At 38.9% G+C, this 137,157-nt stretch overlaps 13 protein-coding genes across 14 annotated transcripts; 9 read left to right on the top strand and 4 right to left on the bottom strand.

The window, feature by feature from the left end:
- Nucleotides 1–1,357: 1,357 nt before the first annotated feature.
- On the bottom strand, nt 1,358–3,622 carry LOC120287326 (endo-1,3;1,4-beta-D-glucanase-like). The gene is given in 8 exon segments (XM_039300096.1): nt 1,358–1,396; nt 1,546–1,646; nt 1,953–2,042; nt 2,198–2,288; nt 2,601–2,730; nt 3,275–3,296; nt 3,461–3,589; nt 3,592–3,622. Coding segments are annotated over 8 exon segments (618 nt in total). The 5' UTR covers nt 3,608–3,622.
- A 1,275-nt stretch (nt 3,623–4,897) lies between these two features.
- On the bottom strand, nt 4,898–7,645 carry LOC104414904 (endo-1,3;1,4-beta-D-glucanase). Its single transcript, XM_010026126.3, is given in 8 exon segments — nt 4,898–5,207; nt 5,360–5,382; nt 5,385–5,459; nt 5,765–5,854; nt 6,010–6,100; nt 6,413–6,542; nt 7,082–7,103; nt 7,271–7,645. Coding segments are annotated over 8 exon segments (720 nt in total). The 5' UTR covers nt 7,419–7,645; the 3' UTR covers nt 4,898–5,066.
- Nucleotides 7,646–17,719: 10,074 nt separating this feature from the next.
- LOC104414903 (mediator of RNA polymerase II transcription subunit 33A) lies at nt 17,720–26,336 on the top strand. 2 transcript variants are annotated; one of them, XM_010026123.3, is made up of 12 exons: nt 17,720–18,142; nt 19,225–19,335; nt 19,761–20,108; nt 20,553–20,854; nt 20,964–21,055; nt 21,574–21,931; nt 22,633–22,843; nt 23,301–23,415; nt 23,558–23,719; nt 23,906–24,563; nt 24,676–24,882; nt 25,064–26,336. In XM_010026123.3, exons 1-12 carry the CDS (start codon nt 17,880–17,882, stop codon nt 26,182–26,184), a joined length of 3,948 nt encoding a protein of 1,315 aa, XP_010024425.2. In that variant the 5' UTR covers nt 17,720–17,879; the 3' UTR covers nt 26,185–26,336. The 2 variants fall into 2 exon arrangements, with proteins under 2 accessions (XP_010024425.2, XP_010024427.2); XM_010026125.3 differs by lacking the exon at nt 17,720–18,142 and adding an exon at nt 18,958–19,106.
- Nucleotides 26,337–26,634: 298 nt separating this feature from the next.
- LOC104414902 (serine incorporator 3) lies at nt 26,635–30,885 on the bottom strand. Its single transcript, XM_010026122.3, is given in 7 exon segments — nt 26,635–27,315; nt 27,596–27,836; nt 28,315–28,489; nt 28,592–28,703; nt 29,913–30,146; nt 30,649–30,762; nt 30,765–30,885. Coding segments are annotated over 7 exon segments (1,248 nt in total). The 5' UTR covers nt 30,823–30,885; the 3' UTR covers nt 26,635–27,001.
- An 8,273-nt stretch (nt 30,886–39,158) lies between these two features.
- Nucleotides 39,159–39,278, top strand: LOC120287325. Its single transcript, XM_039300095.1, has one exon. The coding sequence runs from the start codon at nt 39,159–39,161 to the stop codon at nt 39,276–39,278; it is 120 nt and encodes a 39-aa protein (XP_039156029.1).
- A 9,640-nt stretch (nt 39,279–48,918) lies between these two features.
- Nucleotides 48,919–50,483, bottom strand: LOC104414901 (adenylate isopentenyltransferase 5, chloroplastic). The gene is made up of 3 exons (XM_010026121.3): nt 50,454–50,483; nt 50,249–50,361; nt 48,919–50,137 (listed from the first exon to the last, which is right to left on the bottom strand). Exon 3 carries the CDS (start codon nt 50,123–50,125, stop codon nt 49,118–49,120), a length of 1,008 nt encoding a protein of 335 aa, XP_010024423.2. The 5' UTR covers nt 50,126–50,137; nt 50,249–50,361; nt 50,454–50,483; the 3' UTR covers nt 48,919–49,117.
- A 9,872-nt stretch (nt 50,484–60,355) lies between these two features.
- LOC120287745 lies at nt 60,356–62,912 on the top strand. The gene is given in 3 exon segments (XM_039301073.1): nt 60,356–60,448; nt 60,451–60,499; nt 60,502–62,912. Coding segments are annotated over 3 exon segments (1,851 nt in total). The 5' UTR covers nt 60,356–60,412; the 3' UTR covers nt 62,268–62,912.
- Nucleotides 62,913–65,553: 2,641 nt separating this feature from the next.
- Nucleotides 65,554–68,853, top strand: LOC104414899 (O-fucosyltransferase 23). The gene is made up of 2 exons (XM_010026118.3): nt 65,554–65,613; nt 66,622–68,853. Exon 2 carries the CDS (start codon nt 66,979–66,981, stop codon nt 68,317–68,319), a length of 1,341 nt encoding a protein of 446 aa, XP_010024420.1. The 5' UTR covers nt 65,554–65,613; nt 66,622–66,978; the 3' UTR covers nt 68,320–68,853.
- Nucleotides 68,854–69,518: 665 nt separating this feature from the next.
- LOC104414898 (TVP38/TMEM64 family membrane protein slr0305) lies at nt 69,519–75,869 on the top strand. Its single transcript, XM_010026117.3, has 9 exons — nt 69,519–70,096; nt 70,815–70,876; nt 71,777–71,831; nt 72,083–72,181; nt 72,398–72,484; nt 72,594–72,710; nt 73,870–73,962; nt 74,673–74,703; nt 75,455–75,869. The coding sequence occupies exons 1-9, from the start codon at nt 70,001–70,003 to the stop codon at nt 75,637–75,639; spliced, it is 825 nt and encodes a 274-aa protein (XP_010024419.1). The 5' UTR covers nt 69,519–70,000; the 3' UTR covers nt 75,640–75,869.
- A 4,340-nt stretch (nt 75,870–80,209) lies between these two features.
- LOC104414896 lies at nt 80,210–81,019 on the top strand. The gene has a single exon (XM_010026116.3). It carries the CDS (start codon nt 80,322–80,324, stop codon nt 80,796–80,798), a length of 477 nt encoding a protein of 158 aa, XP_010024418.1. The 5' UTR covers nt 80,210–80,321; the 3' UTR covers nt 80,799–81,019.
- A 10,279-nt stretch (nt 81,020–91,298) lies between these two features.
- Nucleotides 91,299–92,481, top strand: LOC104414895 (heavy metal-associated isoprenylated plant protein 32). The gene is made up of 3 exons (XM_010026115.3): nt 91,299–91,425; nt 91,739–91,814; nt 92,053–92,481. Exons 1-3 carry the CDS (start codon nt 91,396–91,398, stop codon nt 92,175–92,177), a joined length of 231 nt encoding a protein of 76 aa, XP_010024417.2. The 5' UTR covers nt 91,299–91,395; the 3' UTR covers nt 92,178–92,481.
- Nucleotides 92,482–116,539: 24,058 nt separating this feature from the next.
- LOC104414894 (heavy metal-associated isoprenylated plant protein 32) lies at nt 116,540–117,934 on the top strand. The gene is made up of 3 exons (XM_010026114.3): nt 116,540–116,994; nt 117,282–117,357; nt 117,596–117,934. The coding sequence occupies exons 1-3, from the start codon at nt 116,968–116,970 to the stop codon at nt 117,856–117,858; spliced, it is 366 nt and encodes a 121-aa protein (XP_010024416.1). The 5' UTR covers nt 116,540–116,967; the 3' UTR covers nt 117,859–117,934.
- A 7,400-nt stretch (nt 117,935–125,334) lies between these two features.
- On the top strand, nt 125,335–126,571 carry LOC104414892 (heavy metal-associated isoprenylated plant protein 32). Its single transcript, XM_010026113.3, has 3 exons — nt 125,335–125,554; nt 125,826–125,901; nt 126,141–126,571. The coding sequence occupies exons 1-3, from the start codon at nt 125,525–125,527 to the stop codon at nt 126,287–126,289; spliced, it is 255 nt and encodes an 84-aa protein (XP_010024415.2). The 5' UTR covers nt 125,335–125,524; the 3' UTR covers nt 126,290–126,571.
- The last annotated feature ends 10,586 nt before the right edge of the window (nt 126,572–137,157 follow it).

The following is a 137,157-nucleotide window of genomic DNA, read 5'->3' as shown; positions in this document are numbered from 1 at the left end:
AAATGCCACGCCGGCATTTTGGCCGGATTTTTGTCGCTACGGGGCACTCGCCGATCCTTTTTACTCCGACATTTCCGATGACTCCTGCCGCACCTTCGTAAGTTTTTACGCATTGTGTCTCTTACCCAAAGTGCAGTTTCAGAGGTCCGCACGTCGAAGTCCTCTGAACGTAAAAAGACAAAAGAAAAAAGTGCGGGCCAAAGTTTGACCTGGGCACACACGTATAAAATGAGAAATAATTGTTGCATGTCTTTCACCTGCCTAAGAAGCGCACGGCTGTAACCCTACGAAGCAGCGAAACCTTGATGTAGAAGAAGAAGCCGCAAGGAGCCGCATGTCAAGTCAAAGAGAGAGTCGCGCGTGTTATACTTTGAGTTTGTGTGCAGTAATTTTGTACCATAAATGAGTACCCGCTCAGTTATTTATTTATAAATACTTTCATTACGTTAAATCTAAGCGTTTTAAAGCATTGTTTTGAACGATTAAGCTTCAATACTCCTGATTATGTGATATTATCTGCCTCTCCCTCCTGGACAGAACAATCTCAGTCAACTATGAATTTACGGTATCCTTATTTTTCATTTATTTTCTCGATGATTTCATGTTGACGTAAATTGCAAGTTCACGTTGTTCCAGATATTATATCCCAACAATTGGCATAAGAGCTTAGGGTTGGATTTGATTGTGATTTTGACTTTTGCTTGTTTGATTATTATTTGGAAATTCTGTTACTGTAATTATGTCTGAGAGAAAATCTGAAATTGAGAAATTTAAAAAAACAACAACTTTGTAGTTATGAAGCATCAAGATGCGACTTTATTGACAACACAAGGTTTGGCCAAAAGGCACCGGATGGTGAAGATGAGTTGCCAATGGAAAATAAAGAGCCTGTTAAATTTGTTAGATGACCTCTTAATAGAGGTTGCTGAGGAGAATGATGTCGCAGTATTATGAACAAAACTTCAAGCACTCTATGTGAAGAAAGGTTTGAACAATCGCTTGTACATGATGGATATAAAGAACGCGGTTTACTAGAGTCATGGGAGCACTTTACTGATTTGTTGTTGTAGGATCGTACTACATTACCTCATAAGAGTAAAGTCCGCCTTATTCTCTACAAGGGTAGAAAATTGCGAGATGACAGTCTGGGCGAAGGAGGCTACACCGACTGGTCTGTAGAAACAATATCGAGAGCCTAGCAGCGGCAGAGATAAAGTACATCGAAATCACGCCATAGAAAGTCCAAGGGACGCGTGAAGTGCTTTGAATGTCACGAGGAGGGTACATCATGAGAGATTTTCCACAGTTGAAGAAATAAAATTGATAGGCATTGAGCAACGCTGTTGAGGGGAGCAATTTAGCAAACAATTAGGAATATCTTCACATAGCTCTCAAACTGCAAAACCGGGGTCTTTGAATTAGCGATGTGTATAAATAACCAGGAAGGGAAAGTGCTTTGCAAGCGAAATGATGGGAACGTGGAAAAACGATTGCATTTTCTGACAATAGGTTTGCAACCAACGAAAAGCATCCTAAGAAGCTTACTTCAGTTTTACCCGACATGATCTCCCCAAACTTTTTCAGTTGTTCCGGCGGGGAAGAATGGTCGATCTCAGCTCCCAATATAGCAGTTGGAATCTTGACAGCTGAACAAAGAACAGAAAAAAATAAGGTCTTTAAGGCTTCCAGTTTAAGGAACACTTCTCAAGCAGACAAAAGTTGTGCCATCGATTTCTTGTAATTGACCGGACATGTTATAGCGAGTATCTTTCTCACTCTCGGCTGCATTGCAGACTCCCATCAGAATTCATAAATTTAATCGTTCATGAGCATTTCATAATAGGCGATAAAGGCTCCCATGCCGAGTACCAAGTCTAATACCCTCATGAAGAAATTATATCGCTGCAGCTGAAAAGAAAATAGCAAGTCCATGTTTATTGGCATAGCTTTACCTTTGATTTGATCTTCGGTCATACGACCGGGGTGCAGAATAACTGCTGCTTGAATGTCTTCAGTGCCTGCTAATTTCACCAGCACCACTCCTGAAAAAGAATAGGCAAGCTCTTTTTAACAACTTGAAAGAACTTTTCTCCAAGTCAACAAAACTAGTTTGTCAACGGTCAATGTAGAACAAATTTCCCATTTCTGAACCCAACAACCCCCTCAGAACTGGGAAAGTGAATTCAGAAAATTTTACCTCCCCAACAAAATCCTGCAGCCCCAATGGCGGACACACCTTTGCTCTTAAGAGCAGCAATCATTGGCTTGGCATCTTCATGCCCTTTATCCTAAAGAAGCAAATGAAGTAAACGTTTATAAAAAGACTGTCTAAAAGTCGGTAACATCGAAATTCATGAGGCTTTTATTCTACTTATGCTGTTTCATGTTTTGCATTTGGAATTTTATATAATAAAGATCTTGATGGGTGTCGAAAATCTTTGAAGTGACCAGCAATCTCCAACCAGGTCTAAATACCAATGCAACTTACAGCGTGTGATATGAGTCTACAAATCAAGTTTGCACAGTAGAAAGCCCTTTGTTTCCTCTGAACTTCTAATGTACTGTCACACTTTCACAGCCTGAAGGAGTGAAAAACTCACCGTGCCATGATTCTTAAACCAAGCTTCTCTATTGAAATTAGGACTAGTGAAATCAATAATGGGATCTCCGTAAAAGAAATCAGGTACAACCACCAAGAATCCCGCGGATGCAATTTTATCTGCGAGTTTCCTACACAATGAAAGCATTCCACAAATAAGTACGACCATTTGAAAAGGTAACTCTTATCATTCTCAATCTTGTTAAAACATAGAATCATGCCGGGACTCTCAAGAAGGCAAACCCAGCTTATGTGATTTTGGTGTTGCAACTAAGGATAACTTTATCTCAAGATGAAACCGAATTACATATCCAGCTGAGCCATATTAGTAGCAGAAATCATTAGAACAAAGAAAACTGTGATTCATATTGAATCAAGCGATGTATATCAAATGTCAGCTGAACTATGCCATGAAGTCCCGCGTGTATATACAATTCAACAAATGATGTTTTAACTTGGAACAGAAGAACGCCAAACACACTTATCCAGAATGAACTGGCTTCGCCCTCAAGTGCCATCTAATGCTCTTCGTCATCACAGGTGAAAGGTGAACGGAAAAGCAAAGCTTTCAAATGTATGCTATCCGGAGAATACAGAGTATATTCACTATGAAATTTCAAAAGATGGCACTACAGAACAACATATACATAGAACAACTTGAGAAAGATTCCATACCTCAGCTTAGGAGCCTCATACCCTGCACAAACAGATGAGCAAAGATCATCAATCAAGCAGCAATATCATGGACCAATCGAAAAGCACAAGAACGACAGAACCAAGAAGATATACATAATTGACCAAAAGAAAAGACCCAACTGAGAGAAACACCACAAAATCAAAATTAAAGAAATGGGCCAGTACCGAAAACATCGGCGATGAGAAGAACAGCACGCTTGGAATCGGAAGGGCCGGTGACGTAAGTCTTGAGACCTGCAAGCTCTTCAACGTGTCCTGCTCCGCAAGTGGAGCTCAGGTTTGGTGGGTTCTCAAACACTGAGAGCTCGACATTTTCCTTTCTTCCTCAGAAATCTGGTGAACGTGGGACGCACTAGGAGTGAGGAATCGGTGCAAGAAGTGAGGAATCGGTGCAAGAACGGGACAAGTTGTGAGAGGCAACAGGGGAAAAGAACCGAGTATTTTATAAGGAAAAGATGGAGGGCCTCAAGGCGTCATTACATGCGTCACTCGGGCAATAATAACTTCCTCACGTCGAGGCGTAGAAGATGGTAGGGACGACATTGACCTGACTCAGTGGGAAGGCGTTCCCGATCACTCAATTACTACTGAGAAGTGACAAAAGGTGAGGTTCGATGTTATTTCCAAATATTTTCTCCAGTGCATCACTTGAGATTCACTTGCATTTATCCCAGCTCATAATTTACTCACGACCGACTGAAGCGAATTGATGTGTGCTTACCTAGTCTAGGTCGACAGCTATGACAAACTTGGATATGGTGACATTCTATTGAACATGACAGAACCCAAGCATATGGGATGAGATAACAAAAATCTGAAATTTGGGGTCGTGTGGATGGTCTCTCCGCATCATAGGCTTATAACAAAGGTGTTTGCATGATTTCGAGTTCGTTTGAGGCACTCCACAAAGTGCTCAAGTATAGCAAAACTAGACGCCTCGTTATTAAAATGACATGGTCAATGGTGATCATTATCGACATCCAAAACAAGATCAACACCCCCAACCATTGGCTCGAAAGCATATTAGGTTGTGGGATTCATGTTTCTATGGACAGAAAACAAAATGAAATCTCAGTCCATGGAGAAAGTTTTATGTGCTCTCGAAGCATGACATTTTGGTCCACTTAAATCAATTGCCCATGGAAAAGCACCATCATTTACTGCGAATAAAGAAAGTAAAAAATGTTCATAACACTTGCCACCCAATGATTGATTTGGATATATAAATACATCATGTCTCAATGGTAACCATGAGATTTTCCAAACTAGTTATCTGCATTACATGAGGCATATAATTATCTTGTGATGTTGAATTCAATCTTTGATGTAGTTTTGAGCATTAGGATTATTTGTCGACAGATATTTCAACATGATTCTATCGATCGAATAGACTGAATCATTCCGCATAAGAAAATTTATCAAACCAAGCAGGGGAAAAAGAAAGCCCATGGACTCCATTTTTGGATTTAGAAAACTGAACTTACTCTCCGCAGAAATACTTTCCTTTGAATAAACGAATACGCTATCTGACATTCCCCTTGAGGTCCTCATCTAGATGATAGAGAACACATCCAATCAATTTGAACAGAGAATTCAACCAGATGGCACGATACAACTCTACATGACATACTTCACTCTCAATCTGCAAAGTTCGATCGACGAAACCGATGTCTTATTTATTAAAGTCACAACAGAACATTATAGATGACAATCCAAAACAGATGACTAGTCCTGAAATTCCTCACTATATTCTGCTTCAATGCCTTAGTTTTCACTTGACATGCTTCAAGAACCAATTCAACATGTCCTCTTGGGCCTCTTTGGCACTCTTGACGGCGGACTCGTCATCGTCATTATACCTCACACTCCATCCATGTCTAACACCAGGGAATATTTTGACATAACTCTCGAACTGCAAAACCGGGATCTTTGAATTGGTGATGCATAGAAATAACCAGAGAGAAGAAGTGCTTTGCGAGCTCACTGACGGGAATGTGATAAAACAGTAGGATTTTCCAATATTTTTTCTTGCAACAAATGCACAAAATATCCTAAGTCGCTTACTTCAGTTTTGGCCGACATGATCTCCCTAACTTTTTCAGTTCGTCTGCAGGGAAAATGTGGTCATTCTCGGCTCCCAATATAGCAGTTGGAATCTTGACGGCTGAACAAAGAATAGACAAAAATAAGATTTTTGCGGCTTCCAGTTTAAGGAACTCTTCTCAAACAGACAAATGTTGTGCGATCGATTTTCTTGTAATTGACCAGACGTATGGCAGGTTTCTTCATCACTCTTGGCTGCATTTGCAGACTCTTTTCAGAATTCATAAACTTATACATAAGAGCATCATATAAGTCCACAAAGCCTCCCATGCCAAGTACCCAGCCTAATACCCTCATGAAGAAATTATGTTGCTATGGTTGAAATGAAAATAAGAAGAAATTCCATGTTCACTGGCATAGCTTTACCTCTGATTTCATCTTCGGTGATATGACCAGGGTGCAGAATAACTGCTGCTTGAATGTCTTCGGTGCCTGCTAATTTCACTAGCACCATTCCTGAAAAGGATAGGCAAGCTCTTTTAACAAACTTTGAAAGAACTTTTCCGTAAGTGACCAGAACTAATTTTTCTATGATGTTTTGGAGAACAAATTTTCCCTATTTAACCCAATAACCTCCTCAGAACTGTGAAACTGAATTCAGAAAATTTTACCTCCCCAACAAAATCCTGCAACCCCAATGGCAGACACACCTTTACTTTTAAGAGCGGCAATCACTGGCTTGGCATCTTCATACCCTTTATCCTAAAGAAGTAAATGAGGTGAAAGTTTACGAAAAGACAACTAAAAAACTGGTGAGATGAAAATTCATGGTGCTCTCATTCTACTGTGACCGCATCATGTTTCACGTCTGGAATTTGGTAAAATACAGACCTAGATGGGTGTCGAAAATCTTTGAAATGACCAGCACTCTCCAACCAGATCTAGCTATTTATGCAACTTACTACATGTGATATGAGTGTAGAAGTCAAGTTTGCTATTTGGAGATCCCTTGTTTCCTCTAAACTTCTAAATGTGCTATAATTCTTTCACGACCTGAAGGAGTGGAAAACTCACCGGGCTATGATTTTTTAGCCAAACTTCTATATTAAAATTAGGATCATTGACATCAATAACGGGATCTCCATAATAGAAATCAGGTACAACCACGAAGAATTCTGCTGATGCAACCTTATCTGCAAGTTTCCTTTACAACAAAAGCAGTCCGCAAATAAGTATGACAATTTGAAAAGGTAACTCTTATCATTTTCAATCTTGTGAACGCATAGAATGCCATGACCCTGTGAATGCCATGACCCTTAACAGGGCGATCCCAGCTTATGTGATGTCGGAGTTGAAACTAAGGCTATGTTTATCTCAAGATGAAACCGTATCACATAAACAGCTGAGCCATATAAGTAGCAGAATTTATTAGAACAAACAAAACTGTCATTTATGTTGAGTTAAGCAATGTGCATCAAATGTCAGTTGAACTATGCCGCAAAATCACGTGTATATGCATTTCAACAGATGATGTGTAAACTTGGAAAAGAAAAACACCAAACACCCTCATCCAGAACGAATTGGCCTCACCCTCATGTGCTATCTAATGCCCTTCAGCATCACAGGGGAAAGGTGATCGGAAAGGCAGAGCTTTCAGATACAGGGAGAATACAGAGTCATTCACTTGCAAACTTTAAAAAATGGCACTATAAGAAAGATTCTATGCAAGTAATCACGCCATACCTCAGCTTAGGAGCCTCATACCCTGCACAAACAGATGAGCAAAGGATCCATCAAGCGGCAATTTCATGGATCGATCGAAAAAGCACAAGAACGACCAAGAACCAAGAAGAAGTAACACAATCAACCAAAAAAGAAAGACCCATCAGAGAAACAACACAGAAAATCAGAATCAAAGAAATAGGCCATTACCAAAAGCATCAGGGATGAAAAGAAGAGCACGCTTGGAATCAGAAGGGCCGGTGACGTAGGTCTTGAGGCCTGCGAGCTCTTCAACACGCCCTGCTCCACAAGTCGAGCTCAGGTTCGGTGGGTTCTCAAAGCACTGAGAGCTCAACATTTTCCTGTTCTTTTACCAAAAAATCTGCCGAACGCTGGACGCACCAAGAGCGAGGAATGAGTGAAAGAATGAGACGATTTATGAAGGGAACGTTGGAAAAAGATCCAAGTTCTGCAGGAAAAGATGGGACGTTGGCGGCCTCATGGCATGCGTCACTCACTCGGACACTGAATTCTAAGGAAAGCGGGGGCTTTGACTACAGGTTCTGATGGTATTCTCCAAAGATATTTCTCCCGTGAAGAGTGAAGACCGCCTCATCTCAACCCACCAATCAATTTGTCGAGAGTGTCCATTTGATGGAGCCCAGCAAGTCATCTGCAAAAGTCCAGAGACCGTTTCCCAAGATCGAAACTTGCAATGAGCAAGACGCGAAAACAAGACGGACCATTTCCAAAAGATCAGATTTTGCAGTGCTCGAGCTTGTCACTTATATGAACAGGAGGGCATTTCCATTTACGACGGATTGAGGTGAACCGATGCGCACTTAGCTAGTCCAGGTCGATAGTTAGGACAAACTTGGACGATAAACATGGCTTGGGAATGAGACCAAGTAGGTCCACAACATACATGCGTTAAGATTACAAATATACAAAACTTGGGGTCACGTCAACGGTCTCTTCAAATTACAGGCTCGTGTCGAAGGTCTTTATGCAATTTGGAGCTCGTTTTGGGCACCTCACAAAGAGCTTAAGTATAGCAAACTTAGACTGATCTTTGTTAAGACAACCTAGTTTATATTGATGATGATCTAGCATTTACAACAAGATCAACGCTCCAATCATTAGCTGGAAAGCATATTGGGTAGTAGCATTCGTATTTCTATATTAGAATACAAACGGAAGAAGGAATGAAATATCAATCTACTAAGAAATTATTATGTGCTCTCAAAGTATGACGTTTCAATTCATCTAAGTAAATCATCAAGTAGAAAAATACTATCATTGATCTTGAAAGAAAATAAGGAAGTTTGTAACACTTGCCATGCTATAATTGATTTAGGCAATAATTGATTTAGATAAATGAGAACCTCGCGTCTCGAAAGTAATTATATAATTCTCAGACCTCGTTATTTGCATCATGCCGGACAGAAAATTGTCTTTGTGACATTGAATTTTATCGTTGATCGTTGATGTAGCTTAGGAGAGCAACTGAATAGTGTTTGACAAGGCCCATCAGCCACCCCATGGGCCTGTCCAAGCTGGACCCATCACAATCTGGGCTGCTGGACATGGGCCGGGTCTCAGACAAAGCATGTCCACAAAATTTGGTAATGTCTCCTCTTGTTGTGTGGACAAATGGTGTTCTGTTTTTCGAAAGAAAAAAAGAATTCGTTAAGTTTGCAATATTCCAACTCTTTTGAAATTGACTAGACGGAACGATTTAGCTTATGTTTTGTAAAATCACGAACTTAACATGAGGATCCTTGGGGCGACGAACTCGTCAGACGATTGCCTTTTGTACATGTTACATTAATTTAATAGAACAAAAATCACGAAACAAACATACTTTACATATATACATATATGTATGTATGGAATGATTTGAGTCATAGTGGTTCGGTTTATATATGATGATTTTCACCTAAGTTGATGCATAAATACATACATAGGTGATAAATAATATAGTGACAAAGCAAATAAATTCTTGTGAGTATTTCGTGACGGGGAGCATGAGAGGCCCCACCTTTGGAGTACGTGAACGGTCGATGTGTGTAGAATGAAAATATCCGTCAAATCAAGGTACCAACTTTGTCTATGGCGATGTCTCCTCATTCTCTGTGTTTGGCCCGGCCCCCTAGGCATCAAATAATGATTAATCCTTTGCTTTAAAAAAAAAAAAAAAAAAAGGATCATCTGACTCTTTATAAAAACGCGTTAAACTTAATCAACATCAAGATAAAGACCCATTGTGGCGACAATCATTTCTGGATGCGCAGACCTACACCAATCCCACCATTGAAAATGTTACTCGCGCGCGTAAAATGTCGTTATCGATGCGAATATATCCTTTTTTTTCCAAAACCCAATCAGACTCTATTTCTTAGGCCAACGTAGTCTTGATGATAATCAAGATGATTTCTTATCAATTAAGCCGTTCTAGCCCTAAAGATGTTGACATTGGGGCGCTCCATAACTTGTGATGGGCGCAATCATTTTGTGGAGTGCACAAGTTGTGCGAAGCTTATCTATTTTCCGATAGTGGCTGTCGCAATCGACGGAGTTTCTTCCTTTTTCCATCTTTTGGCTGGATGCTATGATGGTGAATCTATAATTGGGTTTTTGTTAAGGTGGAGTCTATATTTCAACTTTTCTGTCTTGCCCTTTGTGTGTAATCCTTTCCTTGTTTCTGTCGGTTCAAGGTTTCTCAATTCAACATGTTCTGTTGGGTGAAATTGCTCACCAGTGGCACTACAAATCCAGCTCCTACCAGAGATGATATTAAACTTTTATTTTCCCTAATTATTAGGCATAGATTTTCTTTTTTGACCTTTCGATAAATTGGTGAATTTAAGAAGCAAATTGGCATGGTTAAGAAATAAAAACCCAATGATGATCCAAATCGAATTAGTATATATGCAAGCTATGGAGCAACAAGTGTTGAACAAGCACTACTGCTAGACAAGTGATGCCTAGACAACACCTATGATAGCCCAACGTAACCTAAATGAGTGATAGCATATATGGGAATTCCTTAACACAAGTAAACACTCATGATATGCATTTCAATGCACAAGCACGAAATGCTACGAAGAAAACCTCACTATTTTTTCGTTAATTCATGGGAAAATTCCAAATAAGGGCTTAAAGTGCTATTTTTTTTCTCATATGATAGCCTAAAGTAGACTTTATTTTAAATAAGGGCTTGAAGTCTATAATTTTCTTAAATAAGGACCTGAAGTGAAATTTTCTCATATAAATACTTAAGGTAGCCGTATCAATTTCAAAGAAGAGGGACGAAAGACATTTTCGTCTTTAAAAAAATTCCCTTTTTGTCCTTTTTTTCTATTCTTTTCTTTTTCTTTTTCCCCCTCTTCCATCAAGTTGCTAGACTCAGGCAACGGCTCCACCTCCCTAGCATTGGACAAGGGTCGCCTCACTTGGGCTAGCAAGGGCAACCTTCACCCTCACCCAACACTAGCAAAGGCAACCCTCACTTGAGGCATGGCAAGAAGGAAACAATTCTAGAATCAATTTCTCTTTTTATTTTTTTTCTTGTTCTTCTTCCATTTTCTTCTTCTTCATCTACTGCCACCACCGTGGTTACTGTCCACCGTCTGCCGCCTGCCACTGCCTGTCACTAGCAACCAATCCGACAAGGCTTGGAGGGGTTGGGCGAGCCTGTTGGTGGCCAAGCAGGCCTCGCCTAGCCCCGCCGAGGCTCGACCAACGAGGGCCGACCTCGCGAGAGCTTCCAGGCGACGCCCCAAAGGAGGTTTCCAACCCTCGTATGGCCGGTCGCCGACCAACCCGCCCGCAATTGGCCACTTGAAGAAGAAGAATATGAGAAAGAAAGGGAAAAAAAGAAAAGAAGGAAAAAGTAATGAAAATATTTACAAATTAAAAGAAAATTATTTGAAGTAGAAATTTTGAGTACGGTACCAAACGCAATTTTATTCCGGGAATTGAATTTTTAGACAGTTACCAAACGATTTAAAATGCTTAAAAATTGTTCCCGAAAATATAAACATTACCAAACGCGTCTTTATGAATCAAATTCGAGACTTCAATGATTAGTCTCAAGACCTCTTGGATTCAGAATGTTAGTGCCTTGAACTTGAGACCCCAACGCACGCCACTAGACAACAAGGCAAGACGAGACCTCGGTGTCCTACTTAGTGCCTCATATATAATCTCGGGAGCCTAGAGATTCCAATACATGGATGTGTAAATTGACCCTGGATCATCGACATAAGCATCCTAGTCCACAGCCAATACGCCACTCTCCTTGGTTCTTGGCACAAGGATCAAGGTCTATAGATACGGATCATTCGATGTGCGCTAAACTTGGATCTCAAAAAATAGTTTGGAAATACAAAGGTCTCAAAATAACTTTTAGCTTATTTGAAAAGTTGAATTAAGAAATGCTAAACACATATTCTGAAAATTGACGACTTCGAAATCTCCAACATTAAGATCTTAGAAAAAAAAAATAATCAGCAATGTCCAATCCCCAAGAGACAAATGGCCCATCATATGCTTTGCTTTTGTTTGGAAGTTCCTTGAGCCATTATCAACCAGTCACAATATGCTGCTGGATCTTTCTTAGGAATCCAGCTAATCGCCGGCTGTTGGAGTCCCGACATGCTAATGCAATTGATGAACGGGACACTTCAATTTCAGCTTGGATCGACTAATATAAGTCTACGCCTGGGGTTGATAGACTTTTAATTCAAGGGCTGGCTCCTAGAGAAGCCAAATCAATCAATTCGGACCAATCCAGGTTCTTGTCATTAGACTATTCCAACAACTACCGTAAGGGTGCCAAAGTTCACGTCCAAGTTCAGCGATATGGAAGTCGCCGGATTGGAGACAAATCAGTTGTCCCTGTCATGACGTTAACATGTGCATATTATATACCGACGAGGCGGAGAAAAGCATCAGCTATTTCACCAATAGGGCAATAATAAGTACCTTAACCAGGAGATGATAATGTAATCTTTTAAGGAAGTTCAACCTTCATGACGAGGAAAGCATAAAGCTTACGCGTCCGTGTATCGGAACAACAACTCAACCAAGATGCAAGTGCTTCTCTCCTCTTTGGCTTAAAAAGGAGCTATGTATGTGCGTAGAATTGGGTGATTGTTTGTACGCACCGTGCGCACGCTTGCTTAATAATCATTATGCTTATTTTAATTTGAATTTTGTAATATACATGATTAATATTTGTAGGTTGATAAAATTTCAGTCATAGAGTGAATTTCGTCGTTAAAAATACTAAGAGAATAATGATAAGAAGCGGAGATCATATGAAGAGAATTCCATGTGACTGTCAAAGCTGCAGACAGTGGGTTAAAGAGATGGCGCTTTTTGGTACAACGTAACTTTCTTGTCAGTCAATATAAGAGTAGGTGCAAATGGGTAGTTACGTGAGGAACCAAATGAAGGTGGGATATTATCAAAAATGTAATTTATCTCTTTTTTTTACTATTTAATATTTCATATATGGATAATTTAGGAAAACCAGTAATAATGAGACAAAAGCCACTATTTGACTTGATTACGTGGATATTCAATTGATTATACCGTTTTTTTTTTTGTCAAATTGATTGTACTTTGCATTGTCGAGTTTCAAACATTCCTTCTATGTTTGTTCATTTTCCTCAATCCCCAAGTAAGAGACTTGGATAGATTGATGCTATGTTGTTAGACCTAAGATAACGAATTACAGAGTATGAGCCGGACAAACACCTCTCCAGAGGATGTAAACAATCCCGTGTTCATATACCTTCAATCTTTGAATTAGGGCGTAGCCTGCCACATCCGTCAACCGGGCATTTACAAATGACCTGAGTACTGTTTTTGAAAATGACAATGCTTAGAGTACAAATAGCACTTCAGTCCCCCTTATAATCCACACTAAAATATGTTGATTTGGGGGCATTTTGCGGCGTGGAATTGAGGCATGCGGGACGCCCCAAATTCGTGTCCAGCCGTCGACTGTTGAATATTCCCTAGGAGTCAACTCTTAGTTGATTGCGTGCCATTCTTTGCGAGACACTCTTTGATGTATTATATCCTAAGAAGCACCGACACTCTTTGAAAGTATTCGTGTCGTGTCCGACACTCCGACACGTTCCAACACGCGATCAACGAGTATAAAAAAATCCAACACGTGGTCAACTTTTCCCAGCATGCTTCGACACGTAAGTCCGAAATTCCGACACGCAATTCCGACACACATGGGGTCAGTTTTAAAAAATTTCAATACTTGAGGGGTCAAAATGTAAATATATGAAAAAATAATGAAAATAACAAAAATAAAAGGAAATAAAGAAAATTTTTACTCTCACGTTTCTCACTTATAAGTTCTGATCTTCCTGTAAGTGACGATGAAACACTCATCTTTTCGTCGATGTCGTTCCGTTGTCTCCACATACTTAAAGTCATAATTTTTTTTTTTTTTTTTGCTTCTTTCCGCCACTCGCAAGCATCGCTTGCGAGTTATCTCTTTTGATTTATGTTATTGACTTGTGAGTTATCTTTCACATTTTCCATGGCGAATTTAGTGATTTCCTTTTCTTTTGGTGAGTTCTTGTCCTGAATTTTCAATTTTCTCAAACCTTGTTTTGCAGAGGAGCTCCAAGCTAGTCTATATCATGAACTCCGAACTCTGTCTAGGACTATAAAAAATATCACTAATCTCTGACAAGTATAAGAAAACAGGACATGTTCCTTCAAGTTTTCTCTTTCATATTTGCAATTTTTAATTTCTTGTTCAATCTCTATCAAATTAAAACAATGAATGATATTAACAAATATTGGATAAATATTTTTAGTATAAATTGATTCTATACTCTTTTTATTATTATTTATTTATTATATAACGTGTCGGAATGTGTTGAAATTCTCCATTTTTTTTAGAAATGATGCGTCGATGTGTCGTGTCGTGTTGTGGCGTGTCGTGTCATGTATCGCGTGTCTATGTCGATGCTACATAGATTATACTTGGACGAAGGGGAGAAAAGCCTCAGCTAATTCACCAATAGGGAAATAATAAGCACCTAAACCAGGGAATGATAATGTAATCTTTTAATGAAGTTCAACCTTCATATGAGAAAAGCATAAAACTTGCGCATCCATGTATCGAAATAACGAATTAACCAAGATGCAAGTGTTTTTCTCTTCTTTTTTTACTTAATATGTGCTAAGGGGAGCATGGTTCCAAGGTATAAATTAGAATTTGAGAATCAAATCGAGGGAACCTGTCCAATTCCAGGTTCCAAGAAATGCAAAGGTGATTTCATGTTCTAAAAATTGGAGACTTCGTCTCGATGAGTAGGTTAGAATTTAGAACCTAGAATAAGTTTTTGTATTTTTCTTAATTTATGTATTCAAGCAATCTTGCACCATTCCATGGCATTTGACGATGAATGTATAATCTAAAACCACTAATTCGAGTTTCATTTCATGACTAAGATTTTGACTTTATTAATGTTCCCTTTCGTTGTGTCTAAATATAAATTATGATTAGCGAATTATAACAGCAAGTGGTGGTTATCAAGTATGATAATTAATTTCAATTGTTCGATTAATAATAAATGTGAAACCTAAATAGACCCTGAAACCTGTGACAATATAGGTTTTTAGGTTTTAGAGTATGCGAGGTAAGTTTTAAGTTTCAGAAAATGAGAAATATGTTCCAACCAGCAAGTTCCAGATTTAAGTTGAACTCATATGGAACTTGAAACTGCTCACATTTAATATATGTCATGTATGTGCGTGAAATTGGTGATTGTTTATACGTTTCATACGTGTGCTTAGACATGAGTTGTATTTGTAATTTGATGAATTAGGTTCTCCAATGAATTCTATCGTTCAAAAATAATAAGAGAATGATGATAAGAAGCAGAGATCATGTCAAGAGAATTCTATGTAATTGCCAAGGATGTGGGGTCCGTCAATTGGTTAAAGAGATGATGCTTTTCACTTTACTTTCTTGTCATTTATTATAAGAGTAGGAGCAATTGGGTGGTTTACGTAAGGAACCGGATGAAAGTGGGAAGTCATTAGAAATGTAATTTATAGCTTTTTTTTGTTCTTTTAATATTTCATATATGGTTAATTTAGGAAAGCCGCTAAAAGTAAGACAAAAGCCACTGTTTGACTTAATTACGTGGATATACGTTGCATTATCAAGTTTCAAACATTCCTTTTATGTTTGTTCATTTTCGTCAATCCCCAAGTGAGGGACTTAAATAGATCAATGCTATGTTGTTAGACCTAAGATAGCAAATTACAAGATACAGGCGAGACAAACTTCGATCCCTAAAATGTGAACAATCCCATGTCCATGCACCCTCGATCTTTGAATTAGGACATAACCCGCCACATCCGTCGATCAGCCATTTACAAATGATCTAAGTATCTTATTTTAAATGGAAATGCTTAGAGCACAATTGAATCGCACTTTAGTCATCCTTATAATCCACACTAAAGTATGTTGATTTCGGGGCATTTTGGGGCATGGAATTGAGGCATGCGGGACGCCCCCAAATTCGTGCTCCAGCTGTGGACTCTTCACTATTCACAAGGAGTCAACTCTAATTGATTACGTGCCACTTTGTGCAAAACACTCTTTCGATTTTGATTTTTTCTTTGGCAATTGATTCCCCCACTGCTGGCCTATGTATGAATTAAAGATCAGATGTCAGGTTCACCAAAAGGTGAATGAGCCATTTTACCTAACTTCTTCTTATCATGTCTAATTCTTCTATCTTTCAGCAACCTACCAATGACACTGAGTACTTTCCTTTTTAGCCAAAAACAAGGGGACTACAAATAATATTATAGAAGAAAAGAGGGCGAATTAGCAAAACCCTGGGGATTGGATCGTTCTAACAATGGTAGCTAGCTTTCTTGTTGGACATTGGTGGGAGGGCCGGTAAAGAAATTTTCTTTGACTTAGTAATTAATTTGGCTAAGATAATAACCCTTGTTTTCTACGCGGCCACATGCACATGCAATCTCTACATTTAAAATACGTATATCTAGAGTGTTTTTAGGCGGTGTTCAGGCCAGTTTTTCCGTACCTCGACCGGTCAAAAGACTCGTACCCATGACCACAGAAGAGGAGGAGCACAAATTCCCTAACTGTCAAGGCTGAAAAGCCTATTTAGTCACAGACAAAAGCATACATAATCATGTTAAGTTTGATAAGACGAGGAAGATCCGGATCTAATCCGATTATTTTTTTGTTCTCTCCATGCAAAGTTCATATGGCATTTTTTTAACATAAATTTCTGCTTCATGTGGGAGAATTGGGATGGTGTGGGTCCCGTTGTATGTTTGGTATTCCCATCCAATCGAACTGATCAAGTGGGCGTGAACCGATGACCATTCCACAACGAGCCCATCAATCTCACTAGTGCTCACCCACCACTGACTATCACCCAACTTCAAGAACCCAAAAGGACCGCAAAAGGGTATAAAAACAAGGGAAAAAGCTGCATCGAAGAGGTTGGTGACGACAGGGAGACTTCTCTCTCTATTTAAAATATATATTTATATATTTATTTTAATTTAAATATATATATTTTTTGTTTCATTGCCCAAAGTGATGTATGCCTGTGTCATCCGGCTTGGAGCTGGACCAACCGTGATTGAGACATCGCAACCTGTCATCATCTCTACCTACCCCTAACCACTAAGTTTTTCTGTGCCCACTCTACACAAAAAAGGGGAAACGAAAGGTTCTATCCAGTAAAAATTTTGGGATTTTAATTTAAAAAATTGGGAATTTCAGGAGTAGACTTGGGGGAAACTCAATCTAAATATCTAATTTATAATAATAATATTAATAATTAAGTCAATTTAGTGAAGTAGCCAACCTACTGGATATAAGATTAGTGATTGCTGGTGGGGGCCATGGCCTTGGGTGCCATTTGAGTGATGCCTGCCTTCGGAATCCATCTTGAATCGCATGATTTCCCCCTCTCCATATTAAATTAAGCTAAACTAAACAAATATATATAAATAAAATGAATATTTGGACTTTCGGTTTATTCTGCATTATAAACCATGTTAGTTTTGACAATTTCAATGGTCTAATAATCATCGATGGTTGGTTGATGATTTTTTTAATATACTATATACATTAACCTATCATGACACGAAATTATTACGCTTCGATTGCGGAATGGGAACTCGGTCCATATGCCCCATCTCCTGTCCATACATGACTAAACAATTCCTAAATCAATGCACCTTATGTTCCCCATTTTTCCAATTTAAATGCAAAGAAATCTTTTCACAAGTAAAATTTGAAACATGTTATTGTTTCCTCATTTTTTTTTTACTTTAAAAAGGAGATTTCACGATCAATCGACGTGTTTTTTAGGAGGGTTCATTTTTTTTTTTTTTTTTAGGGAGGCTTACATAGCAATCATTATAGTGTCATGAAAACGCACGTTGGACGTACCTGCCGCTGATTACTTATTTTTAGTATAATCCGAAGATTAATATATGTGATTTTTTTTAATCCCACTCCTGCCCCTCTACTCTGTTGGACGTTGCCAATTCCTATCCAACACCTTAAAAAAAATATATAGTAAATAAAAGAGATAAATAAATAACATTCTCAACTAGAAAACGAAAAACGACCAGCCTCCAAGAACTAGAGTCAAGAAGCAGCAACCTCCGCCTCCATCACCACCTCCACCGCCACCGCCACCGCCACCAGGTTGGCTCACCCACTTGGTATCGGAGAAGAAATTTGAACTTCCGGCGATCTGGATCCGGCCCCATGGCGGCCTCCGTCCACCGCGGGATCCTCGACATGACCAGGGTGGCTCAGGAGAAGGGCAGCGATCCCCTGCGGTGGGCGATGCAGATGGGCTCGAGCTTGAACTCGGCCGGCGCCAGCTTGCCTTCGACCGAGCTGGCGCACGAGCTGGTTTCTCACATTTGCTGGGACAACAACGTCCCGATCGCGTGGAAGTTCCTGGAGAAGGCCCTGGTGGTCGGGATTGTGCCTCCTCTGCTCGTGATTGCTCTGCTCTCTACCAGGTTGGTGTTTCTTGTTTTTGTTTTTTGTTCTTTTTTTGGGTTCGTTCGGCTTGTTTCTCCTCTTACTTTCTTTCTTCGATGTTGGAGATGGTTTTTGCATCGTTTTTCGGAGCGTTGGTTGATGTCGAGTAATGTGGTAAATTCGTTGAGATGGGTTCGAAGTCAACGAAGTCTGAAGGTGTTCTTTTCTTGTTTTTCTTCTTTCATCTCTGTTCTTTTTTTTTGTCTGGGAAAAGTGGATATCGATTCGTTCCTTGTTTACTGTTGAATCTGATTAAAGTTGATGCTTTTGAGGATCTTTTGTGAGGCCTTTTGGCATTGCTGAGTATCTCTCCTTTCGCGATTCTGTTGGTTGAAATTTTCGAAATCTTGCGGCGAAGAGTCGAAAGAAGAAAAGCGGGTGTTGTCCGATCCTAAAGGGTTCTGCTTTCACCAAGGTTTATCATCCCATTAACATCTAACCATTGAAAATACTGATTTCTTTGACCCTGTTGGGATAGAGCATGCGTTTGATTTTTTTGAGTATTCTTTTTCATTGAAAATTTCCCCCGAAATGGTTTCCATTGACCTCTTTCTTTTCGCAATCTGTTTGGTAGAATGATTTCAAGATGCACATTTTGATTTCTCCAACATAATTTTGGTCTAATTATGGTTCGGACTCAGTAAAGGATGAGGGTTTCTTTTTTTTATAAGAAATTTTCGTGTTCTTCTCATATTGGTGGGTTAATTGATACTTCTTACATTTTGTTTCCGGTTCTTGAGAAAGTGGAAAACAAGTGGGCGTACGGAATTCATTTTCACATATTGGCTGGTAAAGTCTATTGGCGGCGGTGCAAAGTATGGTTGGATCCCTACTCTGTCCTATATTGAATTGGTTTTGGATAGAGGAGGGCTTCCATATTTTGCACGGCAACCAATTAGACCCAGAAGACACCATTCAACTGAGTTATGTACTTTTCGGGAGGTGATTATGGTGGCAGTTTCTCTACAAAAATGAAGTGCTAGAAATCTATGCAGTTTCATATCAGTGCATTTTTTTTCTTTTGATAATCAAACAGCCTACTTCATTGTCTTCTATGCAGGGTCATTCCATGTAGGCAGTCTAGACCAGCTCCCTACAGGCTTTACATGGAACTGCTCAAGAGACACGCTTTTAACCTTAAATCCCATATAGATGGGTCAAACCATCAAAAGTGAGGAGCTTATCTTGTGTCTTAGTTTTTTGAAACATCATATAGGTTGCAATCTTCTTGCTTGCAAATCTATGTTGTATAATAAACTTCTTTTCACTTACGTATTTCATTCTTGCGCCTGCAATGTCACAAACTTCTTGTTTATTCAGATGGCTGAGAAAATCATGATCATTGAAACCTCTTGACTTAGGATGCTAGCCGATGCTTGTTGTCTGTTTCAAAGTGTTATGATGCCGGACGAAATCAGTTATTGTTCATCTTGGCCTTTCACTGGAGTCAATCACTTATCTGTTCCTACAAGAGCCAAAATCTACTATTGAACTTAACAATTTACTGCATATAATTCTATTACCCACATGCATTGCAGATAGTTTAAGTTTCTGGTGATTGTCTTGTTATGAATGGAAACTCTTTCCCATTTGCAGGGTTATGGAATCAATTGATGCTGCTATGCAGCTTTCCAAGATATTTGGTTTGCCAGAAAGTGAAGCTGGGATTCTTGTGGTTGAGTTCATCTTTTCTATTGTGTGGCAGTTACTTGATGCGTCTTTAGATGATGAAGGATTGTTGGAACTCACTCCAGAAGCGAATTCCAGATGGAGCATCAAGTCTCAAGAAATGGATATAGACAGTTTCGGTAGTTTTGATGAGAAGTCCACTGAAAGTCATGGGATATTACAGAATGCAAACACTACAATGGCAATTGAAATAATTGGACAGTTTCTGCAAGACAAAGTAACCTCCAGAATTCTTTACTTGGCACGCCAGAACTTGTATGTGCTTCTTTTAGCGTTTCTTATATATATAATCTGTATTATTTTTTGCATTACTTCTCCATTGAGTTTTGTCCTGTCGATATACATCTTGGAAGCTTTCAATCCATATGGAGCTCCTTTTTCTGAGCCACCTCCTGAATGGAGGCTTGAATGCTGCTACTCAGTTTCAAAGTTATTGTTCATTTGGTAATCGCTATCTGTGTTGGTACTACTTATAACATGGCATGAGCCACATCCTGTCCGTATTTCCCAAGGTCGTCTCAGGAAATTTAACATGGCGTGAAATATGACTTTTCTCACTTTTTAGAAATGTAGTACATACTAAAGAAGATTTGACTGTCATGTCTCATCTGTAAATTGGTTCATGATCAGTCATATAATCTCTTGGTCACGATAGCATGACATGCCTTGACTGAAGATAATTTGCTAAACTGATTTCAGGCCTGTGCACTGGGAATCTTTCATTCAGAGATTACAGTTGCTCGTTACAGGCTCAGCAGCACTAAGAAATTCAAAAAGCCTAACTCCTGAGGCACTTCAGCTGTTGACTTCAGAAGCTTGCGTAGTCTTTTCTCGAGAATGCAAGACCAGTTCACATCAGAAGTTCCATGCTATTATGGCATTTGGCTCTCGTGCTTCTTCCGCCCATTGTTCTGACCTGTGGCTCCCTCTTGATGTGGCTTTGGAAGATGCCATGGATGGATATGATGTTAATCCAACAAGTGCCATTGAAATAATCACTGGTAATGACCGAAATTTTTCTGTACTACTGGAACACAGTTTCAGCTGCACCTAGTAACATCAGAGTACTTAAGAGATGTTAATGGCAATAAAAGTATAGGGTTTATGCAGGTTTGACAAAATCTCTTCAAGCAATAAATGGAACTACCTGGCACGACACCTTTTTGGGTCTCTGGATTGCAGCTCTTCGCCTTGTTCAAAGGGTTAGCTTCTCTTTGTCCTCTTGGTATTGAATGGTTTCAACTTTTATCTCTATCATTGCTGCTTGTAGATTTTCCAGTGCCAAATATGCCACTTTCTGAAGCCATCCAGCCCCACCTTATTTTCTCTCTAAGCTTGGAAGACAGTGCTTAAATTTTCTTCAACTAGTATTTTTCTGGCGGAGTTCATTCCTGAAATGATCAGGATCCCTAATATAATGAGAAATTGAAGTGAGGATAAACTTTAGCTGCCAATCTAAGAGTTGATTATCATTAATCTAAATCCATTTGCTGAAACTGCAAGGTTCAACACTACGTTTCAGTTGTCTGATCTCTCTAAAATACTGTCACAAAACAGGGTTAAAGTTTAAACTATCATCTCTCAGTTGAGCATATAGCGTAGCGAGAAAATTAAGACAAAGATCAAATAGACCTAAAATGTTGTTTATCCTGTATGTTGGTTGGCTTTGAATGTGGTTATATGTTCCCATTTTTTGAACTTATTCTTCATTATTTAACAGGAGAGGAATCCTATAGAGGGCCCCATGCCTCATTTAGATACCCGCTTGTCCATGTTATGCTCTATCATACCTCTAGTGATTGCTGATCTTATTGAGGATGAAAGCCCAGCATCTGATGATAAAGAATGTGCTGGGAATGATCACTGGAAGGAGAAAAAGTGTCCTGGAGATCGCTGCAATGACCTTGTCTCAAGCCTAAGGATACTGGGTGATTATCAAGGCCTGCTGACTCCACCTCACTCTGTTGTTTCTGCGGCTAATCAGGCTGCCGCAAAGGCAATGCTGTTTCTTTCAGGGATTAATGTGGGGAGTGCATATTTTGAGTGCACAAGTGTCAAAGACATGCCATTAAACTGCTGTACGTAGTTCATTGTTCAGTATCTTTACCTTTTGATAAGCTGCTCAATATTGTATGTCAAGAACTAAAAGCTTTTCTTAGGTTATGGTCATCACAAGGATAGTTTTTCCATATTTTCCTTTATGGTAGTTAAGGCTGGTGTTATTGGTAGGCTACTTGTTTTGTGCATGCTGGAAAAGAAAACAAAGGCTAAAAGATTCTTGTCTACTCTATATGGAATACATACCAAAAGAGACAGAAAATACTATCATATGGAGACTAAAGTGATGTTCAGCCATGTGCCAACTTCTTGGATTGGCTTTTGACAATTTGTATGGCTGTAGTGTAGATAGACAGCTGAGAAAGGGGGAAGCCTAATGCTTGAAGAAGCTTTTTAATCTGATATACACTGTTTTGTGGTGTGGTTGAGCGATCTTTAACTCATAGACATGCATTGGGCCAGTAGAACGGACAGCAGGAGAAGATTTACTTGAGGCAGTTATAAACTATTTCTGCAGCGAAGCAAAGTTGTGCTGTAGTCTGGCATTACCTTTGATTTTGGTTGATACCTTTGTCAGTTTGTGGACTTTATCGTGTGCATTTTGACATGTGCTTATATTTATTTTCCGTGTCTTATTTTTTAGAGTTCTATTCTGTCATTTGTCATTGCCAATTTAAATTAGTGGTACATGCTCATCTGAGTGATGTGTGCTTATATGCAGCTGGAAACATGCGTCACCTGATAGTTGAGGCTTGTATAGCCAGAAATTTGCTAGATACATCAGCATATTTCTGGCCAGGCTATGTCAATGGCCACATCAGCCCAATGCCTCATAGCATTCCTGCTCAACTGCCAAGCTGGTCTACATTCATGAAGGGGGCTCCGCTGACTCCTGCACTGATAGGTGCTTTGGTTTCAAGTCCAGCATCGAGGTACATGTGCACATCCTCTGAAGATAATATCTGCTGATATTGCCCTGACTCTTTTCCTGTTGATCTTGATGAACAAATTTTTCTTCACTTTGGCCTGATTACAATCGATCTTTTCTAAGGTTGGTCTCTGGCCATGACATCGAAAGTTGAAACGGGCTTCTCATCGGTTTGATGTGTCTTCTGATTAAGAGGTGGTTAGACTAATGTATTGTCATCGAGTCAGTTTGGTCAACCATATATTTCTCAAGACGTGGTTCCAGCCAACTAGTTTATGATAAGACAGCTGTTCTGATATTATTTGCACGAGCCAATGGAATATCCCTTGATAATGGATAGTCCAACATATGGGCTTCATTATGTGATTTACTAGTGCGTTTCATACTTTTAGCGCTGTCTACTCTTCTGTCCATTCTTGTTTATTCATAGCACTGAATTTAGTTCATGGTTTTAATGGAAGTTTAGCAGAGCTCAAGAAAGTGTATGAGATTGCTCTCAAAGGATGCGATGAAGAGAAGATATCAGCTGCTACCATTCTTTGTGGTGCATCCTTACTTCGAGGTTGGAATATACAGGTGTGCAGATATAAAAAGACGCATCTCTTCAGTACCAAGATTACTAAAATAGAATCTGAGTTTTTTCCTTTTTTTATATTATATTGTTATCTCATTTGTTCTGCTTTACTAAGCACACCATATCATGATTCAATCTGCGCAGGAGCACACTGTGTTTTTCATTACTAGACTGCTTTCTCCTCCAGTACCAGCTGATTATGAAGGCGATGGCAGTCATTTGATAAAATATGCTCCAATGCTGAATGTGCTTATCGTTGGAATAGGATCCGTTGATTGTGTTCAGATTTTCTCCTTGCATGGTTTGGTAAGTTTTGGTTAATTGACTTGATGCCCTTCGTCTATATAAGTGAAGCAAGAAGCTGATTACCTTGATTGTATCTTCTTAAGGAGTGATTAGACCTTGAAGTGATCGATTGTCTGCTCATTTCTTCTGCTAGTGGAAACATTTATAAGTCTACTTAAGAGTGTTTGCACCGTAACATTTTGTCAGGTACCTCAACTGGCATGTTCCTTGATGCCCATTTGCGAGGTTTTTGGCTCGTTTGTGCCCAATTGTCCTTGGGCTCTCCCCACCGGAGAAGAGATCTCTGCACATGCCGTGTTCTCAAATGCATTCGCTCTTCTTCTAAAGCTATGGAGGTTTAATCGTCCTCCTCTTGAACATGGAGTTGGAGATGTACCCACAGTTCGGTCCCAACTAACCCCCGAGTACCTCCTTTTGGTTAGAAATTCCCATCTAGTCCCTACCGGAAATGTGCACAAGGATAGGATCAAAAGCAGACTATCAGAAGTTGCATCTTCATCATCTCCAAAACCCGTGTTTATGGATGCTTTCCCAAAATTGAAAATCTGGTACCGGCAGCATCAGGCCTGTATAGCTTCAACCCTTTCTGGTCTAGTCGGCACACCCGTTTGTGAAATTGCCGATGAGCTTCTAACTATGATCTTCCGCAAACTCAAAGAAGGAAGCCAATCTTTAACTACGGTTAATTCTGTGAGCAGTAGTTCATCAGGACCCCGAAATGAGGATACCTCCATAAGACCAAAACTGCCTGCATGGGACATCCTTGAAGCCGTGCCTTTTGTGGTGGATGCAGCTTTAACAGCTTGCGCTCATGGACGTCTTTCTCCCAGGGAATTGGCTACAGGTATTGTTGGTGATTTCGTCCGAGAAAAAGAGAGACAAAATAGTCTTGAAGTTTCAGTTATTTGTATGTCTTCTAGAGTGATAAAAAGAAAAATTTGTCTTGTGATGTGCAGGGCTTAAAGATTTGGCTGATTTTCTTCCTGCATCTTTGGCTACCATTGTGAGCTACTTCTCAGCGGAAGTTACTCGTAGTTTTTGGAAACCAGTGTTTATGAATGGAACGGATTGGCCGAGCCCTGCTGCAAATCTAGCTAACGTAGAGGGACATATTAGGCGGATTTTGGCTACTACTGGAGTTGACATACCAAGGATTGCTGCAGGTAATTTATCATCTCACGAAGACTACTGCCATACTTTTATATAGTGGAATAGTGGCTTATTCATAATTGCTGGGTTACATCTGATAGTAGAAACAGCTATTTTTTTAGAAATATTTTGTCGTGAGATTTATGGTTTGACGCTACACAACAATTAATTTTTACTTGAGCGTTGATCTTGCAGGGGGAAGCTCTTCAGCCACTCTTCCTCTGCCCCTGGCTGCATTTGTGAGCCTCACCATAACCTATAAAATCGACAAGGCATCGGAGCGTTTCCTTAATTTGGCAGGGCCAGCCCTGGAGTCCCTAGCAGCAGGTTGCCCATGGCCTTGCATGCCTATCGTGGCATCCCTCTGGACTCAGAAGGCGAGGCGCTGGAGCGATTTCCTCGTCTTTTCTGCATCTCGCACGGTCTTCCTCCAGAACACCGATGCTGTGGTTCAGCTCCTGAAAAGCTGCTTCACCGCAACACTTGGGCTTAATACCACTTCCATGACAAGCAATGGGGGTGTTGGAGGTCTTCTTGGTCATGGATTCGGGTCCCACTTCTATGGTGGTATAACTCCGGTTGCTCCAGGAATTCTCTACTTACGCGTCTACCGCTCCATCAGGGACATTATGTTCGTCACCGGGGAGATCATCTCCATTTTGATGCAGTCGGTTAGAGAAATAGCATGTAGTGGCCTTTCCTCGGAGAGGCTGGAGAAGCTGAAGGGTAACACTAAGATCAGGAAAAGATATGGGCAGGTTTCGCTCACTGCAGCGATGACTCAGATGAAGCTAGCGTCTTCTCTGGCGGCTTCTCTTGTATGGTCATCTGGCAGGCACTGCCTGGTTCAGTCGCTCATAAAAGAAACACTACCTTCATGGTTTATATCCGGCCACCGGTCTGGGAAGGAGGAAGGGTCGGACGGGGTGGTGGCCATGCTAGGAGGATATGCACTAGCATACTTCACTGTTCTCTGCGGAACCTTCGCTTGGGGGGTTGATTCGGCATCTTCCGCATCGAAGCGGAGACCGAAGATCCTTGGGACTCACATGGAGTTCCTAGCAAGTGCTCTGGATGGGAAGATCTCGCTCGGTTGCGATTGGACCACTTGGCGGGCGTATGTGTCGGGATTCGTGAGCTTGATGGTGGCCTGTACTCCGAACTGGGTTTTGGAGGTGGATGTTGATGTGCTCCAGAGATTGAGTAGGGGTTTAAGGCAGTGGAATGAAGAGGAGCTTGCTCTTGCTTTGCTCGGGGTGGGTGGAATTGGTACGATGGGTGCGGCTGCTGAATTGATTATCAGAAACGAGCTATAGTTTTTTCCAGTACCCTTTTCACCCTCTTCAGTTTTTCCTCTTCTCATTCTGAAGAGCCTGTAGATGCATTGTGAATATCGCTTGTAGGCCTCAGGAAAAGTTGTACAAGAATAAGTTTAATTTATAGTCAAGGCTTTTTACAGTTCCACGGAGAGCGAAATTTTCTCAAGACAGGAAGTTACGTGCTTACACAACCAAATTCTGATGACACTGATTCCCTGCTTAATCTAATTCCATCTTGCATGCAGAAGCTGATGATCATGGTGTTCAAATAATCTTTTTTATGTACAACCTCATAATCATGGAGATCACACAAATCTCCGTTACCACGAATTCTTCATGAGTTCCATGAGGGACTAATTCAGAAATTAAATCAAAGCAATCCCAGCAAAGACAACAGAGCCCTGGACTAAAGAAGATGAATGCATAACAGCGCATGTGGCGTGATCGTCAAGAAATAATTGAGGATATTTACATTGAACTGATCAAGAGAAATTGCAATAGTACCTGGCACACATCAGCATCGGGCAGATTTATGTTTTATACTCTCCTCATAAGTACAACAATCAGCCCGATTTCTAGTATACCTTGCTCATTTCGTTTCCACCACATCATAACCCGGTGTGAACCAATCTTGCAGGAAAGACTGTAAAACTGGAAAAGGATACAAATATGAATAACAGAGAGAACAGATGCAGGCAGACCTAGGCTCCTATCAAGTCACTAAAACCCATCTTATTCCACTGCAAGGTCCTCCCCAAAACAAAAACACTCCACCAATTCTAATTACACTATGGAAACTTCGACAACAGGTAACTCAGAAGAACTCGCGATCAGGAAGAATCAATGGGGCCACGAGGGTCCAGATATAGAGAGCAGATGTGACCCACTCAGTAGCAATGCGGACCCAAACAGATGTCCAACCCACATCGACCAGATCCGAGCTATCAGAAGAGCTGGTCCAGTCTGAAAGAAGCATAGCTGAGTACATGCTAGCCAGAGCGAAAATAAGGTGGAAGAAAGAGTAGGAATAAGTAACTGGCTGCGGTTCTGCTTCCTTCTTATCCTTCTTATCCTTCTTATCTTTGCCTTCTTCGACATCATCTCCATCAAGAAGAGGCTTTTTTGCACCTGCAACATGAGTTTAATAACGTACTGAGCAAAGAAGAATAATAATCTTAGCTATCCTTGTGAGTTGGATGAAGTCTCAGGCCTAAATTCCTAATTTGCATTCAATCTGTGCACACACTCAAAGGACAACTATCTGGATTGGGAAACAAATTCCCCAAAATCAGCAATTCAGTCAGAACCACTTGCTTCAACGATTCTTGAGCAGAATCTTCTCAAGCTCTGGACAATTTCCTTAAATTTTAGTTCTGGAAACCAAAAACCTGTGCAGTTTATGAATTACCTGACTTGGGGGAAGACGGAGGGGACAAGAATGTTGTCGATGATCCAGCACGGCAAGCGGAATATAGTACGGAAAGAACGGTCGTAAGCATTCCGAGAATGAGGGTGCTGGTGGAGACTGCATGAGACTTGTTATGTAGACCATTGCAAACATAATTTCGAGGTTCACAAGAGAGAGCAGTGTAGCACACATAAGCGCCATAAACTGATACCACCGAAGCAGGCAAGAGGCTGCCATTTACCTGTCAGAATCCCAGAAAAATCAGTCTCAGTAACTTCAACACGTTTCCTGGCACATTGGTAAAAGAAGATTCCCAGCTCTTTGCCAACAAAAACCTCCCACAGTTATCGAAACATCAATATTTGTAATACTGGGACGGCATATATCCAGAAGGAAGAAAATAAGCAACTATTGGTACTTTCCATGGTTCCTAAAAAAATTCACAACTAGAATGGAGCCAAAGTCAAAAGAGGAAAGTTTCCTCAGCAGATAGAGATTCCTTGGAGGGCTGACTATACATGAGAAAGCTCTAGTAAGAAAAGAAACAAAAGGATATTTCTGTTAGACAATGAATTCCATGGACTTGCAGAGAATGCCATTTGATAAGCATCGTAATTCATGCAAGTGCATGACATTGCAAGAATACAATTATTCAAATATCATTATTCAAAAGGTCTACAAATCTAATACACAAATATTCAAGAGCATGCTTTTCTTACCGCAGGGTGAAGTGCAACAATTCCATTTACAAAGCCAAGGATCATTGTCATAACAAGGAAGAAGACATTGAGGCCGCAGTCGTGACCAGAAGGATTAAACCATATGAACAAAATCCCAGAGAGAGTGTACGCTGCAATGTAGCACCCAACTGATATCACCAGCAAAGCAACATACCTAAACAAGTCCAATGAGCCATCAGAACTCGATGATCACAGAAGCCAAACATGCAAAGGAAGGAAGAATGATTGAATAGAACATTCAAAGAATTGAACTGACCATTTCTGTTCATCTTTCGCAACCCATGCATCATTCCACGAATGAGTGCAATCTAGTAGGATAATCACTTGAACCAACAGAAACAGTCCTGCTCCAAATTTTGATAGAGTTTCTGCAGATCCAAGGCATATTCTTGGGTCAATTACAAATTGAGGCTATGTCAATCAATGAAAATTCAGTAAGCAAGGTCAAGATTCCAAATTAAGCAACCCTTTCCTCCTTCCCTCCAACCCTTACACTAGCCACCTGTCGACAGAATTCACTAAACTTATCCAACTGGCGAGAAAATTACACAAAGGAAAAAAAAAACTGTTCAAGTAAAATTTAAAATAGTTATTAAGCAGACAGAATACAGCGCTAGCAAAGTGAGCTGCTCCTTGCTTAGCTGTAATTTGATTGATTCTGTTCTAAAGACTCTTTTTAAAGGATTTAAGAAACGGTGAATGTGGAATGCCTGCTTAGCAAAATCTACATTCAGAAGGGTCCTTGCTAACAACTGTAGCACAAGAAGCTCTTTCCTTTCTTAAGTCAATTTTTTTGGTTCAAAGAACCATTCAATTGAAACTTTAGATGAGCAAACGGAGTACCTCAAATCCTCTAGTGATATAAATACACAAGTAAGCATAAAATTCCTCACAGCTGTACTCTATTTCCTACACTACTTGAGATCAGCAGCTTATCCAGAAGAAGCTTGTGTGACTCCACTTCCATTCACCAAATTAATCATGACATAAAGATAAGTTAAATTTGGATTCAAATTCGACTCAGGGTTCATAGTACAATAACACAATGCATGGCAGAGGGATTTCGAGGGAAGAGAAAGGAATTTTAAATGAGACATTTAAATGCGATGTCTTGTTTGGATGGATAGAAAGAGATAGAGGGAGAAGAAAGGAAGGGATTAGGAATGATTGGGAGAGAATGACCTAGCTTTTGTGTAGTGCTTCAAATCCCTCCGAATCTGTTTCACCATAAAAGGTAAACAGTTTTTTCTTCTTCTCACTCGTACCCTTATTTTATTTCCGTATCTACATACATAAAATGATATTACTTCATGCATTTCTCGAGTCATTTCCCTTGCAAACATCCAAAGAAGATACATTTCCTTTGTGTTCTCATCTCCCCTAATTATTTAAACCCTCTCTTATCCCTTCTAATTACCTTTACCGAACACATGGTAAAGAAACGAATAGGCGGATCGATGGAACCACTAGTCGCCGCACATTTCTTAGACGCAGACGTGTAAATAGAATGACATCATAGATGAAAACAGGATTCAGAACATTATAAAGAAAAAATGCAAAAGCCTAAGGACACAAACCGTAAATTGTGATGACCTCATTTGGCAGGAAAAACATGAGAACGACAAGCAAGAGCCAGATAATCATCTTTGCAATCCATCCACCGTGCTGCATCGAATCCCGTTTGTCGTTCTGGTCTTTCACCCCAATCATTATGAGAGCAAGTATCCCGAAAAAAAGGAAATTCCCCAAGCTCACCCGGAGAACCGCTTGCATTTGAAACCATGCTTTCGTATGGGAGCCGGTGTTTATCCCTACAGTCAGATATCATCGACATCGTCACACCGCAATCGAAACTAGCCTGCAGGGTGAAATGGCAACACTAGAACTAGAATAACGCGCCCGCACACACACATATGTATTTCAAAATAATAATAATAATAATAAGAACTTCAATTGGAATCCTACGACAAATTGTCGCCCGGGTTCGCCGGGTTCGCCGGAATTCGAATCGACAACAGATAGCCACCATCTCCTCCGCCCAGGACCGATAATTACAGACACGACTCAACTCGACACGACATGAACAAGAGCCGCAATTTAAGAACAAAACACGGTATCGGGCGCGATATACACATAGCTAGCTCCTAGCATTCCGTAAATTCGCCAATCTCTCCAGCGGCGTCAATCCATCTATCAACAATTCATCGCTCCTACCGCCCCTGCGGACGTCGCGAGCCACGGCGAAAGCGCATCAAATAAAGAACAAGAGGGAAGAGAGACAGAGAGACAGAGAGAGAGAGAGAGAGAGAGTACAGGAGATTTTCTCGAGGAGAGGGGCGGCGACTTCTCGGAGGACCCAGGAGACGATCAGGGAGAGGCCGAAGAGGCCGCAGTAAGCGAGCCTGGCGGAGCGCTTGGAGATCCCCCGGCCACCGACGAGCAGAGGCCGCACGTCGCCGCCGCGCAGCACGACGCCAGGCACGACATCTCTCGCTCGCTCGCTCTGGAGAATTCCTGGGACTGAGACTGGTGGGTGGCGGTAGAGGTTGAATTTCGGACGAGTTTTGATTTGCTCGGACAGGTTTCTTGGTAAAAGTGCTTACGTTTCTCTCGTTTATTATTATTATTATTTTTTGGTCAGCTCATCTGGATTGCTCTGTTTGAAAAATGACTTCTACTGTTGGAATTCCAAGGTGGCAATTTCTAACACAACTTCGTATTTAATCATTTGTGGTAGGAAACATTTCGAGGATGCGTTTTTCGGACACAAGATGCATCGTCTATTTTTCCAGTTACATAGCATGAGAAGTACACATCGACATTACGATGATGAACAAAAGACGTAAGTCCAATGGAGCATAACGGGGGAGTATATTCTCGGTATATTTTGCACTTCTTTTACGAGAAGAGATTTGTGGGCAATTTCTATGTCTTTTGCAATTAAAAGATTTCACTTGCAAAGGATGTTGGATAGAATAATACCCACAACAATTTTAGGACTATTGCACTTTTTTTTTTTTTGTAACCAGGAATCCGCCGGGCCCGCCTTTCACTTACGCTAATCGACAACCCACGGCTTGTATAGTACACGGTACACCTCAGACCAAGCGTCAATATCTCGGGGGAGGCTAGCTCAAGACCTCAACACCAGGATTCCCGCTTAAGACATTTTAGTAACAAGAGGTTTGAACCCCCGACCTCTGAGGTGGAAGGGAGAACGCACACCAACTATGCTACTCGTAGTTGGGTACTATCATACATTGATATACTCGATTGTCTTTATTTTGAGGGAAAATTTCATGATAAAAAAATGCATTTTGAGAAATTAATTTTTAGAAAAATATTTTCCTCTTTTTCAGCTTAAATTTTTTTTTTCCTAACTTTAAACATACATATTTTCTTTGACCATAAATAATATTCTATCAAGTAATGATCATTCTCAGCAAAACAAACATATGCAAGTTTAGAGGACTAATTTGTGGAGATTATTTTCACTCAAACAAACATGTCCTTTATTAAGAATTAGTTTGCAAAATAATGCTTCGTTGTTCTATATACATGGAAATTCTCAGTGTATTAATTTTTTTTTATAAGATCACTTTACTCTTTTTATACACATAAATCACAATGGACATCATCTTCTCTAAATTGGGTCTATCTCTCGCACTTTGCTGCTATGAATCATCTTAACCACTGGGGCATTTGCTTCGAGTTCCTCGAGCAGTGTTCGTTCATGTTATGAAACTTCTTAGTGGTGCAATCATCTATGCCGTGCCGCATATTTGCATGCTCTTAGTTTAACTCACTAGTCACGTCAAGATTATGACATAATATTTTTTCCATAGCTCCTTAGTTTGAAAGAAATGGTGGACATTCTCAACATATTCATAGTAGTTCTTTCGTCTTCGATCGTGCATTTCGGACGTGAACATAGTGCCATGAAACTGAATAAAACTTCCCAGGCCTCGTTCGGCTTCATGGAAAAGAAATGCTCAAACGGATTCCCACTCCAAGTAATGTCATTCCTTTACGGATGACGAAAATTTTGGCCCTCTTGGAGATAATACTTCTCGCTGGCGATGGAGACCGATGGTCGGGTTATCGCCGCAGCTTCCAAGGGCTAATGACTGCCGGCAGCAGTCTGACCAGCGACCAACCGGGCAGCCTTTGGCGGTGGAGTTGGCTGGTTATAGAAAAGTGGAAATTGAACTAAGTAATCCAATTTCATATTTTCTTAAGAAATTTGGAATCCAAATCCATATCTTGATTTCTCTTTATATAAAATATATTTGGGAACCCATTTCTCGAGGAATTCAATTCCTTGTTTAACCAAACGACCCCTACGACGAAGGATCCAGGGATCAACCTTCCGTTGCAATGGACATCATGGTCAAAGCTTCATCATCATGGTTCCTCCTAATGCGGCTAGTCTTGAATTATTTTAAAAGAAAGGTCCACCTTTCAATGATTGCCATCTCGTGTGATTACTTGAATAGTACTCCTTTTGAGGGCTCTCTTGTAGATGATATTAGAGACACGTTTCCTTCAATTTGACGTGTAGTTCGAGGGCCGACCTAAGCCCGTGCCAATTCGACGATGCTGCGAGCTAATCCTTAGGTGCAAATGGTCCCTCTCGAAAGCCAAGTTCGAGGTCGAGGATCGGTCCACAAGTCACTTCCAAACTGAAAGCTTTTGGGCTCACATGTATCCCTAAAGAGATCCCTAGCCTCTCGTGACCCAGATTGCGATAAGGTTGAAGGAATTTCCAATCAATTTGAGATGACTCTCTAACTGCAGAAGATTCACATCCAGATACGAAACTCTAGCCATGTTTCAATTCTCTCTTCCGCCTTCTATGAGGGGGAGATTGTAATCTTCTTCCCTCAAGATTTGGTTTGGCCATGCTGGTGGATTGTCTCTCCTTTTAAATTAATTTCTGGGTGCCGATAATAGTCGAATGATCAACTGGCCCGCAACTTGATCTAACTCGCCTAAAGTTTCGCGATCATCTAACTCTTTGCTCTACCACCCTACGCACACAACAATGAAGATAGTCCCCAGAGAGAGGATTTTTAGGGACCCTCCAACGCTTAAGTTGAATTGGCAGAATAAGGGTGATATAATTCAATATATGTTTTTTTTTTGTTAGAGATATATTTATAATTGCTATTGTAATGAAGTCTAATTGCATTTTCTCTCTCCCTCTATAAGGGTCTTGCACTCTTAATTGAGTAATGTACAGAAATTTTTTTTTTTTCTAATTTATCACAGCTTTCAACTTGATATCGGAACCATTATTGTAATCTAATAAAGCTTTCGTCGAATTTGTTTCATGAAAACGCTAGCCACACTGGCCATATTTCTCTACCAATCCAAAGACTTCCATGATCTCGAAAAACGAATAACATCACTAGACTTGTAAGCCTCAAAAGACTAAATCTTGCAATTTCATTTTATATGGCCATCGCAAGCCGCCTTATGTGCCACCAGGGTGCCACCGCGTCTCAGATTAACCAAGGTTTTGCTAATGTCGAGTGCTATTTAGACGCCTTAAGTTGCTTCTTTTGGAAAATAAGCAATAATCGATGCCAACCATGTATAGTGACGTCATCGCTAATGTCGTCAAATACATCAACCACGCACGTCCTTTACCACGTCATGCCATGTCAGCTTGCACATTTGCTCTGCCACGTCATCAGTCCACATTATTCACTAACCGTTAACTATTGACCAAACGTTGACCAACGATTGACCGGTGGTGACTAGGCATTACCATTGTTGATCGGTGCGCCAAAATTTTTGACTGATTCACCCAGATATCAAAGTTTTTCATATCAATCCATGGAATAAAGAGAAAATTTGCTAGGATTCATTGGGCACAAAGGGTAAATATGTTGGGATCATATCTCTAATAGTTTATGTGTGTCTTGTCATATTACCTTTGGGAAATACAAGATGTCCTCATCTCTTCATCCCTTCAAATCCTCTACTGATTGTTTTCTTTACTAATTCTTCAGTGATTATTCTCATAAGACCCCATGCTTTTGTCCACTAGTGAATCATCCTCTTATGAATTGTCTTCTTCTAGTCGTGATGTAGGTCCTTCTAGCAATACCACCTTGGTAGCTTTTGACAAGTTTGCCCCATTTGTAGGTGCTCCACTACTAGACATCAATCATCCTTAGTCCATCGATCCACCAGAGTAAGCCAACTTCCTGTTCGACTTCATAATGACCATTATTACTCTACCATTGCTCACCATTCTAAACCTTGCACATATAGAAAATGTAGTACTAATCCTCTTTGGTAGAAAGTAATAGCAAATGAGTTGCAGACTTTACAGAAATCTCATACATGGGATTTGGTTGAATTGCCTCCTTGTAAGTCTACTGTCACTTGTAAATGAGTATATAAGATTAATAAAAAGGCAAATGGTAGTGTAGGCAGTTATAAATCTTGGCTAGTAGTGAAAGGCTTTACTCAAGAATACATAGGGCTCGTTTGATTCGGCTTTTGGGGAATGTATTTGCAGAAATGCAAATATCTTTGGGTGAAGGGGGTTTTCCGAAATGCAAATATCAATTGGTAAAATTTGCATTGAGAAACAACTTTGGCCAAAATACCGTTTGGTAAAATTTGCATTTGTAATGAACTTTTATTAAATTTAAAAAGAAAAAAATATGTTTATATTTTTTTTTTGAAGTCCATCCACCCAGATCGCCGAATCCGGCGACCGAACCGCCCGAATAAAAAAATAAAAAATAAAAATAAAATATCTATTTTATATTTTTAAATAAATATATATTTATATAAAAATCGGAGAAAAAAATAGATATGTTTATATTTATAAATACATTTATTTATTTATTTATTAAACATAAAATATATTTATATAAAAAATTAGATATGTTTATATCTATATAAAATATATATATATATATAATAGCTTGAATAAAAATATAAACATAAAATATATTTATATAAAAAATATATATAAAATATCTATATAAAATATATAAAAATAGCTTGAATAAAAATATAAAAATATAAAAAAAATATATTTATTATACATAAAATATATATAAAATAGATATGTTTATATAAATATATATTATATTTTTTATAAATATATATTTATTAAACATAAAATATAAAAAATAGATATGTTTATATTTTTATATAAAATATATTTTATATTTTATATAAAAAAAATATAAACATATATTATTTTTATATAAACATATTTATTTTTATTCAGGCGACCAATCGGCTTTTCCACTGGAGAGATGAACAATATCAGAAGTTGCATTCCGAAGATGTAACTTTCCAAAAGACCTCAAGAGCTGCATTAGGCTAAAGGCTCTTAGAGCCACTTGGAGATGCAATTGCATCTCGCCAAAGTCGAGCAAAAAAAGAACCAAACACCTTTGCATTTGGCCAAGGGACTTTAGAGTCCAAATGAGCATTCCAAATGCTGAACCAAACAGGGCCATAATCGACTATAAAGAGAATTTTGCTCCTATTGTACGTCTTATTTATATTTGTAGTCTTCTTGTTGTTGCGGTTGCTAAGCATCAATCTCAGGTCTAAATGGAATTTTAAAAATGCTTTTCTAAATGACGATCTCACTAAGGAAGTCTATATATTGCCTCCTCCTAGATATAGTCATCTTTCCAACAAAGTTGATCAATTCTTCGAGCAACAAATGGATTGAAATAGGCTCCTTGTGCATGTTATTTCAAGTTTAGCTCAATAGTGGAACTATTAATTTTCAATCCAATCCCTATGACCATGCTCTTTTAATTTGACACACTTGCCATGGGTCTATTATGCTGCTCTTATATATGGATGACATTGCTATAACTAGCAATTATCGCACTGGCATTTCAAGACTAGCAATATCTTAGTCGATAGTTTGAAATAAAAAATATTGGGCAACTCAGCTACTTTTTAGGCTTAGAAGTTACTTCAAATTTCTCTAGTTTTTATCTTTCTCGAGCCAAATATGTCACTAGTCTTTTTACCTTGAGTGGTACTCGCTATAGCAAGGTTGTTACAACTCCTATTGAGTTTAAAGCCAAATTTGATGCAAATATGAGACTTCACTTTCAAATCACACTTTATCGATAATTAACCAAGCCCCGTGTGACTCGTTTTGTGGCATTCAAACTCTTGATATCTTCACCAAGAAACATTCACCCGGATGTTTTCAGGATCTTTTTCTCCAAGTCAACTTGAGTTTGGATGGTTAGAGATATAATTAGGATTACTATTATAATTAAGTCAAATTGCATTCTCTCCTTATATATAGATGTCTTGTAATATTGATTTGGTAATTTACAGAATATCAAAATTTTCTCGTCTTCATCACAATTCTCTATTTGATTGAAAATTCTACCTAAAATTTTGAGCTAATAAGTGAAAGAAAACTACAAGTATATAAAGACATAAAAAAACCCCATTGTCAAGGGACGTGGGACTTTTCAGAATGCTGGATTATAAGTCCTATTGTCAAGGATATGAGATAGTTCACCAAGCTGGATTAGGAGTGGCATGTTGAATTTGACTAACGAGGATTGACGCACACATGAAAGGGGTAGGCCTAACTTTGAATATAAATAGAGAAAGACCCCTCCTGCTTGAGAGGAGACTCTTCATTTCCCTGTACCACGCCCCTGTGTTTCAAGGAGGAAGGCGTTGCGGGTATTTAGACGGGGTTACCCTGAGAAACCCTGTAAAAAGGTTTCCCTTGTGGCCGGGCCCCCCGTAGGCGTTCCATTTTTATCGAGGGGGAACCCCTCCCTCTATCTTGTCTTTCCAAGATGTCAAAACATTTTAAGGTCTTGCTTAGGACCAACCACATATATATAAATGGCATATAAATTTCATTGTCAAGTAATGTGGGATACTCCAACACTTTTCATAGCGGAAATGGTTGATTCAAGACTTTACATACTTACTTTGATAGCTTGGAGTTCCCCCAGTGTCGGAGATGTGGCATTATGGGGTTGTCATCCAAGAATGTTGACGTATCAATTGGTCTGTTGCCCACTTTTCAACCCTTTTTCGCCGAATACTGAAAATCGTGGCTGATACAGTCCGGACCAACTTCCCTTTTTGCTCCTCTTTCGGATTCTCCATCTTACTTTTCTTCCGAACTGCAGCGGTCATAGGTGTAATTACTGGACTTCCTCACTTGATGGCTTTAAATGGGGCCCTGTCAATGGGCTTGTCTCTTTTACTGTAATTTGGTTTTGTACAGAACTGATATCAACAAGTACAAACCAATTTCGATCAATAAAATATCATGAACTATCTATTGAAGCTCGCACAAATTTAATCCCCAATATTTGCGGGATATTGTTGCTGATATCTGCAAACTAAAGTTGTCTAAATTCCACAGGATGATATGTTTTCTGTCCCTCAGAATAAGATCGGATAAGCATGGTGCTTTAGAAGTAGACCCAATGGAGGATTTCTTGTCCTCCTCTCGGTTGGGCACAATACTCACTCAAAGGGTCGTTGTGCAGATTGTCCCCTGCAAGTCCCTTCTCTCTCTGTCTCACGCTTCGTACCATCATGCACGTGTGTACCCTGTTACGTTGGGTGAGGCCTCAACTGCCCCTGGATTGTCAATGCATCGTGCACCGTTGTTGGTGAATGGGGAAGGTCTGGCCTTAGGTGGGTCAAAATCTCCTCTTGGCCATCAATTTCCATCAACTGTAGGACCCTCAAGTTAGCTGGACATTATCCAGTTAATGTGGCTTTCGTTGATGTAATAACGTGGGTGTGTTTAAGATAAGGTTTGAGGACCCCTCCGCTTGTCATTCTTTAGCATGGCAACTGGACATGATCGGAGAAAGTTTTGTGGACACTTTTGAATATCTCTTTGCTTCTTGCATGGAATGAAATTTGATTCAGCATTCTTTTTTTTTGTTCAAAGTGAGAATGGGTCCCTTGCAACCAAGGAACCATGTGCTTACTGTAATCTCACCTAATATGCTGAGATGAGACAACGTCGTGTGATTCGAGAGAAATTTTATATGTGCCGCTCAAATATCCTCCGTATTAACCAGAAAAAAGAATTGACAGACCAAGACCAAAGCCGCGCCAAATAGGTTGTATTTGGGTCATATAAAAACGTACACATTGTTGTCCTTTTGCTGGGGCCCGTCAGGTCTATGACTTCAGATTAGAGAACCAACCTGTTTCTCTGCTTGGAGAGGGGACAAAAAAAGGATGATGTCCAAATAGAGAAAAATGCTGATGAGGGTGTATCTATGTACGTACTGTGTACACACCTAAATACGTATCAGAAATGGTATGCATAACTTGAATTTCGATAGGGGACTAACTCATTCCAAATTATTTTAACATGTTAAAGTAAATATCCATGTTTTTAATTAGCACAACTTGAAGAGAAGCTTGATTGTTCCCATTAACCATTCAAGTATGCCAGACTCAAGGTCGGTCCAAAGCTACGGACGGATCTCAAAACCTTCTCACACTGGGGAAACTCGTGTCAAGCATCTCTTCAAGACATTTAAAAGAAATATCATGAGCGGGGCAACCCATTCTGACAGGTGATCATGAGTGGATTGATGGTTGAAGGCGATGGAAAGAGAGCAAGCGCACGTGAAACAAGCTAGCCATGGAGGGTACAAGTGGACCCGCGGAGGAGGACTCACTGATGTTCCAATATGTCTATATATGCTTCAAAGTTGGAACACACAGATGCATATATATATATATATATATATATATATATATATAGGTATAGGCACATTGAAGTGTGTGCCTTGAGATGCATGCTTAGAATAGTCATGGGGAGATCAAGAAGGATGTATGCGAAGTTGAAGAGAATGGTGAGGCAACAGAGGGGGAAGTTGTTCATCATGAGGGTTTGCATCTCTATGCTTCTGAGTCGGCGCAAACATTCTTAACCTCTTGTACTGTTGATGTGGTTTTTGCATGAACATGAAACTAAGTGACCTTGTTCCTCCCAAAAGCATGCTCTCTCTCTCTCTCTCTCTCTCTCTCTCATGTCAAAAGCATCTTGTGGACGTGGATGGTTTTTTGTGAAGCCATGCGATATAAAGGCCTCGCCAAGATGCCCGGGAAGGGCTTGGCTAGTCGTCTATTTACTTGCATGCACGTTCAGATCGACACCCCATAATTTCTTGAGGCTGAGACGATCATTATTGCAGCTGAGAAACCTTTGGATGATGTGGACTTCGGAATTTGGTCAGGGTTTTTCCCATCGGTACGCCATTCAAATAAGCTAATCTGGATGGGGCAACTTGTATGGCAAGACAGTAAGTACTGAATTGAGTGTACGTGTGAGGTGTAAAACTTTAGAAAAAAAACCCACAAATTGTACTACATAAGGCACAGCTCATTGGTTTATGCTTTTAAACTGAGGTGGATGGGTCGATCATTTCAAGTTTTGGGCTCCCTTATTGATCTTCCCTTATGAAGGCAATCGGTCGAGGTTTCACCCCCCAAAAAATAGGTTGATTTTTTTATTACTCATTTGGTTGAGTTTCAACTCCAAATCGAATAACTTGCCTATCTGATCCGATAAGTTTAGAGGATACTTTATAATGTAAGTATAGAGAGATAAAACAAACAAATAGCAAGATCAATTAGTAAATTTGCTGTAATTTTAGAGGTTGAATTCGAGCACTAGCTTGAGGTTGAGTCTTAACTCTTGCTATCCGAGTCAAGCCGGGTCTATATAATCAAGCTGATTGAGCTCAAGTTAGTTATTAATGCTGTATACCATTAGGCTCATCATCATAATTTGCTTTTAATCAAACTCTGATTGATAAAAGCAAGTACTATGTATGTTTCTGGACATGTTCCCAGCCACTTATAAGCTCAAGGTTTTTGTGACTTTCTTTGCTCCTTCTCTCATCGAACATAGAACATTGCCCATTAGCTAAGTTAATCAACAACTCAATATCGTACATCAGTTTAAGAATCCAGGTAATCAGACCTTCCTGCAATGAAGATATGATAGCAGTAACTGATGCAATTTAGGGGGTTAGATTCCCCAATTTACCCAAACTAACATGAACCCTTTCCCCATATTTGTTCTTAATAGTCAATTTAGAGGAGCCAGAATAGACTACGCACAAATCTTGCACTCCCAACCACATCGGAACTACGAATCACCTTAAAAACGTCTTACGCATATTAGGATTACAGCATGAATTTGCTTATATGTAGTATCTGTTTCAAGTGCTCATAAATTGGGGTCTATAGTTTTTTAGTGACAATTGCATTGATAAAGCTCTTAATCTTAAAAGTTCCTATGTACACTGAACTCTGATTTTGGCTATCTAATTATATCAGTTGATTGGGTTTGGTGACCAACAGTTTGAATAATGTAAAATAAGAACAGATACAAATGATTTTTCAGCGAACTTGCCGAGCAAGGCTGATTTGAGGTGAACAATGAGTGGACTTTTAGATAGGGCTTACGAACTCTGTAAGCCCGCTGGTCTGTTTGTGCCGAAAGATCCAGGAATTGCCCAAAACTATCAAAAACACTCACTTTCTAACTTAGGCAATCCGTCAAACCCCGGCCTAAATGGTTTTGAGCCCAGAAGCATAATTTAGCTCAGTACATTATGGGCCCACGGCTCATGCACCACGCACTTGCGCGATTGCTTTTGCATTGCTTGCTTTAATAAACTAACATACATGGAGAATAACTTGGAAAAGTTTAATTGCAATCATATTTTATCAGATGATAAGTTAACCAAGAAATTTCGTGCCAAAGACCTCAAGAAGTTCAATAATAAAGGAGTTTTTTTCCTCTCTCTCTGTCTACTCAACCTCCTCCTCTTCTTCGTAGGCAATGTTCAATCACGCAACAAGTCATGTCTTATCTCCGGTGCCTTGCCACTCCATTCTTTTTCAACTCTTTTACCTCAGGTGACGTCAATCCCCACCAATAAAGTATTCTCCAACTAGGAGTGGAGGAAAACATACTCTATAAAGAATGACAACATACATGTGTATCAATTTTTTGAACATTTCATACCAAGTTTGAGATCTTAGTGTTAATTCCTTGAGGGGAGTCACTATCGTACATCTTCGTCTTTTTTACCGATAGAAGGTTAACTGTGTCTCAATAAGTCTTAATACACCTTTGCCTTTACAAACACTGGAGAGACAAAATCCATAACCTCATATATTTGCTGTTCAATCTTATGCTTGTTATCTTCAATTCAAGTAAAACGTTTATGTTAGATGGTGACACTTGACCCAAGATAAGCTCAAAGCCCTTCTATTCCTTGAATCAAGATAGTACGAAACGGCCAAAATATGATTTGATCTCGAGTTGCGACACGATCTGCAAAAGAACATAATAGATCGAGACGAAAACATTCGAATCAGAGAAAACCCTGGAATCTTTTGACCAAAGCCATTCCTTGAATGAGGCATGCAGACAGAGATTATGGGAAAAATCATCTGCTTCCACGAAAAAGAGCGGGGGGAAAAGAACAATGTGATCGAAATCAAAGTAGCCGTTGACCCACTTTTTATCTCTTCTCTCTCTTGACTTTACGTGCACAAACCATTGAATCGAGAGAGCAAATGATTGTCCTGTAACTTTCCTTCGTGGTGAGCTGGACAAGATGATATGGTCGGTCAACGTTGATATCAGGACCGCATAAAACAGGTTCACGTGTACAACGACTTCATTGGAAGCACTTCCGGAGAAGTGATTGATGGTTGCATCTGTTTGATTCTTCTGTTGTCGTATTTGAACTGAAATTATATAGAGTTTGGTAGACGGGACTGATTTGATGAAAGCTAGGCATGAATGCGCGTATGCTAGTCAACCCTAAGTTGCGGTTTCTTGAACTCAGTAGGATAATAATTCAGTCATGACGGAGCCAGAAGGGGAACGACGCAGATCGCTTTGTCCTGTCTCGTTCTGTTCTTGATTGGAAAATGATGCCGACGAAGAGCACTTAATAATTCAGTGGACAAACTGATGAATTGCAAATTGACTTGTTCTGTCCCATCATGCATCTTTCTTCAGCAAAAATCAATCATCTCGTGTATAGCAAGAGTCAATTGTTACAAGGCTTTTCATTATAGCATGATTACAGGCCCGATCGGTTTTCAAAGTATATTGGATAGTTCTCTCTTTTGCTTTGATATATCACTGATGATTCATTTATAATTAGTTTAGATAATCTTATCAAAATTCTCAATATTACATTCTATTTGCAGAAAGAGAAAAGGGTGTACTAGTGGAATTCGATGAGCAAAAGTTGGTCTTTTTATATATAAAATAGAAAAGAACATCGATTGTACAATGGGCAAAATTCAGTTTTCCTGTATGTACTAGATATATTACCCATGCTTTGCTCGATTTTCTTTTAAAATTTTAAATTTACAAGGAAACCATGAAAGCTTATAATTGTTTGAATAAAACATTAATGGAAAAGGCCAAGTAAGGTTTACGAGTATATTAATTACCGTATGATTAAAAGCATATTATTTTCCATAAGCGTTTGGTCTTATTTGCTAAGATGCCAAGAGACGATCCGTTTCTAATTATATTAGAGCAGATGTCTACGAAAAAATAAAGAGAACCACACACACACACACACACACACACACAGAGGTAGGGAATGGCCATTTATTTCACTTAAGTATGGGAGTAGATGATTGTTATTTAAATGAACATCGACAATCATTGGCAGATCATCTTTTGTTGCAAGAAAGGTGTCATGGATAAGGGTTGCTTAATGAGGACAACAGAGTACTAGCAGCAGGGCGGCCGCAGCCGCGGAGGCGGAGGCGGAGGCGGAGGCGGAGGCGGTCTACTCACCAAAACGCGTGTGATTCCAACGGACTTCCGTGTGTAGCGGGTCATCGGAATTGCAGCTGTCCTGCCCCCTCCCCACTCCCTTTCGGGTTTCACTCTTTTCCCACTTTGTCAAGCCCACACTCACGAAAATGACGTGAAAATTCGAAGACAAAAACAAGAAGCAAGTCGAACAAAATTGTAGGATGGGACTATACAACGTGTGGAAATTCAGGAACCCAACGATAGAAGCATCTCAAGAGGAAAAAACAAAAGAAATAAAGTAAGATGCATTGACTCTCACACTAGAAATATAGCAGATGAAATTAAAATGATTTATTCTGTAAAGTATTATATTTGTCTGTGTTCTTTTATGCTGTCCTTGTCTCGCGTGGAATGAAATTGGACGGATTGCTCTCGAATCGTACACGAGGCGCATTATGCATCCAGAAGGAAAACAACATAGAAAAGGAAACAAAATGAAGAGAAGTTAAAGAGAAAAAAGATGGAAACACATACCAGATAATACTCATGTTCTTGTCCGTTGAAGGTTGCGGACAAAGGGTCATGGAAGCTTTAGAAAATGATTGCCATGGATCTTTTCAATTTCGTTCAGATGCAAAGCCTTAAAGCTGATTTTGACTGATGGTTCGACATTATTTTTTTCCAAATTAAGTTGAGGCTTAAAAGAGGGCCAAGAGAGGAGTCTTTTGGTGGGACCTTGAGCCATTTTGATGCGTGGAGACTGTAGTGAAGTGGGTATAAAGAAGCCACGAAATATGATGTTTTTGGAATCATTTGGCATGAGGATAAACCAATTATGGACAATAGTTGATTCTTTGGGCCTACCAACACAAATTGTTCTCTCCTTTTAGTCTTTGTTTATTGAAAGGTTAGGGTCAGGCAAATTGCACAAAAAAAAAAAAAAATAATGTAGTTATCAAAGGAATCTTTAAAATCAAATGATTTTAAGGCAATATAAGTGTTGTCCATCAAACTAGTAGGTCAGATCAGGTTTGGGTTGGAATGACTTATTTAACCCATACTCATTTTTATACAATACAATTTTGGCAATCAAGGCCCAATTCGATCTAGACCAAACCCATATTCAACCTAACTTGAGCTCCAATTTTCAGCAATTTTTCTCCTAAAATTGTTGCCTATAAAGAATAAGCTCAATATATTATTTATTTACCAAAAAAAAAAAATGGGCAGCTTTATGGACTAGCTTGCCGAGTCAATGAAGGAACTCGGATGCTCATGTTCAGTTGTGGGCTAGGACTTTGTGTGGCACATGAGCAACATGGATACATGGCCGAGCATCACGTTAACAGACAAGAACAAATAGACTTTAGAACCTAGAACCAGTTCGTTCCAATCCAATTACCAATTCTACTTGGGAATTGGTTCATTTATGTTTTTAGGTAAGAAATTCAAATTCTTATACTACAAAATTTAAGTTACACTATTTCATTACAAAAATATATATTTGTAAAGTGGTCAGGATATGTTACCACTTACCAAAGTTACCATAGTGAGCGGCATAGTAATGTCCTTTTCTTTTAATATTGGTGACCAAGACAATTGACTAAACTTGATTCCTTTCTTTAAATGCTTATGAGATAGTATTTAGTTTCTATACATAAACAATTGATTAAAATTGTAATTAGAGAAACACAATACATGAGAGATTTGTTCTTTGGTCATGGTGATAATGGCGTTTGAGAGGATTTTGGACTTAAAGGACTCCTTAGCTAGATCTTTAACTCGAACACAATTCTATCCTTTTGAGTTAAAGTATATTGTTTGCATACTATAAGATCATATTAAGTTATAGATATGACAAACTTCTTAATTCCCTTCGAAATGAGTTCATGAAGCCTAAAGACACAACAAGTGAATTCTCCAATCTCCACAACATGAATTTCGTGCTTCTATCAATGTTGGTCATGTGAGACAAAGCTCATATGTAATCAACACATGTTCATGGCTTCAATTCACATTCTCACTTTGTGAATGAAAATCTTATTGCAAATATTTGATCGTAAACCTACGTGGAATTCTTTTCCTTACTCTCACATGATATTTAACTTCTTCATCATCTATTGAAATAGTTTATTATCATAAAAGATGTCTCTTAACTAAGAGAAGATGTGAGTCTTGATTTAAAAAAGACAAGACTCTTGATTATGAAAAGAAGTAACTCTTGGTCCTAGAAAGAAATAATATGAAGAGTGGTGACGATTGGGAATAAGATACATATTCTCAATAGATGTGTCGATTGGTTATCTGTGAATAGAGACCAATTCACATATTATTTATAATAACCACAATTATTCATAAATACTTCTTCTTCTCTTTTCATGCATATAACTCTAACAAAACATTTAAGGTGAAATTCTAAGAGAGAAATTGAGTAATTACTGAACTCGTTTCTTTGTAACTTTAATGTATATCCTAGAAGTATATTTATTTTAAACCTAGCAGCAATAATAATGGGGACAAATAACACCTTAAGAACAATGATCGTCGCCACGTATCAAAGTATCATGGATCTATTACCGCTTATCTATATTCATCATCAAGCAAATTTCCCCAACAATCTTAAAGTATTATATTTTCATGGAGATGGAGATGGCGGATGTATGAAGTACTCGCAATCTTGACAGATAAGTATCAATGAAAGTTTTGTTTTTGTTTATATGTTTAAGTCATCTTCCTTATGGTATATTAGATTATCTCATGTTGGCTATACTACTTTGAGATTTATGAATAAAAGTTGTGTGATAATCTTGACAAGAAAAGGATAATGAAAGGGAGTGCAAATGGAGGATTCCCAATACTCTATTAGATCGTCTATATAAAATGTTTCGATCTTACACAATACTAGTGACATTTGAAATGCTTTGAAGACCAAATTACAATGCTGACAAATATGGTACGAATAAATTATTGCTTTGAAATTTTTGAATTTGCCATAGTTAATGGAAAATTTATCTCTAAGTAAATGAACTTTAAATATATGTTGTCAAACTCAAAGACCTTATGATTGAAGTTTATGAGCTTCTTCAAGTTGTTGTAATTATTGCAAAATTGCCTTAAACTTGGAATGATTATCGAAATAAACTTCTTCACCCGATTGGGAACCTAATTGTGAAATATGTGATGATATGTGTTCGAATTGAGGAATGTTTTTGAGATCATGAGGTTAACTATATGAAAGAAGTTGTAAATAAGGGGCATTCGCTAAGAATGGCAAAATAAGTAGAGACAAAGAAAGCACTGAAGGAATGGCATGAGAAAATTTAATTCAATGGTTTTATCATATGAATTTAAGCATAACAATGCGGATAAGTGCATTTACTTAAAATTTGCCAAGGAATATGGAGTTATAATATGTTTATATGTAGGTAATATGTTGATTATTGATATAAATAGACGTTGTATAAATGAAACTAAAAAGTGTTTATCTACTCAGTTAAAATGAAAGACTTGGGAAAAGTAGATACAATTTTAAGTATCAAAGCGATAAAACATGGTGGAGTTATACTTTAAGTAAATGCCACTATGTGGAGAAAATTATTCAAAAATACATGTAATTAGGAATTAAAGACTCAAATGTATCATATGATGCATCGATTAAATTGATGGAAAATATTGAACTTTTAAAACAGAATATGCTAGTGCAATTAGAAGTTTGATATAAGCTATGCATTGCACTAGACTAGATATAGTAGTTATTTTGTGTAAATTGTCCATTTATTAGTGATCCTAATACTATGCATTGAAAGGTTATAAGTAGAATTATCGGTTACTTAAAGAAAATAATATGCTCTATTCTATGGAAGACAACCAATAGCACTAGAAGGATATCCAAATGCTACTTCCAACTAGGATAATTGATGACAAGTCAACATTTAAATGAGTTTTTAAAACTTTCCCATGTTGTAGTCTCTTGAGCATTAAAGAAGCAAACATGTATAACTCATTCAATGAAGGAATATGACTTTATATCACTGTCGGCAATTGGTAAAAAGAGTAAACAACTGTAGAATTTGTTATTGAACCAAGAGTTTTGGCTACAATCAATGGAGGCCACAATGAAGTAACTATATTGAAGGCATACAATAAAATATATAATGGAAAATCTAGACATATTAGTCTGCAACATGAGTATGTTCGACAATTAATTACCAATGGAGTTATTTCAATAATTTATGTTTGGACAAATGATTACTTGGCTAATCCATGTACAAAGGGGCTCTTGAGAGGTTTAATAAGTAGTACTGCCAAAGAAATGGGTTTTAGACCAATCAATAGTACTTGAGTATAGTGGAAACCCAACTATATAATTTCCAACAAAATTATTAAAGTTAAATGGGTAACAACAAGCTATTGTAATTCGATGGTGATCAAATATTGGGGCACAAGGTTAGTAATCATGGAAAGTTGGAGAATGAGTGTAGGAAAACACTCTTAACGAAGCTCAAGGTTTTAACAAGGCAATGCTAAGGTAACAAATTTATGAACTTCACCTATACGCACATAAGAAGTGGTTTGTACCACCAGCCGTGGTGGCTCAGCTGGGTAAACTTTAGTGAACCTTTGCAAGAGAGGTGAGGAGTTTGAAACATTTGCGAAGCAAAGACTCTAGCGGAGTTACTTGGTGACTTAAGTGTGCTGTCGGGGGTGGTGGATCCTCTCGCTTACATAGCACTTAGGGGTTTACGCTTCGGCTACCAGCTGAGACGGTTCCTCCAAGACAAAAAAAACAAAAAAAACAAAAAAAAAAAAAAAAAAAAAAAAAAAAAAAACAAACAAACAAACATAAGTGGTTCACCACCACCTATGGTGGCCTGGTTGGATAAGAGCTCCCATAACGTCTACTCAGGACGGAATGGTTCAAATCGCACAAGATGCACGGGATCTTAAGTGCGACGTTGGGGTGGTAGGTCATCCACTAGCGTCGCCCCAGGGTTTACCCGTCGGCTGCCGACTGTACAGGGTTACCTAAGTATAAAAAAAAAAAAAAAAAAAACATAAGAAGTGGTTCCACTTTCAACAAAAGCCCAATGAACTTTTTAAAACATTCATGAATCTAGAAGGGAGCACAAGGCTACAAAACTGCTTAGGTATAGGAAATTTTTAACTGAATGTGTATAAATTCATATGTGTGATAATTTGATTAACAAGTGGAATCGTTGTTCAAAATTTTATCTGCCATTGATTTCGTTAATGAAATTATTTACACTAATGAATGTTCAAATCTTAATATATACCTTCTTGTGTGTATGAATTTATATAAATTAGTGTAAATAATAAATTAAGTGGGATTGTTGAAGTAGTTTGTTTTTTATAAAAGAGGTATCTATTGGTTAACAGAAGACGTGAATGTTGATGATGAAAACGATGACTCTTGATTCTAAAAAGAGATTATCAGTAGTTATGAAATGAAATTATCCTTAAAATGAAAAGTGACGATAGTTGGGGATAAGGTACTTATTCTCATAGATATGTTAATTGGTTATCTGTGAATTGAGACCAATTCACATATTATTTATAATAACCACAAATGTTCATAAATACTTCTGCATAACTATGTCTTCGTCTCTTTTCATACATACAACTCTAAACAATACATTCAAGGTGAAATTTCAAGAGAGAAATTGCGTAATTGCTGAATTTGTTTCTCTGCGAATTTGGTGTATATCTTGGAGGTGTATTTGTTATAAATCCGACATCAACAGTAGTGGGGCCAAATAATAACTTAAATATAGTAATCATCATCACGCACGTAAGTATCAAGGATACTACCTCTCTATTTCATCAACAACCAAATTTCCCCAACATCATCAACATGTCTGCTATTACAAAATAAATCGACGCATGACCCACGAGACCCTGAAAGAGAACACGTCCTGTCGATTAATGTTGGCTTGTGGTGCCATATCATACTCTAGTGGTTGCTGCGGCAAGGAGTATCATCGGAATCGAAACCGAAATTGGCTTGACAATCGTTAGATCATGAGACGTATCAGTTGAGAGTATAGCAGCCATGGGATCTTGACCGTAAAGGAACTTGCACAAGATTACAGTGCATGGCCCTGCCACGAGCCTGGCCCAGGCTTCATCAGCCTCTTTGTCCTCTTTTTGGAACACTTCTGTGGCATCAATTCGGTTCATTTCCCCATCCCAATTGCTCTTAAGTCTCTCTATCTTTTCCAATTGGCGGCAAGCCAATGCGCATGTGTTCGCTTTGATTCTCTCGACCGCTTCCTTCAAAAGCTTCGCTCTGGTCCTGTCGTCGGCCGTGTTTTCGGAGCTGAGGTACTTTTCCATTTCACTCACTCCGATCGCACGCCTGATGCCCTTGGAATTGTCCGCTCCCGGACGGTACACGCTCCTCACCTCGTCCACCAGCCCGGCCTCCACCATCCTGTCAACCCGCCTCACCGCGAACGAGTGGAGCACCGGCATCAAGACGTCGACCCAGAAGAAGCAGCAGTCATACTTTGATCGGAATTCAGGGCCTCCGTTCACGAGGGCATCGATGAAAGAATTCGAGCCCCCAGCTATTATGGGCAGCCGGCCCCGCGCAAGGATGGAATCAATCGCGAGCAACGCGTGGCACCGGAAATCGATCGCCGTGAACTCCGAGTCCGGCTCCGCAATACCTAGCAAGTGGTGGGGCACCCCCCGACACTCCTCCTCAGTGACCTTGTTGGTGACGATGTCGAGGCCCTTGTAAACTTGGATTTTGTCGGAGTTCACGACCTCGCCTCTGAAGCGGTCCGCCAGGTCGATGGCCAGCCGGGACTTGCCCGTCCCAGTCGCGCCCACCACGAACACGATCTTGTCCCTACGGTGGTAGAAACTCTCCGCGTTGAGTCCACCTCGGAAATTCATGAGCGGCTGGACCTGGGCTTGCTTGCAGGCCACCGTTGACATGGATGTCATTTTGCACGGAACCTGCAAAAAGATGATGAAACCCGACATGAAGATGGACATTCCAACTGAGGAAGAAAGAGAAGAAACGTCGAATTTGCTATGATTGGAATCGTCTAGGACCGTCGACCTTACCTTTATAACCAGACGAAACTTCAGTTCTCCCTTATGATTGAACTTGGGGTCTTTTAGGGGCAAAAGGAATGTTTTGCTTCTTTTTGGCTCGGCGTCAGAAGTAGACCACGCGATTGACAAAGAGAACAACAACGTTAATGGTGGCTTTCTTGTGTCCTTTTATGTGCTGTGTAAGAGAGGGATCGAAACGCGAAGAGACGCTTACCTCCTTGTTCTTTTGCTTCCCACCTCGATCTGCGCCAGAATCCACACCGGTTGAGTTCCTATTTATAGTGCTCCGGTGAGAACGACCCTCGTGCACGGACCGATAGTTCTTCAGCGAAAGTATGATTTAATATTTAAAAATTTAGGGATGAATATATTGAAAATTCTAAAACTTATCACGAATATACAAATGAGTCCTAAAATTTTTGAAAAGTACAATCAAGTCATAAAACTCGTCGTAAAAATATAAACGAGTCCTAAAACTTATTGTGAAAATATAATAAAGTCCTAAAATTTTTAAAAATGCAATTAGAAAGGCTTGATTAAACGAATATGACAAATTTTAGAACTTGATTGATTTCACTTTTTGAAACTTTTAGGACTTGATTTTAATTTTGTGACAAATTTTGAGATTTTTAATACACTTGTCCCAAATATTTATAAAGAGTGCTATTCTACATGTGTACTTAGAAATTTGGGACATCCGCACCATGGAGTGTTATAACTTAGCAGAAAGGGACACTTAAATGCCATAACTTACAAAATGTACATGTAAGTGCCAAAATTGGAGCAAAATGGATCACTTGAGTGTCAATCCAAACCAAAACGCCGACGTGCCAATTTTCCGGAAAAAGCGAGTGCAAAACAAATCGTTTTGGTGCGACGTGATAAAAAAATTTAATATAAAAATTAATTAAATTAAATTGAAAACTAAATTTATTTAAAACATTTAAAAAATAAAATAAAAAATTTAAAAATATTAAAATTATCACTTAAGTGCCAATCCTACCAAAACACCGACGTGTCAATTTTTCGAGAGAAGCGAGTACAAAACGGCATCGTTTTGATGCTGACGTGATAAAAAATTTAATATAAAAATTAATTAAATTAAATTGAAAATTAAATTTATTTAAAACATTTAAAAATAAAAATTTAAAATTTAAAAAAATTAAATTTAAAAAATTTTAAAAAAAAAAAAAAGGTAGGTGACCCCGGCCGACCCTCCCCCACCTTCCAGCAATGGTGGGGAGGCGGCGACGACGAAGTTAATCTACAAATTTAGTTTTAAATTAAATTTAAATTTAATTTAAAACTAAATTTATATAAAACATTTTAAAATAAAATTTTAAAAAATTACAAATTTTTTTTTTTAAAAAAATTAAAAAGGAGGCAGCTGAGGGCTGAAATTTTTGTAAATTTTTAAATTTTTTGTAAATTTTTGAAAAGATTTGTAAATTTTTTAAATATTTTAAATATTTTAAATTTTATTTTTAAATATTTTAAATAAATTTAATTTAATTACTTTTTATATTATATTAAAATTCAAATTATTCCAAAACGACGGCATTTTCGTTGATTTAAGGGCTCTATTTTGGGCCAACACCCAAAACGACGTCATTTGGGGTGAATTCAAGCGACTTAGCTCTTCGGCGAGACATATTGACGAAAAATATTAATATTTTAATGTCACATATGATTTCCAGCCAGCTTCGTTGGAGATGGCACTCATGTGTCTCACTTTTATTAAAATTTGGCACTTAAGTGTACCAAGTGTAAATTTCGTAAGTTATGACACTTAAGTGTCTATTTCTGCCAAATTATAGCACTTGAAAGGTTCTTTTGCCAAAATTTGGCTCAAGATTACAATATGGAATTCAGTCATGAAAATGGAGAGGCAAACAAGAGTCTAAAGAGATTCTGATAGGGACTTTTGTAAAGACAATAAAGCACCTACCTTTGCCACCTCTCAACCATAAGAGCTTTAATTAGTACACTTTTAAGATGTGTTTGGTAATCATTATGTCCTTAAGAACAATATCTACTCAAGAACAATTTTTTTTTTTTAATTTCGTTTCCTAAACGAAATTCTGAGCATTCGAATGCATTTGGTAATTGTATAAAATTTGTATTTCTAGAATAGAATAAGATCAAGATTACATTTGGTAAGATCCTCAATTTTATTTTTTTTGTGAAATAGAATTTTTTTAATTTTGTTAATAATTTTCTGATTTTTTATTTTATTTTTTTCCTTTCCTTCTTCTTCCTCCTCTCGGCGATGGCCAACAAGGCTTTGACGAGGTTGCTAGACCTCGTCTATGGCTAGTCACCACCATGACCGAGCCTAGCAATCGGCTATAAGAGAAAGAAGAATAGAAAGAGAAGAAAAGGAAAAAAAGAAAAAAGACAAAGAAAGAAAATGACTTGATTTTAAAATTATTCCTGAGAATAAAAGAGTAATTTTTTGCATCTTTATTATGTTCCAAATTTATTTCCTGACTAATAATTTTTTTCTAGGAATAGAAAAATTATTTGATATTATCAAATAAATTTCCGTTTTTTTTTTTCAAGGGAATAGAAATAGCTAAAAATTGGCCGGTTATCAAACAAAGCCTTAAGGACCCAAAGGAGCACTATCAAAAGAGGGAACCGTCCCACGGGTATGCACTGTTTAGAATAGGAGATCTTACCAATTTTGGTGTTTTTTTTATCTAGACAAGCCAATGCTATAGACAAATTAGCAGGAGAAAACGCACTTAATACATCGAATAACAATACCCAAATACCATAATCAATCAACTAAATCATTGACAAAACCATTTTTTCTAATACCCATTAGTCAACTCGAATTTGGTGTCTATGGGTGATGAGTAGTTTTCAAGAAGCAGTGGGTGCTTCAGCCTGTTTTGAGCTTTGGATGCATCGTGGTTGGTATAGACAAAACTAACTTAACGTGGACAAGCTAATGCAGATATTATGTTCATTCCAACCCTCGTGCTTTAAAGATGATTGGCTTGGAACCTAGGGGCTTCCCTTGATGGAAGAGGAGGGTACATATTCAGAGAGGTCCTTCATTAATCTCCGGCTATGTATACGGAATCTTAACGACGGTGCCTTCGAGATTTTTCATTCCTGCCGTTTCGAGCCCGTGGGATCGCAAATGCGTCGTGATCTTAAGCGAGGCAAATACGAACTCGATTACCTAAAGAACATCTTTCATTTTATATTGAGTCTAGTTAGTTTGTATCATTGGTATGAAAAAGTCTAATCCTATTGGAATGGCAAGTAACATTGGGGTCTTCGATGCGTGTAGACACATGAGTCGAAGCATGTCTCGAGGGAGGGGATAATTGTCCAAATAGCCCTAAACCTATTATACGGTGACCAATTTAGTCATAGATCTTTTAATTGTGTCAATTTAGTCCTAAACCTATTGTACATCGACCAATTTAGTCTTTAATATTTCAACTAGAATAATTTAGTCATAAACCTTTTAACGATTTGCCTATATAGTCATTCTAAGTAATTTAGGCCAAATTGCCGAAGGACTAACATTGGCTACTATACAATAGGTTTGGACTTACTTAATATAATTAAAAGGTTTATAACTAAATTGGTTGTCATACAATAGATTTAAGACTCGAGTTAAAAAGGTCTAGAGAGATGTGGCTAAGCCGCCAAGAACTCGATTCACCATTTTAGTTGGTGTTGCGTCAAATATTTTATGTGAAATCATTCGAGCATTTCCATGGCCAAAATCTATACATCCAAAGGTGGCGGGCCTTCGTGGCCATAACATGGCTATTCATTTAAAAATAGGACGTTTCAATAATGATGTGCTTAGAGCGCATTTAGTAACGTTTTTATATAGCTCCGTACAGCCTATGAGGGGATTAGATCTAAACAAATTTCAATCAGACGAGGTGGGGTTTCGAGTTTTGCGACGAGTGCAGCGAACTGAAAAGTTCGTGGGCCGTATTAGAATCAAAAAGAGAGGTCGGGCCGACGTTGATTAGGGACCGTCCAAAAGAACGGAGGGCGGGGGAAGGAGGAAGAATATGTCTCCTAGAAGAATTTTTTTTATACATGGCCCTACCCTATGCATAGAGTCAAATATTATTGTTAAATTTCAATTTTGGTACATTTTTTAAAGGCCATGCAAATTAAATATATTTAAGGATGCGGATTCTGATGGGGATCGTCGTGTTTTAAATAGGCCATTGACTTGGGGCATGAATGTATGTGATTAATGCAAAGGGGGATGGTGTTATTCCGTGTTGCTTTCGGCTCGATACTTAGCCGAAGTGGCAATTATGCGTTCTAGAAAAGGTTTTTTAAGAGATGACATTGTACTCTATGCTCCACGGTTAGGGAAAAGATGCGGACTTGCATTCCGTGATAATAACTTGATAACCTACCAAAGAAAAAAAGGAAAAGAAGAAAGGAGTTTAATATATTCTTGAATCATCTCACTCTAAGAAACTGTACCAAGTTACAATCAAGCTCAATGCCTTGTTCTCTTGACGGAAAATAAAATTTCTTAGTCAAGTCACGAACTTAGCTAATTGATGAAACATGATATTGAAGTTTGATTATTTTTCGGGGGATGATTGGAACTAACCAATTTTTCGATTTTAATTTTGGATAGATGACCCTTCTTAAAAGTTGAAATAATTATTTAGAATAGTTGAAGAATATGAAGACTTTTTCTTCCTCGACGGAACTCTTTAGAACCCCACTCTCTCCGATCAAGAGCACCAGAAAAATCCTTTTCGTTCAAAGCTTGATTCATATGTATAGAATCTTTGTTTCCTCTCTCTCTCTCTCTCTCTCTCAAAAATATTTTCTCATCATTTACACCGCTTAAGAAAATCATTTAATAAAAAATTTCATTATCAAAAAATAATTTGAGACATAATATGTAATCAAAGATGTCATTATTTTTCATATTATTTTTCAAAGCGATAAGAACAATTAAAATAATGAAAATATTTTTTATGATTGTTCTTATCACTGAGAAAAAAATTAAATTGAAAAAATAAAAGGACGAATGAGCATATGAATATCTAAATATAAGACTTAGGTTACATAAAAAGAAAATTGATAAAGTTCTCTCTTATAGATTTTGGTTTTAAGAATTGATATAAGTGATGGACGGGCCTGGATGGATCCAAGCCTGGCCCGGCGGAGGTTTCGGCTCTAATGAAAAGACCCAATTGCCCAGTTGTGTAAAGAGAATTGGGCCAAACCCGCCCACTTGTGGTTGTGGGTTAGGTTCTTTGATAACGTTGTTCTAGTTTTGTTTTGTTTTCTTGTTTTCTTTTTCTCATTTCCTGACATAAAGCATTTCTATGTGGATTGGCAAAGCTTTAGGGTGCATGATGATTCTTGAGTAATAGGCGAATCTAAAATTCGAATGATCTATCAATTTACATGAAATAGCAATTGATTTTCACATTGATGCAGATGGATTTTGAAAGTAGTGCATATTAATCACCGATAAAAGTAACTTTACAGTCATATCGTTCGTTTATTCCATCTTTTCACCAAGACTCAAGCAATCACACACTTATTTGCTATCATAATATTTGTTTCCTTTTGGGTACTATCTATTGTCGATCGAGATCAACAGATAATTTTTGCTCATAAGACAAAATCACTCTCTTTGATCTAGTTCAAAATAAGATGATTCATTTTAACTACATGACGGGCACATCCTCAAGTAAATTTGTCATAAAATATACCGAGATGAAACTTAAAGTATTACATTGATATCTTTAACACGTGAAGGCTGAGTCATTTGACCAAATGAGAGCAAGATCAAGATCAGCCTTCCATATCTTTCTCTCTCTCTTTCTCACTTGGTTTTCTTGGTGGAAAAGGACCGGTTTCTCTAGTAGAAAAATGCCATTTGAACGGCACAAAACGGGGCTTCAATGGGTTCGGTCTAGACCATGCAATCATCAATCCATCTTTCCTTCCAGGCAGTTCTAAGTGGAGAATACATCAAGGGTCAAAACGAGCAAGTCGTCCACTAATCCCTCATGATGAAGAGCTGCTTATGCTGACATTCGGCGAGGCACAACATAAACCAATCTCTCCCTGAGCGAACAAATCAAAAGGAAAAAGTGGTGTGAAAGAGAGGGGAAAAGTACAAGGTGGAAGTAGGGTTTCTTGATTTTCTTTGGGTTAGGTGGGGTTGGTTTCCATTTCTTCAGCCTCCTCAGGCGCTCCTTGCTTTAGGGTGAGGTTTAGATCTTGGTGATATGTTGGTTTATCTATGTGAGACTTAACTTTGGTGTCAAAGCACCTTTCGCTAAAGATGAAGGATGACGCCTTGATCCATTAAGTTGCTTTTCAAGCTCAGCCTCGGCCAAAACCCTAGCGACAGTAATGCATGTCTACTTCAATAAATAGCTGTCTTGCATTTATCACCAAAAGAAGCCACCCGCTATTCTTTACGCATCTCGAGGTACGGTGCACAAAATTTCCCCATTTCATTTGGTGATCACCTCCACGGAAAGGATACAAAATGATGCGCACGAATGCAAAGTTATTCCGAGTCGGTTAGCTTGTAGATTACATATGTAGATTTTCACCTGAAATTTTCTTGTCCCAGCATTAGATTTTCTAGCAAGATATTAATAAATAATGGTTCTTTTTATCCCGGAACTAGTAGTTAGGATAAGACATGAGTATGTAGTTACGGTAAGGATAGTGTATGTAGTATAATATAACTTGAATATATCTAAGCCATCAAATTTCAAGCTCAAACAAGAATTATTGTGCTTAATGATGTTTTAAAGTACAAAATATTAGCATTAAAGTATATTTTAGGTAAATAATGTGATTATTTGTATCAAAACAATTGGAACTCTCATTTTAGTGTCCCAAATCATTGATGTAAAAAATGGAATGTATGGATCAAAACACAAATCTCTAGCATAATTATGTTTTTTGGTGTAGAGAAAAGAATCACCCTTGGATTTATCAAATCTTTTATACATGCTCTATTTATTAGGGGTGATTGGTTCTAGCAGTAGGTCTATTCTAACTTTAAAACTTGGAACATAGCGAATAGGGTCGATTCCCCATTTGTGGAACCAAAAATCGGCCCACCCAGTATTGGAGCCAAATTGGACCAGACACAACCAATTCAATCCGATTATAGAGTCGATCTCGGAAGTGATTTCTTATTCTTCTTTTGGCTTCTTCTATTCCTAACAAGTGAGAGTTTTCCAACATAAAAAAAATGGTATACTAATTATAGTTTGCTTAATAATAAAAAAAAATTAAAAAAAATTAAGAAATCTTGGCCAATTTGGGAACCACCCAAAACCAATCTGTTTGATTTGGTCTAGTTTCTAGGGTCAATTGAGATCAATGCACGCCTTTACTATCCATGAATAGCAAAAATTACACATAAAATTTTAAGGGAAATCACAATTTTCAATCCCTATATTTTAACAGAGCTCACTTTTGATTGTTATACTCTATTTGGTTGTAATTTTAATCCTCGTGTGCTATGTTGCGGCGACTATTTAAGTACTTCTTACACGAAATTTCCATTCAAAATATGTCTAAAACTGTTAAATCGTCACCGCTAATCGACCCAGCGGCTCCTACTTGTACAAGCTTCTAAGAGAGAACTACTATTTCAACCCTAGTACATTATGGAGTGTTCATATCTATTTTGTTTTTACAGCAACGTTAGTCCTCCAACCATTAATTAAAGAGATTTTAAGTATTATTTTTCGCATTAATGGCGCCGCCTATTATTTAATGTACGCGTCGGTAGTATTATTAGTTATAAGTGAAATCACCCTCTTTTGGGGCCACTTAATATTAAAGAGTTGACATTGACCCTTTATGCTAATAGCCTGCGCACCATAATAAATGTGATGGGAACGTGTTGGCACTACTAGAATCACAGGAGTTTCTGTAAATTGTTAAAATATTTTGATTGTTATACAGTAAATTAAAACTGCGGTAAAAGGTCAAAAGCTATTCATTTTTTTTACCCCTTGTAAGCCTTCCGCTCTTTCGTTTTTTTTTAATAGTAAAATAAATTTTTTCTAAATTTTAATTCATTATGTAATGTCGTCTCAACATTTTTAATTTATATAGTTTGATTTCTGAACTTTAATTTAATATGTAATTTTCTTTAAATTTTCACTTTATTCAACATAACCTCTAAATTATTGATAAACGTTCAAAATAATTTGTAGATCATATGAGAATATTTAAAACTCTGACCATCACATCCAACGATCGACCAAATTTCAGACATTTTGCGAAAGTAATTCATTTTTTTTTCTTAGGCAGGAAAATGAATCCAGGGGACATAAAACAAATAAATAAAAAAGAAACAAAGAACATCAACGGCAGGAGCAGGTGGCATCACCTCGCGACCCACCGCCCCGGCGGGCCCCACAAAGCACCACCGCGACGAACGACCACCACCACCCACCCCTGGATCCAGCCTTTCATCCAACAGCTCATGTGCCTGTCGGTGCCATGCATCATCATGTCGCCGCTCCGTCCCTCGACGAGGAGAAGAGGATCCGAAGGCCAACTTACGTCCGTACGGTGAGCTGGATTTCCTCCGTCCTGCCACGACATGAAATTAACGTGCAATTTCCGATTGTAGCCCGTCACATGATTTAATACATCAATACAGGGACCCACCTCGTTATTCTCGATTTATACTTTGCATCCAAATTAAAAACCTACTCGATGTAAAATCCAAGAACATAGACGACTTAGCATAGTGATTTCCGTCGTCGGTCTCCATTCCCCCATATTTACAAAATCAACCACCTATATAGTACCGTAGTTCGTACACTGCTTATTCGAGATGCCACAATTTTGAGCACGTACAATATCGAGCATGTGAAAATCTATCATCATGACTCTATTGAACAAGTTCCTTCGATTTGTAAAGTAACTAATCGTACATTTGGGGCATTGATTCAGATTGCTTTTACTTGATTCATGTAATTATCATAGTTGGTTCTCAAGTCAAGATTTGTCCACCTAGTATTTCCGGTCTTCATCCGTTAATTCACATGGAAAAGTCACTCTAATATTAAAATTTCTTAAATTAAATTAATTACGCTCGCGAGTATTTTCGTATATCTAGATCGTCACAAATTCCGGAATAATTTGTCCCATTCAGGGAAAATCTCGAGGGCACAACCTTTTTTCCCCCAGAATGCAAATTATTTTCCGTAACTAATTTCATGTAGCCGACCGTTAAATGCGTCGTTGTCACGGGAAGATTGGAGCCCCGGTTTTCCATGTAAGGAGACTTGCAATTAATATTTCACCGAAAGTCCGTTTTTTCTTTTTACCGCCATGAACAAAATCAAGAAATAATATTATAGCGTCATACGTTAACCTGTGGAATATCAATCACTGCTGTTTTTATTTTAATTTTTATTGGGTTTCTTTATAAGATTCCGAAGCAAACAATTATGCGTCAAAATCTAAGGATTCAGAATACTGAAAACCCGAAATTCCCGTCGGCGTCTTGTCGTTTGGCTATTTTAAAACAAGCGGAGTCTCTCTATAGAGAGAGAGAGAAGTTCCAGTTTGTCCTCTTCTAGCTAGATTACCTTGGACGGACAGCGAAGGGAGACGACGAACGAGAGGCTGCATTTTCCCCCGAGCGGAAGGCCTGCATTACCCTCTCTCTCTCTCTCTGGTTCGCTCGCTCCCTCCCTGGGCGTTTTCTTGGGCAGGTTCGGTCTCGGCAAGAAGCAGGAGCTCCACCTTGCGGGCATTGGGAGGAACGAGAGGAATCAAGTGAGTTGGAATGACTGAGCACCCGTCTCCCCCCATTTTCTATTCTCGCGGTGTTTTCTTTTACTTAGATTTTGTCTCGAGATGCCGGGGGAAGAAATGGGTTCTTCCCCGGCGCAAGAACCGAGGCGTTCTTGAGGGGGTTAAAGAAAAAGCCCTCTTCTTGGAATGCGCCTGTCCTTGACTCTTGAGCGTTTTTTCTGGGAACTTCATGGCACGTTCTTGAGCTATAGTAATAAACAACTTTACCTTTCGCTTTTTCGTGAATCGTGACCCTTTTCTCTTTTCTTTCTTTGTTGCTTTTCTCCTGGGTTTCTCTAGCTTTCTTGGTAGCTGGCTCTGCCTCTGGTGGGGGTAGGCGGAGTTGGTCTTTACCAGATGCGGGAAAAGGGAGCGAACTTGCCGCCGCCGCCGCTTCATCAATGGGGCTTCACCGGCCGAGCTCGGCGGTGAACTGGCGGTTCGGGGGCTGAGCGCCTTGGTCTTGGTGGGCATGCTGGTGGTCTGGAGCGTAGATGGGTGCACGGTAAGCGGCCTTCTTGACGCATGGAGGGTCAAGCAAGATTACGGGTCCGTAAAGGTCCAAGCTTCTGATTCCGATCTAGCGTTTGACCCCCATCAAAATCAGACCGTGACCCCTCAAGTGTTGACATCGAACAACACCTCGCGACTTCCTGTTGATTTGCCAAACAATGTTACCCAAGTGTCGGTCAATTCGCGTAGTAATAGCTCGGATTCAGGTGGTTTTGTGGAAGAGTCTCCCCAGAAGGAGGAGAAGAATGTGGTGGATGAAGTTGTTCAAGATTGGGTTTCGTCCCAGTTAGAGCCCAACTTCTCCTCCAACCTCCTCGCGAGGTGGCTGGCTCCCGGAGGCGAGCCCTGCAGGGACTCCAGGACGGAGGAGATTGCCATTCCCGGGATAGATGGTAAGGGTTTGATCGAATTGTCAGCCGGGCATGTTCACGAGTTCAGTTTCGGTGCGTTGGATGGAGCCGGGAATTCGCGGTGTCTGGGCGGTGATTACTTTGAGACCGATCTTTCCGGGGAGTCTTGGAAGTCGAGGCCCCTGGTGAAGGATTTCAGTAATGGATCTTATACGGTCTCACTTCAGGTTCATCCGGATTTCGTGGGGGACTACAATCTGACAATCATCCTGCTGTATAGGCACTTTGAAGGGCTCAGGTTCTCACCTGGTCGGTTCGTGTTCGATCGGGAGCTTAGAAAGGTCTCAATAAGGTTCTATAAGAGCAAGGCAAAACTGCCAGAGCTGCATCTTTGCGGGAAATCTGATTTCAGTAAGGATGTTTGGTTTGGCCGCTGGACCCGGCATGGCAAGAACGACGATTGCCAAATCAGCAACGATGGACGTTACCGGTGCCTTCCGCCCGATTACAAGTGCCAGAGCCCGTGGTGCGATGGCTCATTAGGCCTTTTGGAGAGTAATGGTTGGGTATATTCGGCACACTGTTCGTTCAAGATATTTTCACCTGATGCTGCCTGGAATTGCCTGAAGGGCAGGTGGATCTTCTTCTGGGGCGATTCAAATCACGTCGACACGATTAGAAACATGCTCAATTTCATCTTGGATTTGCCCCAAATTCAATCAGTCCCTCGGAGATTCGACATGAACTTCTCAAACCCGAAACACCCTTCTCAATCTGTCCGGATCACAAGCATCTTTAATGGCCATTGGAACGGGACACAGAATTATGAGGGTCTCAACTCGCTGAAAGATGAAGGGTTTCGCAGGTTGTTGAAGAAGTATTTCTCAGAAGACACGGTACCAGACACTATAATCATGAACTCGGGCTTGCACGACGGTGTCAAGTGGACCAATGCAAGGGCATTCTCAGGCGGAGCACAATACGCCGCCTCTTTCTGGGCAGAGGTGATGGAGGGGGTGAGGCAGAGGGGCTTGGCGGTACCAAGGATTTTCTATCGGACCACAGTGGCTACTGGTGGCTATGCCCGAGCGCTCGCATTCAATCCTAACAAGATGGATGCCTACAATGGGGTGGTGATTGATAAGTTCAGACAAGCCGGGTTGGTATCCGGCGTGATCGATAACTTTGACCTAACCTACCCGTGGCACTTTGATAACCGGTGCAACGACGGGGTCCACTATGGCCGTGCCCCAGCAAAGATGAAGTGGAGGGATGGGGAAATCGGGCACCAGTACTTTGTGGATTTAATGTTAGCTCATGTGCTGCTCAACGCGCTATGTTCGAAATAGGATTGGAAAAGAAAAGAAATCCTTGAGCGGGAAATTTTTTTGGCACATTCTGAGGAAAGAGCATCTAAGAACAAGATGTTCTTGCACAATGCCGCAGTTCCACGAAGTACAGACATTGGCAGACCGCAAAGACGCGAGGGCGGCATAGTCGTCACATTAGTCGGAGGCCAAGTACATAGCAGCAGCAGCAGCAGCAGCAGTGTGTGTCGGTTTGATGTTCGTTAGTGCAAAAACGTCATCATTCATTGATTTTTCCAGCTTCCTCGGTGTTTTTGGATGTATGTATACTATTTCCATATACACGTGATATATTGATATCTTGTATAGTATGAGAAATTCCTGATTGTTCAAGGACTTGAAGAGGCATGTTCATCAGTCACTTGAAGTGTTCCAGTTTATCTCAGGCGACTGATCTTTACAGCAATGAGTTCCATTTTACCCCCATCTTTTGGCAATGTTGTGGATCTGCAAAATGAAAAAAATGTGCGACCACGACGGTGCTGATCGCGGCACTGAGTTCCGTCTGACGAGCTCATGGTCTCGGATCGGATGTTCTCAAATTATATGCAGTTGATTTGGATGGTATTGTACAAGAATCAGCTGCTGTATGAAGCTCTCTTTTTTAAATCGGAAATGTCCTTAACTTGTGTCGTTGGCAGGGGACCGAGACAGGTTCTTTCTTGCAACCGCCACCTTATGCAGCGACGTGCGAAGTGATGCGTTGCTCCATTCACATGCAATGATTTGGTCAATCCGTTGGAAGAGTGTTTTCTTCCCATGTTGGGCCTTTCGAGATAGGATTTATAACAATTTTTTACTCCCTTTTTCCTGCTGTTCGGGCCACTTCTTGCGCATCTCGATTGCTCCGCCTTTTTTCGTCCAGCTGGGCATATTCAAGATTTTACTCCTAAAGTGCGGTTCGTACATAGGAATGTGGGGAGTAGATGGGCTGGCCGATTAGTGGTGAGGTTGGTGGGGCTTACTGTAGAAAATAGAGGGGCCGGCCGAGGCAGGTTCAAAGCCCCCCCAATTAAGTGGTAAGAGTAGCTCGCGGTAGGCTCTTGTTCTTCCCTCTGTGTCTCGCGGTAATGCTCTCTCGGCCCCGTGCTTATCAATGGCCATGACCTTGAATTGGCATGGATTCGAGCTCCCAAAAGCCCCCAATTTATTTTGGGGTTTCGAATGAGCTCTTGGGCCGAGGTTATCGTGACATGGACTTGGGAGAAAATATTAGGTATACGAGTGATGGATACTAGGGGTGTCAAAAACCAAACCAAAAACTGAATTAAACTGAAAATCGAATAGTGAAGTTCGGTCTTTTTCTTGGGTTTGGTTCTCATTCGGCTTGGATAATATAAAAAATCGAACTTTTTAATTCTTTTAGTTTTTATCAGTTCAGTTAACCGAACAAAATCGATAAAATGTAAAAATTTTCATATCTTCTTTCACTTCACTTTCCTTCGTTAAGTACTTTCTCCCTTTATTGTTAAAATATATATATATTCTTAATTTTTTTATTCCTTCTCTCTTTTTTTTTTTTTTTTTTTCATTGGCCGATTGTTGGCCACCTTAGTAGCCAATGACTGACTAGAGGTGAACTAGAGGCTCGCCATAGGCTGGTGAGGCTTGAGCTCACTAGCTTCCGACAAGGCTCCACCTAGCTCGAAAAGGCGAGGTAGAGCTCGTTTGACGCCGAGGAGCTCGAGGCCCTCTAGATCCGGCCAAAGAGAGAGGAGATTGAAACCCTAAAAAATTTTGCTATGTGGATCCACGAATGACAAATGTCAAGCATTGAGTGGACTTATGCAAATTTGCTAGATTGGGAACCACTCAAACTGCACAGAACCAACTCTTTTTTTTTTATAAAAAAAAAAAAAAAAAAAAATTAAATATATATTTTTAATTTCTTAAAAATAGTAATAAACTCTAAAATTATAATAACTCTATTTTTTTTTGGCTAAGTGGCCGGTACCCAATCCTAGGATCATTTGGTTCGGTTTGGTTCCCGGTCCCAAAAAATGGGAACCGGTCTTCCTAATTCGATGCCCAATTTTTAAGTGGAACCGGACCGGACCAAGAATTGATCTAACCCTATCTATTACTCACGTACCTAATATTTTCTTTGGGCTTGGAGCTAAAGGCATGGAGGAGTGTTGATCAATCGCCGAAGCGACGTTGGACGGAGGGAGAGATATGGACGTAGCCTACTGAATTTGAGGGAGAGGGGGATGGTCATGCTTGGTGAGAGGCGAATGATCTTAGAGGGACGCATGCAATTGTGACGGCAAGTGATGGTGACCTCGTCGTAGAGTCAGAGGCAGGGGCAAGTTCTTTGAAGTTTTTGGAATATCAAGAGGGTTTGATGATTATTTAAGGAGATATTAACATCAATGAGGTTTTCTTTTATTCACCTATTTGCTCATATGGGTTGAGAAAAAAAAATGAAAACTTCAAGTTGCAGCAAAAGCATCAACTTAAGGAAGGATAGAATCAACCTAAGAAAAACAGAGGGAGAGTGAGATCTTGTTACGAGAAGATAACTGGAGAACAATTAAAAAGTTGAGTTTTTAATTTGAAGGGTATTTTGATAAACTATTTACAAAAGAAGTGACTTTAGTAGTAAATGGGGTGGAATTAGCGACTCTCTTTTATATTTATAAAAAGAAATATGACTAAGAATCCCCTCACCACTACTCACAACAATCTATTATATTAGAGACATTTTTTTTTTTTTTGAAAACATCGTGATAAAAAACTCTACTTATCTTTGATTTTTCATTCCTATTTAATAGATGAAAGTGTCTATGTAAATAAAAATCTCAAATACTTCATCAATTTAATTTTACAATTAAAAATTGTAAATCACAATTTGAAGTTCTTCAACTCTTTGAAAATTGTAAATCAAAATTCTCAAAGATTTGTAAAACAACACTTGCAAAAGAATGCCCCTTTTGCATATGGAAAGAGGTAAAAATAATTGCTAACATATCTTAATAAAAAAAAATTTTTTTTTTCTAAGTTTTGGTCTACTTTGGAAGATGAATTTAGATTCTCATGAAATGAGAAATATTTTACTCCGCCAAAGATTAGTGGGCTTTCATATTTAACTTTGGAAAATGTTAAAGTGTTAAGTAACCAATACCCATAAGTTGAGGCATTATAAATTAGTGTACTTTTTGCAATTCGTAAGATTATCATGAAATTCATTGACAAAAGTCTGAATTTAAATTAACCATTTTTATTATATAATGATATATCATCATCATATATATTATTCAACTTATAATCTAATCTCTCTCTCTCTTCCTTCTCGTCACTCTTTGCCTTCGCTCCTCCCCTTGAGAAGGTTCAATTCTCGATCTCTTCCTTCTTTCGTTTGCGATGTGTTCCTTTTCGTTACGCCCTTCTCGATCGATTGGATTGCGTGGTCGGGCAGTTCTCCGTTTTCGGGTTCGCGTTTGATTCGTGAACATTGCGCATTTGTAATTAAGCTCGAATTAGGCGGCGGATCCTCGGTTGATCCGCCGGAAGTCGCGTCTCGATCTTCCTCCGGTGAAGCGAAGGACGGCGCTTTGCTTGCTCAGTTTCTAATTTGGAGCTCGTTCGTTATCGGGTTCGAATTGTTTGTGCTTCCCTTTATGCGGGTGTTCATTCGTAGTGTATGGTGTGATTTTGGCTTTGGTTGGCGGAAATTGGTTGATGTAGTCTTGTTCTGGATGGTGTCATGGGCTCTCTCCCTACTGAATGGAAGGCTGAGCTCAACTTTGGTGCTCTGAATGTGGTGGAGGATGGTTGTTTTGCGGATTCGGTGATGGGATCGTGATCTTTGGTCTTGCTTGACAATCCAAGACAGATTGTTGCTGTGAAGTGCTGTCATTTTGTGCTATTGGAATAGGAATCTTCCCTCCAAAAGTCCACGATACATTTCCGGAAGCCCCTAGATAGAGGGAAAATTTTTGTCGTTGTTGTCGTCGTCGTCGTGTTCTGACGATGCAAGAATTCTGCATTGTAGTGTATACTTCGTCTTTTCAAGACAAACGGCTGGAGAGTTCATTTCTAATTTTTATCGGTTGCTATGAAGCATTGCCTTTGCACACTTGATGACACTATATGAAGAATAAAAGTATCTGTTTTGTACTCTACACAACAATTATTGAAGTGAAATATTTTGATAGTGGTTGGCAAGTAGCATTGTGATTAACTGATTGTCATGTGCTAGGGTATATACATTGGATGGGGATTTGCATGAGTCCTAGGAAGACCAGAGCGATTCTGGGGCAGTGTCATTCTATTACTTGATCCTCTTTTAATTTTACGGCCTCTGTTTCTGACTAAAGCAATTTTTTTCCTGCAGATATTGGAGGAACTCTCTTCATGGATTGAGTGGCACTTTGGTCCTCGGGGTCTACTTATTTTATAAGTCAATGCTCACTACATATAGGTGTGACATTATTTCAAGGATTGTTCTTGCTTGAGCTGAAAATGGGTTTTCAAAGCTCTCTGTATCCTTCGACCAGACAAATCCTGAAATGGTTTCTAGATCTGATCAGAGTAGATAAATAGAGAAAATGGTTATACTTGACCAGAGGTTAGCCTCATATATAATCACCCAAGGATCAGGAGGGCTCTGTGCACCTCTTATCTAGATATGGTGGTAGTCAAGCCATAGTTTGCTTTGGTGGAGCACAGTAGAAGTGGCAGTGAATTTTAGATGGGCTTATTATCCAACTGTAAAAGTTTGAAATTTCTCGTTCCTCCCTTGAGTTCCATTGCATGCAAATGTTTTGCTCTGGTCATCATTGTTTTGGCTCTTAGAGCAGCTTTCATTTCTTCATTCTTTGGTGGGTTTGAGCAGAATCAAATTGCAATAAGTCACAACTTTTCTTTGTCATATGTGTCGGAGTATGGCATCAGGAAGGACAAATTTGTGGAGGTGCCTCAAATTGTTTGGGGATTAAACAATCAGAAAATTGCATTTGCTAGGGCTTGTCTTACTGCTAGAATGCTTAACCGGACTCTTCTTATGCCAAGCTTGAGTGCTTCTTTGTTTTACAAGGAAATTGATCTTTTGCAGCCAATATCATTTGATAAGGTCTTCCAGTTTGAAAGGTTTAATTCACTTTGTGATGGGTTTGTCCGGTTGGGCCATTACTCTGATGTTTCCAACCAGACAGGAGCATTTGAGGTACAGAAGGGAAGTGGTAGGAGATGGACTATCCAGAGAGATATGGATCAGTTGAGGCAGTCTGGCCAGGACCCAATTGATAGATACGAGGTTATCCGTATTACTGGAAAGAATCCGTTTTTGTGGCATGATCATTGGCCTGTTAAGGATTATGCGAGGATTTTTGAGTGCTTAGTTTTAATTGATGAGATTGCTAAAGAGGCAGATAAAGTTATCAACAGGATTAGAGAAGTCGGCAGAGAGGTAAAAAGTAAAGCAGAAGTTTCTCAGAATAATATTCATTTAGAAGGGCATCAGTTACACCCTGTTCCTTACGTTGCTGTGCACATGAGGATAGAGAAAGACTGGATGATTCATTGTAAGAAGTTAGAGCAACGGTTGAATGTTAGTCAAATTTGTAGTAGCAAGGCTGAGATTACGGAGAGAGTGGGGAACATTTTAGGCCTCAATACTCCAACTGTCATTTATCTTGCTGTGGCTGATGTCCTTCTAGAAGATTCTTCTATTCTGAGTGGTTGGAAGGAGGATTTGGTTCCATTTGAGAAGAAGAAATTGGGCGTGGATGGAATTTATGAAAGATATCCTTATCTCATTAAGTCAGCAATCGATTATGAGGTTTGCTTAAGGGCCGATGTTTTTGTCGGGAACAGCTATTCTACATTTTCAAGCCTCATAGTTCTAGAGAGAACACAGAAGATGATGAGGATGGGCATGGGGAACTCGTGCGGAGGTGGAGCAGATGTGAGATGGCCTTCATATGCCTACAACATACCTGGGGAATCAAAGGGTCCTCAAAGATGGATGACAAACATGGATGATTCAAGCCTTCAAGCAATTAGCTATGGTTCAAATCGCATTTCTTGTTGAAATGGGTGATGCACACTTCCCGTACATAGTGTTCTTTGATTGCTTACGGTTGCAGTGAGTGATGTGTCGACACATCGTCCGCTCGTCAGCTGCTGCTGTTTCCCCTTTCTTTTCCCCTTTTCATGTATCAAGAAATCTCTTACTTGTATGTTTCGCAGGATTAGATAGCTGCTCTAATTTCGCCATTAGAGAATGGTGCGCAGAATGAAACGCCACTTTGTTCTGACCATTGGTTTAATAGATCAAGCTTCCTTATAGGGGACTTGGTGTTAAGTTTGGAGCCTTGATAGATATTTGACACGTCAGACTTCTATATCACAGGTGATGTTCATGTGATGCAGATCCTTAAACAGCATTATTCGCATTCCTCTAACATCAAGCATCCATCCATCTTCCTAAGAAAGGTCCTTAAGAAGAATTCTTGTATGAGAATCTTCCCATATTTTCCCTCTTCTGTATAAGCTATTGTGCAGAACTTTATTGCTTCTGGGTCCCTGAAAGTCACATCGAATTCATGAGCCCGGATTTGCGGAATTTAGTTGCGTAATCATGACTAGATAATGTAATCTTGATGCTTTTTGTTGTTAGCGAACGAGCCAGGGAATTGGAAATGGCTGCATCATTTGCCTCCAATCATTTCTAGTTTAGGATAAAGCCTAATCCAAATGATGGAATATACTCTGTTCACTTTTTAGGCCCATCCTGAGATGGCTCTGCAAATTTGTTATTATCAACTTCATAAGTGCGGAACATCGTGAATACTGTGAGATTTATGTAATGATAAAAGCTTCCAAAACATGCAAATTGGTAAGAGGGGAAAAAAATCAAGATACGTTTCATCAATGAACCAAGTGTGCCAATGGAATTGCTAATTGCTTAAGCCCAAAAGGTTACGGCGACCACTAAGTGTGTGTAAGGTCGGTGTCGGATGGCGAATTGATCCAAGATGGCAAAATTTTGGGAGGGTAAATTTGACCCACCGAAGTCGATAATCTTGAGTTCCTTATGCTTGCAATCTTAGTCACATGGACATTAAATGCCAATTAACAAATGGAACCCATCTAGGAATTTTTATAAGCTATGGGGAGCTGGGATGATTAGAGAGTGGCAGTTCCACCGACGGGTCAAAACAGTGAAAACGACAGTTCTCCCTCCTACGACGTCGAGAAAACGGTGCGCGTTCTCGCTATCGCGAACAGTGTATAAAAAAAAAAGCTAAAGAAGCTCGTCTCTTTCGTCGTCACCCACGTTTATCCTCCAATCGAAAGCGCAAAGCCTCGACAGAGCCTTGGCTTTCCCCAATCCCAGCCAGACTTCGCCCGAAAGCTTCAATCTTGATCGAAAACCCATCACTTGCTTCGCGCGACGGGAACGACCCTTTTCCTCCCCCGCAAAACTACAAAGTGGGTTCGCCTTCGCATTGAATTTTGTTGGGTAGGGGTGGAGGGAAGAAGAAGAAGAACAAGGAGAAGGAAGAATCCAAGAACGCCCGCGCGCGCTGGGACAAAGGGGAAGTTTCCAATCCATGGAGTGGTAAGGGGGGGAGAGAGAGAAAGGGGGACAGCAAATCTGGCAAACGTAGGAGGAGGATTGAGGGCTCGCTTGGCGCTGAAGCAATCGCCCTCCGGTTGCGCCGACGACGGAGGAGGAGTGCAGGCCTTGGCGCCGCCGCTTCTCGCTCATGGCTCTCACCTGGGGCTCCGCCCTCCGAATCGCCCTCCTCCTCTCGCTCCTCCTCGCCGGCGTCGTCGCCTGCTTCACCCTCCCCGTCGAAAAGGTGCCGCCTTGATCGATCGGTCGCGTCGTCGGTGTCGGGGTTTTAGGTTTGATCTCGATTTGGGTTCTCGCGTTCGGGCCCGCGGAATGTCCTTTGAGCTTGATTCAGTGGTGATGGATCCAGGGTTTAATTTGGTGAAAGTTGATGCATTGCTCGTGTGGTTTCTGATTGGATCTCGTTTCTGTTTCGGTGTTGTCGTTGACTTGTGTTCTTTGAGGATAAGTGTTTTAGGATTCAATTAGATGATATGATACGAGTGTCGTTCCCAGTTACTGGTCTTTTTTTGTGCGAGTGTGGAATCGATTGGAATTCAGAGGTGGATTCTGTCGTCGAACTTGTCGGGAAATAAAACTGAATTTTGTTCTTGGTGCTCATGGTTTCTATTCCAATTGAGCAGAAGGTTGAGCTTACTGCTCAGTTCCTGCTTGCTGAACTAATGTAGGGGGAAATTATAATGTGAATTTAGAAGCTGGTGCATGACCTGTGATCCTGCTAATCAATGCCAGACTAATACATGTCCATAGTTCCCTAGATTTCATTTTTGGTGCCATGACAAAGCACTGTTATTTAACACTCTTTGGAACAAGAATCTTTCCTTGGTAGGTTCGTTTGATAGACAGAACGGGGTTCGTTTGATAGACAGAACGGGCTTTTTTTTTTTAATGATCCAACCCGCCCTTCTTTACTCCATCCTCATATAAATGGGCTGTTTTTGCAGATTCTAAAGAATTTCTTGCTATGGGTTGAACAAGACCTTGGCCCCTGGGGTCCTCTTGTTTTGTAAGTCAAATAGTTGTGCTTTATAGTTTTATTACTCAATCTGAAATTGATTCTGAGTTTTCTGGTTGACTAGTCTATCTTGAATCAATTCTCTATCTTCACGATGAGCCCAAAGGTTGCAAGTGATATTTATGCTCAATAATCTTGTGAAATTACAAAAAAATACTCATCATGACAGCATTCTGAACAAATCAATCTTAATGCTTTAGATATTGGCTATTTGGTTGCTTAGAAGACAATGTCAAGAGAGTTGATGGTTAATATTGCAATGCGGTTGCATACATGAAAGTTAGGTGACTGAAAGTAATATTTTGAGAAACTCTAGATTGCTTGCCCAGAAATTTGGAGGGAATTAAATTCATTTAGATAAATTTCATTTTGCCTGAAACAAATGAGTTTCCTTGACAGTAACTTTATGTGGATGAATTAGCCAGTTGTTTGTGTATTACTATGTTGGACAAGATACTTGAGTTTGCCCAAACTAATCAAGCTTAGATAAGAGAAATTATAATAACTTAATGGCATGGAGTATCAATGATACGGGCTTCCAAAGATCTGGACTAGTATAACTCTTTCTCATCCGGTGGACAACAATTTGACTGAGTACTTGGTCTTTCTCACATTTAGTAGCAGTGTGGTGTCTTCTTAACCAAGTAGATGTTCTTTCTGCATCTGTTTTATTGCTGAAGGCAAATGCATTTGAAGTGAAGCTTTTATCCAGAAGCTTTGTAATCTTTTAGTTGCTCAATCTTTTCATATTAGTTAGCCACCAATTTTACATGTCAATAAATTAGTTGTGCTATGAAGCTTCCTTGAAATTTTATTATTCATCTGAAATAGGTGGCAGTATTCCAAGCATTTTTTTTTTTTTAATCTCAAGTTTAAATTCTCACTTTGCAGAGCCGTCGCATATATTCCACTGACGGTTTTGGCAGTTCCAGCTTCAGTACTTACTGTAAGTATTGAATCTCTCGTTGCCGAATTACTTATCTTGTTTTACAAAAAGTGCTGTACATTTTCCCAGTTTGTAGGGTTTGTGATTGTGTTACAACCACGTAAAATCTAAGATAGGACCATGACTACCTGAGATGCCCTTGGTCTCCTATGTCCTAGAAACTTGCAAAAAGCAAATGACAAAGTATTGCTTGTGGTGTAAGTTTGAGTTTACCGTGACCTTATGTTGCATTAATTTCTGACTGTTTTCAGCTTGGTGGTGGTTATTTATTTGGCTTACCCGTGGGATTTGTTGCTGACTCCATTGGTGCTACTATCGGAGCCGGTGCTGCATTTCTCCTTGGCAGAACTGTGAGTGTCTGCCTTCTGAACTTATCATTTCTTGCAGAATTGATCACTCGTGAATTTTTGGCTGTTATAAATTTATTTTTGTTGACTTTTTTGTACCTGACTTAAAAGGGTGTTGTTTTCACTCTCATTAGCAAAATCCATCCTGATATTACCTACTTGATTGACATATATATTATTCAGATGTTGATATGTATATACTGCATTTCCCTTGAACAGATTGCAAGATCATTCGTTATTTCTAAATTGAAGGATTATCCTCGGTTCCGCTCGGTTGCTGTTGCAATTCATAAATCTGGGTTCAAGGTCTGCTGAATTGATTGATCATATAAGTTTGACTGTATTACTGCATAGATTAATTTGTCCCCATTCTCTACTTGAGATACATAACTTTGTTTCTTCATTGTTGGTACAGATTGTCTTGCTGCTGCGGCTGGTTCCCTTGCTTCCATTTAACATGTTGAATTACCTCCTTTCTGTGACTCCAGTGCCAATTGGGGAATACATGCTGGCATCTTGGATAGGCATGATGGTACTTTTATTTCTTCCTGAGCACTAATGCTGAGTTAGTTTTTCCATTTTATAATGGCATTTATAATTTTAGAACAGCAAAAATATGTTGTGGTTGATCTGATCATAAATTTGAAGTACTTATTTTTTATTTTATTTTATTTTTTAATTTTTTAATTCTGCACATCAAAATTGGGATCTTAACAGCAGACCGTTGCTTTCCATGTCTACACCAGCAATGTCATGATGAATCTGAAGAACCTGCGATTTGGTTCTGAGGATGGATGAATGAGGGATTGAAGCCCAAAATTGACTGCATGAACTGATATAAAAACACTTTATGGGTGTAGGATTGCAAAAGGCTTAACCAGCAATTAAGTACTTGTTCTCTCAATACTTATGCAGTGTTTCCACATATCCATCACGGATCACTCTCCAGATTCTTCTAAGCTAGTTAATTGACTTCTGGAAAAAAAAAAAAAAAAAAAAAAAAAAAAAAAAAAGCAGGCCTTGATGGAGTTTCTCTTAGTCCCTTTACCAGTCAGGCACATGTGAGGGTAAGGAGTCATTACATCAGGAATTTGTGTGAAGGTAGTGTGGCTTAAACCACGTTCTGTAGTTCCTAAGATTGGCCTTCTTAGAACCGGGGTGTCCATTCCTCTAGGTCCATCACCAAAAAAAGTATGGACTTTTGAGTGGCTCTCTCAAGATTCATGTGTATTTGGTTGGTTTTCTCTGGAGAAAAAAATCAAGGTTATCGGTTGCAACAGTGAAGATTGCTAAAGAATTGGGCTGAGCGTGCAGAATCATGGGGACACCTGCTCTAGCTTTTCTTATTGCTTTCAAAATGTCCCGACTCCAGACATGTATGCCACAGAATTTTTGGTTCATTGACCTAAAATGTTATACCAATGACGGTAATCATTTGACAATAAATGCTTATTGCATCCAAGTTGCCATATTCACATGGATTTCCTTGAGTGTTGCACTTGTATAAATGCTGTGGTGTGGGTGTGGGTGTGCACTTGAGCTCTTCGATTTCTGGTGAACTTTTCTGCAATTGCTTGATGGTTGGTTTTTCTCAATTACCATTTAGTAACATTTTAGTATTTTACTGGCTCATTAGGATTTTTAATTTTACATTGTAGACCCTAAAGCTATAAAATTGCTTTCTTTTGCAGCCTATAACCCTTGCACTGGTGTATGTTGGGACAACTTTAAAGGATCTTTCTGATGTGACCCATGGATGGAGTGAATTTTCAACTACTCGTTGGGTAAATAACTAAGAACTGTGTTTGCTTTTAAGCTATCTATCTGCGATTCTAATCTCGTTGATTGTCATTCAAAATGTATTTGGTGGTACAAGGCCATCAGTTTTTGTGAATGCTTCTTTTTGGATCACTAACCAATGCGGGTCACTTTCATGATTGAGTAATGATGGCTGCTTCACCTTTTACCCTGAGGTCATTTGAACATTTTAACCAAACTTCTTGCTTCTCAAGGTGCTCTCCTTTTGGTGAAGTTCTCCTTGGAACTCCTTCACACTTTCTTCAAAACAATGGCTATTTTTTGTGTCTGTTGAGTTAGCTTATATAGCTTTCTAGGCGACGCCTTTCAAGTACATTATACTCAAAAAGGGTACTGGAGGGGTAACAGGATGTGTAAATCATTAATATCGTTCAGACTACATTGTCTATAAGATGCATGGCAGCTCACTTAACAAATGCTGCCTGTATGGCACATGTCAAAAAGTTATTCGCACATTGCTGTCAGAAAGTTCCAATCCTCTTCTTCAAGCAATTTGCTTAGGTTAATCAACGTAATTCTTCTTTGTTATAATATTATTTTGTCACTTACGGCGTCTTAAGTTAGTGACTTTAATTTCTTAAACAATTCATTAATGTATGTGTCAGCATCTTAGAACGCAGTGTTCCTTCTGTTGTTTATGTTTTCCTGATCGTTCTCCTTTACTTGTCATGTGCAGGTTTTAATTGTTCTGGGCCTTTTGGTATCTGGTGAGTTGCAACTAATGATGTTATAGACATCATCCTTATTTGCTCCTTTTGTGTTTTATAATCTTTCATGTTGAGGATCAGTTATGTGTACATAGAGATTGTTACTGATGTGTGGGTTCTGAAGTCCTAGAGGAATGAATCCCATGAAGATTGTCGCATGGAAAACAGGATACCGAAATTGTGTTATTCATGAAAAAGGGTGGGGTTTTTTCTTCTTTTTTTTTTTTTTTTTTTTTGGGGGGCGGAGCGGGGGTTGGGGGTGGGGAAGCCAAAATTTGTAGGATATTTCCTTTTGCCTTTGCACGTTGTACGTCCACTGCTGCAATCTCCATACTTCTTGGATAGCTGAAAGATGGACTGTAATATCTTGGACAATTCTGATGCCATAGACACTGGGAAGCCAAAATTTGTAGGATATTTCCTTTTGCCTTTGCACATTGTACATCCACCGCTGCAATCTCCATACTTCTTGGATAGCTGAAAGATGGACTGTAATATCTTGGACAATTCTGATGCCATAGACACTGCAGAACAGAGATCACCACCTGCAATGGAACCTCATTAAATGATTTACTCTTACACTTAGTTATGGGCTCTAGTGGGGGAAAACTTTTCTAGTTCTTTTGTTTGTCATAGAAAACAATGTGGAAATGGATGAGCAGAATTTTTTGCTGTTACACTTTTGTTTAATCGCTCAATTGTGCCGCTTGGTTTGAGATCTGAAATTATGATTTTCTGGCTGTTGGTGCAGTTGTTCTGATGTTCTGCGTTACTAGAGTTGCCAAGGCGGCTTTGGAAAAAGCTCTGGCTGAAAATGAAGATCTCGATGGAGTTTTAGAAGCATCGCAGTTGCCTATTGTGGCTGAACCAGCTGCCGACCTGAATCAGCCTCTAGTCATAAAGGTAGAACCTTCTGAAGAGAATCACGAAAAGTAAAGGGAAAAAAAAAGGAAGGGAACCCATCTTTCTGTAAATTCGTCTCTTTTTTTCATTTTTGTAGGATGTTCTACCCATTTTGAACCTCCCCATGTTCTCAGCATATGATGATGCTTGTGATGCATCTACTGTACAGTCCCAGTTTTCAGCTTTAGCACGAACAGGAAATTCTCTCATTTTTAAAACCAATGAAATCATAAAAATCTCAATGAAGTAGTCGTTTTTTTATAGTTAATTCTATGACATGAATACTATTTGATGCATCATTGCTGGCGTGCTAGTGATGCATCACGGTGAAATTCTCTCTCTTAGCTGCTATATGATAAAATAGTGATTTGACTATGTTAGCAAAACTTTACGAAACACGTGGATGTTAGCAGATAACCGTGCAATCAAACATAGGATCCAAAGAGCAAGCATCAAGAAGAGCCATAAGAAAAGCCAAAAATTTCGTGGGAAAAATTATAAGCAGAGGGAAAAGGCTCCTTACTTTAGTGAAAAAAATACAGAACTTCATCGTCAGCCACGAAACTTCCCCATTATCTGTCATCCGATACGACATCAGTCCTGAAAGTTGCTTTATCCTCAAGAAAATTTTACTGCTAAAAGTCTCCATCTGGGCTCTTGATGTGGACTATTGCTACTATTATATTATCATCCGTTAGCTTGTGGTCCAGCCAATAGCAAGGACAGGACTCGCGGGACTGAAGCGCGAACATGGGTCCTGAACGAAAGGACCGCAAAGATCAGGCATGTTCGCCTGCATCTCTTTTAGCATTTAGCGCATGGTGTTGGTAGATGGACGGATCTGAGCATACCTAACGACATTTTTGGATTAGTATCAGAGCTGGTGAACCCGTCACCTCACCAGAAGATGGTTGTCGTTGCGGATTTTGTTCTAAATCTGAAAATTACTGTAAAACTCATGCATATGGCCATCGAAATTGACTAATTTTGATGCCTAGAGACTGGCATTTTCTTTTGCCAATGTGGGTCTCGGTTCAATCAGGAATTGACCGATCCTGATGATCATAAACTATGATGGTCTGCACTGGTCTCGTGGCCCTGGCAATATCTTTTATCAACCATTACCATTGGAGCACCAAAAAGAGCAAGAGAAATTGTCGCTTGTCAGTAAGGAAAAAATAATGCAAAATATTAAAAAATTATAATTTTAAAATTAAAAATTTTTAAAAAAATTAATAAAATTAATAAAAAGGGGGGCCGGTGGTTGAGGAGCCTTAGCCATCGCCCCCTTTTTTAATTTTTTTAATTTTAAAATTATTATTTTTTAATATTTTAGCTAAATTTAATTTTAAAATTATTTTTTAAAAATATTTTAACTAAAAATAATTTTAAAATAATTTTTTTTTATTTTTATAAATTTTATTTTTTAAATATTATTTTTTAAAAATTTTAACTAAATTTAATTTTAATTTTTTTAATTTTTAACTAAATCTCATTCGAAAATTATTTTTTTAATTATTTAAATTTTTTAATTTTAAAATTATTATTTTTTAATATTTAACTAAATTTAATTTTAAAATTATTATTTTTTCAATATTTTAACTAAATGTAATTTTAAATTAATTATTATTTGAATTATTTTTATATTTTAAAAATTTTTAAATTATTATTTTTTAATATTTTAACTAAATTTAATTTTAAATTGATTATTTTTTAAATATTTTAACTAAATCTAATTTTAAAATTTTTATTTTTTAATATTTTAACTAAATCTAATTTTAAATTTAATTTATTTAATTTATTTATTATTTTTTTACCACGCCAAAACGACGCCGTTTTTGCATTATTTGCCACGCCAACGCGTATCTAATCACGCCTCTCAGCTTGCTTCTAGGGTCCCGCGGGAAAGAAAGGGAAAAAAAAAGATAAATGAAAACAGGATCAATCCCGTGACAGGTTCGTAATTTACCTGAAAGCATTGTAAAAGTTGGTCACGCCTATGCATAGTAATTTAACTTTATGAATTGTGATTTACTTGTCGTAATTTTTTTTTTTTTGCTTACAATTAGTAATTTGTCTATCGAGTATGTAACCTGAAATCTAAGATTATTAATTAGTTGATAGCATAGTAAAATTCCGCTCATTTTCGTAAGTGATGGTACCAAGGCTTAGCAATTTTCCTCAATGATCATAGTTCCTTTAAATTTTTGTAAATGACAAGTTAGTGATGACTTTTCAAATGTCGTAATTTACCTTTCAACTTTTTTAGCGGTCATAACTTTTTAGGAGATAGTGTTCGCCACTAGAGTGTAATCTAAATTTTCCCTTATTTAGTAACTTGCATTGTGACATTTCTTTATATGTTCGTAATTGGTCCCTATTAGTGAATAATTATTTTAATATGATATAATTTTCCTAATCAAATAGTAATAATTTTCCTAATCAAATAGTAAGATTGACAATCTTATAATCAATAGTGTTCTTTAAACATCTGTAAGTTATTATCTTTTTAATATCATTTAACGGTTGAAATTTATTCTCCCATAATCTAACTGTATACATACGACGAGACCAATCTTGTATTTCAATACACGACCATAGAATTTTCCCAAGCCTCGAACAAACTGTTATGTGCCACCAAAAGTTAGGGGTCCTTCTACATCCCATAAGAGAAAAACGAGACCGCATTCTACCTAGTTGATCATGACTTTCCTACGGCATTTGTAATTTTCCTCACTAATAGTAATATATTCGTTAGATGTTATTTCGTAACTTTTTCTATGTGAAATAATTTCTCTTGTGTCGTCGTAAGTATTCTAGTCCTATTGTTCCTAATACTCTAAAGAAAATAATAATGTCTTAGTTTATAGTAATTTTCTCTTTCTATTCTTTTTTTTTTAATTGTTTTCATCGGTAGTACTTTCTTTTTGTAAAATATGCTTTCGTAGCTTCTTTAGTGTTCATTAGTTCTCTAGATCCTATAGTTTGTAATATTCTACAAAATTAGTAATCTATATAAGTTAACAATAAATTTATTTTATGTTATTTTTCGTAAAGTATTTAGTTAACCTTCATTTTTTTAACACTCTGTATAAGTTTTGCAACCTACATGCCAACACTTTTCTCCACCCATTGTAACTTTTCTTAATCACAATATAAATTAGATGACCTTTGCTTCCGTAACTTTTTCCTTTAATGTTAAATCCATTTGGGAAGGTGGATCCAATGGATTTATTTCTTCGCTTGTCTTTGCGATGATTCCAAATTAAAATGCGAGACAGATCCGTAAAAAATACTCACAGGACAATAAAAATTCTCCGAAAAAAATTAGGTTCACTTTTGAGAGGCTTGAACAGTACTACTGCACTTAGAAAAGCACTTTTGGAATGATAAAAGGTGAAGCAACATCATAGGAAGTTTCATCATGAGACTTGGAGTGCCCCAACAGAGTCCAAGTCTATTTCTCCTTTCCCCATCAAACAACAAAGGGAAAAAGCTGAGCAAAATATTATAATCTGCAACCCCTAAAGTGTGTTCTCTTTAGCTGATCCCTGTCTTGGTGCGTTGAAATTTGAAGCTTTTGGGTCCCCCCACCGGTTTCCTTGATGGAAGGGCTAATTGAATCCCACAAGCAAAATGGGAAAAATTTCACAGAGTGCATTCATGTCTACCCTCCACTTTCGATGTCATGCCATCTAAAGAAAGACCAAAGAAAGACATGGACCCTTCCATTAAAGGCCCTAAATCTAAGGGTGCATTCATTTGAGTCGAGTGAAAGGCAAATTTCAATGAAAATTTCCCGCGTTTCGCAAAAGACGGAATAAAGATATTAAAGTAATTGTGTGTTGTGAAACTTTTGATTAAGTGAAAGTTCAAATAATGTAAGTTCAGACGGGCCATAATTGATGACGTCTGTTGAATAGCAAGATAACAGCTGCATCCACCAAAACAGGGTACATACACATGATACCTTGTAAATGGATAGGCATACACTAGAGTAAATTGCACAACCACACTGCATTTTGGTGAATTTGTAGTTTGACCACATAAAATCTTGAATTTGTGCAATTTCAGAAAATTGTAGCTTCTATTGTCATTTTTCGTTGGGCTCACTTTTCTTTCATTTTCTTTCCAATTGCGTATCCCAATTAATCACTCGAAACATATCATATTGATATGAAATATGTTAGTATGACATATCACCCCGATTTGTTACTTATCCATCGCCTTCCATCTTATTTTTTCATTTTTTCAGTTGACTGCAACGATTTTTTTTTTTGGTTAGGTGCCATACTCTTGTGATTCAACACCAGCACAGTATCCAAAAGCATAAATAAAACATATCGTAACTCAATCCGATGTCATAATTGAGACAATTAAAGGAGTCAACACTTCGCGACTGAGTTAATCTGTCTCATCAACTAGATGAGTTTACGTCAAACCTTCAATCACGGCAAGCCTTTCAAAAAAGAACTGAACTAAGCGTTACAAAATTTTTAGGGACAATTAAAATATAACATAAAGTTGCTGGGAACATACCAACAAATTTTGATAAAATGGAGGGTGGTTAATTGCAATAGACAATAGTATATGCCACAAAGTCATGCCATTCCAAAATTTCAGGCCATCAAAGGTCACTCCTTTCGCACCCACTTTTGCATCCCACCTTCTTCACTCCCCAAAAGAGAGAGAGAGAGAGAGAGAGAGACCTAGCGATGCGGGGACTCAACAAGCTCAAACTCAACATCTTCTCTCTAGGAGGCTGCTTTGATGGGTGCAAAGACCACACTCAGTCCTCCGGACTCGGGACCCGGATATGGAACCTCAGCGACCGCCCCGTCGAGCTCCAAATCCGGGTCGGCTCGATCCTCAAGAAGGTCCACACCCTCAAGCCCGGGTCGTCGAAGCGGCTCAAGTGCAAGAGCATCTACAAGGCCTACATGCCCGGGAGGCCGGGCGGGCCTTTGGCGGCGAGCGGCGGGGGAGGCATGAGGAGCCTGCTGTACTACTACGACGAGGCCTGCCACCCTTACATTTGGATCAACGATACGTGCGGCGACTTCACCCGGGTGGTGAAGCAGCAGTACCTGAGCCTCGAGGACCTGAGGGACTGCTCCGAGATCAGGATCCATAGGGATCCCATCAGGGGTTGCATCTGCGTCAGGAAGAAGGCCAGGCCTGATTTTTGCTAAGGTGATGTGATCGAGCCTCCCCAGAATTAACATACCCTAGACCTTGTTCTGCAAGCTTGTGGCTTTTTCTCTTTCGGGTTCGACTGCAAATTAACTGCTTCGTTTTTAGTGGTGTGATTTGGGAGATTTCAGCTACACATTGGAATGCATAGACGAAAGCTTTTATGTTTCTTCCGCTTGTTATTTTGGAATGCATGAGTGAAGCTCTATTTTTCCTTGAACTGGCATCCGCTTTCCTCTATCTAGTTTCCGATGAATACAGGATTCGTTGAGTCGATTTAGTCGCGTCTGCCGGATAAGTCCGCTTAGTCTTCGGCATCGGAGATGCGAGATGCACGGAAAAGCATAATGGTCGTAAAGTCGATTACGAGCAGCAATCTTTTGACTAAAAAAACATGTGATTAGAGAAGTGTCTGTCGTTTCTTTTAGTCCCACTGAGCATCCGGTGGAGAAGGAAAGTAAAGCGAAGTTGACCAACTGCTTCATCTCGCAGTTGATGATTCTTCCTTTTTTAACCTTTCCAAATTGCAGAGTTTGGTGCCGGTGGGGTTCGTCATTGCATTCTGAAAGAGCCACTTATAAGAAAGAGACGACTATCATTGTTGGTGGTGGTGTTAACGCGTGCCTCCACTAGTGCTGGACAAATCGCCATTGAAGATCGTGGCAACGATCTCCCAAGTTCCAAGCAACATGGGCTTGGTCGGAATTAGTCTAGAGTCTGTTTTGTTAGTATTTCGCCGGAATTGCTCCCACAACGAAATATCTTTCACCGAAAATAATTATTCAGTTTTTAATTAAAGAAACCAAGATTTTGAGCTAAATACATATAGAAAATATAAAAGAAATCAATTTCTTTTATTCAAACAGCATTGTAGCATCTCCAACCAAGGTTTCGGATTTAATGATGTAACAAGATATAAATAAATCATCTTGGAATTTAATTGATGACATAATTTGAGAATGTAGGAGTATGGCATCGAAATTTAATCGACAAATACAATACCACGATAAAAATACATGTTGGAATCTCATTAATGATGCGAATTAGAAAGTTACAGTTAAGGAAATTTAAAGTACAATACAATAAAAATAATTAAAAGATAACATTTTGTTTTGATTTGCCGAGAGGCTTGTTGGTGGATGACTAGCGTTATTAATAAATAGTCCATGGTAATGGCTTTTTGACGATTCCTCGCGGTTACAATCTCTCGAATAACCCATGCATGCCAGCTCCCTCCATGCCTGTGGTTACCACACGTGCGTACTGCTTGCGTACTGCTTCATTAGTGTTCGCTCCACGAAATTTCCTCTAGGCGGTAATTTCTCTTTTCAAAAGTGCTTTTGCTTTTGACTGTCCTATTGGACAACTTGATCTTCAAACCATAAGGCCATGTTTGGTAACCATCAAAACATGGCCAAATTCTGATTCTTTGTTCCCGGAATCAGTTTGGGCCTAGAATCGCGTTTGGTAAAATTTTTGTTTCCGGGAACAAATTTGTTCCCGGGAACAGATTGGGAATAGAATCAATAACAAAAAAAAAGTTGATTCTTGTTCCGAGAACGAATTTGAGAATCAAAATCAAGAACCCTCATTCTTCCCTTCGGCCATCTCGCGACCGCCGTCTACCACCGCCCGCCATCGTCCGTCACCGCCGTCCACCGCTGCCGCCGGCCGCTGGCCCGGCGAGCTCACAGGAGGCTTGCCGGACCGGGGTGAGGTCCGGCGAGCTCGGCTGAGGCAAGCCCACCACCGGCGAGGCTTGGCCTCCCAGCGAGGCCCGCATGGCCACCGGCGAGGCCCGCTCACCTGCCACCGGCGAGGCTCGGCCTCTCCCGGATCTGGCGTGGCCGAGCCTCGCCGGGGTTGGGCGGGGGGCCGGGCAAGCCTCGCGATGCCCAGCCCCGAGGCTTGCCCACCCACCGGTGGCCGGGCGAGGCTCGCCTAGCCCCGCCTGGCTGGCGAGCCTCGCCCGGCCCTAGTGAGGTTGGCCCGGCCACCGGCGGGGCTAGGCAAGCCTCGCCGGATCTGGCGAGGCCGAGCCTTGGCGGGGCTAGGCGAGCCTCGCCTAGCTGCCGGCGAGGCTCGGTCGACGAGGGCCGGCCTCGCCAAGGGCCGGTGACGCTCCGGTGAGGTCGCTGGCCCTCGTCTGGCCGGTTGCCGGTCCGACGACCAGCCACTAGAAAGAAGAAGAAGATGAGAAAAAGGAAAAAAAGAAAAGAAAAAAAGGAAAAAAAAAAAGAAAAGAAAAGGAAAAAGAAAAGGAAAAAATGAAAAAAGAAAAGAAAAAAAGTAAAAAATTATTTAAAAATAAAAAAAATTGATTTGGAACAGAATTAATGAGCATGGTACCAAACACAATTCTATTCCAGAATCAGAAATTTTGGACAGTTACCAAACGGCTTAAAATGCTTAGAATCAATTCTCGGGAACAGAATAAAAAAGAATCAGTTCTGATTAGAATCTACTTCCGGGAACAGAATAGTTACCAAACGCGCCCTAAATGTTTCCTCCAAAATTGTGCCTTTAGTCCCAATTGATCCATCGAACGACTTGGCCTTTCAACAATAACTGTCCCCTCCAAATGATTTCAAATTCCAAAACAGCTTGTTGACATTCTCTTAATGAATATTGCTAGCACTCACATTTGCAATTATTTGTGGTTCGTCATCATATTTCGATAACTGACTATATAGTGTTAATGGGTACTATTGCCAACCAATATATGTCATTCCTCACATTTGTCGCTTGTGTTAGTATTCACACAGTATGCACATGATTGCCTATACTGGTCTCATGTAATGTGCACATGCTTGCACTAGATAAGCCATATGTTGAGTGTCCACGATTAGAAGTCTGGCTAGTGCCAAAGGATATCCCTAAGAATGGATCCGAGGTGTTCAAATACATTCTTAAAATGTCCTCTATATTTTTTTGGCCATCATCTAGCTAGGGACTTCGCCTTGTGAAAACTCTAGGATAGAAATTTTTCGGCTCTGTATCTTTTGCGGAAATTGAATGTTTGGTAAAAATGTTTATATTATTGACAATGATTTATGTCTAGCTACTATAGTGAATGATGAAAATATTTTTTTATGTATTCATCTTTGTAAACAATATAAGTGATCATTTTTAGAAAATATATTCTGCATTGCTCATTTTCTGCAAAACAAACTGAGTTTCAGGCCTAATTTTACTTCTACTACCATAATTTATCTCCATTGTCTCTTCTAAAATCCTACATTCGACACTGAGTACGTGGTCTGAGAATTTTGAGCATATGTACTTCTAAACCCAGCATGTTTCAGCAGTGTCGTACTCGCGGCAAAGCCCATCAGTCTTGTCTACTGTTCATAGCAAACCAACCAAGTTGGTGTCTGTGGTCCATTTGCCAACCCACGTTTGAGCAATGTCAGACCGGAGGTCGCCGCCGACCTCGGTTAGATTTGAGGTGGCGAGCGTCGCTGAACTTTAGAGCGGAGGCACGCGAGGGCGGCAAACGCAGAGGGAACGGACTCAGAGAGGGGAAACGTCAGCTGGAGAACGCAAACATGGGGTTTCTCGGTTTTTCTTTTTTCCTTTTTTGTCCTAATGAAGTTTTTTCTTTCTTTTACTCTTAAAATATTTTTTCTTAATTTTTGAGATTTTTGACAGTACAAAAAATGCCACATGCCACGCTACTTCAATGTGGTTAGCCACGCCAATTATCCACGTAGGATCTTCCAAATGGAAAAGATGACAATGGCCATTTTCATCCATTGAGTGAAATTTCGTTTTTTATTTTGTTTTTTTTGTTTTTTTGGGAAACTTGAGAAGTAAGACAATTTTGTCCAAGGGTTATAAGTATGTGATTTTTATTTATTTATTTTTGGGATTTGGCCAATTTCTAAGTAGTGCAGATAAAATGAGAGAAAGTTGCAGAAACGATATAACAAGAAAAATAACAAAATGGCAAATAATAAAGTTGAATAAGGCCTAGAAATGGATAATTGCTTCAAAACAAGCCTAAATGTTGGATTTCAAGGCCTTAGGTGAGTGCAAATTAGAACTCCAATTTGGCTACAATATAGTAATCTCGAGCGTACCAAATTGTTATTATTGTTTGCATAACTATTCTCGAATCAAAAGTGATGGTTGTTCCATCGTTTGTTGTGCAAATTCTTAACCTAAACAACCGTTAGAGTTCTACTTATCTGAACGCTTTAGAAAGTCTTTAGTAGTTGTATCAGCATCATGTTTTATACAAAATCTTCAATTGTTCATTCAATGTGACTGTATTTGCATTTTCTGCATAACTTTTTTTTTTTTTTTTTTTAACTTAGGATATAATTTTTGAGGGGGAACTGAATTTTATTGTTCCATGAAAGAAAGTTGTATTAGTAAATTTCAATATTTCAAAAACTGTTAACAAAACAATGACTAACGATTTTTTCTCCAAGTACTTTGTTGGTTAACTTACCATCACTTTTATGGAACTATCAACTTTATAGCTTGTAAATTATCAAATTTTTTGTACTGACTTAATCACTTTTATTTGCTTAACTTACTAAAGCATTGAATATAGTAACTCTTATATGAAATTTCAATATGGTAACTCTTATATGAAATTTCAACTTAAATTAATGTGACTTATCAACTTTTGTCCAATTAATTTACCATTTAAATTACTTACCAACCTTTAATTCATTCTTTCATTAATCCACTAATTTTTCTATCAAGCTACCGCTTTTATGCACCTTGGTTGGTAGCCATTTATAGTTACTAACTTTTTGAGAGATTATAGACCAACATTAAGTGCCTCACCAATTTTGCATCATTAAATTACCAGCTGGTATTAGGTTACTTACCGACGTTTATTGGTTTTTTTTTTGTTTGTAATTCACCAAAATTTTTAATTGTTTACAAATTTTTGTATGCATTTCTTAGTAGCACCTTAAAATTACCATCTCTTGTTAGAGATTATTAATCTTTACTAGAGTGACTTATAGACTTTTCTCCAGTTAAGTTATCAATTAATTTTGGATCAACTCTCATTTGAGTTACTTACGAAATTTATATTTCTATTACTCACAAAATTTTCTTATCTTTCGCCAACTTCTATTAAAATTTCTTAACTTGGAGATGAAATATAATGACTCATATAAAATTACTAACTTTAAGTTAGATGATTAATCGACTTTTCTTCTACTAAGTTATCAAGTTATTTTGGATTATCAACTCTCATTTGAGTTTTTTTTTTTTTTTTTTTGGTCGGTCCTACTCTACTTATACTCTAACTCTCACTCTCAGACTTTTGCCCTACCTCCCTACAGGGCGTGGGAGTCGAAACCTACACATGAAATAAAGTCGTCCCCACCCCCAACCCTTCTTGAGAAGGTGGGGATTCGAACCCTCCACCTCCCCCTTCTATGTTGGAAGGGTGATTTAACCAACATTTTCAATGAATTACAACTATTATGCATCTTGCTTTCCAACTCTTTTTACAATTGAGTTATTGATATTTTGTTTGAGTAACTTATCAATTTTTCTCTCCATTGAGTAACCCAATAGAAAAATTGTTAAAATTGAAAAAAAGAGTAAAATAAACAACATTGGCAATTAACTCAAATGAAAGTTCATAACCAAAACTAGTTGGTGGGTTAATGAAAGAAAAATTGGTAAGGTGCACAAAATTTTTGGTAATTTCAAATGATAGTTAGTAAATTTAAACTATTGGTAAGAAAGGTAATTAAAATCAGTAAAAGATAAAATGTTGGTAATCATTCTAGCCAATTGGGGTGAGTATTTTCTATAAAAAAAAACAATTGATAAATTTGAAACGCTAGGGAGCAAGCAAAATAAAATGATAATTATGCTTTGTTTGTTTCACGAAAAATGTAACTTTTTTGAATAATGTTTTCAATTAAGTCATTTTATAGGGAAATAATAATATTTTCCGATGTTTGGTGGAAACTTAAAAATGAACTGGAGAATATATTCATCATTTGGTATGGAAAGATTTGATTTGATTTTCCTAAATAGACATATACTATGTTAGAGATAATAAGATAATTCTTTTGGATATTTTATTATATTAGAGATTATTAGAATATTTCTATCGGTTTACATATCTTCCAAGATTATGCGGATCTCTTCTTTGGACTGTGTATATGTTGATTAATATATACTACTTTATACAATCATATCATAAAACTTATAAATAGGCTCTCCATCTACTCTTTTATACACATCAAAATATACACAAATCTCATACTTCTATTTTCTGCATTACTATGTTTGTCTTGGCACTAGAGCTAGGCAATCTTGAAGTACATCAGGTGCACACTGCATATATGGTGCTAATACTTTTCCAATAAGTCCTAATATCCTCTAGTCAAATTGATTTCAACTCTATTTGTCTTGTCCAATGGCCAACATCATCTATAGAGCCCTATTATCTAGGGAAGCCAAGTTCGTATTTTATTAGCAAAGCCAATCGCATTAGCCACTTATTATTTCCCTCTGATTTTTGGCTTGGTGATTACGACACCAACTGCACAAGCCTTGTCATTTAGTAATCATTTTGAAAGCAAAGCCAACTGCATCGACTGCTTACTATTACGATGTTAATCGCATTAGTTGCGTTCGCCTAGTTACTATTTTAGTCAACAAGGCCAGCTCTATCGGCTGCTTGCTATTTTAATTTTGATTCATGACTTTACACTGCTCATATTGGAGAACTGGCACTAGTCTTTCACTGTCGTCAGAGGACAAGCCGGATCTTGAAATATAAAGTCTAAGCGATTTTCAGTTTTTATCAAAACTCAAGTTGACTTAATTACCTTGAGTTTGAGGGAGAATGTTAGAGATAAGTAAGATAATTCTTTAGGATTTTTATTATTTTTTATTAGAGATAATTAGAATATTTCTATTAGTTTACCGTTATCTTTCAAGATTGCGCAAATATCTCCCTTTGACTGTATATGTTATCTTTCAAAATTGCGCAGATATCTTCCTTTGATTGTATATATCTATATATGTAATTTTGTATAGTTATGTTATAAAGCCTATAGAAAGGCTCTCCTTGTACTCTTTTTTGCATATAAAAAAAAATACAAATTCTATATGTCTATTTTCCGCATTATTATTCTTATCTTTTGGGTACTAGTAACTTGTGCATGGTCAGCTAGGCGTACTAGCACCGGAGTACTGGCACTAGAGTCTTGGGTTTGATCATGATGGAAGCCAATGCGAGTAGGGTTGAGCATTAGTCCGGGTTTAACCTTGGACTGACTTTAGACCAGCCTAACCCTACTGGTCATGATCATGTTTTTAGGGAGATTGGGCTGGTCCTTGGTTCTATGATCCCTTCACTAGCATAGTGCATGTTGGTTCTCGATCCTAAGAGTTTAGGGTTGGTCCAATTTGGACTAGCCCTGTTTTTTTATATTATATATAATATATTATTTATATATATTTTTATATATTCTAAAGAGAAAATCCTAAGTCATATGGCCTTAACAACATTAAACGGCTTCTTACGGCATCCAAAACGGCGTAAACAACATTAAACGACTGCCCACGGTGTTCTCCTCAAGTACTTGTTCTCTTTTATCTTCTTTGTTCTCTTAGTCTTTCAATTTGCCAAAATTGAAAGAAAAAACTTCCTCGCTCGCTGCTCAACACTCACCTTGCGCAACTTCCCTACTTGCCACCCAACTTCCCATCTTGTCCTATATCTCTATGAGCAGTCTTAATTGTCTTTATAGTATTTTTGCTTTTAGCAAGTGTGGAATTTCTATTGGTGTCTTATCTTAAATTTGTTGAATATGTATTAGTATTTATAGTTTGGTTGCACAATGCCGTATTATTGATAGATTTGTAATTTGAAATGTTAGGTTTGTCTTTTTAGGGAGTACAAAAAATGAAACAAAAAATAATTATCGGTTAGTCCTGAGTTGACCCTAGAACCGGACCGAACCTATTGGCATTTGTGGACCCAAGCTAGGTGTCGTGGAATTTGGCACAGACGTTGGAGCTTTGGCCTCGACCTCAATGGACCTAGCCATTGGTGTTGAGGGCCCGGTACAAGCACTGGGTCTTGGGCTTCGCCTCGATGGACCTGGGTGAAGGTGTTGAGGATCCAAACACAGGCATCGGGGTCATGAGCTCGACCTCAATGGACCTAGGCTTGGTCTTGGATGTCGAGGATCCCAGAACCAACATTAGGGAGCATAGAGTTTCAAGTTCAAGTGATAATATCTAATCATATTTTAGAAAATGATTTTCAACTTTTTAAAAAGAAATCATATTCTTGACTTATGTTTTCTTTTGACAAGGCAAGTATTTTTCATTGGCTCATTTTTCTAAGTGAACCAAATGCCGGAAAATGAGAAAAATGTTCTTTGCAAAATAAATAGAGCCTTAATGGAAAATTCGGTAAATCTAAGAAAAACAATATTAACATTAGTAAGCAACTCAAATGAGCGAACTATAAAAAAACAGTTAATGATTTAATCAGAGAAAAATTAATAAATCGCACAAATGAATATTGATAATTTCAAATAACAGTTGGCTAGTTTATCGGTGAGATAAGATCAACGTGAAGAAAAGTCGAACTCACCACCCAAGTGACTACTTGATGTGTAAGGCTCATGATAGTTCTTTCCTCTCTTCTTTACAGTTGGCGAGGAGGTCATGAAAAGGATACTTGTTATGTTGATTGGGAAAGATGGAAAGTGGAGGTGAGCAAAGTATGAAAGGAATTGCAAATCATCTTTGTTTGCAAAGAGAAGAGAACCAGAAGGAAAGAAACCATATTTACGCAAGATTACCATTACATCCTCAGTCATTTTACCCATAAAACCGTTTTTGCTGATTCGGTTTTGAGGGATTGTGATAAATATAGAAGTCGCATATTTTTTATTTATTTATAATGTAATGAGCCTATCCTCTCTTCCCTATTCACATTCCTCCAAAAATATATCAAAACGGATCCGGCTACGGAACGAAAGAATAGAAAAAAGCACAATTTTTTCGAGTCCTAATTTTCCTCCAAGTTAACATGTGCCCTCATCTATCGAATCAATAACTATCCAAAATATTTCTTGACAGATGTCAGTTCCGTGGAGAAGTTTGCTAAGATTATCGTTCACATCTCAGCACGTGAGAAAACTTAGACGTGTGGAATTTTTTGGCAAATTGTTTGAAACAAGAGGTGGTTTGATTTTTCTAATCGAAGGAAATTCGAGACATCATAATATAAAAAAAAGGGTAAAAAAGGACGGGCCGTGCGAAAGACTTCTTGGTCTGGTGAATGAGGAGAGCGAAGGTGTCCTGAAAAAGGCATTAAAGTGGAGTGGAGTGAATCTTTTACCGTGATCCGAGTGGAGCGGTGCATTGGATTCGAGTCTACTCGTGACATTGACGTTTTGCCTTCGTTCGAGACCCTCCAAGTCAATGCGACGAATTTCGAGTGCCGAATTTTGTTCAAAACCCTGAATCCGAGTGGGTGAGGGCTGCTTACTCTTGCCGAATATAGGGAAGGGCCTCGACTCTCGTTCTAAATCTAGGCGAGAACTCGTGAGCCATCGTTGTTGGTTGACTTGGTTTGTTGGTCTTTGGCTAGGACCGACGACCATGGCCGACCTTCCTTCCACCGTTGCCGGCCCTTTTTGGTGACGGCATGGAGGTAGCGGCGGCGGCGGCGGCAGAGCAAGGGTTCAACCCTCAGCCCGCGTGTTTCCTCCTTTTTTTTTTTTTTTATAAATAATCTTTTTTTTATAATTTAGTTTAATCAATTTTGATATTAAAATTCAAATCTGTGCCAAAATGATGTCATTTTTGTGTTTATTTACTAAATCCGTTCTTTGGCGAGCAAAAATAATAAAAAATTATCATGTAAGATTTCTGGTGGGATTCGCCGGATGTGGCATTTAAGTGTCTTTTTGTGCTAAGTTTTGGCATTTTGATTGTATTTCTTCCGATAAATTTCTATACTTTACATGCTTCTTGCTGGCACGACGGGGAAGATATTTAGCTGACTCCAACGACGATACTCACTTATCTAAGATTTCCCCTGTTGAAGGATAACGCAAAATGGCCATCTTCCAATTTTAGTGGCCTCGTAACAATCGAAAGGTCACGGTAGTTGTGATAACCTCTTCTTTGCTGTTTCGATTTTTTCTCAGGCGCGCGAAATGGTCATGTTTCGGATCCCCATTGATTCGATCGACGAGAGAACAGACTAATTTGGATTAAAGAAAATGGACTCCTAAGTAACTTCTGCATTTACCCTAATCTGTTGAAGCGGAATCATCCGAAACAGTTTTATGGGTCGGTCTTTTGAACTCCTGTGCTTGCAAATACGATTTTTGTCGTCATTAATCATTACTGGTGTGGAAAATTCCACTCGCTTTGCCCGAAACTTAGACAAATCAGACACGAACTTTACCTCCTCCTCTTGCTTAAAACTCCTTCGAGGTTTCCTCTCCTTACACCTCTCTCTCTCTCTCTCTCTCTCTCTCTCTCTCTCGGCAGTACATCTGTTTCAGGACCCCCTCTCCCTCCTTTTCTTATTCAATAACTGTGTCCGGCTTGTTCCATACAAGTGGAATCCAAATGAGTAAAAAAGAGGTCTCGAAGATCCAGGTACGCATTTTGTCCCTCCTAACTTAGCTCACTGGTGGTATCCCCTCTGTACTTTGCCTTGTTTTAAGCTCAAGAGTCGTAGATGATCGTCAGACTTCACGTGTTACCATTCGGGTGTGTGCTCCGTTTTGCTTTGGGAACTAATCTCTCTTTTCATACTTGGTAATGACTTTCTGGAGCGAAACTTCGCATAGGAAGTTTCGCTTCATTCGTTAATTGTTTTTTTTTTTTTTACTTTTGTTATTCTTTTGTTGGAGTGAGAGGAGTTGTTCTTCACACCTGTTCTTGTTCTCTGGTTTGCACGTGCATGCAGAATTCGGTTCTTAAAGTGTACATACACTGTGATGGCTGTGACCGGGATGTGAAGAAGGCCTTGGGGAAAATTGCTGGTATTACTCCTTTTTCAGTTCCAGTCCTCCTTATTTGATCTTATCTTATTCTTCAAGCCTCTCTCTGTCTCGCTCCGTGTTTGGATTTTAGTTAGATATATCTTGAACCTCCACTGAAAAATTCTTCCCGTGACATTATAGTAATTCTGTGTTCAAGTATACTCAATCACCTTCAATTAAAAAATTTCTTGGTTAATTTTTATTTTTGTTTCTTCTCTTTTTGGTTGGTGTGTTTCAGGGGTTCTCACCGTCAAAGTAGATAAAGAACAGAACAAAGTGACCGTTTCCGGGACCGCAGCCCCAGATCTGCTCATCGAGAGGCTAAAAAAGTTGGGCAAACATGCAGAGCTTTTGAATGCTTAGAAGTCCAACAAGAGCAACCCCCCGTCCGTGGACATTCATATTGACGATGGCAAAGGTGGCAACAAGGACCGAAAGGAGGGCGGCGGCGGTGTCGGACTGACCTTTATGTTTAATCAATAACTGCTCCATAATGACTTTTAGTAGAGATACCTGCATAACTACAAGCTGAATTTATCGGTATTAATAGTAATCAATAACTGCTCCCTCCCTCCCTCCTGTCAATCTGATCTCAGTTTGTATGAAGTGGGTACGTGAGAAATTGCAGAACGCTGGGAAAGAATTTCCTAGTCCTTGTTAAATGCTATTTTGGTGAGACACAGTGCATAATTTTTTATGCTATTTTGCTTCTATTATGTGATATTCTTTACCGCCTGAGCATCATTTTTGTTATGTGAATATTTCAACTAAGACGAAATAATCAGGAAATGGCCAGAATTGGAAATAGGAAATAAGATATTTTGCTTTTTGTAAGATAACCCCAGGCTAACTCTTATAAATAGATACGTTTGGGTTCACAGGAGAGAGGTTTTTGATTAGAGAAAAGAGAGAGACGGCTACAGTGCTCGTAAAAGAGAGAGGCGTTCTCTTTGCAGCAATCTCCCACGAAGCCAAAAGCATAACTCCCGCCGCTTCTGCCCGATCTCGACTGAAAATTTTCCGTTGTCTTGAGGCGAATTCCGCATACACTTGCATCAGTGAAGCAATTCGACAAATCAGCCGAGTCCATGACTAGTCCCGGCATCCTCTGGTTTCTCGCCGTGCTTCACCGAGCCCAGAACAATATGTTCCAGCCAACTTGCCGCACCAAATCAGTTCTCATCGTCACGACCGAGTCCCCTCGTAGCTAGCCTCGTTGCCTTGACTATTCTCTTGCCGGTTTTCGATACGGTCCTGGCCAGTTCTCATAAAGATCCACGAAGAGACGACTGACTATTCGAGGGCGTCCCGTGATTAAGAGATCGGTCCATATAGGAAAAAAGGGAGGACATGGACTTCACATGGACGATTTGGACGCATAGAGGGCTTTCTCCTCTTCAACATGAAACACTCACGAAGAGCCCTCTGCACACGCATAGCCGATTCCTCATCAAAATCTATTTACCTTCGCATCCTATCATTATCTTCTTTCTTTCACCGGATTCATGGGCAATGCCATCTCATCCACACGGGAGCTCAATGGACTTTCACGCCTCTACTTTTCCGATAATATGAAGTACCATAAGATAGAATGCCGAGAGGTAAATTAACTAGAAGTGCCAAAAATTATGTATGATGCCAACTTTAATAATATAAATATTTTTTTGAATTACTTAATGCTATTTCTTTTAAATGATCATTTAAGTGCCAATTCCAATCTAAATTACTATATTTTATTAATTTTTCAGTCCTATGTGGGTCACCGTCGTGTCTAGTTAGCATATAGCTCCTAAATGACGTCATCATTTGAGTATCAAATTTTGTTTAAAGTGATTACTTCAGTGCCAAGCATGCCACGTGGAAATGCCACATGGACTAGAGTATTTAAAAAATTTGTCGTCATATTATAATTTAATTATAAATGATACGTAAACAATTTCGTCGGAATTTCTTGCCGTTGGCATCAAAGTGATAGTTTTTTCTCCGACTTAACACTGTGTTGACAAAAACTTTTCGTATTAAAATGAGTGCTGTACATAATTTTTTGTATTTCTAGTGCATTTATCCTGAATGCCGAGAGAGAACCAGCAAAAGAAAAGTCTTCAAAAGCCAAGTCTTCTCTACCGTGAGCCTCATGTCCAGATTTCAGTAGCTATAGCATGTGTTCAGCAAGCCTGATGTCCACCAAGTCAAAGCCGCCTCCCCGGTCCTGCCATCAATGTTCACTAGAGAGAGCACCAGCAAAAGAAAAGTCTTCAAAAGCCAAGTCTTCTCTACCGTGAGCCTCGTGTCCAGATTTCAGTAGCCATAGCGTGTGTTCAGCAAGCCTGACGTCCACCAAGTCAAACCGCCTCACTGCTCCTGCCATCAACGTTCACTACTTTGGTGATGTCGGGACCAACCGAGTTTGAACGACAACAAAGCAGCACTGTGTCGTGAGCTTACCCACTGATAAACTATCCTATTGGATTATTAAGTCTAAACTTAGCTAACTTTCTATTAAATTTAAACTTAGCTCGAAAACTTAGGCTTCACTTTTTGGTGAGTCGATTAGAAACTGAAGTAAAGTATGGACGATATATTTTACTCCTACGAACTAGAGATTAAATGGGTTCGGGGATTTGATTATGTAGATTTACTCTAACGCTATTTCAGTACTATTTCATTTCATTTGGATTGATTTTAACCTAAAAACTAACATAAAAGAAGTGACTATGTGGGTGCATAAGCATTAAAAATAACACTCAAGAAAAACAACACAATAAATGAATTGCGGAAATAATAAAGTAAACTACCAAGAAATTTTTTGCGTATTGTTTTGGTCCTAACATGAGAATTAACTACGTATGTAGGAATGAATATTTAATTATTATTATTATTATTTACTTTTTTAATGAAGGCTAAACTTGAATGCAATACATGTAGTGCAAACTTAAGCCTAAATGCAATTGTAGGTTATATTATTCTATGCGACATTGAATTTTAAGTAATTGAACCTTATGTGCAAACCGTGTGAGATGCACTTATTTTTTGTATTTTTTTATAAAATTCGAAATAAATAAATATCATTATTTAAACATGCAATCTATCCTAGAACGGAACTCAATAGTCAATTCATACTAATTTGATTTTTTTACATTTTGTAATTAAAAATTACGAAAAAAATAAAATATATCTAAAGTGAGATATTATCTATTTTAAGGTAGGAAATAGACTATCCTAAATCCTATCTTGACCTAGAAACATAACTTAGCATGCAATTATATCTAAAAAAACCTTACATAACCTAGATATTATCTATTCGTGCACTTTTAATTCAACTAGGAAAACATTTAAATTATCCTAATCCAATCTAAAAGTCAATTCTATTTTATATGATATGCAAACAAATTGAACTAAGAAATGTTATAAAATTCCTATCTATTCTAACATGCAATTTTTTTGGTAGTTCTATAATAAAAATAATTAATCAAAACAAAATAAACATTCAACCACCCAAAATATATCTACCATCATAAGTGTCACGTTCTGAACTCGAGCACGTGAACATCCCTAATGGTTGATTAAAATTGCGACATCGTAGGACGCATTGCCCACTTATTCTTTTTCTCTTTCGATTAAACACATGCGGAAGCAATTATATAAAAACTCAATCGACCAACAAATAACAAGGATAGTAAAAAAAAAAAACACATCGAGAAATTTTTCCAAAAATACTATTTTTATTTATATACTTGTTAATGTCAGAAAATGTAATATTACAAGCCTTTACCATGTTAACTTCCTACCAACTATCCAAAAATTAGCAGGGTCAAGGTTAACCTAAACTTCACTAACGCCAGACCAATCCTTTGTCTCCAAAGGGACCCTAAACTGAGCATGACGATTCTTCATACTACGGGCTTGCAAATTGTCAACAACAACGGGATGAGATAAAATCTTAGCGAGTCAACTTCCTAAATATCAATTAGGAAGCTAATTCGCCTCGGAGGCAGCCTAAACACGCAACGACATACAATCTTACCTTGCCTTGGCACGCCTGTCACGACCTCTTTTTTTCCGTCCGGGGCATAAAGAAGAAGGTTTAGGGGTATTTGCCTAAAGAAGCGGACCAATGGCCTTAAATTAGGCGCGGGCTCTCCCAAGCCCATACCTCGCGCGACGTTGGATTTCATATTTCAATTATTAACAACCTAAATATTTGTAGGAGTCGCCACTAGCCTATTGAGGTCGGCTAGAAACCAATCGAGACATGAGAGTGGTGTCTCGATTCCTACGCAACCAGAGATTTCTACGAACGGGGACTTGTTTACGCCAATGTTTCTATTAGCGCCCTTGTGGTACCACTAACTTGGAAAGTTATTTATCTAAATGGCCACACATTCTTGATTATCAATTATAATCTTTATGAAACCACTAAGTGTCCATGCAAATGTTTTTGTAGTTTTTTTTAATGTCTAGACTAATCCTAACATAATTTAGAAGAGAAATTTACACTCAAATTAATGAAAAGCGGGCGCGTAAGTAAACATCCAAGAAATTGAAATGACTTGAAAATAAACGCGGAAAAGTTAAACCCGATACAAGTCGAGCAAATAATATTACATGGCCTTGTTATCATGCCCCGGGACAGGACCCCCATGAGCAAAATGAGAATTCAAATATGCATGAAATTACTCTATATGCATGAAATTACTTTAAATAGTTTTAATCTACGCAAAATGGATCATTTACAAACATGGTTATAAAATATCAAAATAGCATTAAATTAGGAAAATGACCTTTTAAAATTAGGAAAAAAATTAATATATGTCATTTATATCCTAATTTGATGCTATCTAATATTTTTTGATATTTTTGAAATTTTCATATTTTTCTCTTTTTTTATTTTTATTTTTAAAAAAAAATTAATAATAATTCCTTAAACCGATCTATGCTAACATGGAGTAACACAGCACATGAAAATCACAATAATCGAGCTTAAATCGACTATTTCAAGATCGAAACTTGGTTTGCGCATTTCGTTGAACACTTGGCGTGCATCAATCCACCCCAAACCAGCTTTCCCGGGCCATGTTTGCGGCCTTCAATCTCAACGCATGAGCAATATTATGCGGAACTAAAACATCAAGGTTAAACTACCACATGCAAGGAGTAATATTAGATAGAAATCACAGCTTAAAACACACGAAAACCAAGCTGGAATCGTCATCAAATTTGCGGGTTTGATCTGATTTTGCAAATCTGGGTTTGAACCCAAGTCAAGCAAACAGGTTGAATGCCCATATTCAAGCCCCAACACTCATCGCATACGAGATCTAAAGGAAACATTACTTGATCTGAGTGAAAGTAGGTAACATGAGCTTTCAAATTCAACAAACATCACAGAGAATGACTAACTGAACACATCAAAACAACCTCTCTAAGAAGCCCACATGCAAAGACTATACTGACCAGCCAAGAACTAATGTGGATAGGCTTGTTTTTTGACGATCTCATAGTTCACACGGGGATTTAAAGACCAAACCAAGCTTACCTATGCATCATTTGTACTCCCATATAACATTAATCAAGCTCGTGAAGATAGAAAACACATGCAAAGGGGAGCAGCAAGTCAAACATGTATGGCTCTTGAAGAGGCTTCAAACACTTAGAAAAATTTCAGTCTCAGAAATCAGTTTTCCGGGCTGGTTTTCCTCTTGATTTTCATGATCAAAACATGCTCAAACTCAAAAATAAGTACATCTAGGATGCTTAACTTACTTCCTAGTTTCCTTTTCAAGTGGTTCTTGGCCAAGGAAACCGAGAAATTGTCCTCTGGAAGCACGTGGAAGTTGGCTTCTTCAACTGGAAATGAGATCTGCAGAAAAGAAGAACTGACAACGAAGGTTTTCGTTGATCTCTAAAATTGAACTTCAAGATGTCTTTTGTTGGAAAAATTAACACCAAGCCAAACTATATGTATTTTAGTTTGGGGTAGAAGTCAATATTTTCCTCATTTGTTTCTCAACTTTCTCAAAAACACTGCCTTTTATCCACTCGTGACCAACTGGGCTCAACACTTAGAAAATTTTTCAGTGTTTCTGTTGATGCTGATCAAAGCAGCAAAGAAGCAGAAATGCCAGAACTATAGATATCGAGGAAGAAAGAAGAAAAACAGAGAGAACAGAGCATAAAAACTGCCTTCTACAGTTCTCCAAGTAAAAAGTCAAGTACAAAACACGACTTAAACCAAAAAGAAAAAAAAAATAACTCGCACACACACACGTTCGCCTTGTAATCGCACCCGAACAAGTACTTAACTTCCTAAATAACACAACAACAACTGCATAACATAATTGACCAAGTAAGAAAATAAACTAAAACAATATAAAACAGAAAAGAGAAGCTTTAGTCTAAAAACAAGCAAAGACTCGAGACATCAAAATCCAACAAACTCCTCCTTGGATCGGTAGAGCCGCTGCATACTCCAATTTTCTTTCTCAATGCTTCAAATCTTCCAGCTTGAAGTGGTTTAGTGAACATATCAGCAAGTTGATCTTCAGATCTGCAATAAACCAGCATGACCTCACCATTTTGTTGCACCTCACGTAGAAAGAAGAACTTGACCTTGAAATGCTTAGTTTTGCCATGAAAAACTCAAGTTATGAGATATTGCAATTGCAGCTTGGTTATCCACATTGATCTTGATACATTCATTGGAGTTCAGCCAAAGATCTTTCATTATCTTCTTCAGCCATAAGGCTTGATTTGCAGCTACGAGCAGCTATAAACTCTCGCACCGTGGGATTGAGCTACAATTTCTTGCTTTTTAGAACACCAAGTGAAACAAGCTGATCCTAAACCGAAACAAGCCCGATGTACTCTTCATATCATCCATCGAGCCAGCCCAATCACTATCGAATAACCTTGTAGATTGAATTCTTGACTCCTTCGAAACTTCACTCCAAAAACATGGTTCCTTTCAAATACCTTAAAATCCTTTTAGCCGCAATCAAATGAAGCCGACTTGGATCACTCATAAATCTGGACAGAACACTTACAGCAAATAGAATGTCCGGGTCCGGTTGCTGTGAGGTACATGAGACAACCTATTAGACTTCGTACATCGAGACATCCACAAACTTCAGTTCCATCACTCTTCCGCAACTTCTCTTTTCTTTGCCATAGGTGTACGACACTTCGACATTCTTCCATCCGAAACTTCTTCAAAATTTCCTTTAAGTACTTCCTCCGACAAATGAAGATTTCATAAGGACTTTGCTTGATTTCTAGACCTAAGAAGTAAGCCATTTTTCCTAAGTCTGTCATCTCAAAACCAGCAAATAAGCCTTGCTTAACATTTTCTATCACCTGAACATCATTTCCTTGTTACCAAAAGATCATCCACATATAGAGACAGAACTACCACACTATGATTCACTTTCTTAATATAAAGAGTGAACTCACTTAAGCTCCTTTTAAAACCTAAATCCAAAGTAGATATCGATCAATTTTTCCATACCGGGCTCTTGGAGCTTGCTTCACCCATATAAAGCTTTGTGCAATTTGTATACACTCTCTTCTTGCCCTTTAACACGTAACCCTTCAGGTTGTTCAATAAAAATTTCCTCTTCAAGCTCACCATTTAGAAATGTAGACTTGACATCAAGCTGAAAAATAGTCCAACCCTTCTCGGCTGCAATAGCTAACAGGAGTCTTACTGTGTCCAGCCTTGCAAATAGTCTACTCCCCATACCTGAGCATAGCCTTTCACAACCAACCTTGCTTTATACTTGTTAACAGAGCCATCATGATTGAGTTTTGTCCTAAAGACCCACTTAACTCCAATTACATTCTTATTTAATGGCCTGTCTACCAATTCCCAAGTCTGATTTTTTTGAATCATTGTCATCTCCTCCCGCATTGCTGCAAACCACTTCGATCTTCCTTGGCTTCAGCAAAATTTGATGGTTCGAGCACCGCCACATTACTCCTTTCATAGATCTCAGCAAGTGACCTTGTGCCTCTTACAGTTCATTATCTATATTTTCTTCCATTTCCCCGTAATTTCATTAGTCTCCACATCGCTTTCAGGTTGTCTTTCAAAGTGCTTCAATTCAGTGTTCCTTCCATTTAACCAATTCCATTCATCTTCCTCTAAGAACATAACATCTCTCGCTCACAAGTAATCTTCCTTGTCTTTGGATAGAAAATTCTGTAAGCCTTTGATTGAGAGCTATATCCAACAAAAATTCCAATCTCAGCCTTTTTATCAAGCTTATCCCTTTTGACATCAGAATATGAGTATAACACAAACTTCCAAAACCTTCAAATTTTTCACGTAAGGTTTAGCGTCTTGCCACCCTCGAGAGGTGTTAGTTTCTCTAAAGCTTTTGTAGGTAATCTATTTAAAAGAAATACAGCAAGTGTTGGCTGCCTCACCAAAAACTTTTAGGCAAATTCTTTTCCCGCATCAAACATCCGGCCATCTCCATAATGCTTCTATTTTTCCTCTCACTAACCCCATTCTCGTTGAGGTGAGTAAGGGGCTATAAATTGCTGTACAAGTCCAGCTTGCTCACAAATCAATTTGAATTTGTTAGCTGTATACTCGAATCCATTGTCCGACCCGAGAGCTTTGATTCTCTTCCCACTTTGATTTTCAACTAATGCTTTAAACTTCATAAATACATCAGCTACTTCAGTCTTAGCTTGCAAAAAATAGATCCAAATCATTCTAGTCGATCATCGGTAAAAGTAATAAAATACCTGCTTCCATTTAAAGAAGGTTCGGACATAGGTCCACACACATCAAAAGTGTGAACTAATTCCAGCTTTTGATATGTCTTTGAGACTCCTCCTTTGAAGGGAAATCTGGTTTGTTTGCCAAGAAGGCAGGTTACGCATTGTGGAAGCTCTTCCTTCAAGCTTGGTAAATCATCTACCAGCCATTTCTCTGCATAACCAGCATACTCCTCCTATGAACATGCCCCAATCTTTTGTGCCACAGCTCTATATTCTCTTCTCGTACACTTCAAAGCCATCTCGCTACATCTCATTTGGCTTGAACACAAAACTTTTATCCCTCATTTGAACTCTCAAGACTTCATTGCTGTCGGTATCTTTAATGAGACATTCCCTTCCTTCGAACTTCACTATATAGCCCTTCTCCACTAACCGACCAACACTTAACAGATTCTCGGTCAATGTTTGGCACAAAGAGGACATCCCTGATTAACTTCACCCCCTGGTTTCCTTTAATAGCAACTACACCTTTACCCTGGACTTCAATATGCTGTCCATTGCCAATTCTGACTTTGGACTTTACTGTTTTGTTTATGCTCTTGAATAGCTCTAAGTTGCCAAATCATGTGATTAGTACAACCACTATCTATCAGCCATGTACTATTTTCGATCGAATATTCACCAGCTGAAGCAACAAATAAGTGCTCTTCATCAACTTCACTCACCGCCACTTGTGCTTCTCCCGTTTGCCGATAGGCTTTCCCTTTGCAAATATCTTCCATATGACCCAACTTGTGGCATCTTCGCACCTCGCATCCGGCCTTTTCCAGCATCTAAAGGACTGATGGTTGGTTCCACCACAAGATCGACATGGCCTTTTATTATTTTTCCATTTGCTAGATCCACCAAAGATTTCCTTCTTTTGGTAAAAATTTCGAATTAGCAACATTTCCCTTAAACCGAATCCATTTCTTCCCTTTGCCTCCATCATTTTGCTTTACTTTGGCTTGCAATGCCCCCTCAACATGATCTTCTCTCCTCATTAGTCTTTTGTGCTCCTGTGCTTGCAGAGCATTAAGCAACTCTGCAAGTTTTATATCAGCCCAAGTCCCTTGTGTTTTCCGTGAGAAGCTATAGTAGCTTCAAATTTTTCCGGAAGAGACACTAGGATCTTCTGAACAAGCCTATCATCCCTCAAGTCAGCCTCCCAAAACTCGATTTTATCAGCTATTCCCACTAGCTTATCTGAGTATTCCTTCACTGACTCAGATTCCTTCATCTGCTGTCTCTCAAATTCTCTCAAGAGATTCAGCACCTTCATACCTCTTATCTTCTCATCTCCTTCATATTCTTCCTTCAAGAAATCCCATATGACCTTCGCAGTCACACTTCATAATTCTAGTGAAGATGGTAGGCGAGACAGCGAGCATACGTGCAAGATTTTGCCTTGGCTTTCCTTGTGGTTCTCTCTTTATGAAGCTTGATTTGATTCATGGTCGGATTATTTGGAAGTGGAGCAACTTCATAATCATCCTCCACAGCTTCCCACGATCATGACCCTCCGTAAATGCTTTCATTTTAACAGCCCATGCTTGATAATTCTCTCCAAGAAATACTTGGAGAAGCCATCATAGAAAAACCACTTGAACCTGTCTCCATCACCCTCTAACCTCTTTGCACTACAATACTTGCTTCACTTCACAGTCCCTCAAGATCATTCGATGCTCGATACCACCGTTGATGCCGATCAAAGCAAAGAAAAGAAGCGAAATGCCAGAACTATAGATATCGAGGAAGAAAGAAGAAAACAGAGGAAACAGAGAGAATGAGCATAAAAACTGCCTTCTACAGTTCTCCGAAAAAGTCAAGTACAAAACACGACTTAAAACCAAAAAGAAAAAAATAACTGCACACACACACGTTCAGCCTTGTAACCGCACCCGAACAAGTACTTAACTTCCTAAATAACACAACAACAACTGCATAACATAATTGACTAAGTAAGAAAATAAACTAAAACAATATAAAACAGAACAGAGAAGCTTTAGTCTAAAAACAGCAGCACCGAGACATCAAAATCCAACAGTTTCTGGCCCGCCCGGAGGGTGTTTTTCGGGGGATTTAGGAGGCCTTCCAGATCTCCATTTAGGACGTGCGACCTATGGATGGAAATATATTTGAGTGAAGTTTCACTCTCTAGTTGAAGGTTTTGGCTAATTTTATCCGAAGGGTTGTGAAAATCTCACTTTTCTCTCAAAAGGTTGATCTGGAATTTCTGGGTTTCTTTTCTGGAGTTGCTTCTGAAGGTGTCTTTGGGGAGCGATTCCAAGCTCTCTCCTCTCCCTCTCGTCTCCTCTCTCTCCTCCTTCGAAAGACCTTGCTTCAGTGATCTTATCCCCCGAATTAAGGGATTTTTGTTCAGCCTTTTGTCCACCTACCAAGCTTGCCAACTGAGCTATCCACCCACTTTCTGACTTGGCCAGAATTTTCAAATCTTGCAGATGTTGAGTGTGCCGATTGTGCTGCGACTTTCCCGTGCTTCCAGCAGCTTATCCCTGGCAAATTTCCATCCACTTGCACTACTCATTACAGTCTTCCATCACGTGCAAAGATCAGGCCGGTTGGACAGCTAAGGAGGATATGGTGGGGCCACCAAGTTGCGCACTCAACAACTCCGACTTCAAACCAACTCGTGGACTGGGATTTGTCAGCTGGTTTAGGTGCTTTAATCCATGAATTTGGCTGCGATTTTTTTATCAATTAGCAAGATCATGTATAGTAGTTTAAGATCTCGACCGGATTTTGCAATTTTGCCCACCCAAGTTTGCAAAAAGGTCCCTCAAAGTTAGCCATTTTCTTATCCGAAAATACCCAATTCAAGGCAAATTTGGTCTTTTTGGCTTGATTTGATTGATTCGAGTTGGCCCAAATTCAATTTCAACTTAATTGGTGACCAATATGATGATTTACGGGCTCGGGCACAAATTTTGCAAAATTTGGGAATTGGTCCCTCAACTTTTGGAAATTGGATTTTGGCCCCAATTTGCCATTTTAATTCCAATTTGACCTCTTGGGCTTGGCTAGTCACATTTAGATCATTGGCCCCAACTTTTTTTCTTTTTTTCTTTTTTTTAAAACTTTTTTTTCTTTTTTAATTAATTTTTTTAAGGAAAAACATCTTCCATTCAAAACACTATATTAAATGCCTAAATAATCTATATGCAAGAATTTAACATGAAATATTTTTGGGCAAAAATTTAGGTGTCAACAACGCCCCTGCATATTAGTACATCACATATGCCAACACTAATGCAACAAATATAATCAATAATTAGAACACATAACTTTCATGCATCAAGCATCCACATCTATCCCATATTGTGCCTCATAGTTTTTGTCACGTCCCGAACCTTGAGCGTGTGACCATTTCTCGGCGATCGATTAAATTGTGACGTCTCAGAACGCATCGATGACCCATTCTTTTTATCTTTCGATTAAACGCATACGGAAAGTAACTGAAATAAACACCTAGTCAATCAATAACAACAGGGATAACAAAGCACAATAGACGATTTCCAAAAGTGGTGATTTATTTATGAACTTGTTAACCCAATGAGTTTAACATTTATATGCCTACAACAAAATGCAACTCCTACACGACCTATGAGTAAAAATGGTCAGAAAGGTCAGGGTTAACTCTAACTTCACTAACGGCAAAGCCAGCCAAAAAGTGTTGCATCTCGCACCCACTACAACTGCACTTAGAAGTTCTCCATGCTACGGCTGTAAAAATAGTTAACAACAACGGGATGAGATAAAATTTCAGTAAGTCAACTTCCTAAACCTCGATTAGGAAGCTAATTCATCTCGGAGATAGCCTAAACATGCAACGGCATACAATCTTACCTCGCCTTAGCATACCACTGCATATTAGTACACCTCACATGGCAATATTAGTGCAACACACATAAATAATAATCTTAACACAATTCATAATAGCCAAGCACACTGTCAAACATATGTGTTCGGGTCACGGTCAACACAAGAGTTGGCGGTCTTTCGGCATGGGGTACTGTCCCACCCCCATCGGGCATGGCATCATTTAGAACCCCTGCCTACATGACATTCCATAAATGAGCATCGGTCCAGTCTCAACTACAACTCGGCATCCGGACCATGTCGGCATCCGATAAAAATCGGGCATCGCCCCCAAACTCCTATTGGGTGACGGGTTCAATTAAATAACTACTCAAGTACACCAACAATCAAGCCGATTCTTATTGCCAATAATTAGCTCATAACAAAAAAGTTCCTTTTCAAATAATTAACTTTGGTAATTTTTCACATTTAAAAATCCTAATAAAATATTCGTACATGGTCATGTATTTGAAATCAACCCATCAAACTTTACACACTTCTATTTTAAAACCCCATTGTTTTATTTAGTACGTAAAATTTGGCATCTAAACCCGACACCTCAAAATTCTCTATTTCTTGCCCATAAACTCTTTTTTTAATAATAAATAAAATCTATAATTGGGCAATCAATAACATAGAACCACATGTGCAAACAGTTGGAATTATGCACAAACTCATTTAGAAAAACAGGCATAAAATTCTACTTAAGGGCTAATCCGTTATTAATTACACTAATCATGATTAATTAAGCTAATCGTGCTTAATTAGGCAAAATTATGATTAATTATGATATTTAAAATTAATTAAACTAAACTCGATTAATTAACCTAACTATACTTAATTAAAATTAATTGTTGTTAACCAAAATAATTATGATTAATTAAATAAATAATGATTGAAACGATTAATTAAATAAATCACGATTAATTAAATAAACTCAATTAATTAATCTAACCACGATCAATTAATCTAATCGTAATTACGTAAACTAATCGCACTTAAAATTAAGGCTAAACCATCCTTAATCGCAATTAAGGCTAAATTAAAATTAACTAATACTAACTGCTATTAATATTAAACTAATTTACCCCCATCAACGTAATTAACATCCTAATCCACGATTAAAAGGGTTTCTAGTGACGACAACGCAACATCATTGAGAACGTGACGTTCATGGCTCGAACGGAGGCTCAACGGTGGCAGCGGTGGCTCAAGTTCACGACTTGAGCTGACAATGGCTTGCAGCGACGTCGATGGCGTCAAGAGTGCCAATGGTGGTGATGGTGGTGGTGCATGTGGCTTGACGGACGGGTGGCTCGAGTCGGTGGCAACTTGGAAGCTTGGCGGTGGAGTTGATGGTGCGGGTGTGGTGGAGCGGGTGGTGGTGAACGATTTTAGTGGTTCCGTGAGGGTGAACGGTGGCAATCAAGGTAGTGATTGGCGGTGAGTGGTTATGAGGGCGGCTGTGGTGGACGGCCCAAGAAGGAAGGGGCGGTCTTGGAGAGGCCAAGTGAAGAGGATGAAGAAGATGAAGGTGAGGGAAATGGAAGGAAAAGAAAATGAAGGGGGAAGGGGTTAACAGCAGAGGAAAAAGGAAAGGGAGGGGGAGGGGAAGGAAAACGTGGGGAGAGAGAGAAATGGGAAGTGGGCAGAGGAGCGGGGGAGTGGACGCATGTGAGAGAGAGAGAAAAAGAGAAAAAAACAAGAGAAAAAGAAAAAGAAAGGGAAGAGAAGGATTTTTGTCCAAAATCCCATCAATCTTCGCATCAACCCTCTCTAAAATCCTCATTGCCATGCATATTGTCCCCATAATATCTTATTATATCTATTTTCCTTTAAAACAAAAATCTTGACTCATAAATTACCATTTTGCCACTGGATCCGAATTTTCTCTTTTTTGGTCTCTAATTTTTCATCTGATAATTTTTTTTTCGAAAATTTCAAACATGTCGATAATTCAACGGATATAAGGCGATGTCCAATAATTTAATCTCAAATTCTCGAAAGTTCGATACCTAAAAATGAATTAAATTTCGTGATTAAAAATCAATCGAACGCGACTTTGATACAATCTAATATATTTGGTAGCTTTTAGGGGTTTTCGCGTGGCTAACCCATAATCGATAATTTTCGATCCATGTTTGTGCCTTTTCGAATCATGAACGACCTTCGATTATCATGTAATTACGAGAGTTCAATTATGTACCATGAATATAGGATCAATAGAAAATCGATTTATCATCATTCGATGTGAATATCGTAATCGTGCGGAATCACTCGCGAACCAACTACATACTTCCGTCGAATCGATATGTATCCATTTGCTAATTAACTTATACTCGTGCAGTATTGACCCTTGTCGATTTGTATGGTCAAACAGTCAATTTCTGATCAAATTCTCTGGTCTTTCGCGTTTTTAACCCTTTATGGCCTTACCCAACAGATTAGTTAACTCATGAGTAATCAGTTCAAAGTAAAGTAACTATAAGTATATTGATGAAATAACCATTTCATATATTTTGAAATAGAGCCAAATTTCGAGATATCACAATTTTACCCCATAATCAAGTACACTGCATCACAATCATTCACACCTCTTTCGATTATTACAACCGTTCAAGCCACCGTCAACACATGAGTTGGTGATCATCTGGCATGATCGGGCATCGTCCCACCCCATTAGGTACAATATCGTCTAAAACCCCTGCCTAGACGGCATTTTATAAAGGAGCATCGGTTCGGCCTCAATTGCGACTCGATCTGGACCCTCATTGAGTATCCGAAAAAAATCAGGCATTGCCCCAACACTCCTATTGGGTGACGGGTTCGATCAAATGATCACTCAAGCATACCAACAATCAAACCAATTCTTATTGCCATTAATTAGCCTACAACAAAAGAGTTTGTTTATAAATAATCAACTTTGGCAATTTTTCACAGTTAAAAATCCCAGTAAAATATTCATACGTGGTCACGTATTTGAAATTAACTAATCAAAGTTTGCACAATTCTATTTAAAAATCCCTCTGTTTTATTTAACACATGAAATTTGGTGTCGAAACTCGACACCTTAAAATTCTATATTTTCTTGCCTATAAAACCCTTTTTGGAAATAATAAATAAAACCTATAATTAAGAAATCAATAACATAGCTCAAACGATCGGAATTAGGCACAATCTCATCTAGAAAAACAAGCATAAAATTCTACCTAACAGGTAATCAATCATTAATCATGTTAATCACGATTAATTAGCTAAGCGTGATTAATTAAGCTAATTACAATTAATTAAGTTAAACTCGATTAATTAACCTAACTATAATTAATTAAAAATAATCACCATTAATTAGAATAATCATGATTAATTAAACGAATAATGTTTAAATAAAAATAAATCATGATTAATTAAACTAAACTCGATTAATCAATCTAGCCACGATTCATCAATCTAATCATAATTACTTAAACTAATCGCATTTAAATTTAATCTAAACAATCTTTAATCGCAATTAAGGCTAAACTAAAATTAACTAATACTAACCATTATTATCCTTAAACTTATCTATCCTTAAACGTAGTTAACAACCTAATCCACGATTAGAAAGTTAACTCATGGGTATTCTAGTGATGACGGGCTCACGACGATGGCGGTGCGATGGCGTCAAGAACATGACGCTCATGGCTCAAACAGAAACTCAATGGCGGCGGCGGCGGCGGCGGCTCCTCAAGCTCACGACCAAAGGGGCTTGGCTTGATGGTGGCTACGGTGGTGCTTGGCTTGGACAGAGGGGTGGATTGGGGACAACGACGGTGATTAGGGGTGAGCAACGGTCTAGGGTCAACCATGGACCGTCCGACTCTGGACCGGCCTAACTCTGCTGGTCCTGGTCTGGTTCCTAGGGAGAATGAGTCGGTCCTTGGTCCTAGAATTCCTGGACCAACACTATGCGGGTCGGTCCTCAATCTTGAGAGTTTCAGGTCAGTCAAACCTAGATCAACCATGACTATATATATAATATTATTTATAATTTTTTATATAGAGAAAATATTAAAATAAACGGCGTTAATAACATTAAATAGCTCTTTGGTGAGGAGTTCGAGTAATTTTACATTATTCTTTAATAATTTAGGTTTTTAATGTCTTTTACGGCATCAATAGTCATAATATACGAATGAGGAAAATGTTTTTATGAGAAGTTCTCACGACGTTTAAAAATGCACCTTATGGCATTCTCTTCTAGTATTTATAATCTTTTGTCTTATTTGTCATCTTAGTCTTCAATTTCCTAAAATCGAAAAAAACTTCTCCGTTTGCTACTCGACACTCGCCTCGCTCGCTTTGGGTCACTCCTACCGTCGTCACTTGATACTCGCTTGGCTTGTTGCTCCCCGCTCGACATTCGATGCTCACCCCACTTGTCGCTTGGTTTGTTGCTCCCCACTCGACATTCAATGCTCACCCCACTTGACTCTCACTGCTTGCCTTTCTTATCTAACTTTGTTCATTATTGAACCCATTGGGTCGGTACGATCCTCGGTTGCCCTTTCAAGGAGTACAAAAAATGAAATAAAAAATTATTGGTTAGTCTTGGGTTGACCTTGAAACTAGATTGAATCTATTTTGTCAGTCCAGTCATAAATCGCTTTTTTAAGGAGTATAAAAAATGAAATAAAAATTATTAGTTTGTTTCGGGATTGACCTTAGAACCAGATCCATTGGGTCGGTCTAGTCCTTGGTCCCAAGCTCAATATGGTCGGTCCTTGGTTTCAAAAATTGAGGACCAGCACTGTGTGGGTTAGTCCTAAGGTTAGGGGGTAGACCGGCCTAACCCGAATCATGCTCACCCCTAACGGTGATGCGGGAGATAGTGATGATGGAGGTACGGCCAAGCTTGATGGGGCTTGGCTTGGCGGTGGCTTGCGGCGGTGAGGAGTGGTGTGGGCGGAGGTGAGTGATGGTGGTAGTGGTAGTGCAAATGATGGGTGAGAAAATGGCGTTGAAGAAGAAAAATGAAAGATGAAGGAGAAGAAACCGAAGAAGAAAGTTGGGGTGAGAGGAAAATGAAGGAGGAAGTGGGGGAAATGGGGGCTAAGGGGACTTTGACAGAATGGGGGTGAACATGGGGGGGAGAGAGAGAGAGAGAGAGAGAGATTTAGCTTAGATTTTTATCTAAAAATTCATCATTCCTCACACCAACTATTCCCTAAAATACTCATAGCCAAGTTCTTTGTCTTCTCTTATTTTCTTTTTGTTTCCTTTTTCTTTAGAACTAAAATTTTTGCCAACAATTCACAACTTTGCCATTGGGTCCATTCTTCCTTTTTGACTTTCAATTTTCCGTCTAATAATTCTTTTTCCAAGAATTTCGAACTCGCCGATAATTCAACGGAAAATGAGGCAACATCTAATAAATTAGTCTTGCAACTCTTGAAAGTTCTATACTAGAAATCAAATTAAATTTCATGGTTAAAAATCGATCGAACGTGACTTTAGTACGACTTAAACTATCGGGTGACTTCTAGGGGTTCTCGTGTGGTTGACCCGTGGGCAATAATTTTCTATTCACGTTTGTGCCTCTCTAAATTGTGGAAAATTCTTAGTTGTCATGTAATCGTGATGGTTCAATTACGTATCCTAAATATAAGATCAATAGAAAAATCGGATTATTGTTGTTTGACACGAAGAAGAAATCTACGTTGAACAACTTGAGGGGTTTGTTGTGAAAGGTCATGAAGACAAAGTGCTAAAGTTAAAGAAAGATCTATATAGGCTTAAACAAGCACCGAGAGCGTGGAATTCTAGAAATCAATGCATATTTCAAGGTGAATGGATTCTCTCAATGTTCATACAAGCATGCACTTTATTTGAAGCAATAAAAAGGTTATGTTTGACTCGCATGTTTATATGTTGATGATCTTGTTTTTATAGGAAATAATCCGGCGATGATTGATGCTTTTAAGGCATCAATGGTGAAAGAATTCAAGATGACCAATAATGGTCTCATGAATTATTTCCTTGAGATTGAAGTGAAGCAAAGTGCCAAGGGGATTTTTATTTCCCAAAAAGGATATGCAAAAAATATCCTCGAAAAATTCAACATGAAGAATTGTACTCCGGTTAATACACTAATGGAGTGCAGAACCAAGCTTTCAAAGTTTGATGACGGAGTCGATGTTGATTCAACATATTATAGAAACTTGATTGGGAGTTTGAGATACTTAACATGCACAAGATCGGATATAGAGTCAATATATGGGGAACCCGAAGTCATCTCATCTTAAAGCTACAAAGAGGATACTTTGGTACATCAAAGGTACTATTTCTCATGGCCTACACTACTATTGCTCTAAATCCTTCCAACTTAGAGCTAATTTGGATAGTGATTATGGTGAAGATATTGATGATCGAAAGAGCACTATAGGCTTTGTATTTTTCTTGTGTGGCATTGCTTTCACGTGGTCATTAAAGAAGAAACCTAGTGTTATTTCGTCAACATGTGAAGCTGAATATGTAGCTGCATCCTCATGTGTCTGTCATGCAATATGGTTGAGAAGACTAATCAAAGATATTCTTATGGAGTAAAAGAAAGCAATCAAGATTTTTATTGATAATGTTTGTGCTATTGCATTTTGGTGAAAAATACGTTTTTTCATGGACGAAACAAATATTTTGATGTTCGATATCACTTCATTCGATAACAAGTTAAAGAGAATGGGGTTGAACTGTTGCATATGAAGATGGAAGATCAAGTAGCATATATTTTTACTAAACCTCTCAAGATTGATGCTTTCTGAAAGTTCAAGAGCCTGTTTGGAATGATCAATGGAAGAGAGTTTGGTTTAGGGGGAGTGTTAGAAATTAAACTAAATTCATCATTACTAATACTTCGACATTAAGATCCCAAAATTGATACTGAAGACTGTTCGATACCGCATTGAAGAAGAGTCATAATTATTGCTTTACTTTTAATGAGTCTATTTGTATTTCTATATTGTGATTGTTCATGTTTCAAGATGTTGTCAATATTATGTAAGTTCCTAGGAATTTATCTCCTTGGAATACTAGTTACAATTAATGAGTCATTTAATAGGAAGAGCAAAAGTCATGTAACAAGTATATAAATAGAAGAGTCTTATAATCAAGGTGAAATAAAGTAAATTAAACATAAAAGTCTATCTATCTCATTTTCTTCCTTGGTGCCACCAATTTCGAAATAACCCTTCATGAGCTAAATTACAGCTTACACATGGCCACACCGTGTCGCAACAATGTACAAGTATGTGATCGAAATTCCGGAGTTGTATGGTGATAAAAATTCATTTCAAAATCGCAAAATGATTACATGGCATGGCCGAATTTCAATCGATTTTAAAAAAAAAAAAAAAAAAATCCAAGGCCAAGTGTTGGGGATCGACATGGCTTTTAAACGATGTCGTTTTCCGTCCTCCTTAAGAAAACGACGCCATTTTGCCATCCTAAGTGGATGGCCTCACAAAAACGACGCCGAACAACTCATTTGGGGATTTTTCTTTTTTTTGTATTGAAATTAGGATATTTTTTTTCCGATCCTTGCCCAATGCTGACCTAGCTTGCTCGGCCGCCATCGCTTGGCCTCCGTCATAGTAGCACCGTGTCCCAATCTACGTAACATTTCAACAGCTTCAACGTCCTCAACGACTTGCGGTCGCACTTGAGTGCAAGCTTCGTGACCAAGTTGAACCGCGCGAATAGCATCGGGACCGTGTCCAACAGCTCTAAGTGGGCGTGGAGGGTGAGCCTCTGGTGGCTTTAGCCTTCAATCGCGAGCCAGCAGTGGCACACGAGGGAGCACCGGCCCTGGTCACCGAAGCCTAGGTACTGGAAGATGCAGGCCAGGCACTCGTCGGGGAGATCGGAGATGGAGAGGGAGAGATTGGGGGCGGCACACTCGTCGGCGGCCTCCCCGAGCACCGGCCAGATCACGGCCTTCGACTTGGCCGCTGAGTGGTCGTCATCGGGGTCGGAGCCGCAACCGTTGAGCGTGGGGGCCATCGAGGACGGCAACTGGCCCATTGTTGGTGGAGGCAAAGGCGAGGGATGTGGGTGGTTGAAGGGGGAGGAGGAGGGAAGATTCAGGTAGCTTATCTTCTCTCTCTCTCTCTCTCTCTCTCTCTCTCTCTCTCTCTCTCTCTCTCTCTCTCTCTCTCTCTCTCTCTCTCTCCCTCTCTCCTCTCAATTTGGGGATTTAGGGTTTTGAATTGGAGGAGAAACACCAAACGGTGTTGTTTGTTGTTTAAACGCTGACCTCGTACTTTTTGGCGAGCCACATTAGCTTCAAAATTTAATAAAAAAAAGTGTCACGTCGGATTTCCAGTCAACCAAATCGACGTTGGCACTAAAATGATCGATTTTCAAAAATTTTGGCACTTAAGTGATCCAAAATAAAGTTTTGACACCAAAGTAAGCGCCGCACACAAGTTTTGGCACTGATAGTGTACTTATCCCTAAAAAATGAGGAAAGTGTTTTCTCCAAAATAAATAGTCTTAGTGGGAAAAATGGTAAATCTAAGAAAGAACATATAAAGATTAGTAAACAACTCAAATGTGAGTGAACAATAAAAATTAGTCAGCAATTTAATTGGAGAAAAATTGGTAAATTGCGCAAATAAATGTTGACAATTTCACATAATAGTTCGGAAGTTTAATGATGAGATAAGATCCAAGAAAAGTCGAATTCACCACCGAAGTCACTACTCGATGGGTAAGGCTCATAATCGTTCTTTCCTCTCTTCTTTACTGTTGGTGAGTTTAAAGCTATGTTTGGAAGAAATATAAGGAGATTAAGAAAGAGGAGGTCATGAAAAGGATTGCCATTGTGTTGTTTGGAAAAGATGGAAAGTGGAGGCGAATAAAAGAGGGAAATTTTGGATAAGGATCCAAAGTTGATTTATTTTCTTAAATAAGGAGCTGAAGTGAATTTTGTCTTAAATAAAGACATGAAGTAGCTAAGTTAATCTCAAATAATGACCTCACCTCGTTGGCCCGCCAAATGTTCACCACTGGACATTTTCCGGCAATCAAAATAGGCCAAATGGAGTTAAGTTTAGGTTATTCTTTCAAATCTTTACGTTTTCATCTTCTCTCCCTCGCTAATCACTGCCTGGTCCTCGCTGCTCTCCTCGCGAGTGTCAGTCTATCGTTTGCCGTCATCTCTTTTTTCTAAGGTTCCGTTGTCCACAAGCTTCAAGTTTGTGGTTTGTGTGCACCGCTTGGGCGACCGCAGTGGCAAGGGGTTGTCTCTCTGGGAGGCGCTTCTGTTGATCGCAACGGTCGGCGGCTAGGTAATGGTGATCACATTTTAGTCGCATTCTGCTAGTCCATCTTTGTTGTGGATGCTTTCTTTAATCAGATGGTGTGCTTTTTTATTGTTGGAACTTTAGAGTTCTGGAAAATCTTCAATTCTTGCGAGCGCAGTTGGGAGGGATTTTCTGCCTCCCTTTTCTGGTAAATATGACTTCTGTTAGCGATACATAAATTGCAAGTTCATTGGAGCATGAGAAGGGCCAAATTCTTTCTAGGAAGCATTATGAATTCTGTTGTTAGCCAAGTAATGATATTGTCGAGAGAATGAGGTTGCAGTTGATTCGTGATATTTCAGATGAAATCAAAGCTCTGGCTATCCACAGTGATCAGCTGAGAATTCAACAAGTTTTAGTTAATTTCTTGTTAAGTAAGGTGAGACTTGCTCCTTCTCCAGAGGGTTGGGTGGAGATTCATGTTCATCCAAGTCTGAAGCAAACTGCTGGAGGACTAATTCTTGTGCACAACGAATTCGGGTATTCTTTCTATAGGTTCTATCTGTTTTGAAAATGTTCCGTGGCTAATGCATTGTCCTATTCCTAAGATGTTTCCCCGATGGCTTTCTTTTCAAAATTTGGTCTCTGTTAACTCTAAAGTGCTCTTGAGGTAATTGCCTCATATTTCTGGTAAATGACTAGACTAAGCTTGTCTACCAAATGGTTCCGTTAGCATGAGTTTGCAAGATATTTTACTTCTCAGTAACGAGAAACACAGCACATCATCGAAACACCAATGTGGTCATTAAATAGTGTAAATGTCATTCACTCATAAAACCCTTCCTTCATAGCATGTCTTCACAATTCATAGTCTTTCATAGATTGTTTCTTTCTACTTACTTGGCCATGCATTCCACAGAATTCAGCATAAGCATGGAAATAGGAGCAGCTTCTGCGATGATGAAAACGGGAATGGATAGAACAAGCGCCGCTTGAGACTATCAAAGCAGAGTTCGTGAGATGAGCTTAAACACAAGGCAAATAGGAGACATTCGAGTCATTGGCCATAAATAAGCTCTGGCTTATGGAACTTCAGTAAGCGTACAATCTGAAAATAATTCTCTTTCATCCTCAAATCATTCATTTCTCCGGTTTTATGAAATAAATTTTGACTTCACATAAAGAATTGAACCTAACTCAACTATCCTGTTTTTGCGGCGATCTTACATTCAATGATGAACAGGAACTGTCTTCCCCTCCCTCATCAGGGATCTCTATTCTTATGAAGTCAGGCTTATGTGATGCAAGATGATGTATTGATAACCATGCTAATTGTGAGAGAAGATGTTCACTACACAGCTCAACCACAATTGCCAGACTCCATACCAGTATCCGAGAAGAGGGAAAAAGCGGAAACGGAAATAAGGGAAATGGGACTGCAAGATGCCATGGACACAGGAATTGCAAGCTGGGGACCAAAGGACTAAGTGGTGGTCAAAAGAAGAGTTAACATTTGCCTGAAAATTTTCACCCGCCCGAAATTTCTCTTCCTCGACAAACCAACCAATGGACTTAACAGTGCAACATCCCATTATGTCATGAGCAGAATAGCCAGCTTGGGCCAAAGAGATGGGATCAGAAGAACCATTATCGCATCAATTCTTCAGCCCAGTGGTGAAGTCGTCCAGCTTTTATTGGGTGCTTTAGATTGGTTGTAGTAGGATGGGCCACAATCATTATATATGATAAGTGGGAGGTTGTTTTGTAAACTCATTTGTTGTCTTCTCTTTACGCACGTATTAAAGTTGTAAACTCATGTTCTTATCTCTTTTTGTAATGGAATTGAAATTCAATTAATTCAAGTGTTTGAAGATAAGTTGATGATGATGATGCCTTTTAATTCCTCAAGCTGTCTTTGGTTTTATTTATGTCAGCTGTTCAATATTTTGTCGTGCAGTTCCCCAGAAGTCTGTTTCAAACTGTCTATCCTCACCTTGTCGGCCAGAGATCCATCATCATCATCAATATCGGTAGACAAGCATCATCAAGCAACCATCATCGGTAAGCATCATCAACTCATCATTAAACAAGTTGGTTCGTGGAACATTAATATTTTCATTACAAAAAGAGATAACAAAGTTTACGAAAGGAATTACAAATTATCTTGTTTGCAAAGAGATGAAAAGTAGAAGGAAATAAATCATGTTTATGCAAAATTACCATTATACCATCAATCATTTTACCCATAACACTGTATTTGATGATTCGATTTCGAGAGATTAGGATAAAAACAGAACTCACTTTCAAGTCCTAATTTTTCTCCAAATTAACATGTGACACGTCAATCGAATCAATAACTAACCTAAACATCGTCTGTTCTTTGCTGAGGGAACAAATTCCGTTAGATTATCGTTTTCACACCTGAGTGCGTACAAAACATAGAAGGAGAGACGTGGAAATTTTGGGCAAATTGTTTGAAAACGAGAGGTGATTTGATGTTTTTACTCGAAGGAAATTTTGAGACCTCAAAATAAAAAAGGGTTAAATAGGACGGGCCGTGCGAAAGACTTCGTGGTCTGGCGAATGAGGAGAGCGCAGGTGTCCTGAAGGCGTGAAAGTGCGCGGTGCGTTGAGATGGATTCGAAACCATTCGTGACATTTACGGTTGGTCTTCATTCGCTGCCAGTCAACGTCATGAATTTCTGGACTTTCCATGCTTCTGTTCGGCACGATCCGGGAGATATTTAGCTAAGATTTTCCAGCCATAGAATAACGCGAAACAGTATCATGTTCCAATTCCAATAGTCTCGTTACCACCGAAAGGTTGCGATAGTCTTAAGAACATGTTCTCCGCTCTATCGAGTTTTTCTCAGGCACTTGATGTCATCTAGAAATTATTCAGATCGTCATTGATTCGATCCACCGGAGGCCATGCTAATTTGGAGAAAAATCAGGACTCCAAAGTGACTTATATATTTACTCTAATCTCTAGAAGCCGAATCATCGAAAACACTTTAATGGGTCCATCTTTTGAACTTCGTGTTTGCAAATCCGATTTTTTGTTGTCATTACTGATGTAGAAAATCCCCCTCCCTTTCCTCAAAACTTAGACAAATCGAACGCGAACTTTACCACCTTCTCTTGCTTAAACCTTCTTCGAGATTCCCCTCCCCACAACTCTCTCACCTCTCTCGGCTTTAGATCTGAGTTAGTTCCATTTAAGTGCAACTTAAATGAGTAAAGCGTCCATGGAGATCCAGGTATGCATTTTGTCCCTCCTAGCTTAGCTCACTGGTAGTTTTCCCTCTGTATTTTGCCTTGTTTTAAGCTCAAGAGTCATGGATGATAGTTTTCCCGTTTTGCTTTGGGAACTAATCTCTCTTTCTATGCTTGGTAATGACTTCTCCGAATGAAACTTCGCATAAGAACCTTCGCTTCATTCTTTTTTCTTTTTCTTTTTTTTTTTCCTTCTTTTATTCTTTTGTCGGAGTGAGAGGAATTGTTCTTTACACCTGTTCTTGTTCTCTGGGTTTGCTGGTGCATGCAGACTTGTGTTCTAAAAGTGAACATACACTGTGATGGCTGTAAGCAGGACGTGACGAAAGCCTTGCGGAAAATTAATGGTATTACTCCTTTTTCAGTTCCAGTCCTCCTTATTTGATCCAGTTTTACTCTTCAAGCCCTCTCTCTCTCTCTCTCTCTCTCTCTGGATTTTAGTTAGATATAGCTCGAACCTCCACTGAAAAATTCTTTCCGTGACATTTCATTATTCTCGATTCTAGTATACTCATCGCATTCAATTGAAAAAGCTCTTGGTTGATTTTTCCCTTCGTTTCTTTTCTTTTGGGTTGGTGCGTGCAGGGGTTCTCACCGTCGAAGTAGAAAAAGAGCAGAGCAAAGTGACCGTTTTGGGGACCGCAGACCCAGATCTACTGATCAGGAAGCTCAGAGAAATAGGCAAACATCCAGAGCTTTTGAACGCTCAGAAGTCCCACAACGGCGACCCTGACCCCTGGATCAGGGACATTCATATTGACGGTGCCGACGATGGCAACAACTACAAGGACCAAAAGGAGGGGGGCGGCGGCAGCAGCGGTGGATCTTTATGTTTAATGGCTCCCTGATGCCCTGTAGTGGAGATACCTGCATATCTCCTAGTTGAATTTATCGGTATTAATAGTAACAGATAACTGCTCTCTCTCTCCCCTTTCTTTCTTTTAATCTGATTTCGGTTTATATGAAATGGGTACAAGAGAAATTGCAGAATGCAGTCGAGTGAATGGCTTTGAGCATAATTGAGTTAATTGAATAAAGCCTGAAGTGATGAAAATTCAGCGAAGATCATAGAATACATATATGGCTGATAGATCATAGAATACATATATGGCTGATATTTGCACTGTAGAATACATATACTTGAAAGGTAATTCTATGAATATTCAACTAAAGGAAGTAATCAGAAAATTGCCTAAGTTGAATATCAGAATAAGGACAAGATATTTTGGCTCTTATAACGTAAACCCTAGGCCTACTCTTATAAATAGATACGTTAGGTTCACAGTGGAGAGAGGTTTTCTAATAGGAGGAAAGAGAGGGACGGCTACAGTGCGCATAAAAGAGAGGTGTTCTCTCTGCAGCGATCTTCCACGAAGCCAAGAGCCACCGCTTGACAGCATAACTCCCGCCGCTTCTGCCCAATGGCGAATTCCAGACGCACTTGCATCAGGGAAGCAATTCCACGAATCAGCTGAGTCCCGAATAGTCCGAGCATCCTCTGGTTTCTTGCTGCGCTTCACCGAGCCCAGAGCAATGTATTCCAGCAACCTTGCCGCACCAATCAGTTCTCACTTTCGCAACCTAGTCCCTTCATCGCTAGCCTTGTTGCCTCGACTATTTTCTTGAGGGTTTTTGATAGGGTCCCAGCCAGTTCTTGTCAAGATCCACGGAGAGACGACTAACGATTTGAGGGCGACCATGTTTGAGAGATTGGTCCATAAAAGGAACAAGGGAGGACATCGACTTTTTTCTCTTCAACGTCAAACGCTCACGAAGAGCCCTCGGAAATGATTCTTCATCAAAACTTATTTAGTTTCACATCCTATTGTTACCTTCTTTCTTTTACCGGATTCATGGGCAATTCCATCTCATCCACATCGGAGCTCAATGGACTTTCACGCCTCCACTTTCCCGATACTACGAAATACCACAGGAGAGCATGCCGAGAGAGCAACAGTGAAAGCAAAGTCTTCAAAAGCCAAAGTCTTCTCTACCGTGATCCTCACGTCCACATTTCAGTAGCTACCGCGTGCGTTCAGCAAGCCCCAACGTCTACCAAGTCGTGCCCTAGCGCCTCGCTGCTCTTGCCATCGGGACCAACGCAGTTCGAACAATGACGGAGCAGTTCCCAATTGCACTGTGTCGCAACCTTACCTTAGATAACCCAGCCTAACAAGCATAAACTTACCTTGAGTTTCCTCCCAGCCCATATCAAAACTTATGTTAAATTCATAATATGCAAATCATTTTCATTCAAAAGTCGTCATTAATCAATTTTTATTGGGCCAATTAAAAACTAAGTAAAGCATCAAGGAATATACTTTATTCTTATGAACAAGAGATTAAATAGTATGCAGACTTGATTACGCTAGATTTACTCTGACGTCATTCCGGTACCATTTCCTTTACTTTTGAAAATATTTAACTAGAAAGCTTGGATGATTTTAACCTAAACATTAAATGAAGGAAGTGATTATGCGGGCGCACAAAATTAAAAATAACACTCAAGAAAAACAACGCAGACAAATTGCAGAAATAATCAAGTAAAATTACCAAGCAATTTTTTGGTTTTGTTTTGGTCATAACATGAGAATTAACTATGTATGTAAAAATGATATTTTAATTAATTTTTTTTTTTTTTTTTTGTTTTTTTACTTTTTTAATGAAGGCTAACTAGAATGCAATGCATAGAGTGCAAACTTAAGCGTAAATGCAACTCTAGGTTAAATTACTCACATGCAATTTTAACTAAACCTAATATCTAAACCATATGACATGCATATTATTATTTGTATATTTTATTTAAAATTTGAAAAAAATAATACCATTATTTAAACATGCAATCTATCCTAAAAATGAACCCAATTTATCTTTTTATTTTTATTTTTTATGGGATAAGTACATTGGAAGTCTTAAAATTTATCAACAAAGTATAGTTTAGTCCTAAAACTTTTAAAAAGTGCAATGAAAATCCGAAAACTTGTTATAAAAGTGCAATCGATTCATAAAACTTTTAAGAAGTGCAATCAAGTTCTAAATTTGTTAAATTGGTCAAATCAAGTCCTTCTATTGATAGCACTTTTGAAAATTTTAAAACTCAATTGCACTTTCGTAATAAATTTGGGGATTTAATTGCATTTTTTAAAAAATTTAGGACTCAATTGTATTTTCATAATAAGTTCTAGTAATTCTAGTGAAGTCATCCATTTTTTCATTAAATAGTAATTGAAAATTACTGAAAAATAAAAATCTATCTAAAAGTGAGATTATTTATTTTAAGGTAAGGAAATAAACTATACTAAATCCTATCTCAACCTAAAAACATATATTAGCATGCAATTCTATTGAAAAAAAAAAAAAAAAAACTTACATAACCTAGATATTATCTAAACATGCAATTCTTCAACTAGGAAAATATTTAAATTATCCTATCATGCAAACTAATTTGGAAATTAACTCTAATCTATGTGTTATGCAATCTATTTAAACTAAGCAATGTCATCTAGAAATCCTATCTATTCCAACATGCAAATTTTTTGATACTTTTACAGTGAAAAAGAAACAAATCAAAACAAGATAAACATTCAACCACCCAAGATACTATCCACCACCATAAGATATCCACATCATTCAAATATGGAAACATTATATAATCAACTTGATATTTTTGGAAAACCAAGATCAATGTGCTAATGTTAAGGCTTAAAAATCAAGATATCAATATAGACCTTATAACATAATAACTCCATCTGAGGGCTTATAGATATAAATAAAAGATTATATCGTGTTGCAAATTAGGAAATAAATCCTAATCGATAATGCCTAATCACTCAAAAGAATCAAGTTGGATATCGATAATGCAAATTAGATAATTAAATATCTAAATCAAATTCGAAAAAGATTTTACCTAAATTTGCAGATATCGTTTCCAAATTTGTATCAACAATGGACCGCGGATAGTGGTGGTGATCAGTGGCTTGCAAAGTGTTCTGCCAACAGCAAGGGTGCCAATCGACAGCGCTCTGGTACTCAACGGCGGGGCTCACGGTAAGAATGCAGCTCGCGAGGCTCGGTTGCGCGATGGGCGATGGCGGATGATGAGCAGCAGGTACAGCCTGGAGCAGTGATGTCGTGGTGATGCTGCGGCACTGTGGCTACAATAGGGGGCTCAGTTTAGCCCGCTGTGCCTGGATAACTGATGGATGAAGTTCATGGATCGTGATTAGGTTAAGAATTCGGGCCGGAAAACCTGCAAAAACAGAGGAGAACAGAGCTGCTAGTTTGGTGTAGGGGCAGCGAATGGAGATCGACTCGCTGGTTGTGGTGGCGGTGGCGGATGGCTCAGCACGGCTAGACTCGCGATAGGTGGCACGGTGGCCCACCGCGGGTGAGGCGCTCAGTGGGGGTGTTGAGATTGATCGGCAGGGAGCGGCAGCGAGGCTCGGGCCCAAGGATCAGCAGGGCGTCGTAGGGCTCGGTGCAGTAGCTGGCCCTTGTCGATAGAAGTGCAAGCCTGGCGAATCCAAATGCAGCGTCTCGGGTCGTGCAGGGCGACTGAAGGCGTCTCAGCTCAACGAGGGAAGCAGCCGTCGGTTTCAGTGCAGATCAATCTAGCTGTACAAGGAGCAACGGACATCCAAGCAGTGGGCATCACAGTGGAAGGGTTCCTTGGCTTGTCATCATCAAAGGGAATTGCAGCTCGACTAAGGCCGCATCGCCAAGGAGGTGGCATGGGCGAGAGAGGAGTTTTCGACCGAGCACGCTCCTTCTCACTCTCACTCTCACTCTCACTCTTTCTCACATGTTTCTCTCATGTGTTTTGAATTATGATTGATTCCTAATCTGTTAGATATAAGTGTGTTTATATAGAGTTTAATCTTGGTTTAATTCACTCTTGCGGGCTTAATTTCGGTATTATAATTCAGTGGGCTTGGATAAACTAAAGTCATTCCCTGATTAGACTTTTAATGGGATGAATTAATCTCAAATGAGGCCAATTAAGGCCTTCCCCCTTTATGGAATTAAACCACCATTCCTCGCATGGGCTAGCCGAATTCTTCGTTTCTCTGCGGGCTCAGTCTATTTAATTCAAGCTCAAAACCATCTACCTTAGTCCGATTAATGCAATTCAATGAAGTTTGCTCCTAATAACTATTATGCAATTTAATTTAATTTTCGCTTGGGGCCGGAATCGATCCCTAATTTTCTATTTAAATAATTTTTAAATGATCAATCAAAATTTATGTGTCAACAGTTACTCTTCTTTAATGGTGAGCCTAAAGATTTTGCTTTCAAAGACCAATTGGTATTTAAATTTTGACCACGCAAATGCAATGAATGATGCTTTTGTTGAGATCCTGAATCCCATTTTTTACATGCAACAAAGTATGATGCATGCCGACATACCTGAAGTTACCTACCTTGTTGGAGTGATTAAGTGAACTTGAAGTATATATTGCTTGTTTGGTATCCGGGTTTCAACTCCGATGCATGAAAATGTGTAATGATTCCTGGGTAGATAGATTATTTAGTATCCGAACCTTTGTTCAAATGCATGATAGGGTAGTATAAGACGTAGTCCGTTTAGTACCTAAACCTTTCTTTGGATGCATGACGGGCAAGAAAAGTAGCATGTTTAGTACTCGAACCTTTCTTTGGACACGTGATAGGATGAGAATAACTACCTTTTTAGTACCCAAACCTTTCTTCAGAGGCATGAAAGGGCAAAATGAGAGGTAACCTGTTGAGTACCTGACCTTTTTTCAGAAGCACGACATGCAAGAAAAGTAGCTTGTTTAGTATCCGAATCTTTCTTTAGATGCACGTTAGGGTGAGAAAACTTCTTAGAAGAATATCTAGAGTTTAACTCAGATAATTCAGGGTTAGAAAACTTTGAGGACAACTTGGCTAGGTTGATTTTCAATGGAACAAAGAGAATACTTGGATGATCACATGCACTCAAAAATGATAGAGTATGGATAATCATAGGTACTAAAAAATGCACACGTACTTACAGAGTTGAAATACTTGATGATTGCAAGTAATCAATTTTAAATTTTGGGAAAAGATGCACTTACCTGACTATTGCTAGTGACTCTTTAACTTTGAGGAACTTGTCTCTTGTTAGACATTATCAGAGCAAACATGTGTATCCATTCATAGATAAATCAAGACACATATGACTACAGGTGCCAACTCAAATGGCGTTTCTTGCATCGACGATTTTGTCAAGTCTACATCACCAAATTTCCACCCGGGCCTAGCCTAGATGAACTTGAGTGCAGGCACGAGGTCTTGATCCGATCTCGATGGACTTGGACATGGCATTTGTGGATCCAAGCCAGGTATTGGGGATCCAAGCTCGGACACCAATATCCTGTGCTCGGCCTTTGTGGACCTAGGCTGGTGCTGAGGCATTGGACATGGATGTTGGAACTTGGGGCCTGACCTCGGTGGACATAGCCATGCGGTGCTAGGGGCTCAAGTATGGGCACTAAGGTCTTAGGCTCTGCCTCGATGGACCTAGGCAAGGGTAGCGGGGATCTAAGCACAGGCATCAAGGTCATGGGTCCGACTTGATGGACCCAAACCCGAACTTGGATGTGGACGACCTTGGAAGTAGCGTTAGGGTTTCCGTGCCCAAGCCTAGAATTTCGGACTCAAATGCAATCACATTTTAAAAAATGATTTTCAATTTTTAATCCTGAATTTAAGTATTTGTATTCCATTGACCAAGCAAAATTTTCATTAACTCATTTTCCCAAGCGAATCAATGTAGGAAAATGAGAAAAATATTTTCTACAAAATAAACAGAGTCTTAGTGGACAAATTGGTAAATTTAAGAAAAAACTTATAAAGATAAGTAAGCATCTCAAATGAAAGCAAACAATAAAAAAAAAAATTATTCGCTAATTTAATTGGAGAAAATTTGGTAAATTACACAGATAAATGTTGACAATTTCACATAATCGTTCGCAAGTTTAATGGCGAGATAAGATCGACGTGAAGGAAAGTCAATTCACCACCGAAGTGACTTCTCGATGTTTGGAAGAGATATGCGGAGGTCAAGAAAGAGGAGGTCGTGAAAAGGGTTTCCATTATGTCGTTTGGAAAAGATGGAAAGTGGAGGTGAAGAAAACATGAAAGGAATTGCAAATCATCTTGTTTGCAAAGAGATGAAAACTAGAAGGAAAGAGATCATATTTACGCAAAATCACCATTACGTCCCCAGTCATTTTACTCATAAAAGTGACTTCGATAGTTCGGTCTCAAGAGATTATGATAAGTACATAAGTCACTTTAGAGTCCTGATTTTTCTCCAAATAGCATATGCTCTCGTTGATCCAATCAACACCGATCTGAAATATTTCTCGAAGATGTTAGCTTTTCGTTAACAGATTGTCGTTTTCACATCGAGCACGCCAGGAAAACGAGAGAGAGAGAGACGTGTGGAATTTTTATGGCTAAATCGTTTGAAAAGAGAGGTGGTTTGATTGTTTTTTTAAACGACGGAAATTTTGAGACCTCAAATAAAAGAGAGAAGATGTCAATGTTGGAGGCCATGAGGGAATCTCTGCTGTGCTCGTCGGCATTCGAGTCAATTCTCGTCAACGTGATATTTCTTGTGTTTTTCTATGCTTCTTTTCCAACATCATCAGCGTGATCGAGAAGGCACTTTTTTTTTTTTTTTTTGGTCGAGAATGTTCTTGGCTGCTCAACGTGATCGACAAGTTAGTTGGCTGCTGGCATCTCGAAGAGACTCCAGTAACGAGCTGACTTGTCTAAGATATTTCAGCCGTAGGGTGACGCAGAACGGTCATGTTTTAGTTCCAAGGGTCTCGTAATAATCGAAAGGTCACGGTAGTCTTAATAACCTCTTTTTTTCGCTCTTTCAAGTTTTTTTTCATACGTGTAAATGGTAATTCAATCGAATTTTGTTGGTTAGCAAGGAGCGAATGTCTGCGGGAAATATTTTGGATCCTTATTGATTTGATTGACAAGAGGCCATGCTAATTTGGAGGAAAATCAAAACTCCAACGTAACTTCCATGTACTCTAATTTCTTGAAACCGAATCATTAAAAACAGCTTTATGGGAAGAAAATATTAGCTTGCAACTATGATAGTCATGTTATCAATGCACTAGTACATTAAGTGGACGACAAGTAGCATTGTGGGACCTGCTCTGTCAACAAGTCTCTCTCCCTTCCCTAACCTAAAGACTCTGATTTGCACCGGGTCAATCTTTTGAACTTCTCTCTGTTTGCAAATGCGATCATATCGTTATTAATCATTTAGTGAAAGGGAAGAAAATCATAGTCCCACTTACTTCCCCAATACTTTGGAAAATCCATCACGTAACCTTATCTCCTCTTTCTTAACCTTCTTCGATATTTCCTCTCGCTACACCTCTCTCTCTCTCTCTCGGCTGTACATCGGTTTTAGGATCCCCTCTCCCTACTTTTCTTATCTTTTCAATAACTGTGTCCCGGCTTGTTCCGTAAAGTGGAATCCAAATGAGTAAAGAAGAGTTCTTGAAGATCCAGGTACGCATTTTGTCCCTCCTGACTCAGCTCACCGGTTGTTTCTCCTCTGTACTTTGCCTCGTTTTAAGCTCAACAGTCATAGACGATAGTCATTGGGACTTCATGTGTTACAATTCGGGGTGCCTGTTTTGCACTGGAACTAATCTCTCTTTCCATGCGTGGTGATGACTTTCCGGAACGAAACTTCGCTTCATTCGTGTTTTTTTTTTTCTCCTGTTTTTCTTTTGTTGGAGCTTGAGGAATTGTTCTCTGGGTTTGCTCGTGCATGCAGACTTGGGTTCTAAAAGTGTACATACACTGTGATGGCTGTGACCGGGACGTGAAGAAAACCTTGGGGAAAATTGCTGGTATTACTCCTTTTTCATTTCCAGTCCTCCTTATTTGATCTTATCTCATTCTTCAAGCCTCTCTCTCTCTCTCTCTCTCTCTCTCTCTCTCTCTCTCTCTCCCGTGTTTGGATTTTAGTTAGATATATCTCGAACCTCCACTAAAAAAATTCTGTTCAAATATACTCATCACCTTCAGTTAAAAAATTTCTTGGTTAATTTTTATTTTTGTTTCCTCTCTTTTTGGTTGGCGTGTTCAGGCGTTCTCACCGTCAAAGTAGATAAAGAACAGAACAAAGTGACCGTTTCCGGGACGGCAGCCCCACCTCTACTCATCAAGAAGCTCAAAAAAATTGGGCAAACATGCAGAGCTTTTGAATGCTCAGAAGTCCCACAAGGGCAACCCTGACCCCCCGATCAAGGACATATTTATTGACGATGGCAAAGGTGGCAACAAGGACTGAAAGGAGGGCGGCAACCGTGGCGGACCTTTATATTTAATGGCTCCGTAATGCCTTTTAGCAGTTATCCCTCCTTCCTTTCAATCTGATCTCAGTTTGTAGGAAGTGGGTACGTGAGAAATTGCAGAACGCTGGGAGAGAGTTTCCTAGTCCTCGTTAAATGCTATTTTGCTGAGACATGGAGCATGATATGTAATGCTATTTTGCTTCTATTATGTGATATTCTTTACCGCCTGTGCATGATTTTTATTATGTGAATATTTCAACTAAGACGAAATAACCAGGAAATGGCCTAAGCTGAATATCAGAATTAGGAAATAAGATATTTTGCTTTTTGTAAGACAACCCCAGGCTAACTCTTATAAATAGATACGTTAGCGTTCACAGGAGAGAGAGGTTTTCTGATTAGAGAAAAGAGAGAGACGGCTGCAGTGCTCATAAAAGAGAGAGGCGTTCTCTGTGGCAATCTCCTACGAAGCAAAGAGCCCTACTTGACAGCATAACTCCCGCCGCTTCTGCCCGATATCGACCGAAAGTTTTCCATTGTCTTGAGGTGAATTTTGGAGACACTTGCATCAGCGAAGTAATTTGACGAATCAGCTGAGTCCCGAGTAGTCCCAGCATCCTCCGGTTTCTCGCCGTGCTTCGCCGAGCCCAGAGCAATATATTCCATCCACCTTGCCGCACCAAATAAGGTCTCACCGTCGCGACCAAGTCCCTTCATCGCTAGCCTCATTGCCTCGACTATTCTCTTGCGGGTTTTCAATACGGTCCTGGCCAGTTCTCGTCAAGGTCCACGAAGAGGCAGACTGACTCTTCGATGGCGTCACATGATTGAGAGATCGGTCCATAGAAGGAAAAAAAGGGAGGACATCGACTTCACATGGAGGATTCGGACGCACAGGGGGACTTTCTTCTCTTCAACATGAAACACTCACGAAGAGCCCTCTGAACATGCATGCCCGATTCTTCATTAAAATATATTTAGCTTCACGTCCTATTATAATCTTGTTTCTTTCACAGGATTCATGGACAATGCCATCTTTATCCACATGGGAATTCAATGTATTTTCACGCCTCAGCTTTCCCGATAATATGAAATACCACAGTAGAGAATGCCGAGAGAGCACCAGCGAAAGAAAAGTCTTCCAAAGCCAAGTCTTCTCTACCGTGATCCTCACGTCTAGATTTCATAGCTATCGCGCCCGTTCAGCAAGCCCGACGTCCACCAAGTCAAGCCGCCTCACTGCTCCTGCCATCCACGTTCGCTACTTTGGCGATGCTGGGACCAACCAAGTTTGAACGACAACGAAGTCAGCACTGGGTCGCGACCTTACCCTCAGGATGAACCAGGCTATTGGATTATTAAATCTCAACTTAGTGCTAAGTTTCTATTAAGTCTAAACTTAGCTTGGAAACTTAGGTTTAACTTCTTAATATGCAAAAAAAAATTTCATTCAAGAGTTGCCACTAATAAGTTTTTGATGTTTCAATTAGAAATTCTCGAGTAAAGTATATACTTTAGTCGTACAAACTAGAGATTGAATGGGTATGGAGACTTGATTATGCTAGATTTACTCTAACGCCATTTCAATACCATTCTATTTTGTTTGGATCCATATTAACCTAAACACTAACACGAAGGTCCCTGTGATCAGGTTGCCTTGTCAGTGAAAATATCCTAGTATTGGGCACTCCTTAAATGCTGGATTATCAGGTTGGACATGTCCTTGTGATCCCTCTTTTGTTGTCTGCCATTATCAGCAATTCGTGACAGGGACATGTTATCTTGATGCAAGCATTATAAATTTAGGCCATTTGTTTCTTACAATCATGTGATGTCAATTAGACAATACAATGTGCCCTGTTCTGTTGGAAGGAATCTCATATTCCTTAGGTCACCTGTCATTGTTCTCAGCGATGGAAAAGAACAATTAGTGGTGACAATCGAGTTTAGCGTCGGCGCCCTTTCTTGATCGTCTTCTGGTTTTCGGTCGTACAGGTTTTAGGGCGTGCACTGGGAGGCAAAGTTGGGCGTGCCGGATCATGGGACATAGGACTGAGAACCGTGCAACTCTCTCCATCCTTCGAGCACTTCTCATCGTTCGAACTTCCCGCACAACTCGCTGTGATCGAATGCCACCAGGATGAGGTACTGCAACACCTTATAACCTTAAGAAAACACAAGATAAAAAAAAAAATCAAAATTGACGGCACAATGTTATTTCGTTTCTTAAATTAAAAAGAGAAAAAACGAGGACAGGCTTTGAATTTGGGATATTTAAATAGCTGAAGGAACTGCCGGTGGGCGCGGAGGTGCTTGCGAGGTCGGACAAAACGGGGATCGAGATGTTCAGGTACGGGGATCACTTCATGGGCATTCAAGGGCACCCCGAGTACACCCGCGACACTTGACACGAATTCCGGTAAGCGTCTGGTCTAATCAGCGGAAAGAGCATTAGAATATGTGTGTTGCAGACAGAGCGAGGGAGGGAGAGAAACAGAGAGAGAAACAGATCGAACAGAACCAAAGAGAAGACCCAAATCTTAAATCCAGTCTATCTGTCTAATCGGGTAGACAGCGAGAGATGTGTGGCTCTTTCAGTACCCCTCTCTTGCTCTTGTCCAACGGCGAAAGAACAAAATGTTGCTGCAGCACTGTCCTGTTTTCCCCTCCTCTTTTTACGCCCTCTCTCTCAGCAGCAGCAGAGCTGCAGCTGCGCTAGGGTTCGTGAGCTCCCACTTGCTCTCCGTCCATTGATGTTCCCCAAAGTCAATATTTTACTGAATCCAGAATGTCAAAATTGCTCCCCTCTCTCTCTCTCTCTCTCTCTCTAATCTTTTTCTCTTTTTCAGCCTTGGTGTATGGAGGGGGGAAAATACATTTTTTTTAAGTAATTAGGATCTTGGGATATCCCACTTTTTAATATTTCTGGACAGTACACAACATGCATCATGCAACACTCTGGTTAATGTGATGCAAGAGAATATGATCCCATTAAAAAAGATTGAATGCTATCTTTTAGCATTCTCACTCTATGCTAGTTTTCCCATCTGAAATTTAAAAGACAATTTTGAGTTTTTGTGGATTGCTTCTTTTTTCAGTAACAAATTGTTAAAAGTAAACTATTTTTTTCTCATCAAATTTCAAAATATCATCGTCCCAAGTTCAAAAACATATTTATATGTCCATATTAACATTTAAAAGTTTATAGTTTATTTTATAAAAAAAAGAACGAAACAACATGCGCCGCAAATATTTTGAGAATTACAAAGGAAAAAAATTGATTTTATAAATTTCGAGTTCCTTAGTGACTATACATACCAAAGTCTATATAACCCTCAAATTCTTGGGCACTCGATTTTATAACTCTACCCCAAAATGAAAAAAGTGAGGCGAAAACCCAAAATTACTCCAAACGAAGTCTCTACATGCTAAGCACGGCGGCTCGCCATATAAATAAATACGACCAAAAATTATGAATTTCCATAAAGTGGAAAGGGTTAAAAAAAGTACAGAGGATAGCATTGGAGGGCCATCTCCAAAGTTAATATTTTTTTTCCTACTAAAAATTAAATAAAAACAAAAGAATAGGTAATTTCCATCTTTGGGAAAGTGAAGGATTTCCTTTCGGAAGCAAAGACTTTCGCGTTATACGCTTGCGGCAACTTAATATATTTCGGACTCAATAATGCGGTAGCTCGAGATTCTAAATCTTCTCCGCCCGTTTGGTTGCGGGGTCCACGCGTTCCCGTACCCGGATTAGCTTATCCGTATCTAGGATCAAACTAATCTGTTTTTGTAAGGCTTTTTGTTAGTGGAGACACTCGTTAAACATGTTTAATGAGGACCATTTCAATCTTCAAAAGCACAATTACGATGGACCAAATGTTTCGTTTTCTCTTTTATTTTTGGATTGGATTGTTGGGAATATCGGATTCCCAAAAACCGAATTCGACACCAAATCTAACCCCTAAAACGAATGCGGAAGACGAGCCCAGGAATAACATGTATCACCGGTTGAAAGTTACACTACATAATCGAGCGTACCTTATTGTCCATAGATTAAACACCAACGTTGAAGTTCGAGGAAGAATCTAATCACGGTCTACCAAGGAGCCTACTATTGGCTCAAAGGGGGGGACGAGTTACGTTGGTTTTTGGGAGAGGGAGAAAAGAAAAGCGTACGTTTTTTTCCAAAATGTACGTTCTCTTTTTCTTTTCTCCCCTTAAATACGTCTTCTCCAAAAGACGTGTCCCTTCAGCAAAAGACGTCTCCTCAAAAGTTACAACTCTTCAACGTATCCCTCCATCCATGGGCCCTAATTTTGTGGGCCAGGTTTTTAGGCCCAACATGGGCGGACAGGCCTTAAGCCCATCATCATACAAATAAATAAAACCAACATCTCCCACTCGCACATGGTGGGCTGAACAAGATCCTATTTACCTCTCTGCAACATTCATACCGGTGAATAATCCGTGCGACCAGCATACTTTGAGAGCTCGTTGCCATACATCTGTTAGGAATATATAGCAACTCATAATGGACATCACACTCTGAGTAGATTTAGTATGCAGTACCCTAGATCGATCGATCACATTTATATTTCTCTTGATCTCTTTTAAACAATGATATATATATTGTATTCACAATTATGATTATCCCAAAGACAGTCATAATTGGTCGACCAGTGAATACAAAACTTAGAATGTGATTCTCCATATTCTATCTTCCTATTTCCTTCAAATTCTCAATTTCAGTTCAGCTTGCTTTTCTAAAAATGTTCCATTAGATCGAATCAACTCATGACCATTGGCAACATCCTAAGATAGCAAACATTAAATAGAAATCTTGAGAATAAGCAAAAGTCATAAGGGCACTAAAATTGAGAAACTCTTTTCCTTAAGAGTCTCACATGGCATAAAAGTTGAGATCAAACTTTTGCCACTCTTATTGGTCGTCTCACGTATACATAGTATGAAATACGTATTACGGTATTAACTCATTTCCTATGGAGCGTATGTCTACACTTTCAATACCGTACAAATGATAGTTCAGACATATCCAATGTCTAACTTGAGTTCACGTACCTACTCATTCACAAAATTCATTAGAACTCACATCTGACATCATAGACAGATAAAGTAAAATATGAGGGTTATTTTACTTTCGAACATAGTAAATATTATGTCCTCATCTTAACACCCAGTTAAAGCAACAAATATATTTTAAGCTTGAGCTCTCGATTATCACCTAGATAATAAGCTTAAAAACCGTCTCATCTCTATTTATCACATAGTAAATAGAGACGATTACCCGTATGAGTGGGCCAATCTTATATCTGTTCGACATACTTTCTCAACTTAAAGTAATGCACTGAGCATTAAGATGCATAAATATCAAACAAAGATTCATAGGCATTAATAATGAAAAAACACAAGTTCATTAATGTGAACAACTCAGGAAAATTACAATATCCAGTACATCAGACTCTACGCAATCCTAGAGATTTTACATGACCACAAAACACATCTCTAGGTATTGGCTTTGTCATAGGATCTGCTACCATTCTATGCGTAGATATGTACTGTAAGTTCACATCCTTTCGTGCAACCATATCTTTGACAAAGTTATACTTGGTATCTATATATTTGGTCTTGCCATGATATTTTGGATCTTTGGTGTATGCTATAGCTGCTTGGCTATCACAGTTAACTAATAATGGATTTGCAGCTTTCTCAATAACACCTAAATGATCCAAAAATCTCTTAAGCCAAACTCATTCTTATACTACTGCTGATAATACCATGAACTCAGCTTCCATCGTGGACAAGGCTATACACGTTTGTTTCTTATTGTTCCATGATATGACGCCATTGTTCAGTAAGAAAGCAAATCCAGAGGTAGATTTTCTTTCATCTAAATCTCCTCCCCAATCAGCATCTGAATAGTCTTCAAGTCGCAAATCCTTTCCTTAGTAATTCAACTTGTAATTAGTAGTTCCCTTAAGATACCTCAGTATTCTCTTAACGGCCTTCCAATATGCTTGACCTGGATTGGATTGGTATCTACTCACCATTTCAACTGCAAAACATATGTCAGGTCTTGTACACACCATAGCGTACATCAAGCTCCCAACATCATTAGCATAAGGAACATGTTTCATTTGTTCCTTCTCTTGTGAAGTCTTTGGACACAGTCTGTGGCTCAATCCTTCACCTTTTGCAATAGGAGTGTCTATGGATTTACAATCTTGCATACGAAATCGTTCAAGAACCTTATTTATATTGTTTCTTGCGAAAGAGATAACGATCTCTTGAAATCTTAACTCCAAGAATGTATGCAGCCTCACCCATATCATTCATCTCAAAGTTGGAAGATAACCAACTCTTGACAGTATTAACAAAGTCCATATTACTTCCGGCAATTAGTATATCATCAACATATAATGATATGATCACAAATTGATCTTTAGATCTTTTGATATATACACAATGATCCTCATCTATCATTGTAAAATCATATGACATTATGGCATTATAAAAACGTATATACCATTGTCTTGATGACTGCTTAAGACCATATATCGACCTCAAAAGTCGACATACATTTTCTTCTTGGCCTTTCATTATGAAACTAGCAGGTTGTTCCATATATATTTCTTCCTCTAATTCTCCATTGAGGAAAGCAGTCTTTACATTCATTTGATATAACTCAAGATCCATATTAGCCACTATTGCCAGAATAATGCGAATCGAGGTAAATTTCATTACAGGAGAAAATGTTTCTTCATTACCAATTCATTCCTGTTGATTATACCCCTTCGCCACAAGGCAAGCCTTATGCCTTTCTATCGAGCCATCAGCTTTTCGCTTTATTTTGAGAACCCACTTGTTCCCAATAGCTTTGCGTCTTTTTGGAAGATTAACCAGTTCACAAACTTGGTTTGACTTCATTGACTCAATCTCCTCTTCCATTACATGAATCAATTTTTCCTTACTAGGGCAATTTAGAGCCTCATTAATATTTCTTGGCTCATCCTCATCTTGTGGAGCAACCATAAAAGTTTCCCCTTCAATGTCAAAACATCGACGGGGAATACTTTTGCGACTTGTTTGCCGTATGGGAGATTGTATATTGTGCATATTATTTTCCATTATGCTCCCACTAGGATTAGATAATGATGATGTCGTCTCATCATGTGGTTGTAATTGAGAATAAGTTGAATTCAATTCATCATTTCTCATATTACTCCCACTTGAACAAACTCCACTAATATCGTTATCTTAATCCAAGGTTTCAAATAGGGAGTAATCTTCCCCTATTTCGCCCTTCTTAGGAAATTCATCATCTAAGAATGTGACATCCTGTAATTCAAATTCAGTTATACTCCCGCTTTCCTGCTCACCTATGAACACATACCCTTTCGAGTGTTCGGAGTATCTTATGAAAATACTCTTCTTTCCTCTGGGACCCAATTTCCCAAACTTGTGAGAGGACTCATGAGTATAGGCAGCACAACCCCATGGCTTAAGAAAACTTAAGTCCGGTTTTCTACCTGTCCATAACTCATATGGAGTGAAAAAACTGATTTGGAAGTCACCTGGTTAAGTATATAGGCAACAGTTAACAACGCATCACTCCAAAAAGTGATAAGTAAGTTAACATGTGCCATCATTGACCTAACCATTTCCAGTAGGGTTGTGTTTCTTCTTTCCGCAACACCATTTTGTTGAGGAGTTTATGGAATAGACAACTGTCTTTCTATTCCTTTTTCATCACATAATTTTCTGAACTCATCAGATAAATATTCTCAACCTCAATCGAATCTTAATACTTTTATTTTCTTGTCTAATTGATTTTCTACAAAGTTTATAAACCTTTTGAAACAACTTAATGCTTCAGATTTATGAGAAATCAAATAGACATATCTGAATCGAGTATAATCATCTATAAAAGTGATGAAATAAACAGCTTCATGCCTTCCTCTCACATTCATTGGACCACAGACGTCAGAATGGATTAAATGCAGAGAAAATTCAGTTCTTTTATCTTTTCCAAATGGTTTCCTTGTCGTTTTCCCTACTAGGCAATGCTCACATATGGGCAAATCAACTTTTTCAATGTTGCCCAACAAACCCTCTTTGGCTAGTCTATTCATACGTTGTTGGCCAATATGTGGCATCCCAAAATTCAAAGCCAAGCCATAAGGTGTGTTAAAGTCTCTAATTAGGTGATAGAATTTCCATGGCTTATGTTTTAGCCATTAGTCTTTTAATTAGATGATTTGTGTATGATTGTGAAAATTTAAATTTGATAGATTAATAATTTATGCTTGGCCATGTGCTTTATAAATTAAATTTCAATAAACAAAATGTCCCAAGACTTTGGCCAAGATGAAAATTGAAATTTAAAAATATTTATAGAAGAAATTCAAAAAAAAGAAGGGAAAAAGGTTAATTTTCGAATGGACCTTAGGCCCATTGGCCTAAGCCTTTAATGGGCCAAGATGAGCGGCCCAAGAGGGGAAGTCGACCAGCCCAAGAGAGGAGGCCCAATAAGTGGCCGGATGGCCCAAGCCCAAAAAGCCCAAGCCCAAATTCAAAAATTCAATGTGACAAGTGGCAAAGGGGAAGGCCATGTATTGGTTGGTTTATAGGCAAGTCATGATTGCTAATCATGAGGATTAGGGGAGTATAAAAGGGGAAGAGAGAGAGAAGGTGGCTGGTTTACTCCATTCGGCCGAGAGAGAGGGTGAGAGAGAGAGAGAGTTGAGAGAGAGAGAGAGTTGTCCGAGAGAGAGAGGAGGCGGAGCCGAGGAGGAGACGCCGTGCGCCGCCGTGTTCGCCGCCGTTCGCTGTCGACCGTCCGTTCTAGAGGCAAGTGGGAGTTCTCTAGCTTCTCTTGCATGTTTTTATGTTGTTTGCATGTTAGATTTTGGGCGTTTAAGTGAGAAAAACCGAGGTATGGTTGGCTTGTTCTTAAACCGCATGACTGTTCTTGCTCGGACCGTGTGAGTCAGTAACTTGTTTGAGCTTGCATGTGTGTTTAGAGTCAGATTTTGGCTTCGATTTCTTCATGAGAGTTGTAGCTAACATCGTGGACTACAACATACTGAAATTTCATGAAAAATTATGGAGATTTGAGGGGTTAAAGTCTTGTTCTACGGAGACCTCAGATCTGGAGAGTTTTTACTGACCTCTTGTTGGATTCGTGGTTGCATGTTGGTTTTTGTTGAGAATCTCACTTCGGTTTCTTCATGAAAGTTGTAGGAGACATCTTAAACTACAACATACTAAAATTTTAAGTGAAATGAACAAGTGTAGCCTAGTAAATCGACTAATCGACTAGATCTTGAAGATGATGATTCTGGTGATGTATTTTGAGATACCCGAGACTTCAAGGACATAAATGATGACTCTACTATGGTTATTTGACTTAGATCTCTTCATGAAACTTGTATAGGATACCTTGATGTATAACATATCTAAATTTCAGAGGAAACGAAATAGGATAAGTAGGTGAAATCTCAATATTTCGGAGATGTGTACACTGGACGATGCGGTAATGGATTCCAGAAGCTTCGTGAGGTTGTATAAAATAATATAAAAAATAATATGGCTTGGAGTTCTTCACGAAAGTTGTACGAAAATATCTTGGTTATCATTCTGTAAAATTTCGTAATTTTTGGAGGCCGTATGGATATTTTAATCGAATTTATTCGGAAACTGTGCATTCTGGTTATTATCCGAATATTATGTGCTATTTTGTGGAAATTGTGAAATTGTGTGAAATTCAATTTGGCCATGAATTTTGCATGAAATTGTCATCCTATTGGTTTGTTTAATGATTGCTTGAATTTTATGATTTTGGGAAATTATAGATATTGAATTTAATATTTATTTATGATAATAAAAAAATAAAAAATAATAATAATAAATGGATTATTTTATTGGCCATAAATTCCATTGAATTTATTATACATTGTTGCCTGTATGATAAGACATTGGTGTATGTATGACCATGAATTGTGATGCATGTGTGAATCATATGCCATGTTAAAATGAGATCAAAATGATGATAAATGTGGATAATGATAAGTGAGTAAGTGGTTGTGGTGGAGGATGAGGCCGGAATGTACAGAGATGCATTGCCGGATTCCCTAGGAGATTCAAGATGCCCGGAATGTGGGGGGCCAGAAGCCTTGTCGGAGATCTTTACCCGAAAGGAATGCCTCGCGATGCTAGGATTGGGGTGCGGGATGCCCGGCCAGGGAGTGTAAATGCTGGAAGCCCTGTCGGAGGTTTCTGCCCAAAGGGAATGCCTCGTGATGCTAGTTGAGATGCGAGATGCCCGGAATGTGGGGGGCCGGAAGCCCGGTGGCCTGGGAGGCTGAATACTGGGAGCCCTGTCGGAGGTCTTTGCCCGAAGGGATGATGAATTAAGAAATGGGTGATGTGGTGATCAACTTGAAAGCTAAAAGTGGAAATTAAATCATGACATGATATGCATGATATGATATGCATGATGATATGCATGATGATGATGATGATGATGATATGTGATGTGAAATAATGATGATCACCCATGATATGATATGCATGATGATATGCATGATGATGATGATGATGATATGTGATGAGAAATAATGATGATCACCCATGACATGATATGCATGATATGATATGCATGATGATGATGATGATGATATGTGATGTGAAATAATGATGATCACCCATGATATGATATGCATGATGATATTCATGATGATGATGATGATGATATGTGATGTGAAATAATGATGATCACCCATG

This window comes from Eucalyptus grandis, chromosome 8 (genome assembly GCF_016545825.1).
Source record: "Eucalyptus grandis isolate ANBG69807.140 chromosome 8, ASM1654582v1, whole genome shotgun sequence".
NCBI classification, from domain to species: Eukaryota; Viridiplantae; Streptophyta; class Magnoliopsida; order Myrtales; family Myrtaceae; genus Eucalyptus; species Eucalyptus grandis.
The sequence above is the reverse complement of the archived record's forward strand: the minus strand, read 5'-3'. Positions and strand labels throughout refer to the sequence as shown.

Coding starts and splice junctions, on each gene's coding strand:
- LOC104414894 (XM_010026114.3), top strand. CDS start 116,968: ATGAGTAAAGCGTCCATGGAGATCCAG. Junction 116,995..117,281: donor AAGCGTCCATGGAGATCCAG/GTATGCATTTTG, acceptor TGGTGCATGCAG/ACTTGTGTTCTAAAAGTGAA. Junction 117,358..117,595: donor AGCCTTGCGGAAAATTAATG/GTATTACTCCTT, acceptor TGGTGCGTGCAG/GGGTTCTCACCGTCGAAGTA.
- LOC104414901 (XM_010026121.3), bottom strand. CDS start 50,125: ATGACATCCATGTCAACGGTGGCCTGCAAGCAAGCCCAGGTCCAGCCG.
- LOC104414895 (XM_010026115.3), top strand. CDS start 91,396: ATGAGTAAAAAAGAGGTCTCGAAGATCCAG. Junction 91,426..91,738: donor AAGAGGTCTCGAAGATCCAG/GTACGCATTTTG, acceptor ACGTGCATGCAG/AATTCGGTTCTTAAAGTGTA. Junction 91,815..92,052: donor GGCCTTGGGGAAAATTGCTG/GTATTACTCCTT, acceptor GGTGTGTTTCAG/GGGTTCTCACCGTCAAAGTA.
- LOC120287325 (XM_039300095.1), top strand. CDS start 39,159: ATGGGGAGATCAAGAAGGATGTATGCGAAGTTGAAGAGAATGGTGAGG.
- LOC104414903 (XM_010026123.3), top strand. CDS start 17,880: ATGGCGGCCTCCGTCCACCGCGGGATCCTCGACATGACCAGGGTGGCT. Junction 19,336..19,760: donor GATGGGTCAAACCATCAAAA/GTGAGGAGCTTA, acceptor TCCCATTTGCAG/GGTTATGGAATCAATTGATG. Junction 22,844..23,300: donor GTTTCAAGTCCAGCATCGAG/GTACATGTGCAC, acceptor TTTTAATGGAAG/TTTAGCAGAGCTCAAGAAAG.
- LOC104414896 (XM_010026116.3), top strand. CDS start 80,322: ATGCGGGGACTCAACAAGCTCAAACTCAACATCTTCTCTCTAGGAGGC.
- LOC104414892 (XM_010026113.3), top strand. CDS start 125,525: ATGAGTAAAGAAGAGTTCTTGAAGATCCAG. Junction 125,555..125,825: donor AAGAGTTCTTGAAGATCCAG/GTACGCATTTTG, acceptor TCGTGCATGCAG/ACTTGGGTTCTAAAAGTGTA. Junction 125,902..126,140: donor AACCTTGGGGAAAATTGCTG/GTATTACTCCTT, acceptor TGGCGTGTTCAG/GCGTTCTCACCGTCAAAGTA.
- LOC104414899 (XM_010026118.3), top strand. CDS start 66,979: ATGGGCTTATTATCCAACTGTAAAAGTTTGAAATTTCTCGTTCCTCCC.
- LOC104414898 (XM_010026117.3), top strand. CDS start 70,001: ATGGCTCTCACCTGGGGCTCCGCCCTCCGAATCGCCCTCCTCCTCTCG. Junction 71,832..72,082: donor TTCCAGCTTCAGTACTTACT/GTAAGTATTGAA, acceptor GACTGTTTTCAG/CTTGGTGGTGGTTATTTATT. Junction 72,485..72,593: donor TTCATAAATCTGGGTTCAAG/GTCTGCTGAATT, acceptor TTGTTGGTACAG/ATTGTCTTGCTGCTGCGGCT.